General features: G+C 35.5%; 1 protein-coding gene across 1 annotated transcript; it reads left to right on the top strand.

Annotated features, from left to right (window-relative positions):
* The first annotated feature begins 23,367 nt into the window (after nucleotides 1-23,367).
* SLC16A7 (solute carrier family 16 member 7) lies at nucleotides 23,368-98,323 on the top strand. The gene is made up of 5 exons (XM_065743389.1): nucleotides 23,368-23,587; nucleotides 72,930-73,172; nucleotides 92,817-92,960; nucleotides 94,482-95,294; nucleotides 97,622-98,323. The coding sequence occupies exons 2-5, from the start codon at nucleotides 72,959-72,961 to the stop codon at nucleotides 97,891-97,893; spliced, it is 1,443 nt and encodes a 480-aa protein (XP_065599461.1). The 5' UTR covers nucleotides 23,368-23,587; nucleotides 72,930-72,958; the 3' UTR covers nucleotides 97,894-98,323.
* The last annotated feature ends 45,856 nt before the right edge of the window (nucleotides 98,324-144,179 follow it).

Below are 144,179 nucleotides of genomic sequence, written 5' to 3'. Positions count from 1 at the left end.
TTATAATCAGGCATAGAACTTGAAAGATTTGACTGGGAACAGACAAGATATTATGAACAAGTTATTGTATATTAAGTTAGCAGCTAACTACATATATGCTTGGAAATTATGGTAGTAACTAGTAAACCAAAATATTATGTAGCAGCTTATTCTTCCAATAATATATATATATCTCCAAGTAGCATTTATTTTCTAAAGAAAGTTAATTTCATCTCTTTTCAAGAAGAGACGTGAAATAATTATCAATCACGAGGGACTGATTTCCAGTCCATCTCTAATCTGGCATATACTTTTATATATAAGATATTCAGACTTCAAAGATGGTTTCTATTGCTAAAACAGTATCTCTTAGTAGTGACATTTTCTGAAATTTCTATGTGAGAAGGTGTTAAGAAATGTTTTTTCTGTGGCTCCCCTCTTGGCAATGTTATGGATTTCCTTGTATTTAATTAAGTCAAAATAGGGAAGAAGACTCCTGGTTTTTTGGACACAAACATGTATTTCATGTCTGGTTATAGGCAAAAATTAATTGCTTTCTCAAGTAGAAATGTGACTTTTTTATGTACTGGAGCATGCTGAACAACTATAAACATTGGATAAATTTTAGGAAATATGTCCTCCAACAATCTCAGAATGTTTCAACAGAAAACTGAGTTCTGTTTTTACTGTGAAATATTTATTCAACATACAAGAATCAATGTTTTTTCTATGGAAAAACTAAAACAAGAACAAAAACAAAACCTTTATAGGTTTGGTATGTAAAGTATGTATTTCTCTAGAACAGCGTATAAATTTAAAAAATAAATGCTTTGAAATTTTCCAATTACACGTAATCTTTACGACAGTATTGCACTGAGCATTTAGACCCAGAAAACAGAAGAATGTGGTTTAACCTGGCAGGCAGCTCAGCAACACACAGCCATTTGCTCACTCCCCAAAAATGGGATAAGAGAGAGAAATGGAAACACAACAAAACTTGAGTTGAGAGAAAAAATATTTACTAGGACAGAAAAGAGAAACAAAAAGACAATGATAACACATATATATATATATATAATGTATATATGTATACTTCTTATAACAAATATATAGATTATTTCTTGACAATTTCTTGTCATCTGCTGATAAACATCCTGCTAACAATACAACTGCTCACCAACTGACACCAGCAAAGCAATGCCTTACCACCCACTGACCAATGCCCCAGAATACCCAAAACATGGCCCACTCCTAGCTAACTTCTCACAACTCTACGGCCTTTCACATGGTGTCATGAGGCATGGAATAACCCAATGTCTAATTCAGGCCCATGTCCTGGCTTCTTCCTGTCCCTTTGTTACCCCACTATAAGGGCAGCAGCTCCTTCCCAAGCATGCTCCCATCACTCAGTGACAATCAATGCATTGCTATGAAACCAAGATAAATGCATTTTCATAATGGCAGAAGACTAAATCTTCCATTGGGTATAGTTTATCCTCTGAGTTTATAGTAGTTAACTATCTTCCAATTTAACAGAAATTTATTTCATATGCAGTAACTGCTCTTTAAATAACAGTAAATCATCCAATCATTGCAGCTCGATTATTTTATTCATTCCAGCATATTTCACAAACATAGAGATTCAGACATGGGAAGGACTGTAGGAATTTCTTTCACATTAACTTTTGTATCTGTCCTTTGATTTGTTTTTGAACTCTGAACATAGTGATTCCAGGCTACCTGCACACAAGCAGCATTCATTTCTTTCACAGCATTTTCACAGAAAATTTGGAGTTTGAAAAATTAAAGAAGTGCATAAAACATCCTGCAAAGAGAGTTTTGTCACTTGTCTCTAACACTATATTTGAAATGCTAATGTTTTCACTGTCATGAAATTTCATTATGATAATTGTAGTTTGTATACTGAATCTCTTCAAGTGTGACAGAATAGTTTGCTTTTTTTTTTTGCAATAGTTATATAATTTCATAATTCAAAACAGTTTAAAATGTATATGAATATATGTATTTCTATGTATGTATAAATGTGTGTGAATCTAACAGAAAAAAAGCACAGCATAAAAAGTAGGTAATAATAGTAAATCACATTCAGTTGACTCTTTTTAGTGAAAAATGAAAAAGCATTACTTGGAATGGAAACAGATCTCTATAATATAAACTATTTATTCGTAGAAATGTCATAATAACCATAACAGTAATACCAGCGTGCTAAGAACAAATTATATTTAGGAGCAAATCTGACCTTATTTGTCAAAAACTTATATTTAATTTTCAATTTCACTAATAATAATTTTTCATAAAACAAAACAAAATACTTTGAATTGATATTGTAGCTGATCAGAAATGAGAGAACTGAAGGTTCTCATTGGGACTACCTGTCCTAAAATGTGTTCATTTTAGGAAATACGTAACAGAAAAAAAATGGTTTATGAAGGTGACACTCCACTTTTGGAATAGACACACATGCAAGCAGAGCTCTGGAGCACACATCCCTCAACATAAATGGCTGGTTCCCTTAAGGCTTGAAATGTAAACTACAGTCTGAAGGAGGACATTGACAATTTTTATACTCCGTTACCTTTTAATTTGGAAGCAGAATAGAACATCTTAAAAACAGGTTTTGTTCACATCCATGCTAGTGAAGGACATATACAAAGGCTGCTTCAAAAGTAATGCCTCTTATTATGTCAGCCCATAATATCAGAAATGGATGTTGGTGGTATGGCAGTAGAGGTTGAACAACATTCTGTTACATTTTGCTGCTGAGTAGCAGATGGCAGCACAGGGGTAGTCTGAAAAAAATGTTGCCTGACATGAAAGTGTATATGAAGCAAAGGAGTGTCATTGAATTCCCTCATAAAGAAAAAATTGCACCCATTGACAGTCATTGTCTCTTTTTGAAAATGTATAGAAACCAAATAGTTTTTGCATTGTAAAGGTGGAGAAATCTTCCACAAATGGAAAGAAATTATTAGAATTCAGTTCAGAAGTTTTCTTACAAATTGACTTCTTTGTAACTCTTCTTAAGATGATACTTAGGAGAAAACTGCTTTTATAAGGATATTAATTAACTCTGTATGGTGGGAAATTGAAAACTGGAGCCCATGTACAGGTCTCAGTTATCAAAGGAAGTACTTGAAAAATAAGTAGAAATGTCTGGTGTTGTACAATGCATGTTGTAAAACTGATGTAAAAAACAAAAATGAAACCTTTAGAAAATAAAATTGTAAAGATTCTGGACAAGGTTTAGTATTGTAAGAATAAATATGAGAAAACACAGCATGAATATACCACTCTTTGTTTTCAGTCAGTACAGACTTGTGCTTAGTCTTGGTGGATCAAATCTCATGAAATCTTATAAAACTTTGTTAATTAATATGACATAATCCATCTCTCCATTTATTTGCATTTCTCAATAGGTCTTAACTACTAAATCCTCCTCAACAATTTCCCACATTTTTTAGTATCTGTGGATTTATCTTAATAATATATAATTAATTGCAATATATATTTTTATGCTCTCAGTGTGACTTTCACTGTATCTAGCCATGTTAAGACCTCTTGATTTTGGGAGATCCTAAATAATCAGACCTAACGGGCCCACATAGTATAAATAATGAGTAGATTAATATTGAATTTTGACAATTTCCTGAACACATCTGCCCTTTCTACACATCAAATGATTGTCTTAAATCACACAGTTGATTTGTGTAAGTAATTAAACATATTTTATTGAGCAGTGACTGAGAAACTATTCTGAAATTAGAATTTATTCCTGTAAAGAACCTGAATAAGAGCACTAGGTTGAAATCTCTTTGACAGATATATTTTTACATGGAAAACAGAAAACTTGCAGCAAAAGACATGGAGAAATACCTTTTATGATTGTGCAACTATCTTGTGTTTTGGGAATTAACTTGAGTGAAAAAGTAAGGCTCAAAAAATACTAGTTAATGGAGATAAACAAGTCTCACTTTGAAAACGAAAAGCATTCTGATGAGTAAAAAATTGGAATGCATGTTGTTTTGAATTAATTCAATTTGGAATTTGCAACAAATTGTTCCCAGAAGGATACTCTCTTATTCTATTTCCTGCCCAGAAATTTAGTTCTGAAATCATGAGACTTTACTCAGTCCTTGTAACAGTGAGGAAATAGAAGAGCATTCTTTCTTTCCACTAGAAAATTCTGGTGGTTCTATCTCTTGTATTTACCAACACCATACTATAACATCACAAATAACCACAAAACTACCAATGACACTTTGTGACACCTGAATGCAGAGAAATTTAGAAAATAACTATGCTAAATAGTGCCATTTCTACTGACAAAATTTGCAACTAAATTTGCTTTTCACTCATTGGCAAGTTAATGTGAAAGATAATCTTTCTTAATAAAAAACAAATGTAAAAGTTTCCATAACAAAAAGGACACTCCAACTACGTATTATCACATATTTGATATTTCTGATTCTAGCACAAATACAACTTCTCATCTCACAGTGTATTTTCTCCAGTTCATACTGGATATTGAGAAGAATAATGGAATAAAATAAATTTTATATTCACTGCTTACAAGTAAAAAGGATTATGTTATTTAATTCTACTAAATACTTTTCTATATCTAAGCCCAACTTCCTGTATTTTTATGTTGGACTACTGAATGTAGTACCACCCACAGCCTCACTATGCTAACATCCACTGTTTGGTCTCCATAAATATTCTCGAAGCGTCAATGAATGTCAGTGGATGCCATTTTTTCCCCATGAAGGAATTCAGTGACACACTTATGCTTTATAAACACTTCTATATCAGACGTCATTTTATCAGACTGCTCCTCTGCAGCCATCTGTCACACAGCAACAAAATGTAATGGGATACTGTTGGGAAGGTTCAGCTTCTACTGTCATACTATCAATATCCACCTCTGATGCTGTGGGCCAACATGGTAAAATAGGAGGCATCACATTTGCAACAGCCCCAGTAGAATTTTTGTTCAAATTTGTTTCAAAGTAAGCAATCATTCCATAGTATTTTCTACTCAAATACCTCGACCGTGATCTTTTTATTGTTTTTATTGCTTATCTAGCGCAACGATATTTTTACAATTAGTGGGTTCCATTATCACATAGTAAAGTCCTCAATCAAAGCTATGACCATAAAATATGCAGGTGTTTAATATTAAACTGTGCATTCACAACATCAAGAAACATAGTAATATCATGTTAATATAGCATATAGAGACATAAATTCAAAGCTTAGCAATGTGAAGTAAAATCAACCTCCTTATGACTTCAAATGCAGTTCCAGCTGCTTCTACACTTTATAAAGCAATAATGTGCTGAATTGCTGTTGATATTTATTTTTCATCAAGGGTGAAATGCAAATTCCAAAATAAGGAGGTTCTAGAAAATAAGGCTAGATTTATCATACATGAGAAGAAAGATCAAAGGTGTTTGTAGAATAAAGCTATCTTAGAGAGGAATCAAACAAAAGCTTCACTTTATGTTTCTGAAGCCAAGAAAGCCACTCCTACATTTTCTTAGAGACATCCATTGAAATGCTTTCCTGGATTATGGCCAGAACATATAAAAAACTGCACTGGATGACATTTCAACACTTTATTAGGTAACATCAGAATGCTGTATTTATGTATCTACACAAGCAAAAAAAATGCCACGGTGCTTAATGCAACTAGATGCAAATTAAGTATGAGACAATTACTTCTCTGATAAAATTATCTGCAGTCAAATATTCATTCTCAATTTCTTGGAAATATGGCAGTCATTCAAATCAAATTCTGGGTCTATTCAACTGCAGTACAACTAGTTTTGTTAGTACTACTCATCAAGAAAATAAACATACAATTAGAATGTCTCAAAATGTCATTTCTTCTTCTAAAGACTGAATGAGACCAATATTCTAATTTCAGCTCTGAATCGCATGTAGCAGGAGGTTGAATGTGTCTCTCTCTCCCTCAGATAAATATCTTACTGCTGCTTAGCACTGTCTGTCCCTTTTTTTTAATCTGTTTTTTTTCTCCTCCCCAGAAGTGATTCACAGTTGCCCTGACAAGAGATTTAGAGTCTCCCAAATGCCTTGAGTTGAGACATCTGTTGTGTGAATTCTGTCCTTGACAAAGAGGATTTATACAGTGGAAATGTCATCACCAAGCCTCAGAGCAATGCCATCCAGTTTCAAGACTACGCATTCTGACTTTCTTACTTTACCCACAGTTATTAGCACACCTTATTTGAGCCTTTAAAAATGCAAACACCAAGAAAGGTTCTCCCACTTTTACTGCCAAATAATAACATCCATAGAGAGTGCATTATGACAAATTAGAGCTGCACAGTAAGTACAAATCAAGCCTCTTTGCTATCTGAATATAATGCATCAGCTCAGTGGAAAATAAATTTGGTAGCAACTTGCTCAGTTCCAAGATGGATCTACTTTCACATAAGAATTAAAAAATATGCTTTTTTGGCCATTGTCTCTGCTGATAGAGGTGAGAAACTACACATTGGTGAGGAAATTCATTAAAATTATTGTTTCCTAATGATTTAGGGTTTCCAAAGCAGGAGCTTACAAACAAGAGCAAGCAAGACTCTTCACTCAAGCCCTTAATAAATTACTCGGCTAGGTGGCTGAGGCAGATCTTCATCATCTTGTCTGTGTAGATCCAGAGATCTTTTTAAGCAAGACAGTATATAAGTCTTTTTATACAGCATGCACACACTGCACATAAGCCAAGTTTATTGAGTTTTTCGCTAGCAGCCTGCCACTGCAAGCAGCAGCACAGCACTATTTCTCCCATGCACAACAGAGACTCATGTTCCTCAGGTCCATCTGTACGAAGCTGTCGTCCTGGCTACGTTCTGAAAGGGATATTTGTTATGAAGATCTTGAGATCTGCATCTTTAGATATTAATGCAGAACTTAAAGTTGCCATTTGAGATTTTCCTCTTATGATCTTTGTTAGTAAATAATGTTCTTGATTCAGTATCTTTGCATCTATATACAGCTGTCAGTGCACTAAAAGAAAGAAAAGGCTCTTTCATGCTATATAGACTTACAGTGAAAGGGTCATCAAAGAGGTTGAATGTGTTAAAATTATGTTATCCCTCCCTCCTAACCTTCTTGATTTCTCAGCAAATATTTCCCATGGACTGGGTTATGCTCTTGAAAATTTTGATTATTTTTCAGGTTAACATTACTATACAGTGTCCATGGGTTTCTAAAATCAGCAAAGTGATGATTTTCAATGACAAAGGTGCTGATAAGCACTTCTTAATTTCAGGTTATTATTCTGTGAATAAAAAAATCAGAACTGGAATGAAAGGCAAAAGCACTTCATGGAAAAAGACCTGCCCTTTCAGCCTATGCAGATGGGCATGTCTGCTGTTGCTGATGCACCTTGTTCAGGGTGTATTCTCAGTCTTAAATTCCTTATTGAAAAGTATGAGTATGTAATTGATAATGATCTGCAATAGCATTCATTCAGACAAAAAATGCACAATGCCAACAATATGAAATGTTTTAAGGAAAATGACATGAAAGGGCATCCTTTTCAAGGAATAACAATGATGTCCTGTATTTTTAAGATGTTATTACTAATGAACTTTAGTATAATTGCAATTACTTTTCTTTGATACATTAACAGTACAATTTACTTTTCTTTCATACATAAACAGTATACTGTATAATAAATACTCCTACTTGGTTTTGTAAACCTGCCAACTGCAAAGTCTCTTGTCATTTCTTTTTCCATTACTGTATTGTCTACAATCATTTGCAACCAAAGATATACAAATAATAGTAATACTGAGAAGAAGAGTATATTTTTGTAGTTATTTACAAATTCTCATTAAAATAAAATGATAATGTAAAAATCGAAAAAGTCAACAAGAAGAAATTAAACTGTCATATTTCCTTCATTAAATGTGGAGTTATTTTGTTGCATTATATGACAAAATTATCTAAAGACATTTTGAACATTTATTTTCACAATTTTTAAGATAAATAGATTTAGAAACCAGGGTTGGCCATATGTGTATATATAAAGTTCATTTTCTAAAATTGAGCAACTTTATTTCTTTATAAATGACATGTCTTTGGGTTCATCTATTTTTTTCATCTTTTATTTAAATTGAACACATGAACAAAATGTAGTATCATAGTATTAGAGACATCAGTTCTTAAATATTTATTGAGGTACTAGGATGAGGGTTTCATAGTAACCTTAGTTCGGAGAGTTCTATTTAAGTCTTTGACAATTTCTGTAGTTCTGAGCTTATAGTCCTTTCTTCACACCTCTGTGATCTGTTATTCTTTTCTACTTTCTCTGTCTTCTCTGAGGTCTCTACAGCATTCCTGTTTTAATAAAGCCCACCAAATGTGAGTGTAGAAGAGGCTACAGTTATAGTTTTCCTCAGCTGCAAAGGGGAAATGCAAATGTTCCCTGAAACCTTTGTTCATTCTCTGTTACTGAAACCAATCTGATGTTATCTGTCTCTGCTTTCTTACCTAGTTGTGTTTGAACACTTCTTTTTGGATTAGGAGAAAAGGAGCCCAGCAGTAAAATCTTATCTCTATTTGTTATATCTACAGTGCTAGAGAGCAAGCTCAAACCCTGAACCTAGTCACCCATACTACCTAATTATTAATGACCTCTGGCATTTTAACCTGTACCATCCGACACTCCTACAAAATGCTTGGGACTGCATGAGCCAAGAGCTTTTCACACCCCCAGAGCTTCTTCCACAGTGCTATGCTTTACGAACATTCTCCTTATCCCTCCCATCTCCTTCACTATGCTAGCAATTCTTGTACACAAACACACAAGTCATGAAGAACCTGTAACAGGTACCCTCAACAACATGCTCTGCAAACTTGCTGATGGGCTGCAATACTATTTCATTATTTCAGTCACTTTACTTGGGGGAAACAAAAAAGACATTATTACATCTTTGTACCCAAAGATCATTCCAGGCACAGACCCAAGGCCAAGAATATTGTGTGGATGTAGTCAGTCTGTGTCTGCTGGCCTTAAAGCTCATCACCACTGTTTTGCTGTTCTCAAGTATACCTGTTTTCAAGTACAGATATCACTAGCTTGTTAGGCTGAGGATACAGGTCAGTGCTGTCATGAATTCTTAGGAGTCTAGGAACAGGCTAATAGGAAATGCTGAAGGAAGAGAAGGCCTATCACTTTTTTTTTTTTTTTAAAGCTTTGGAACACAAAGAGGCTTCTCTAATCATTGGATCCAGCTGCTAAGTCTTGTCCCTAGATTAAACACACAATCCAGCAAGATTCACCTTTAAAACACAACAGATGCTACTTACCTTTTGAATGTAGCCAGTTCTGTAAATACATCTCAGGTATTTGCATTTCTTCAAATTCAACAAACTTGATTGCACAGCTTCCACATCTCAAGGAAGTCCCTAACCATAAGGCTATATCTTAATTTGGGGCTCACAGTGAAACCCAGAGCCCTCAGCTAGATTGATTAATTTTGCATCTACAGCATAGTTAAGTGGATAATATATGTTGTTGCAGTTATTTTTTGTTTTAATCACAGAACTAATCTAATGTTCTTAAATCATTTAGTAACTATTAAATCCTCTGTATATGGCCTTTGATCAGAATATTCCACATTATAAACAGCATGCCAAATGCTCACAGTGCCATAATCACATCTCTTTTCTAGGCCATGGTTTCTGAAGGAATATATTCTGGCTTGGTTAGGTTGAACCCTGCTCAGTCAATTCATGAGACAGCTTGATAAACAGTTTCTACAGTATATCCTTTTAGAAACAGATGTTAGATCTCTAAATCATAATGTAACTGATAATGCAAAGAAGGCAATGCTGCTCAAGACAAAGTAATTTTGTAGTGAAAGTAAAAACCTTTAGACTGATGGAGTGGGGAAAATTGAATAAGTCATCTCCAGAGCTAGAAGTCACTGAAGTGCGTGTGCCTCCTGAGATTTGTCTACCTTGATCTGTTTCAGATCTCTAAAGCAGGGAACTTGAAATTATTATTTATTAATATATTATTAAAATATTTTTTTAATAATTAATATTTTCCAAATCTCATAGCAAAAGCAAAATTTATCAGAGTAAAGTTTTTATTTTAGCATACCTGCAGACAGTATGGAATTCAGTCCTGAAGGAGATCATGAGTCTGTTTGTGGTTCCTTGAACTCAAAACTATCAAGCAATGCTCTCATTGCTCTCAGTGATAGTATCTTGCACAAAACATACAGATATCCTACCCCTGTATTTCTCAGCCTTAGCATACTCCACTCCTATTACAGCACTTTCTGAACTTAGATTTGTTCTCCTTATGATTGAAGGCAGGAATCTTCACCAGTTTCTTTCCTACTTTAAATTATTAATTCTAACAAGTCTATAGATATTCTGAGGGCAACACAGACAAGAGAGAAGATGAGACTAAAGCTACTTCTGCTAGAACTGTTCTTCTCTTTATAAAACCATTTACAATCACAATTGTGATAAGAGGAGTTTAAGATTTAATTTCTCTGAAATTAACTGAAAAGTGAACTGAAGCACATGTGGGCATTCTAACATTCTAGCAGAAAGTAATACATGACTTTCTCAGCAGGTTTGTCTCAACCTGATCTATCTTTGTTTTTTCTTACTTGTGTTCCAACAGAAATTTTTTGTGCAAGGCCACACAATGCTTTAATCTTCTACAAAGTGATTTTTTTCCACTCTTCTGGAAAATAGAAAAAAACAAGCACAAGTAACAGTCAAACAAACAAAAATAAATAGCCCACAGTGTTCTTAAAATAATCAATAATAAAAATTATGTTGTTTAATTCAAAAACTAAATTGACAAAAAACAATTCTTTGCACAGACTTAAAAAATAATGAGTTTCATTGGCCTAAATATTTTGATGCACACAAATAAATTGAAAACCATACTCCCCTGCCATTGTTTAGTTCTGTCACAAGCAATTTTTGAATCACTATTGATCTTTCATTATTAAGACTTAGAAAAGCACTTATTCATAAATCTGAGTACTTCTGACATGTTTTTTACAATAAAAAACATCACAGTATCATCAAAAAGATTTTTTCCCATTATAATTTGTTATTATTACTTTTATTATTATTAATTATCTTAGCCACTCTAACTCACCCCTTTCATTCAGGAGATTGACGTGAACGCACGCCAAAAAACTAATCAAAGACATTTCTCTGAAGATGTAAAACCAATCACACAGTCATGTTATGCAATAGAACATGAGTGTTCATTTATAAATAATAAATCAGTTTCATTGTGCATACTGAATACAGATTACTATAATTTTTACATCTTTCTCTCCTTTAAAACTTCTCATTGAAAAATAAATGGAAAATGACTTCATTATGTATGCGTAGGTCACTCTGAAAGTAAGGCGTCCTATTTATTTCCATGGAAGTTAAAACAAATATGAAGAGCACAAGAACACTATTGATAGAGCAAATTCTCAGCTACAAAACACTAATTTTTAACATTATCACCACCATTAGCTCTGGATTTTTGCTAGTGATAAACAAGAACTTGCATGCTGCACTCATAGAAGTATGCACCAGCACAGGTAAGTCAGTGTCACTGCTGCCATTACTGAAATACACCACCCCCCAACTTTTTGTTCTCAGATCTACTGTTTGGTCTCCATGAATTTTCAGCAAGCATCAGTGAATGGCAATGGGTGCATTTTTTTCCACATGGAGGAATACAATGACACAACTTTGTTTTATCCACATTCTATGTCAGATGCCATTGTGTAAGACTGCCCCTCTGCTGTCATCTGGCACATGGCAATAAATGTAAAAGAATATTGACAGGAAGGTTCAACTTCTACCATACCACCAATATCTACTTGTGACATCATGGGCCAATAGAATAAAATAGGAAATATTACTTTCAGAGCAGTCCTAGAATATTCATTTTGTTGTCCTTTGAAAACCATGCTTTACACTATTTGAGCATTTAAAGTGGTAAGTAGCAATAAAAGAAGGCTGGGGGTTATTTGTTTGCTTTAATGAATATTATTTTTTTTTCCTCATTCTGTATATGATTATACCTGATCAGTAAAAACCAATTATATAAAAAGAGATTTTCCTGTTGTGTAAAAATTATCTAAGGCTGGTATGCTTCATAAAACAGTCAGAGTTACATACTTGATGAAGGCTGTAAGAAAGAGAAACTAAAATTTTTGTGTACAGGGGAAAAGCAAAAACAATAAAAAAAACCAAAACAAAACAAAACAAAAACACCAAACAGCAACATTTCAATTCAGAGAAGAATATAGCTGATCATCAAATATTTCTACCTGTTCTAAGTCTAAGTACACTTGGCATAGAGATGTTACATGTAGGAGAAAAATATCTGCTTTGTGAGCATCACAGAATAGCTGCCAAGTATGTGCAGGTCTACAGTCGCTGCAACTCTGGTCTGGGTTCATTTGCCATATCTTTGGACTTGTCAATGCATGAAACACTCTTTCTTCTGCAGAGTTTTATGTAGTTGAAAGAAATAGATTCATTGTTCCTTATACAAAACACAACAGCAGCAAAATTTTGCTGTTTTCCCCATTCTGTTGGTGATTACTGCCAAATTATTCCATTCAAAGCTGACTCAAGTAGTAGTCAAAACAGAAAAGATAAAAGTAGCAACATGCACTTAAAGTATAGTTAAGTGATAAAGAAAAGTTTTAAGTATTTTTAGGAACATTTGTTGATGGGCAGGTAGTATTGGAATTAAATTTTTATTACTACATCTAAAATAAAATCAGGAAAGTCAATACAGTGTATCTTCTCAATCCTCACCATTGTAAAGTGTCAGAGATTTGAGCAGAAAGACTTTTCACCTGGAAATTCAAAAGTTATGATCAATTTGGTTTTGGTTTTGTTTTTGGTTTTGTTTTCTTCAGTTTAATTAATGTGCTTAGTGTGAAAATATCAGCAAAAATTGGGAGCTGTGATACATTGCTGCACTACAGGACACATGGAGTGGATGAAACGAACTACTGAGCAGTCAAAAAATAGTTAAGAGTGGTATGATAAATAAGTGCACTGATCAAATTTTCTCTGAAAAAACAATGGCAACATGCAAAGAAGGGAAAAGTTAGGATGGAAGCCATTTTGCTTAACTTTAATATTTAAACTGCAAATGTTCATATCTGTACAAACAAGCTGGGCCGTCTTTGCAGTCACTGGAAAGAAATGGTCAGTTTCAGAACGTAAATAACCTCTTACATTCAACTCAGTCATTCAGACTTTTCCAGTAAAAGTAACTGTGTCCTTGAGGTGCTTGTTTATAACACTCACAATAAGGATATACTAGAATCTTAGCTCAGAAGTAGCTGTTACACTACAAAAGTTCTCTCTTGTCGTATGAATCTTACTTGTAACAACTGAAATCCAAAACATGATTGGTAGGGTATCCCTCTGCAATTTAAACTTTTAAACTGTAGTTTGGGATTTTGCTTACCATTTGTGTGACCTTCCTGCATACCCAGAGCACCTCAAGCCATTTGGAGGAGACTGCTATATCTCACTTTATTTGTCACTGCAGCTGATCCATGTTTAAAAGATAAAAGATTGCAACAGTGGCTTGCAATCACACATGACAGGTCATATTATGCATTCTTTTGCCCTTGGGCAAGATGAAGTATATATTCTATGAGGTACATCAAAATACATTTTTACACGAAAGTTGTTAAATGGTTTAATGAATTATTACTGAGAAAAAAATATCCACATTAGATAACCAACATCTATGCTGTTCAGCTGCCTCAGGGTTGTGAATAGGTAGGCCCATGAGAATAAAAATCCTGACAAAGCTGTATTCAAAACCTTTGGCCATGCTAACTGCAGTAATTGTAAAATGTTCCTACATTCCATTTTATGGCCATGCCAATGTTATATAAAGCCTATATCCATTGTTCCAGTGATTTGTATAGGACAGAAATATCTGTAGATCTATCTAGCTAATGTGCAGGCTAATGGGAGCTACAGGGTACAGTCTGCCCTTAATTCACTGACTTCTTTCAAAGATTCAGCTCTCTGTGCATCCTATTAATCTATTAATGAGTCAAACCAGTCCTGAAGTAGACAGGCACCACTTCCAGACTTGTTAGAATTTGTTTGCATCTCCCTGGTTTTCATCAATGTCAAAGTAGTATCCACAGAATCAAGTTGTTCTATTTTAAGAAGTACTTTGAGAAAGGATGCCCTTATCAGGAAAGATTTTTTGAATTTGATAGGAGAAAGAAGTACATAGTGTATAATACACAACTTAAATCTGAATGAGAAATAGTTTAAAATTTGCATTAGTATACACTCAAAAAAACTGTAAGCAACTGTTTCATATCCGATACAAGAATTCCATAACATGTCTTCATAATGGAAAATTAAAAGGCTTACAAGAGTCCTGAGTACCCATAGCTAATATAAACTACCAGAGTACCTCCCTCTGAGAAAACCAGGCAGGGTCACAAAAAACTACATACTTTAAGAAGAGGTCTTTTTCTACTGCATTTCTTAGTTTGAGCTATTTAATTGCTTGTTTTTCATGATGCTTTAGTGTTAGGTTCTGCAACTACCTTCATTAATATGCTTTAAAAATAAAGTAGGCAAAGTAGCCTTTTCAAGCCTTCAAGAGTTGGGTATAGCTTTTAGATTATATCTGCATATACACTGAGAGAAACTGAGCTTTCATGTACTGTTTTTGTTCAAAGAACAATTGAAGTGCACAAAATACAGCATGCCATTGTGAAGAATGGACTAACTTGGATACTGAAAACAATATTGCTAGACTCAAAGATCTTAATTCCTAGCCAGAAAAATAATAGTTTGGATTATCTTTGCATAACTGAGATGTGTGTGTGAAGCCATGCCCTTTTTTAATGACTCATTATATAAAATTTTGATGATTGAAGATTGTTTATTATGTACCTAGAAGAAAATATTTGCAGAACTAAATATGTCTTAAAAAGTAATATTTCTTTTTAATACTTAGGTTATTTTAAAAGTTGCACAAGAGTCTCCAAGGATTTTGTTTCCAACTAGCTGTTGAAATTCTGGTCAGAGTATGAAAGGTTCCTACAAGGCTTGTTTGTTCTAAATTAGAGCAGCTAATGTCTGAGATTTAAGTCCTCCTCCTTTTGGACTCATCTTCATCTGTTCAGGAACACTGGCTGGCTGCCACTGCTCTGCAGCTGTCTAGGCTATGTCTCTATAGCTGTCCTGGGTCAGTAACTACTCTGTGTAACCTTAGTCCTACCATAAATTGGATTGTGTCCTTTGCAATTGCTTTCCATTTTTATTTGATGGTTGGATTCAAACCTGTTCTATGGTGTATTAGCTGCTGATCCTTTAGATCAGTCTGACATTCTAAAGAAAATGAGTTGGAGGTTGTGTACAAAGTAAAAATCTTTAGACTAAGGGACAAATAATTTCCCTTCCCCTGATAAATACAATCACTAACAAGGAAAATAAAATCTTTGTTTACAAGAAAGTCTCTTGTTCACATGGAACAGGTAAGAAAGACATTCAGCCACAATATTCAGAGCAATTTCTACATCAACAAATGCAGTCTCTCACTATCATTGACTAACAACTCAAATAATCCTGTTAATATCTTAATGTATCTTGGTGTAAATAGCCTCCAAAATGAAGAGCTGACACCATTACATTGATAAGCAATAATACAAGCATGCTGATGTTTACCAAAGACTGCCTTTATTTGAAGTACTCAGTTTACAGTATTCTGTCATGATTTACACAAACTACAAAAAAAAAAAAAAAAAAAAAAAGATAATTCCATGAAATCACAACTCAGAGAGAAAAAAAAAAGAAGATATTTTTATTGCTTTTCTCAGAAATTTTATGGTTGCAGTGGAATATCTTTTCCAATTTCTGGAAGCATCAAGAAGCAAAAGAGGTAAAGTGTAGAAGATGATAGAATCATAGAGTGGCCTGGGTTGAGAAGGACCTCAAAGTTCATCTGGCTTCAATCTCCCTGCTGTGGGCAGATTCACCATCCTCTAGACAGGCTGCCCAGAGCCACATCCAGCTTCGCCTTGAATGCCTCCAGGGATGGGGCATCTACAACCTCTCTGAGCAACCTGTTCCAGCACATCTTCACCCTCTGAGTGAAAAACTTCCTCCTAATGTTTAACCTAAATCTCATCTTAATTTAAAACCATTCCCCCTAGTCCTAAAGATGCAAGATACAAAATTGGCAGCCTATTTTCTAAGATGTCATATTTTTTCTTTGTGTTTAAATAAAACTTAGTGCAAAGCCCAGATCACTCTGAAATACATGCAAGGCAGTTCATTAGCTGATGAGGTACTGACTAGGCTCCATGGATTATATTAACTCTATTGTGCAGAACAGAAGTTTACACACACAGCTTGCACTAGAGCACTTCCATACAGATGCCTATAGATGCCTTAATCTCCACTGGAGTCTCTCTGTACACCATTAAAGACACTACTGAAGAATTCATGTTGTTTGATGGGAAGCAGCTATTTCAAGATATCATAATTTTGTATCCCAAGCTGTGTATTACTGGCAATGAGAAAAGAACTGAAAGTAAAATGTAAATAAGAAAAAATAATTTATTAGTGGTTTTGTGACATTGCACTACAATCCCCAAGATTATAGAAAATATCTCAGTACCCATATGAAAAATACATTTCTGATTCCTATACAGAATGATCTACTGTAGCTCTGTACAGGAATGAAAAGAAGTACCTGAAGATGGTAAATTGCACAACTATATTTTTGAACTAATCAGTAAAGAAAACAACAACAAAATGCTGAGGAGTTTTATTTCTGAAGCATGCAAAACACTCATCAAAGCACAGTATTTTTTGTCAGCTTATAACCACATTGGTAAAATGTTGCTATCCCAGAGGAGAGTTGCAAAATAAGCATTAATTTTACCAAGACATAATAACAATTACTAAAAGCTCTTCCTGTATGTTTTTGAACATGTAGTCCAGTGCTTTCTTCACAATGAACAACAAAGTATGGAAAATTAATTGCAGTCATTAAGTTCATAATATTCAAGATGTTCAAGATATTCCATAGATCAAATTAGACACAACTTAGGAGCTAGCTTTTCATGTTACCTTGAGAGAAGACTGTTATCCCATCACAGTACATTTATTGATGTTCAGTGTTTCTACAAACCAACCTATTGTCATTATTCAGGGTCATATTCAGACTGTTGTAGCTGCCAGTGTTAAAACATCTACCTGAAAGGATGATTCAGACTTCTTCCTTTAGATGTCCCAGTGGTCATACAGTCACTGGGTTAAATACCTCAAAGAGGACATCCAGAAAACCTAAGTGGGATGCCTTTCTTTTCCTACTGGCAGTACAGCAAGTGTCTTTGGGTATGTTACACTATGGTGTTTATTTGAAAAGGTAGTTCATGTACCTGTACAGAACATTTATCTTCATCTCTTGACATTCAGAGCACTGAATTCACAAGCTAATGAAGGACGCCCATTTATTATGCACAATTAGAGAATGTGAAGAGAAAGAGACTTTTAAGACTTTCCTCTGTTCGTATCTCCTCCAGGAATGCCTCCACCTCAGAGAACTCCATGGCCAGACAAAAAAAAAAAGTTTTCTTCTGGCTCCTTTTATTCCCTGTGTATTATTTGCACAGTTTAGAACAATGTATCAACATCTTGTTAGCTGATAATTACTCATGCATTAGAATCTTATATGAAAGAACATCAACTTAGATACATCCTAGAATTTTATCTAATAAGATATTTTTGGCAATTTCTCTGTCATGTCCTTTAAAAAAGCAAATGACTCTGAAAGGCCTGCTGCTAATTAAAAAGTTTTGTAATCTGATGAAGTCAGGCATATCTTCTAGCATAATGGTAGTATTTTACAGTTCTATAACATCCAAACTGATAAATCGATATAAAAATGGGTATAGACTGGCCCAGAGTCTCTATAATCATATTTGTAAAACTTCAAGACCTATCAACCTCAAATAAGAGCATTTTGTCTCTTTAGACTTGGAAGTTTTGAGTATCTCCCTCTGTTGTTCTACAGCATCTCAGAAAACAATAAGAAGAGTTATCAAATGGTATTGTTTTCCTTGTGCATTCATGCAAGATTTCACTTCTTCGCAAGTAAGAACTTGGGAACTGTAAGAGTGATTTGCAGTCTGTTTTAATAAATGTCTACTAGGAATAATACATTCCATCTGCACTCAGTGCTGGTGAGGCCACACTTCAATTGATGTGTTCAGTTTTGGGCTCCTCACTACAAAAAAGACACTGAGGCCCTGGAATGTGTCCAGAGGATGACAAAGTTGTGAGGAGTCTGAAGCGCAGGTCTTATGAGCAGCAACTGAGGGAATTGGGATTGTTTAGTCTGGAGTAAAGGCTCAGGGGTGACCTTACTGCTTTAAACAACTTCCTGAAAGGAGGCTGTAATGAGGTGGGGGTTGGCCTCTTCTTCTGTTTTAACTAGTGACAAGGCTAGAGAATATAGCCTCAAGATGTACCAGGGGAGTTTCAGGGTGGATATTAGGAAAAACATCTTCTCTGAAAGAGTGGTTAGGCACTGGAAAGGGCTGCCCAGGGAGTTGGTGGAGTTACTGTCTCTGGAGGTGTTCAAGAGACAGTTAAATGTTATACTAAGGGACACAGTTTAGCAGGGTAATATTGGTGTTAGGAGGAATAGCTGAACTGGATGATCTTCGGAGTCTTTTCCAGCCTTGGTGATTCTTCCTTTCTCTCTCTCTTCTCTGTGATTGTATTAGGGTAAACATAAAGGTTCAGCTATTTCTAGATAACAAGAAATTGCCAAAAAACAAACAAACAAAAAAGGATATCATACGCTCCACAGAGGACTATGGTCAACATAACAGGAATGTAAAGTAATGATTACACTGGCAGTATAGACAACAGCAAGTAGAATAAATAGCTTTCTGTTCTAGCAATTGCAATTTAACAGAGTGCCATGCTGCCCCTAGTTTTGTGGTCAGCTTTTTTTTCAGCTGTATGATCCTTCCTCACTATCCTGTGATAGTGATTTATGTAACTGAATATGTCAAACTGTGTTTCCAACAATGTCTTGAACACTACTTCAGACCTGACAAGAACGAGCAGTAAACTGCAGCTGTATTTTCAGCAGTATTATACACAGTAGTGATCTGTGAGTTGAGTTCATCAGTGACCTACCTAAGTTGTTACCTCCCCTCTAAAAGAGTGGTTTATTATCTCTCACAGGTTTCCAGATTGCTTTTCTATTATCTATTTATCTTCTATACTTCTACTACTACCTGCTTCAGCTGATAACTGCCAGCTGCCTCAAATTCTTTGTGATGCCTGATAAAGATCTTTCACAGCTGAGTCTATTGCTGTTGTTACAATGTGATGTGTTCTCTGTCCCCAGGAGCTGTAAAAGAAAAGAATTTTATTGGGCTTTGAATAGATGTGTTTGATGCTTATAAAGAAAACTGACCTCAGTGGAAATATGTCCTTCTGCTATTATCTTATCACTAGAATTCTGCAATCTAATCATATTGATATGAATATTACTATACACACACACACAATGAAGTGCTCCAAAATTAGGATTAACATTTTGTGTTAGTAGATGGGCTTTCTGTGTTCACGAGTGAGGGTACAATGGGACACAGGCTGACAGTGACTAGACAATGACACAAAGCTTAAATAAGGTGGCTGAGGTGAATTACCAATACGGTTCTAATGATAACACTGAGTATTTGCAGGAAATGATCGCACATACCATTCCAGCTTGCCTATATACATGAGAGAAGTTTGAGCAGTGTGTGCATGGAACAAAAATCAGACCAGAGAAAGCATGTAATCAGCACGTAATCTTATGAGCGCTGTAGAACAGTGACACCAAAACCCTTTAGGTCCAGAGTGTGATTAGAAGATATAACTGGTGAGGTAGCAGAGGAAATTAAAATTTTGCATTCAAATGAAACTGCAGAAGTGGTAAAGGGGGCAAATAGGCCAATCCAGTAGAAAACTTACCCAAATGATTAGTTGACAGATTCACATAAATAACATCAGGTATTTAATATCAGCAGCATTTTATTTTTTCTCTGGAGAAAAATAATACTTAAATTCCATTAAAATCACTAAAAGGACTTCAAGGTGTTATGAATCCAAAGAGGAGAGTACATAACATGCAGTCTCACAAATTCTGTCTCACTGTCTAATGGATGTGGAATGAATAACCAAATGTGTAACTTCTTTTCACTTATACAGTAGGTAGGTAAGTTTGTTTAATTTCTTCAAATAGATCACCCTCCACAAATACACAAAGACATACACATGTGCACATACTGCTTGGAACCTTTGCTAGCTTCTTTAAATTCGCATGTAAATTATTAATCGCTATCACTAATACATTTTTAATTCTTACCCAATTCTTAGCCAGAGAGTGTGGCTGTGAATATTCTTACCTTGAATAATAGGCTGCCTACATTGAGACAGTCTCTACAGAGACTGGAAGGGTGTAGGACAACAGTGCTTTTTTTGTCTGCATCAGGGACCTGACTCACTTCAGAGCCCTCATTCTGCAGCACTCGCAGAGGAGAGCACTTGCTTTAAAAACGTAGTGCCACAGAAATCAGGAGCTGCATGAAAAATAAATCATACTTCAACCTTTAGTCTAAAGGCAAACCTTAGGTTTTTGTCACTTTAAGCAGGACACTGGGCTGTATCCACACTTTTGCAGGCTGTAGGCCAGAATCACACACTGCTTTAATTGCAGCTAGCTTGTGTTCAGTCTGTGCCTCAGAGCAGAAAAATGTGATGAAGCATACAGCTTCAATAGGTCAATTAAGATGCATGGACCTTTCCTAGACAACCTGCTTTGGAGAGGCATACAAAGAAACTGCTTAGGGCAAATAAGTATATATGGAATATGTGTATTGTTATATAACAGTTAACATGCTAATGTTGTCTACTATTTCTACATAGATATGTCAATGCATAAATATTTATTATACATACACAGAATACATCAATTTTTACCATATTATATATTGTACTATAGAGTGTCCAGTATGTACTAGTACACAGTAGTACAGCAAATACTATGATTTAACACATATCACTGTATACATTTATTGTCCAAAATATATAGTGCATACATTTACAGATAAAGAAAATTGATACTTATATCTATACAACCATGTATTCATGCAAGTTAAGGCAAACTATGTAGGAAAAAGAAATATGCAGTGAAAAAACAGCTTCATTTATATCTTCATGCATTTATTGTTTTAGTTCCCTTTGAAAACCACTTTTTTTACATTCTGTAAAGCAGTATGTGAACTGTGGATACTCCACTGCAAAAGATAATGTACCCTGTTCTTCTGCATTTTACACATACTATATGAAGGTCATCAATGGCCTACAACGTTCTTCACGACACACAAGGTTTTTCTGTATAGAAGCAAGCTTACCACTAATACAATGCCAAGTTTAACACTTGTATTTCAGCAATAGCAGCCCATAAGATCCTAATTTAAACACCTGTGGTCCTGTCATTGTTGGCCTGCATGGAAGTGACCATGAGTTTGAGCATGGCATTTGTACCAAAGTCCCATTTGCTTGTATATCCAGGAGTCACTGCTTGGTAGTGGGCCTCTACCAAGTGTTTTTTCATCTTCCAGAGCCTGTAGTGTGACTTGATGCCAGGACAGGCCCTGTGACTGTGGGCATTCTGAGCACAGCTTCCATCATACACTTGCAAAAGAGATGACTGACACTGCTACCTGCATTAATATAACTGTGAATCTCATGAGCTACACTGGCAGTCACTTTGGAAGTTTACTCCTAAAAATGACCGTAGACTTAGGCAAGTAACTCGATTACTACTGAGCTTATGTGATACCACAAAAATGGCTCAAAATTGTTCTGTTTGTTTCAGAAATTAAAACATTTTCTATGTTACTCAGTGAACTACTTATTGCTCCTTATACAACTGTCGTGCCAGGATCTGCTGAGGGACAGAAGCAAGCTGGCTGCTTTACAAGCACATGATACCTTACTGAAGAACTTCCAGTGGAAGCTGATGATAGAAACATTTTAACAATAACATCTTAGAGAAATAAGGAATTATAAGTTGTTACATTGCTAAACTAGTCTGTCTTCTGATTTAATGTAAATTTTAAACAGAAAAAAATCTCACTCATGTGAAATCAATCACAGCAAATAAGTAATGAAGGCAAAGAAATCTGATTTCTATGCATCCATGCTTTAAGATGACAGTTCTCTGTGCATAGATTCTTGGATTCATAATAGGTATTTTTCCACTGCAGCCTTTCCTGGGTTTTGGTGCTCCTTTCCAGAGTATTTTTGAAAGGTGATTATTCATTTTGGCTGATGGCAACTAAGGGATGCAGACTTTATTAGCAGAAGATAGACAAGCCTATCAAGTCTCTCTGTTTTTCAACAGCAGCTCAGCAAACAGAATATTCCCAACTACAACCCAAGTTCTCTCTTCATATCCATAAATATATAGCCCCAGTTCCTCAAACACCTGTAAAGATCCTGTCTGTAAAGCTTGGACCGAACACTCCACATGCAGTAGTCAGAAAAAAAATAAAAATCACACGGTATTCACATTTACTTTTGGTACATATTTTGCAACATGATGTCAACAACTGTAACTACTTTTTTCGGGTTATTTAAAATGTTGCACGTGGCATGCAATCTTACCCACGAGATAGAGGCATTTATGGTAAAGGCTTTAATTACGTAATTATGCGGTTATGTTCCATCATTTTCCCCATAGGATTTTAGCTTCAAGGACAGAATTTTGGGATAATTTAATGGCCGTTTTCATAAACATGTTAGTTGCGTATACAAAACAGTTTCTGAATTTTTGGGGGGATGTGGAGGTCGGGAGGAAGAGAAGATCATGAAGATCAAGAACCCGCTCCTCTCGGCCAGATCTGCTGCTTGATAAGGCGAAATTCTCCCGTTTTGCAAACAAAGATCGCTGTTATTTTTTCTTGACACAAGCTTGACGCGCCTCGCTGTAACCTTTGCGAGGAACAGCCAGCGAGCGCAAACAGCCTCACGATGCGAAGCACTCGGCACCCCGCGTCCCGCCGAGGACGACAGAGGGGTGGGGGCGGCGGGGCGGACGGACACGTCCTGCCAGAGCCCAGGTGAGGAGCGTGACACGGGGCCGGGCGCTGCCTTTCCCGCTGGCTCGTTGTCGCCGGGCCGGGCGCCGCGCCCCCGCCAGCCCCGCGGAGCCGGGTTGGGCAGTCAGGGAGGCGTCTCCTCCGCAGCCCCCGCCCCGCCGCGCCGGTGCTGGAGCGCCTCGGCCGTTCCCCCGCAGCACCCCCGGGACAGCGGCGCCCCGTCGGCCCCGCAGCAGCACCCGGGCCTCCCTCCCCGCCGCCCGGCCCGGGCTCTCCTGCTGCCGAGGCCGCCTGATGGGGAATAAATAAATTCATAGCCCCGCTCACCCCCGCGGCATTGAGACAAGCCGGCTGCGGCGGCCGAGGGATTAGATCCAGCCCGAGCTAGAGACCAGGTAACGTAACCTACCCGCCTGGAGGGAGGAGGAGGAGCAGCGAGGCCGCTGAGGTCGCCCCCTCCGGGGAGGGCTCCGGGGGACGGAGACGGGGCTGCTGCAGCCGGGGCGCGCCGGCGTGCCCCCCCAACCCCACCCGGTTCGCTGCGGGCGGGCGCGCCGCAGTGTCAGTCACACACACGCACACGCACACGAGCCGCCACCCACGCAGGGACGGACGGACGGATGGATGAACGGACAGATGCCGTCTGTCGCGGGCGCTGCCCGCTTGTCCCAAAGCAGTCGCGTCCACGCGGCTGCCGGGCGCTGACAGCGGGCGGGGAGACCGAGCCGAGGCCGCATCCCGGGGCGTTGCCGCACCTCCCGCTCTGCGCAGAGCGGGTCCGCGGCCGGAGCCGCCCCCGCCTCGGGGCAGCTCCGCCGGGAGACGTGGGCGGGGAGGCGCGGCAGCGAGGCTGGAGCGGTGTGCCTCGCTGTCACTTGGCGGCAGCGGCCCCGAGGGGAGTGGTGACGTCACACCGCTGTGCTCGGGGTGATCTTGGGGAGGGGTCCGCGGGGATCCTGAGCTGTGGCTCTGCCTGGCGTGGGCCGCGCCGCTCCGAGCCCCGCAGCAGCTTTTTCATCGTCCTCAGACACCGCTGGGTTTGCTTAGAGGCTGCGCTCCCGGCTCTCCCCGTGACTGGTACCAGAGCCGGGAGAACACTCCTCCATCGTTATTTTTATATGACCTCTGTTAGCACGCTGGGGACTCAGCGTCCGTGAAGTCTCTCTTGTGTGGGGCATTGGTAGCCTTGTCCTGAGAGAAAAGGGTTTCTCTGTGCCCATGCAGATCCTCGTGCCCCGGCATTGTGGTTGCTGAAGTGGTCCCAACGAGACACTGGAGGTGGGACACGGCCTTAACACCAAGCTTTTCACATTCTGAATACCAGCGTGTGCTCTGTTGCTCCTGGGTGGGCCAGTGACATCTTCAATCTGCAGGCACACTGCACTCATGCATGCACAACACTACTTTTCAAGTCAGAGGTCATTTAGAGAGAGCACTTTTTTATTTTTATTCTTTATTTTTTATTTTTCAGCCTGAACTTTTAAGCAAAGAAAAAATCTTACTGAGATTATTCTTGCCTTTTCCCCAAATCTCTTTCAGTAAACTGAGGGATACTGATGCCTTGTGAAGGCATCAATTCCCAGTTCTGTGGTCTCTATCATAACCACTCATGTCTCCATAGTGATATCCACCTGTGGCTCCAGTTACATATCAGATAGTCATGAAAGAGGTGCTTGCAGCTACCATTGCAGGAATGAAGTTATAAATTCGACTGCACATCAGCTGAGCCTGTGAAATATTGCCTCAGCTCTCTCTAGATGAACAATTATATGAAAGCTGGTCTTCAAGACAGAGGGAGATAGTCTCATATTTAAAGAAACAGGAAACTGACAAGTAGATCAATAAATGTGGTAGTGCTTTTATTTGTACATATGAAATCTGTGAATAATACATAAATGATTCCCTTACTTTAAAGACAGCCCTCTCCCCTCTTCTTCATAGTTGCTGACTTTGGGTATCGTACTCAAGAATGAATGCTGAATATCTTCCATGTAAAAGGAAGACAATAAATTATTTTTCAGACGTTTCTATAATGTGTACAATTAATTATAGAACTATAACTTCATGTATCTGAATAGCTCAGCTAACTTAGTTTGGAACACAGTCTTTCTAATATAAGTGGCTTCAGGACAAAACAGCTCTTTGAGTAAGGCAAATACTGGAAGCTGGACATTACAGATTTTTTTTTCTTAATGTGTGTTTGTGTGTATGAGTGATTTCAAATAATTTCACCAACCTTATTTCTTCAATATGATGGAAACATGGGAAAGCCTAAGTCTGAAATGGAGTCTTCATGGAAAGCGTTCTTGGATTGTAGAAAATGAAATTCCCACATTTTATGCATCTTTTTTCTTTGGGAGATCTAGTGATACAGTTGGTCAAAAGTGGTACTTTTCATGTAAACTGATGAAGGAATGGTGGATATAAAGTTTTTAGGAATACTTTGAAGTATTTCAAAAGGAAATATCAAAGCAACAGTTATATAGTTAAATATCATAACTCTGCACCTACACTAAGTAGAGTTTGAAATCTTGTCAGCAATTTTCAGTGTTAATGAATGCTCCATTAGAAGTATATAAAAAAAAATCTCCATCCAGCTCTTTAACCTAATTCCATCTGTCACTCATCAGTGGTATGTACTGGATGTGGACTCACTCAGCTCTTGTTCTTGCAAAATCCTCATTCTAGAATCTGGGTTCTATGAAGGCAGGAGATCCTATGGGTAGTTGTAAAGGGGATTACTTATGGGCATAGAAGTTGAGGCAGAGAGAAGAGCGCTCTGAATCACAGGCTGATTTGCTTACAAAAATGTATTTTGTTCATTGCTTTTCTTCGGATTTTGCTCACTATTTTCTACATTTTTACTTCTCTGTGTATGTGTACTTGTTTCTGTTACTGGTTTTCTTTTCCTTCATTTTAGGAAAAAAAGTACACTTTAGTATCCCTTCTTTCTTAGGTAAATTTTCTTGTCCTCTATTTATGACAAACAGGTGGATTTGCTTGCAGTATCACTTGGTTATTGTTTAAGGAAGGAGACTACAGTTCACCTGATTTTTCTCCTATTGCAACATCACAGATACTAATGTAGAGTTGATTTTTTTTTTAATAGATTTCCACTCTAGCAAAGATGGTGTCAGAATGCAGTTCTGAATTAATTCTATACCTGACTCTCTTTGCTAGAGTTAATGCTGTCCATTTTCTTGTGCGGAGTCAAGACAAGAAGAATGTTTTTTTGTCTGTGCTAATTACCTGTGTTGTTAAATTATTTTTTTTCTTTGAATGTTGGTATGATTATGAAAATACAGTTTTCTTGATTTTTATTTAATAAAAAGTTAGGTCATATCCATTAATAATTTATAGCAAATGCTAGTTTCTATATCTATTCAGATATTTTATATATATATATATATATCCTTGTGTTTGCACACACCAAGGAGAATATTCTATAGAAAGATAGGATTTCATTGGTCAACTGTTTTATGTATCAAGCAAATGTGGAAAAACAGGCTGTGTTCCATGTGTGCATCCCAGTCCAAACCTGCATTCTTTGGCTTGTATGTATTTGTGAGCCATTGTGCCAACTTTCTTAATTTTACTGTGAACCTTGGAACATACAAGTAAAGTAGTTGGGATGTAGGAGTAAGGCATGATATTCTGTGACTTGAGGAATACAGGATGTTGGGCTAACTGTGGATCACTGCTTAGTTCTACATTGTATCTTGTATTTCCAATATTTCTTATAGCTCTTGTTCTTATAGTTAAACAATCCAAACAAGGTTTTACAGAAGAACAAATTCATAGCTCATAGGTCATGGTGTCTGGCAAACTAGGAGTCTGTTTTTTTCCCTTTGCAATCCCTTGTGTTTTAATTTATGATATTTATGTCTGGAGATGTGATTACAGTGATATTAGGTGGTTTCTTTATTTGTTATCATCAAATTCAAGCCACCAGTTGTCTCCTGTATATTTTTTTTTATTTTCAGGGCATCATGCTTTCCTGTCTCATGACACTTAAGAGTAACGTGTAATCAGATGTATGCATAAAAAGCATTTGCTGAAAAAGTAAATATTACCAAAAGGTAACGACAGGGCAATTGAAAATACTTGCATATTTTCATATACATATACAGATACAATTAGGGCAACTGAAAAAATCCCCAATAGAGAAAGAGGGAAAATAATGGAAAAAAAAAAAGGAACTTTGACACTTCCCATGATCCACTTTTTCTCTGAGTGGCTTAAGAAATGGAATTTCTTAGTTCATAAAATCAGGAAGTACTAGGGAACAAGTTTAATCCTGAAGTGATTCTTTTTTTTTTTTTTTTTTTACTTTAGCTACTGATGCATTTTGTTTTGACTTGGTATCCTAATTATTCAGTATGAAGTATTGAACTAACAAGAAAGTGGTGTTCTGAGTAATAGTGGAAATCACGGTGGATTTGGTGTTATTTTCATACTGTTACTATGAAAGATAATGACAATGTATTATTTTATCATTTCAGACCTCTGCAGACTAGAGTTGCCCAAAAGCTTGGAGGACACAGGTGCTCCCCAAATGAATACTTTCCAGTTGTTTTGACAGGAAAGTTGGTGGTTATTTCACTTTTAGCTCATTTTCAGTTTTTTCTTTGGACCAGGTTTTCCTGTCGAGGACTCAGCTGTAGATGGTGATTAAGGTGATGATCAATGTGGGAACATTCAGAAAGTGTGTGCTACAAAGAAAACTGTTCAGACCATGTCCTTTAAGAATAGCTTTTGTTATCTTTATATTTTTAAGAAGTTCTATAGATTAGCTTATCTTTCCTTAGCTGTTAGAAAGCTCCTGCTACTCCTTCAGGCATGGTGATCCCATCAGATGGCCTCTGTGGTAGCAAACTGTTGGCAGCACTCCCAATTTTGGCACACAGAGATAATGAATATAAAACAAAGACTTGTAATTGTGTTCAAAGTTTGTTTGGCATCAAAGAATTTTTAGCATTTGCAGTCACTACAGTGATGGTAGTGATAGTACAATGATGGATGTTGCCTTTTACATGAGGTGCATGCAACAGAAATTAGTAAAATCAGTCCCAAAGCAGAGCTAAATAATTTTCAGGTATAAAGTGATACTATTTTCAAAGAAATATAAAATTTAATATACATTTTAGCATTTATTTTCAACAACATGCTTGCAAGTAGAAGTTATCCATCATCACTCTTGCAGTGTATGGTACAAGCAAAAAGGAGACAATTAAAGATAAAAGTTCAAATTGTTTCAGCATCAACTTCAGGATTATACTTCTCAGTGCTTGTTATTCAAATTTAAGAAATATTGAAAAAAAATGTGTACACTGCAGTACTAGAAGAATCATGCCAAATGGATTAACCATCACCATGAAAAAAAAGTACACATGTAAATTGCATAAATGATTTTTTTTAACAAAACCAGTTCCTACTGTAATTTGTTTGATTGGTACTGAAGGTGGAAAAATGTGTGTGCTTTTTAATTCAATTGCATTAGATTTTTTTTACACCAGAAATGAAGTATTTTGTGGCTTTTTTTTTTTTTCAATTATCTGCAGTAATTATGTAAATATTTGTCAGTGAGGGTTAGAATTTTTGAAGTACAATAGGACTGTGTTCAGATTATTAGCTATAACAGAATGACTTCTTAGATATTGATGCTTTTCTCTTCTGACCGGACTGAAAGCCTTAAAATGAAGAATATCTAAGTGTTTTGTGATACTATTGGATTAAAATGCTATAGGAGTTGCAGTTACCTAATCGTGTTCCTACAGTTTGCATTCTTTATATGGTCCTCAGGACAAGTTTCAAAGAGAAAGAAAAAAAGAAATCTGAACAATACAAGTAAGCTGTTCTTGTCAACGTAGCTGTCCAATTTTTAAAAGATTGTAATTGTATGAGTTAAATTCCTTGATGTTTGTTGATAAGTAAGTTCTCCATTGAACAGCTCTTTTCTAGACTGCTTTTGGAAACTGCCAACAAGTTATAAGAAAATACTGATTTACTTGAGGGTAGGCAGGCCCTACAGAGAGGTCATAAGTTGGATCAATGGGCTGAGGCTAGCTGTTCAAAAGACCAAGTGCTGGGTCCTGCACCTCGGTCACAACAGCCCTGTTCATTGCTACAGGCTTGTGGCAGAGTGGCTGTAAAGCTGCAAGGAGGAAAAGGATTAGTTGACAGACATCTGAATATGAGCCATCAGTGTGCTCAGGTGGCCAAGCAGACCAATGGCCTCAGCAGTAGTGTAGTCAGCAGGACAAGGGAGGTGATTGCCCACCTGTACTCTGCTCTGGTGAGGCCATACCTAGAGTACTGTGTTTAGTTTTGGGCTTCTGACTGCAAGAATGACATTAAGTTCCTGGTGTGTGTCCAGAGTAGGGCAGTGTAGTCTTGTGAGAAGTAGCTGAGGGAACTGGGATTGCTGAGTCACAGAGGAGACCTTATCACTCTACAACTCCCTGAAAGGTGGTTGTGGGAAGTTGGGGGTCAGCTTCCTCTCCCAGGTAAGAGCAATGGCCTCTAGTTGTACTGGGGGTGTTCAGGTTGGATATCTGGAAAAATTTATTCTCTATAAGAGTGGTTAGGTGATGGAATTCCATGGGCTGTCCACGGAGGTGGTTGAGTCACTGTCTCTGGAGGTGTTCAAGAAACGTTTAGATGTGGCACTGGGTGACATAATTTATTGGGTGCAGTGATGGTGGGTTGGCAGTTGGCCTAGATGATCTTTGTGGTCTTTTTCAACTTTAGCAATTCTATGTTGTTATAAATAGGATTGGATTTGGGTCTGAAACTGGGTGCTCGACCTTTGTTCTCGGCAGTGCCTTCTGCTGATGTTAGAAATGGAGGCTGGGGAGATATAAATGGACAGCTGGATCTGAAGAATGGTTTAAGGGTCAGGAAAAAGTGTATCTGGGACAGAGACTCAATCTAGCTGAGCAAGAGGTGTGCACCAGGGAGCAGGTGGACAGAACAGAGCCTCAGACAGGAGTCAGTGCTGGAAGCTGAAGAAGACAGTGGGCCTATCAGCCAATTACCAAATACTTTTAAATATGTACTCTTTATAAAAAATTGTACATAGTATTAAACTAAGAACTTCTTTTTTGCCCTGAGGAATTTATACTATCTCTACTCCTTGTGACAAACAGGAGTCCTAAGCTACTCATTTTCCATTATGCAGCTTTTTTCTCTTCCACTCTTTCCTACTGCTACTAAAGGTGAATAAAGAGACTCAGTAGCCCATGATTAGAAGTTGCAACATCATGCTTTGTGAAAAAGTGATAAAAGCTTGTATATTTTGATACCTTTGGGTTGTATATTTGTGGAAAATGAATAGAAAAGAATATGACAAAAAAGCCTATACTAACAAATCATGAAGTGTATATTGTATTTGTGAGGAATAAGGGAAAAGGAGATCCTTTGCTCTTGTTCTTTTGTAGATATAATTAAGTTACTTGTCTACAGGAATAAGGGCTTTATTGTCATGTTTTTCTGATGTAGTTATCCAAAATGAGATGTTTTGATGTTGTTATGCTGGATACAAGAGTGCTTTATTTAAGTTTAGGTTAATTCCTTATTCATACATAGCAACACTGTGGCACAGTGTCATGTGTAGCCTGTTTTGGTTTTAGCTGTATTAGCTAGTGAAAGAGATTTATAAGCAAAGTTAATGAATGTAAGGTCCAAATTCACATGAGGCTGAGAAACGAGTTAAGGACTTTTAAAACTGACATCTAAACACACTGTAGTATTTTCTGTCTGTTATCTTCAGAGATGCACTCAAAGAATACAACAGTACTGCTAATTGGCATTTCCTCTGTTTCTGTGACTCCAGTTCTGTATTTCATTTGCAATGAAAGTGCAATTCCACTGGGTTACTCTTTATTTACATACATTAAGGGCTGAGTATACTCTCTTGTTTGCTTCTAAAGACTTTTGGATCACTTGCTTTGACTTGCCTGATTAGTTTAAATGAAAATTATTTCTCATAATCATTATCAAAATGATTTCTCTGTTTCCAAACAAATATTTCATGTGTCCTTTTATGTCCTTCATCTCTCCTCATTCTTTCTGTGAGATCATTTTCCCCCTTTATTTTAGAACGGGGGTAAATATCAAGGTAACTCTTCTGCTCTGCTCATCTTACCAGTATACTGTATTTTCCACACTAAAACTGGAAACTGTTATATGTACGCTCACTTATAAGAGAGCATTTATAGATGATACTCCTCAATAGTAACCAGCATATATACGACTTTTAGACTTGCAAGTGGTTATATTCTTTACCCCTAGTGGGTTCTATTTATTAATTTATTATTTCTGCTTTTCAGGTCTTGTGAGTAAGGAGAATACATAGCCTTAGAAGAATGACAAACTGAAGAGGCAAAAGCAGAGTAGAAGTACAAGAGATGTTATGATTTTGAGGAATTTCACAAAGGCTAATACCTTCAAGCTATCAGAAACAGAATAATGGATCATATTTTCACAGTAGTTTTTAGTTATCCTTAGATTTTTCTTTACTTATTTATGAGAAAGTAGTAGAAAGAATGTTGGCTTTAGCTTTTATTATATCTGTGTGCTAATTATAGGCCTTTTTGTTGTTGATGAATTGTGTTATCTGATCACAAAATGGCACACTCTTGTGTACCAGAATATCTGCCAAACAAGATGCTAATAAAAGAATGAGTACTAAATATATTATGAGGAAAACTAACCATCACACAGTATAATTCTCAAACCTTCAGTACTGCAATCTTGAAAATAAAAATTAGGGGTTGAATATTATAGTCATTGTTTAGCCTGTGGTTGAGAATATCTTGAGCTTCAGTAGTTCTCAAAAAGACGTGTTCAGGATCATTTCACTTAATGCTTTAATCTATTAAAGATTACACCTTTTAGATTTCCTTGGGTAAAGATAGTCTGTGACCTCAGTAGTGGAAGACACAGACTCTGTAGTATTGATTTGTTCCATAAGTTGGTCCTCACTTAGTGATTGTGTAGCACTATGAAGCTGTATACCAGCGTGCAGTCTGTGAACTCATCCTACAGTGTTTGCTTGCTAAGTTCATCTGGGCATATATAGATGACCCCCTCTCACATATACCATTAAAAAGGCACTTTGACATAAGAACTAAATATGTCATATACATTTCCATGTCTTGTACTGTCCAAACGCATAGGGATGTGTCCATTTACCTGAAAGTTTCTGACTTCGGATTACTTTTGTGACAAAACAGATAAATTATTTCCACCATTCTGTTTCATAGTAAAGCTGATTGTTTTATGCAACCTGAAAAAGTATGTTCATATGTGATGACATATAAAAGCCTGTTCTTTCCACAGCTAATACAAGCTCTTTTTCCTACTCTGATAGCATAAAAAGCTGATAATGTTACAAGACATTCTTTCTTAACCAGGTAATCAGCTTGCACTTCTGGGTGTATTTAAGTATTGCTAAAAGGCTATATATTGAAAATGATTATTTAAATCCTGTTGTTCTTCCTCATTAATGCGTTTTAGATGCAACACTTTTTTTTCTTGTACAAATTTTCTGATAAGAAAAAAGCTGAGGTAATGTAGTTTATATGTACAGATTTATTTTTGAAATATCATACTGAAATTGCTAGTCTAATAGATTAGAATTCTCACAGAAAATGGAATTATAATGGAATGATAATAAGTTACTTAAGGATTTTTTTTCTTTCTTTTTTTTTTTCCGTTCGCCAACTTTAGTTCAGGTGTACAAATACTTATTTTTATTTTATTTTATTTTATTTTATTTTATTTTATTTTATTTTATTTTATTTTATTTTATTTTATTTTATTTTATTTTATTTTATTTTATTTTATTTTACTTTATTTTATTTTACTTTATTTTATTTTACTTTATTTTATTTTATTTTATTTTTCGTATGCAGCACTATCAAGCCTAAATTAGAATGTTTAATTTCAGTATTACTGGGTCCTAGATATGGAGGTTGTTATCTCTTAATAACTGGAGCTTAAATCCTACTTTTAAATCAGTCCTCTATTCTAACCAACACTCTTACAGGATAAAATCAGAAATTACAACATTAGCCTGAACAGCCCAGCTTATATAAGTACTTTGAACAGCAGATACAGAGATTTTATAAGCAGAGAATCGCGCATCCTGATGTAGTCTCAAAGAAGCATCTTCTTGTTCTTCATTAAAGCAACTGAATATACGTAACTGAAGAGATAGTTTTCTGATAGAATTAATATTATGCATATGTACAAACAGCAGTTGGTAGGAAAATTAGGAAGAAAGGCAACATACTACATACTATGAGATGAATGAGCAAAATAGGAAAGCACTGAAAAAAAGGTGTGAGTACAGTGGTTTGAAGTTTCAGGAGGTTCAGCTATCTTAATAAGGTTTAGAACCTGCACTGATCCACTGTAGGTAGCAAATATACACAGGGAAGTGTTTTCCATGAGATCTTTTTTACTTATTTGAACATTTCTGTGAGCAGGTTTATAAAAGGAATAGCGTATACTTAATGATAGAAGAGCATTCCTTACAAGAACAGTGTGAAAGAAGGTGTGGGGGTGAAGGAAGGCAGCATGAGTGCTGGCAGTACCACAGAGTGAAGAGATGTAGATTCTGGAGCCAGTAAGAATGCGGAAGGATTGAATGCTTTAAGATGCTTACTGCCATTACTTTGTCTTAGCCCACAAGCTGCCAGAACAGAACAGATGATCTTTCAGACAGGAGTTAAGAGTACATTTAGCCCTCTAAAGACTGAAGAACTTCAGTAATGAAGAAAATTTTTATTCATCCTACCAAAGCAGAGCAGATTCTGTTTTTCAGTGTGAAATGGATAGCACTGCTTGACTGTGTTCTCACTGCTCCAAAGGGGAGGTTGAACTGTTCGGTTGGTCCCTGCTGGGTTCATTAACTTTATGTGTTTGCTTCTGTTACCCCAGTTGAGAAGGGAATGGTTTGCATTTATGTTTCTAAAAGACTGGACCTGAATTATTTAACCAAACCCCGCAGAGCACAGAACCTTTTGTATTTGGTCGAACTCGTGCTCCCAGGGTCATTTTCATTTGCCCCTCTGACCTTGCCAGAGGGAATCACTGTTTATTTCTTCACTTGGTAGACAAGTTTATCTGAGTCCTGCTGAGGACAGCTGGGCTACCTACCTTCTGCTGCAAAAAGGAATCAAGAGAAACTGTTTTGTGTGTGTGTGTGTGTGTGTGTGTGTTTTTTTTTTTGTCCAAAAGAGAAAAAACTTCTGTGTGAGGGTTTTTTTTTTTTTTTTTTTTTTGTCTTGGAGACTTGCAGTGATTCTTCAAATAGGGGTAGGAGACTGGTGACAGCAGTGAGAAGATGCAAAGTTTTGAAAGTAGAGAAAGGCAGGAAAGGTATACACTATAATCTGTCAGGTTGCTGGGCTTTCGTTCTTTGGCAGTCCAGAAATACATCAACTAATTTGCTGCCCTGCTCTTAAAAGAAAGCCATTGTAGCACAAGATACCTGAAAAACCTCCATGCCTCAAAGGGAAGGGATGAACAGTGCTACCAGAGCACTGGCTTTAATTTAAACCCTATATTTAAACCCAGCAGTATAAATAGAGACCAGATTGAGCAATTCTGTTGTGAATCATGGGTTGACTTTTGAGAAGCTATACGAAGTTTACCATCTTTAAAAAAGACAAATCAGCTGCTTTGAATCCTTTACCTGTGGTAATTAAAACTGTTAAATTTCTCTTAAATCGACATAATCAAAGTGGCTGATTAGTTGAGAGAAGTAAAAATGGAAACAGAAAAAAAGTGAACTGTGAGGGAAAGGTGCTGCTGAAGTGGCATTCAGGCCAGTTGGGAGCTGCGTAAAATTTGTCTCTCTCTTGAGGAGCCTCTGCAGGATTTGTGTGGATTTCTGCCCATAAAAATAAACCTGCTTTACTTTGGTAGAAACTGCAGCCAAGAGTCATCCCTTGGGGGTGAAGGCTTCTGCCAGAACAGCTGCCCGTCTAGGCAAAGTAGAAAGAAATTACACTACACCCTTTAATCACTACAGGGTATGTCTCCTTGTCTTTAAACAAAATTACTTCATCAGTTGCTAGATAATTTTGTCACTGTGCTGGTGTATTGAAGTACTGTGTACCCAAGGTACAACTGTTGCGTTGTTACTTTATGCTTACATTTATTGCTTACTTGTTTTAAATGCCTCCCTTAATCGTTTGGAGGAAAACCAAGTGTACTTCCAACAAACATAACACATGTTTAAAGTTTTATGTGTGTAAATCATAAACCTAAAAGCTGGAGACTTTCTTACAGGCAGGAAATAAATATTTTTTGCTTAGCATTATTATGAAACTACAAATATTTACTACATTAGAACTAAGAGTTACAGGAGACTTTCAGAAGTCTGACATCATTCAAAGTTAAGATACCAGAACAGGCAGTAGTACCATTCCATTCAATTGCATTTTCCTTTTCCCTTGTATTTTGCAGTGTCCTGCAGCATCCTGTCTCCTCTGGAGATCATCCTTCCTTTTCTAAAACTCACAAAGCCTCTAGTACACACACTTAGTTCTAGAATTGAGCTTACGTACATGATCTGATATGACTATAGAAATATAAATCTATTTTACTCATCTGCAAATGCAGTAATTCATGAAAGAGAAATGACCCAAGTAAAACATAAAATTTGCAAGCATATGTTAGTGATTTGAGCATATTTTGTCCCTCACATGCTACAGATTTTTTTTTTTGAAGTAAGAAAGTTAGCCACTTGGTTCATATAACTTTTGTTAAAGCATTAGGTGATATACAAATAACCACAGCTGCTACCTCTTCCCTCATAAAGTTACAATCGTCTGTAGCTTTAATAATAATTTTAAAGATAATTCACTGTTTTGGCTTGTGTGTGATGGTGTATATGTTAATATAGCAAAATGTACAATAATGAGGAAGACTGAGGGAAAATCGATGTACTGGAGAAACACGAACTCCTATGCTTTCAGATTAGCTGTGAAGTTTTTCCTCACCTTGGATTTTGTATCCTGGCGTGTGCTTGAACTGTTCGAGCTATAACAGTGAGGGGATGGGCCCGGCAGCATTGGTGGCTGGTGGATTAGGGAGGCTGAGTGGTTAGGGCTGTCAGCAAGGGGCAGGCAGGTGCTGCTGGGAAGGGCTGGCAGACTGGTGGGGAGCATGTGTTTTCGGAGCACTGTCGTTGCAGTCAATGCCAAATTGCAGGTGGTGAGGAAACTATTGATGTTTATCTTCAGCCTGAGATTTGCAACTGGTGCACAGGCTCACACAGTCCTCTGTGCTTGCTGCAGCTTGTAAGTTAACCGATGTGTCTGGCACATTCTTAAGGATGGCATGCAAGAGGGAGACATTACTGTTGCCTGTTTCCCATCCCTCACCTTGGAGGCAGATAAAAGATCTTAATGCCCAGGGACACCAGTTCAGTCTCTTCCTACTGTTGTCTCTTAATGATTCCTCGTGGTCTTTTCCATTCAGTCCTTTTATTCTAGCCAATGTCAATGAGTGCCTACAGGAGAATCAAGCAAGGACCAGCCCAAAAGGCTGTGAGTTCACACAATGTTAGGCAATGTGATGTGCAACATAACTTTATAATTTGCATTTTCTTCATACCTAACACACTGAAACTTGTTTTTATTAGGCACTGTCATACCTTATGACATGTCCTATTACTCAAGCTCTTGCATACATGCAGTTATCTAAGCCAACATTATCATTCAGGCCTGAATGATAATGCTTTTTACATAATTCACAGAAATTTGTTTTAAACGAATATTTCACTTTTTTTTCTTTTTCTGCAAAGAGATTTACTAGGAAATTTTTGAGCTTATTCGAAAAGTCTTGTTATTTCATCTAGCAAACAGTTATTGTTGTCCTGCTTAGTAGCAGGCTACCCCTGATGCATATCCTGTATCATCAGGAAAAGCCTTTGCTATTTTTTTGCCTTGAATAAAATATATTCTGCTCCCAGTACTCCAAAATTCGTAAGTAATGATATTTATTACCTTTTAATATAATTTTAGAATGCAAAATATTAAGCTATTACAAAGTATAGTCTCAGAAAGTTCCAGAACAAAAAAAATGAGTCAAAGTATTTACCCCTTATAAAAATAAATGCCTTATTAGCAATTTAATCAGTGCAGTCACAAATTGGCTCTGAAAATGCTGCCTCTCCAATTCTGCAGCTCTGGGCAGCTGTCCAGTCTTTACATAAGGTAAGCTGCCCTCTGCATTGTTCTGTAAGGCACTGAACATTTTAATTGGTGTTTGGATGGTTTATGCGATGATTTGGTTGAGTAAATTGTGAATTAATACTGCACATATGAGATCTGTTGCTGTTTTTATAAAAAGATGGCAAGAGATTTGCTCTTGCTGTATAAGACATGGAGATTTACTTTCAAAATGGATAATATTAGTTAGCTATGGTATGTACATAAGGCAAGAGATAGTTTGTCTTCACCTGCTGTAAAATTTCCTCTACACAGCCATGATAGCCACAAAAATGTTAGTAATGCAGTATTTCAGAGTTACACATTTTACAAACACAGCAAAAGAAAATCCTGTACGAAATATAAGTATTGCAACACATGCTGTTCAGAGACTCGTTGCTCAGCAAAAAAGAACTTATTTTTCACAGCAATAAAGGAAAGATTGCAAAATTCCAGATTTCAACACTGTGCGGTGAAGTTGTGGATCTCTTTCAAGGAAGATCGTGAGAATCATTTTTTTAGAATTCGGAAAAGATATTTTTCAGTTTTTTTGTATTTTATTATGGTTAAATAAACAAGAAAAATCACTTCCTACTCCAAGAAAGCTACATACTGGACAGGAGGAAGTAACTGGGTTATTAACAAAGTATTCCATACTAAGAAGATCCACTGTGGGCATATAGGGCTGGATTAATCTGATCAAATGCAGAGCTCAGCAGCATAGATATGTGTAATTGGGCTAGTTATCTATATCTATCCACACTATAAAATAAACAGATCTTGCTCCTTTTATGTTTTAAATTATTTAATTGTAATTTAGACATGTAAAAAGGTGAGATACATCTCAGAAGTTTATTCCTACCCATTGATTATAAATGGAACCAGGATTCTGAGATCACATATAGATGCCAGTACTTTCAGTGTCTAAGATGGCTGTGATGAATCCCACTTATAAATCAGAAATAATCACAAATTGTAAACCAAAGAATACCTTGAAGGCTTTATTAAAAACCTTAATCTGACCTAAAATGTGAAAAGCTAAAATTACACAGTAGGAGGAAAAGCAGGAGAAATGGAGATTTTCCCCCAGTATTTGAGTTGTAGGAGGTGATCAGACAAAGAAAAAGATATATATATATATATTCACGCCAACAGAAAAAACAGTGACCAAATTCTGAACTACTATTTAGCTTAAAGTACTGTCGCCCCTGCTAATCTAGAGCATTCTTTCAAGCAAGTCAACATCCATAGATTGTGAACCAAGGACAAATTGTGCTAGAGTGTTAAATATAACATTTGGCTATATGCAAGAGAGATTTTTTTTAGGTGTCTTTTAATAAACAGATGTACTGGAACAGACATTAGTGAGTAGCAAACCTGAGCTGGAGTTCTGGTGAACATCCAAAATAAATGATTATTGTGAATCTACTTCAACTTTTACGGTTTAAGCTTATGATCTGAGAAGAAATTCTCAGCCTGTTTCTAGTGTCTGTCTCTCTTCCAGGAGTCAGCAGTTAAATTTAATGAGCATGTGCCTGTATATGAGTGGGCAGCAATGTGCAGTAAAGTACCTACATCTAGGCATCGGTCTCAGAGGAGTTCTCAAGGAGCTGAATCTGTATTATACTTAAAAATCCACTGTTGCTATTAATCACAAAATGCCCTGCTAGATTAGTCTTGTATACTGAGTCAGATAATAGCCCCTGGTATCTCTAAATTTTTGTAGACAATAGTCCAAGACAGCATTAACTTATTTCTGTGAAGTTCAAGCTGATGGTGAACTGGAGGCCAGCTGACTGCCACCTGCGTGCCCTGTTCCAATTAGCTCTGTCACTCAGAAGTGCACTTTAATATGAGCTCTGACCTTCTACTTCATGCTCAGTTCCTTATATTTAAAAGGTTAGCCTCAGTGTAGGCACAGATTTAAGCCCTTCTGTTTGCTATCTGAAGTGTGTGGACACACTCCTGCTCTGTTCCGCCACCATGGTGCCAAATTAGTGCTGTGCCAGGCTTGCTGGTGTTGACTCAATGCAGTGTCCCCAGAGAACAACTGTGGATGCACCTTCTAGGATGTTGCTGTTATCCTGCTGTTATTCTCTTTCTACAGTTGCTGTTCGTGGATGCAGAAATCTTGAGGCCACAGCTCATTTATCTTCCCCTGCCCCGGCTCTCCTCGGGTGGGCTGGGAGCCTGTGAAAGGAAGGGCCACTCCTGAAGGCCACAGCGGGAGGAACAGCTTTGCTGACACAAGTGAGAAGCTGCACCCACAACTACATACAAGTTGTCAAAATCTTAACAGAGCGTGTCCAGCACAAACAATGGCTCGCTTCCTATTTCTTCCCAATAATAGGAAACATGGTATTGTTGTTACCACACGCTCTCTGTCAGAGTTCAACAACACATGTTTACTTCCTTTTTTCGCTCTTCTTATGTGTATATGTCAGCAGCCTTGTTCCCTTCCTGCCGTTGCCCTCAGAACTGGGACAGACACCCCTTGCATAGAGCCCTCCCTGCAGTTCTACATTAGAGGCTTACCTATTCCTGCTACATATTATCTCCAGTATATTTCGTCCTTCCTGAAGGAGCTATTTCAGCTTCAAATTAAAGTTTTAGACAGTACAGAGATCAATTAAATGATAATATTTTCTCATGATTAGGCTGGTATTTTTTCTTCAAGCAGTGCTCACACTAGGTGTGCTTATAGGAGTTCTAAAATTTGTCTCACTTTCCAAGAGAGATTGTCACTACTCTTTGGAATGCTGGTCACAATTAGCATCATTTTTTTTTTCAGATAAATAATAAAAAATAAATTATTGAGAGAATTGCTTCTTTCCCTGTAAATATTCCAAGTGCTGGACTGTGAAAGTAACAGTAAATTTCTCATAAAAATCTGCCACAGGAACTACTTAATATTCCCAAACAATGCACTTCTAAGACCTTTAAGGCTTTAATATCAGTTGCACAGTGGACAAGGAGAAGTTTCAGTTGTTTTAATCTGAGTTGACAGAATGTTTTTCCATTTCATTTGGTCATGTGGTTTCATCCCTTCCAGCCTTTATTGGGTCAAGGCAGACATGGTAAATGATGCTGGTGAAAAATGACAACTATACCAACACATACACATATACTTTTTGTTTGCTTCTCCAACAAAATGGTTAAAGTCAATAAAATGGTAGGAGTTCTGATGTTAAAAAAAATTGCTTAGAATTCATAAGAGAAGTTATGATTTGATCTAAGGTACAACTTGCCTTTTATAAAAATATACATTTATTTTATCATCAGTATTGCAAATATTTAGATTCTTCTTCCTTTACAAAAATGGTGAGTTCTTGTATAGTATAAGAAATAATGTAAAATAAATTCTGGAGTTCTGAAGCAAATTCTGCATTATTGTCAGCAAAATACAGCTTTTGATTAATCCACTAAGTAGCATTGCTTATTAGTTCAGAGAAGTTTTTAATTACTCTACAAAGACGAATGTGGAATTTTAGTATGTATGTAAATTGAATGATCTGAAAAACTCTACAGTAATTGCATGTTTATGATAAATTGCTGGACAGTTTCCTTCAAATGAGAAAAAATATTAGACCCGCAATTTGTTAGCTGGATTGAGTGTCTGCTTTTTTCTTTTAAGCTTCTGCTTATGATTGTTAGAGCATTTTGTATAAAATTTTAACTTATTGAACAAAATTGTATTAATACTCTATATGTTACAAAGCAAGTTCACACCCAGCATCTCTGTAAATGCTGAATTCCTGCAGCATTAGGCATAAACTATGTTCAGATGTCCCCAGATATATAGCATTTAAATGCTCTTTTGAATGCATGCATTTCTAAAGGCAATAATAAAAAAGTCCTGCATGTCAGACAAAGAAACTGCAAGAAACCTCATGCAGTGTTCATAAACCAAGGGTGCCCTTCTGGGGGATCACATTCTGAGTCTTGAGCTTCACCATAACCTCTCGTGCCTCAGCAATTTGGGATGCTTGTTGATTTGGCAATTGGTCACACAAAATAAACCATTTAAACATCATGTGTGATCAACAGCCAATCGGGTCTCCAAGGAGTCTTTAAGTGTTCAAGCTGAACAAAGGCTCTGTATCTATCAAGTTCAGATAATTGTCTTGGACAGCAGCTCTCTGACAGGTACTGTGCTGTTTTTCTATTTCTTTTTATCTTTGCTTAGTGTAGTAGGTAGTTTTGGATTACTGTGCTAATCCATACAAAACTAGCTGACTAATTAAATGCAAGACAAGTCTATGCACCAGCACAAGTTGCGCAATATTTGCTTTTGTCTTTTTAATGATTTTGTAGTATATATTGACAAAATAGTGTAAAATGCTTTCAGAAAGAAATATTCTTACACTTTTTATACCTCTAAAGATTTATAGCAAGGATTAATGTGAATGAATGGTGACACTCTTGACTCTTGTCAGGCTTTATAGATTTGATTGTCATTTTTTGTCTTACATTTTGCCAACATTTCTAACAAAATCAAGAACTCAAAGATGGGACTTCTAAAGAGGAACTTTGAAAAGAGGGGAGTATCAGTGAAGCTCAGGTCAGAGTTTAGAACTGTTGCACATGAAATATAAATGTGAGTTAGAGTGAAGGATGTAATGGAAGTTATTTGAATTAAATTGAAATAGGGACATGATAGGACAGTGATAAAGAGGACAAGGAAAGTGTCTGACAGAAGGACAGTGATAAAGAGGACAAGGAAAGTGTCTGACAGAAGCACAGTTCTAAGGGAGCTCAAGAACTTCACAGCCAGTATAGGAAAAGATGAGTGAGAGCAGGTAGTTGATTTGAAGACAAGTTGAATATGGCTGACACAACCAGCAAATTAGATTATTTCTGTGGCATTAGGAGTAGCTGACAGGAGAAATTAATTCCATGTGTTCTGAGGTAACACACAATTTATAAATGCAATATCAATTTTACTTACAAGACAGGACTTCATGATATATATGTTATTTTCATAAAGATTTGGGAGGGCAGCAATAACCCCACTGCATGAAACCAAGCAAAGGAATGAAGGCTATTCCACCTTGCAAATCTTACGTGCTTCTTCTGCCGTGCCAGGGGTTTTTGTAATAAAGAATGATGGACTGCTTTTAGAGCAAGCACTGTAGGTGCATATTTCACTGACACAAGTAACTGTTCCAGTCTTTTGCAACCTCAGAACTCAATGTGCTATGACTGGTTTTAGCTGTAGGCACTTTAAAATTATTAGATTCCTTTGACTGAAGCAAATGCAAGAGTAATTTCCAATTCTGTTTTTCATATATAGCAAGACCCTCCTTCTCTCCAACCTCAAGCCAACTAAAACAGTTTTGCCAGTGGTTAATACATCTGGAAGTTTTTACAGGGGCTGTTTATACCTCATTGTAAACAAATGTTTATTGAGCTTATTTCATGGAGATAACATGGTGATTTTTAGTGCTGATTTTGTGTCAACTCTGTTATCAGACTTTACAGCCTTAAGGTTTAATTGTGTCCTTTCTGAGCTCAAAACAGAGTTCAAAATTGTCTTTGCCTTCACTAGAGTGAGTTAATGACTTTGAGACCAGAATTTTTGTTATCATGTTTGTGACTCTACTGATGTCAAGAAGCACTTTGATGGCTTACCACCTAATAAGACAAAGTAACTAGGTCAAACTACAAAATCAAAAATGACAAAACTACTTTAACACTTAACTTATATTGAACATTTTTATGCCTCTCTTTATATGTTTTTGATCTGTATTTTTTTTCCACTATATGATTCTCATTATTTCTACATGAAATATTATACGTAAACTGTTAATGAAAACAAGAAAATATTGAGAAGATTTTTTAAAAAATTGTTTTTCAACAGACAGTGGAATTCCACTGTTTATTCACATAGTTTTCCACCCTGATATAGAACAGATGTACTGTATCTCTCCAGAGTAAAAACAGTCACTTGCTGTTAGTAAAAATAGAAGGAGATAACAGAAAGGTATTCTGTATATATAGCATATAAAGGTAGAGAGGACGTTGAATCCTTATATAAAGGAGTCATGTTTGAACAAGTGTGATGCAGTGTGCAATCTTAGCCACATTTGAATACGATAATTCCGTTTGCTTTAATTTGCCTCCCCAGATGCTTTTTCTCAGGTTGTCACACAAAACTGACTGTCCGCTAATCCTCACTGTTCCCTTAAACAGTTATAAGGTGGAAAGAAATGGTTATAAAAATCTGCTTGTCTTTTCTCCCAGAATTCACAGAGAAAGGAAGCGCTGTGATCAATCCACATAATGGAAGAAAGAGAGTGAAAAAGATGTGTGCAGTGTAGTTACAGACATTATAAAACAATCACTGCTTAATGTTTAAACATCACTTTATGGTATTTCCACTGATATTCCATTAGTATGCGATGGTAATAAATCATGATTGTACTTTACTGAGAGCTCTTGTCATGACTGCGTATCTTTTTGATTTTTTTATTTGTTCTTGTGGATTGCACATGGAAGAAGGGTAGGGAAATTACTTGAAGAACATAACCAAAATAGTATCAGCGAAATTACAGTGGTGCCTTAGAATCAGACAAACTTTTCAACACAGTCTTACTTTGATTTGTCAATATTACTTTATTCAAGTGCAGCTTTAAATATAAGTTTGTAGGAAATGAGAAATAATGCCTCTAAAATGCCCCTGGGTAGTACTTACATGTTGACAAAAATATTTTTTCTTTTTTTTTCCTTCTGTTTTTCCATTTCTGTATACATAGCTTGTCTACAGCAGCTAATTTGAGAAAGAATATGCTGAACTAAAGAGAGATTGAGATAAGTGTTTTTTTCTTTTCTGGTAAGATACTTAAGATCTATAAAGAATCTCAGTTCAGCTGACAATGTTTCACCCATATCTATCTCCTACATACTCAGATGGTGAGTCTTTAGAGCAGAGAAAAGTGCCATCTGGTGATTCAAAACAATGTAAAACTGATGGAATTAAGTTTCTACGGGTGACAAATGGAAATGACCATCAATCTGAAATAAAATTGCCATGTGTGATTCATGGTCCTGAAGATTTTGAAAACTCTAGCAAAACACTCAGCAATCTCCATCATGTTTCTATTTAAAATTCTGTACATTCATTACACTGCGACAAATTACTATTACAGGTTTAGCAACAGTGAATCATCATAGATGCTTTTCCTTGATCATAAAAATGTCAGTGTATGTGATGTACTCTGCTACAAAAGCTATGAACCATACATATCACAATTAAATAAGGTATGAGAATTATAAACTGTGCAATTTCATCTGTACTTTTGGTTTTATATTACACTTTGAACTCTGAGATGGAGATTATGATTTGCATGGATATTACATAATATATGTGTAAAACTAGCAATAATGTCTGCTATATGAAGAAACTAGAGCAGCAATAATAGGTTAGAATAATAATTCTAACTGTTTAAGTAGTAATAACAGTGGTTTGATAGCTAGTAAGCTGATAGTGGGTAAATTGTAGGCCTGATGTTTAAGTGTAGAAAGATCAAAACGAAGAAAGGGCGCACTGTGATTTTGAAGGGAAAGAAAAGGGGTAAAAATGGCAAAATTTTATTCCTAAATTAAGTCCTTATTCAGAGTAAAACTCTTTTTGAGCTAAGTTCTGTTTTATGATATGAGAGATTAAGCAGCAAAGAGAGTAAAGTAAACTCAACTGTAGTTCACTGCATTTGTTTAAAGGCTCCCATTTGAAAACATTTAGTCTGAATGTTGATTTTATTCATATTCTGTTGTGTCTTATGGAGTGCATTTTGTGACATTGTGGATTTTTTCATCGGTACTTCTGTAGGATCTATTAAGAATATGCACAAGTACTAAAGTGCTATGTATAAGCATTCACTAAAATTGTTCCTTTAGTTCTAAAACTTAAATATTTGTTGATAAATGCTGTAAAATATGCATCTCTGTTTGACAGATTCCCTTTGAAATCAGTAGGCATTTCCATGAACCAAAAGGGTCAGACAGTATATATGTTTGTGTAAAACTGATTCTTCACTAAAGAAATAAATAGTACAGAAATAACATTTAATGACTATTATGCAGTGTTTTCAAATTTCTGATTTGTATGTTTAAAAATAGTACAGAGTTGTGTTTATACACTGCTGTTGATAAGGATTTTTTTCACATGAAAGCTGTTTTAAAAGAGGAAAAAGCATAAAGAAAAAAATGTCCCACTGAAAACTTGTGGGTTTGTATGTGATCGTACAGGCATCTTTTGCATAAAAATTTCTGAGCGTTTACCAAATATGAGCTCAAGGTGTCTTGTCATACACTGCGAAGTTATAACACTTTTTGGAGAAAGTCTCAGCAGCACAGACGGTAGTGTGATGAAGCAGTATTTCTCAGCCAAATCCTGTTTTATAGTCCCTTTTGACTTGTTTGTTACATGTTATATATTCTGATCTTTTCCATTATTATGTCAGTGTCTGGTAATTTAAAGCTCAGTACAATTCTGTCTCTATTAAGGACTACTGTGTTCTGATACTGTGTGTATGACATGTATAGGTAACTTTATCCGTAGTTCATAAGTTCATAAGTTCATAAGTTCATAAGGTTGGAAAGGACCTATAGTATCTACATTTTAAGGCATTAAGACAAGATGGTGATTGTTGACATGCAATCACTGGTTGAGTCACAGTGAGTTTGTGTGGAGTAAGAACCCTACAGTTCACCTTGATAATGAGAACTGGCATAGATGTTTAATTTATTCATTTCTTTTCGCTTGGAGGGTCAGAATGAACTGGTATCTTCATTTCTGCTTCTATAAGTTTTCAAATGAGTTTCGCTTTTTGGTTTTCAAATAATATTTAATTTGAAGTATCAAAAGAACAAAATTAAACTCTAGGTGTCTATACAAAGTTGAGAATGAATAAAAGATAAATTCTGTTCAGTGTAAATTTCAATAACAACAGTCTAATTTGAATGCAGCTTAACTATTTCAGAAGTCAGTTGACGGTCAAAGCCAGTATTACTACGAAGTCTGAGGTGAGAGCAATCATCCTTGTGGTAACTGGGACAGATGGTGACCTTTTTGCATTTTTTTGTGATTGGAAGAGAAAAGAACTTTCTCCTTAAAGGAAAGAAGTCTTGTACAGTAACCAGGTGAATCAAGTTATTTTTAAGGAATGGGATAATTCTGTCGTACACTTTTACCTTGTCTTAAACGAAAAGGCATTTTAAGAACTGATAATTAATTTCCAGTACAAACAATTGATCTAAACTTTAACTGACTGGACTATTTAAGGATTGAATAGGGAACTTAGAAAGTGATTTGAATTCTAGGACTCGGTGATTGTTTAAAGCCAGGTCCTTTTTGGAACATCAATGCTGCATTAGTTAGGATTCCTTCTGGACAGCATGTGCTGCAACAGGAGCTGTACCAACCTGTGAGATGAAACAGCATATCCCCATCTGTTGCTGGCCAGCTGTCCTGTACATCCCCTCCTTTTCCTGAGATCAGCCTGACAGCAGTATTTATGCTCTCTGGACATCATGCAGTTGAGCTGCAAATGGGAAACAAAAATGAGAAGATGCACTTAGCAGCCATTTGTCCAGATATCAGTGTCTGGGTGTGCTGTGCTTTCTAGCTCTGATCCAGACAGAATACTTAGCCTGTGTCTGTGCCCCTCAACAGCTGGAGTTTTCCTTGAGGCAAGAATGCGGCAGGAATAAGGCCCTTGTTGGAAGAGTTAATGATATGGTTTATTGAGGATTTGTATAGGGAATATTGTCTAAAGAAATTTCCTGGTGACAACCATTTTGCATTGTTTAGTAGCAAACTATTTTAGATTTAGTTAAATTTGCCATTGCCTAGTCCCAAGAAAGTTCTTAGCACTTAGCCTCCAAAGACTATCTCCTGCATTTAATAATAATAATTACTCTGTTTTTCAAAAAAGTTAATTTTGCAATATGTTCAGGAAATAGTTAAACCACTGAAAGTGACTGCAAAATGTTGCAGTCCACAAGGTGTCCTCTGAAATCTAGATCTGTGGGAGAAGGATAAAAAGCTTAAAATCTACCTCCTTATTGCCTGTCGTAAGAGAAAGGAATAGTGCCATGACTGCAGGACAGTTTGAGAAATAGGACATTTTTCACCCCTATTTTTCTACCTTTAAGGTAATGTTCGAAGTTCATTGTAGGAAAGTACGCTATTTCTGGATTTGCATTGAAAATGTACATCATTAAAGAAAAAAAGAAACATTATACTTTAGATGGACAGAAAAGGAAGAATTACAATGTTATAGGAAATTCTTATAACATTTTCTGAAACAAATTATTGTTAATTTTGGTGTAATTACTTTTTCCCTTGAAACCTTCTTGACAGAGCAGGGCTAGTCAGTAATAAATGTTACTATTTTAAATATATGCGGAGGTCATTAAGATAAATCCTTTCTAAAACTCTGATAACTACATTGGTCATGCAGTCTAGAACCCTTCATTCTGTTGAATGAAATACTTAAGAGCTAGTTTCACTGGTCTGACACCATGTTCTATAGTTTGTGACCCTTGCAAGAATGTGTAAGCTGACATACGATGACAAAGCTGATATACAATATCAAATTAATGTCCCAGTCAGCTCAATATACCGTTTCCAAAAGAAGTCAGCTGAGTATGTATAGTCTGTAAAAAAACAGGGTATGTCTATTATGGTTTGATGTCCACCATGTCCATGTGAAATTGAGAAGTGTTTGCATGATGTGTTACATCATTTCTCTTATATCCTCCACTGCTATCACATTCATTAAAGCTGAAACTCCTGCTCTTATCAACAGTAAACTTCAGGTATTTGTGAAAAAAGAAAATCTATTTGATACTATATTTTTAGCTTGGTCTTTTTGTTTGTTTTGCAGTCTGCACTTCCTTGGAAATATAGACCCGGGGAAGTGCTAGTGCAGCCTCGACAGTCAGGTTGCATTTGGAAGGGAACTTCTCCTGGAAGGCTGTACACTGCTGCAAGTGCTCCCAGGAAAACAGTTAGGAGGTTAATCACAGAAGTGCCTGTGCTGCTCGCTGGCACTTGCCTGAAGACATCTGAGTTAGGGCTCAAGAAGGAAAATGTAATCTACATTTCAACTGGCAAGTTGATGCAAATTCATGTTGAGGATGTCCTAGTAGAAAGGTGGTGCCTAGGTCGAGTGATCTGGATTGCTGATGTGCTAGGAGGAGCGGAGACAGAAAAGCAAAAATTGAACAGTTTCTCTGTAGGGATGAAAGTTGCTTTGGTGCACTTTTGTTTTGTCCCTTTATGCAGTGGGGATTGTGGCAGTTATGAAGTGAATGTGATTTGCTGAGGCATGCAGTAGAAAGGTAAAGGACTGAGGAGGAAATGAAGATAATACAATTTAGGGGACAACTGAACAAAATTGAGAAAACTCCACGAGTGGCGGCCAGAAAACCCTTTAGTTCCTTGGGTTTTGGCTTAGGACAATTGGGATAGGGTTATAAGAAAGTGAATCTGCATGGTGACCTGAGATTACCTACTCAAGTGCAGAAGTTAAGCTGTGAAACAGAAAGCCTTTTCTCCAAATAAGTTTTATAACAGCTACTCAATTTGAGAGTCGACATCATTAACATTTGAAAAGATCCATTTGAATGAGGGCAAAATTACACCCTGTGCAAATCAGAAGACAAAGGAAAAAGCAGCTTTTCCTTTTATGCACCTTCATGCCCACAAAACTGGCACTTCAAAAATATATTGAATAGTGAAATAAAGATAGATGGAAAAAGGAGAAGAAATCTTGTTTAATGAAAAAACAGGAATTGATTGAAAAAATAAGTGTTTTAACCAAGTCTGACACTACAAGCATTTTACTTACTATTCATGTGCAGACCATCACTGTCCTAAAGTGACCAGTATGATTAAACAACCAATTAAGTGCCCTAGATGGTTTATTTCCATATCTTATGTGACTTGGATTGACTGTCTATCTGTCTATCTAGCTATTTATTCATCTATCTATTTAGTAAGATGATATTTTCAGAGTTTCTGAACTAAGTTTTAAGTTCATTACAATTCATAAAATTACTGTTATGTCCTTGAACTTAAATTCAAAATGATTCATTTTTAACTAGGAAATAAGAAAAGACATAGAAAGGAAGGTAATTCTGTAGATTAGGAATTTTTGTATTAGTAATGAACTCACTTCACGAGTTATTAGGAAACTCATTTATATCAGTAAGTATGAAATGCACCGTTGAAGCAAACCTTAATGTTCTTTGTTTAGTAATTCATCTCTGACTCACAAGGAAGACTTACTACCATGTATGAAAATATTGAAGAGTTAATTACTGTCTATTGAAAAGCCTTGTGGGATGCATTTCATCCTTCACAGAAGACACATTGTTTTCTGTCCCACAGTAAGTACTTTATGTGTTCAAAATGATCCCATGGTATTCATTTCTGATTTGGCAAAAAGGATTTAGAATTAGATCAACAGTATGTAGTAACATCTGGCTGCACAGTGCAGCTGAATAACAGTAAGAAAAGAAAATGGCAAGCAAATATACATAATTTTAGGCTCAAGGGCCCAGTATTCTTGTGCAACACTGGTTAAACAGACTGACAAAGCAGAGACAGTTTGAGATGTGTTAATATGGGAAAACATAATTAGGTCCAAAATAAAAGTTGCTGTAATTCAAGCAGCAGATGTAAACAATGAAACTGTGCTAGGCCTGTGTGTAATCAAATCATGCTTTAAGAATAGTGATTTGCTGGGTATTGCACAGTTGAACTGAAAGTTTTGAAAAGAAATTACACAAGCAAATCCTTCAAAGCTAGATGTATTATGCACTATCACAATGAAATACATCAGTGACAAAAATGTGACTTTATTAGTTATTGCAGCTCTCCTATCAGCCAAGTCACAACACTGCATCTAAAGACTAAAGTGTAACAATTGATATCTGTTCTTCATTTCAGACAGAGAGGTGGTTGAAGGGCACGTTAACCGCAGGTTCATTTATGCATGAATTTCTTTTTCTTACAGGGAAAATGTTCTTGAGCTAAATATAAATTCCTCATCTTTCTTTCTCTGCTAACTGTAAGAGTGCCGAAGTTGATTTTTTTTTCTTGTCTGTAAATACTGACGAAGACCAATTAATTTTCTTTTCTCTCATGTATTACTTCATCCATCCATCCATTCATCCCTCTTTTCCCCCTATCCCCTTTCTTCCCCTTCATCCACATCCAAGATACTACTGAAACTTCATAGAATTCCTCATTTTTAAGAAAGAAACTCAGGACAGCAAACAATGATCTTGAGATTCTAAACACTGACAGTGTCATCTTTCCATAGACTTTATCTGTAGTAAATTTTTCATCTTTAGTTCTTTAGTCAAAAATTTGTCATGGCCAAATGACAATGCAGTTAGTGTAAGATCTGTCAGCTCATTTTGTCTAGTTATCTGTATGTCATCTGGGGCCTTCTTTTTATGCACTTGTATTAGAGAAGTCAAGGGATATCTTGTACATTTTAGGGGCCCAGAACGCTTTATTTTTGTTGAAGGCATCTACTGTTCCCAGTGGAGGAGCTGGAGATGTGGAGGTGACTCCACATCACTGAGGCATCAACAGCACAGTATTTATCTCTGATGCTCTCTGTGTTAATATACAGTAGCTGTTTATCCAGGTGCAAGGTGGATGCAATGTATGTGTACCATGCCCAGTGCCATGAAGAGATGTATGATGGTGGCTTTTTATATGAAATTTGAGATAGAAGAAATTCAGCACTGGCCTGATGGGCATATGTACAAAGTATCAGACAAAAAAGCACTGACTTATGAATCTGTGGGTAATTTCAAACTGGTGAGCTAAATCTTGGCCTCTTAAAAAAATCTCAATGCTATAACGGCAGATCAGAGAGGTGTATTCTTAAAAGGAGGAGTATTTCCTCCGGTTCCTCATTTCTTATGAAGATAGTGTCTGAACTTGTTTTCAGAGCATAGATTGCTTTGTGAGTTCTACATGTGTAGTGAAGTTAAAACAGGATTTTTTTCTGAACTTGTAGCATGAATTGCAAGTACCTAGCTACACACTTCTAGCTACTTCTTGATCTTTTCTTTCATTGCACTGTATAAATAGTACAAGTATGAATTCTGTCTATTCAGAACTGAAAAGTTTTATCCAACATTAGAAATACTGGATTTCCAGAAGATCCAGAAGATGTCACAACAGAAACAGTTTCTGAGAGGAAATGTCATGGAAATATATCATTACAGATTATAAAAATTGCTTTGCATAACTTTAATGTTGCTCCAGAAGTTACCTGTTGTTATATCAGCACATTTCCTTTATTTCTTTTAAGTACTGAATTTTGTCTGTTAAACTCTTATGCTTTTTCTTTTCTTCACCTTGATTTGTTCTCCTTCCTCATATTTCTGTTAGTAACAGAAGTACCCTATTTATTTAAACAAGCATCGGGATAAAATCCAATTTTATTTCACAGACATTTCAAAGGCGCATCTACCTTTTGTTGCTTTGTGAGATCCTAACATCTCTGTGAACAGAGAAGCAGCTTTATTTATTTCATATACCCTGTTAGTGAGGAAGAAGTCCACTACAAATAATAAATTGATGGCACTAGGATATAACAAAAATCAATAGATTCTTATGGCCTAAATTCTGCTTTACAAAATTATCTTTTCACCTACTGTCATCTGTATATCTGTAATACTGGTAAATCATTTGTTTGTGAAATTCATGTAACTTACAGACTACCAAATAGTTATAGAAATACTTGAAAGAACGACAATAGTTCCAGCTCCTGGGAAGCTGTCATTTACCATGGCTTTCCTTTCAACTTCTGTCATGTGTGACTTTCACAAGGTTACTTTTATTACCCTGTGCAGTTGCCATAATAACAGCAGATCTGTTGTTGGAAACCTCAAGCTGTATTTGTCACAAGCATACCATGCAAGTAGGAAAATTGTACTTAAGCTTTGACATAGTGCAGCATGACTTGGTTTGTTTCTCTAGATTCAGCCAGCTGGGGGTGGTTCAGCAAGTTACTCAGTTAGTAGGAAATTTACTTCCTTGTCATTTTTGATGGACCATTAATTACTCCAGTCAAATAGAAGCGAAGGGATTTGTAGTTTGAATCCTGAAAAAAAAATAAATTAGGATTATTATCCAAAAGGCTGTGTATGGAGTAAAACTGAGACTAGTTTTGATTTGGATGACTATGGCTTTTCTCCTTTTGGCATAATTTCCAGTGCTGGTCATTGTCTTTAGTTTCCTTATGGCTTGCATTTCATAAGCTATTATATATATGTGACATGTTTACATGGGTTTTGCTAATTTTATACAAATCAGTCTGTTGGATATGAAAAAGTTCTTCATTTTTGTTATCAGTAGGAAGTTTCATATATTTCCAAAGAATTAAAAATTCAGTTTTGAAAAAGAATAACATTTATAGTGGAATAATTTGAAGTACTCTTTCTCTTAGTTTAACTCCCTGTGAATTTTTCCTTCGGCAGTTCAATCCTCAGAGCTGTAAAATTTGACAGGATAAAGGATATAGAATTATTATCTGTTTCATTTTTTACATTGTCATCTGATTGATCTCAGTAATTGCTAGTAAAGCTGAAACTTTCTTTTAAGATTTTTAGAAAAAAAACATTTTTGTCACAGGTTTTTGAAATGTCAATGAAAAATATTTTTCTTTGCTGCTTGACTATTTAGTGAACTCTGAATTTAAACCTCATTTCTAAATAAGATTATTCTGCCTATTCAGTAAATAAATTAAAAAAGGTAAGAAATTGAAACAATTGTAATGAAAAAGAAATACTTTCTAATTGCTATTTAGTTTTTAATGACAAAAGGATGAAAAAAGAATGAATGGTGGGAAATGGGATAGCCAAATGTAAATTAAAACACAGATGATAACATGAAACATATAAACATTACTCAGAATATTAAATTAATGAACAAAGGCTTAATCTTTGTTTTTTTGTTTTGTTTTGTATTTTTGCATTTGGGATATAGGCTATGACTTAGTTTATTATATAACAGATATTTAAGTAATTTTTTTTTACTCACCTACCTTGTTCTTCAACTACTGTGGCATCAGTATTAACATTTCATATGACTTTTGCCTCAGAGATATGTTGGGGAAAACTAAATTCCCTAGTTTCATGCACTTCTGATTGTTGGAAACTGTGAAGAGGTCTGTGGAAAGTTTTACTTAATTTAGTTCCTATAATAGACTTTTTTTTTCTTCACCTCCCATCTACTTCCCCATTTGTTAAAAGTTCTGAATTTGAGGGGGAAAAAAAAAAAGGGTTTCTGGAAGATATTCTTTACCCACTGAGTCTGGTTATAAGTTCACCTGTCCTTGCCCTCTAACTTGATTCAGAATTTGATTGCTCATAGATAAAAAACACATGACAGGAAATAATAAGTGTTCATTCCAAAGAAATAACTGGATGTGTGGTGGATGCCACACTGCAGAGCACAAGCTAAAGAGTAAGAAAGCAGTTAAAAAAAAAAAAAGAAATAATTCTAAAATTTCTTCTTAAATTACTGCTTAATCAGGTCACCTGATGAGGAAGCTAAAAACTTGTATTTTATTATAAACATGCAGGAAATTCTGTGTTGATAATTTGTATTTCATAACACGGCAACTTGGCCCAGATCTACCCCCTTTCCAAAATCTGTTGAATGATTTCACTGTTGAAAGCTATTTGGCATGCCAGATCTCCAGAAATGCTGTGGTATTCAGTGACAGTCAGATGAGGTGAGAGTAGCTATCGGAAAATGTGCTGCAGGGTGATAGCAAGCCATGAGGGGTTTTTTTTGTTTGTTTTTAAATTCTTGTGACTGTGCTATAAAATACAATAGAAACATGCTGTAATTATTTGTGTGAAAATACAGATTTTTCCTCTGGATTGACTAGAAAAGAACAGAAAGGAAGAAGAAATTGAAAGCATGAGGAGAAGCAAATTCCAGTGACAGGGGAGAGTTGAGTACTGAGTTGAGTGAGGCTGTACTCGCTTCAGGGTCTGCCTACATTTTTTTGCATAATTCTCCCCACCTCCATGCATGACTTAACACAGAATATGGTACAGACAGGGTCAATGGTGGTGAACCAAAACTTCCAGTCATTAGGCTAAAAGGTGACCTTGAGCTATGTTGCCAAATATTTTATCTGAAATCTGAGCTGAATCTTCTTGCTATGTTCTTGAGTGCGAGCATAGCTTTTGAAATATTGAAAAGAAAAAAAAAACACAAAAGTTTAAGTAAGATAAGTTTATCTTTTATTAACTGTTTGCTCATACTGCAAAATACAAAGGTTGCTCTGATAGTAATGCCTCTTATTTATTTCCATGCTACATTAGACACAAAGAACACAGTAACAGCATTTGCAAGTACAAATTATCAGCTACAAAACACTGTTTTTCAGCATAGTCACCACTATTAGCTATGCATTTTTGCCTGCTATGAATTTGTTATCATCTGTTACGCTATGCATACCTGTCTGGAACATGTCTTGTCTTTCATGTTGTTGTCACCACTGCTGAAACACAACCCACTTTTCATGAGCTCACATCCACTGCTAGGTTTCCATAAATGTTCAGCAAGCATCAGTAAATGTCAGTTGGGTACAGTTTTTTCAGCATGGAGGAGTTCATTGACACACTTTTGCTTCATATGCACTTCCATGTCAAACACCAGTGTCAGATTGTTCCTCTCTTGTCATCTGTCACACAACAACAAAATATAATGGAATATTGGTGGGGAAGTTTCAACCTCTTCTATCATACCACCATCATACACCTCTGACGCTGTGGGCCAAAAAATAAAATAAGAGACATTATTTTCAGAGAGCTCTTATACAAAAGAGAATATTTTTGTTAGTGCAGAATTTATGGGATTTGCATTTATAGTTTCATATAGGTAATGTATGTTGCAAAACCAATGTTGAATTTAATTTTTCTAGTAAATCTGTACATTTGGGGTTGAGTACTGTGTCTTTAAAGGACAAGTAAAAAGAGAATGATAGTACTACATCATCATTTCAGATTTCCAAAATCAAGATGTCAAACTTTTCCAGTAAAAGATTTTGGAAATTATATCTTATTAATTATATAATCTCACTTGGCCTACTAGAGATGGAACTTTTAAAATTCAGAATAATTTGCCTAGAAGAGAGAAATAATCTGAGATGAACTATGGAGAGACTGTTGCTATCGTATAATCAACAAATTAACTATGCTACAAGGCTTCATTCACTCCCAATTAAAAATATGATTGGCACTGAAATTGCCAAGTTTGCAGTGAAGACAAAGGGGAATATTTTTGGAAATTAGGAGACATTGACTTTAATATTTTATAGTATTTAATGGCACTAAAAATTCTCCTCATCTGAAATACTGATATATTTTTTTTCAGCTAAAAGACGACTTGTTATTGCTTCCATTGCAAAATAAATGCACTCATACATTTTGAATGTGTGTTAGACAAATAAGAAAGTTGCTTTTAAAATCTTCTTTTGTTTGTTTGTTTGCTGGTTTCTTTTGTTTTTCCTTTTTAAAAGAGAAAGATAATTTGAGAGACATTTCTGTTGAGTTCAGGATTTTTTTAGTGTGTGGAATGTTTTTGCTAACTATTATCTCAACTGTTGAAAAGAATATGGTTATTTTTATCATTTTACTTTTAATGTTAGTTGCATAAACAATCCTTTGATGCAGTCACAAGAATCCCGGGGGGTGGAGGAGGGTAAAAGCTTTTTGAAATTGAGTTCAACCCAACTGCCACTCTCATTTTGGAAAGTTTTGTGCAGTGTCTTGTCCTTTTCTATGTTCTGTGATTGTTTTGGAGAAACAATCATGGTATCACCACACTCAAACAGATGCCACTGCCTACCTGCAGGTAACCTGCTGTTGCATTTTAATATTTGTACATAACTGAAAGTACTGTGCCATGGAAGTAAACACTCAAAAAATGCAGATAGATTAAATAGGTTGTGACAGTGACTTGCTAAAGAAACAGTTTTCAAGGGCAACAGTAATACAATATTAGACCTTGACATCAAAAATGCATATTCTGTCTCTGCAGACTGAAAGAAGCTAATAGACAAAATATTCTACAACAGTAAAATCACTGAGTTTCTGTAATGGACCATATAAAGATAACAGGGCTGATCATATATAAGCACTTTCACTGAGAACTGTCCTTAGAAAATGGTTGTTATTGGTTGTCATTGCTTTTTGTCTTGTAGAAATGTAGTTGTCTGTAGTTGCTTCAGGGTTCTGAAATTCTGTTCTTAGCATGGTCAGAAATGTCCAGTCATGATTGTGCTAGGTGTCATGCTGCCTTTTGATCTGTTAAGTAAACGACATGGGGTGTTTGATGACACAGGGCTATTTGACATTTGACATCTAGTCAATAGGGTGTCAAAGTGCTGGCTCTGTTAGGTGAACCTGTCAGTTCCTTGAGCTGCTTGAGCAAGGATCAGAACATAACCTAACCCAAGCTTGTTTTCTATCAGAAAATTTTCTATCTATCTGGCATATTTTCTATTTTAAGAGAGTTCATCAGTTATGAGTATATTCTGGCAAACATTGCTGTTATATATGATAATTTTCATTCTGTTCTGGAGGAAATAATCTCATTCTTTGGCTGCTAAAAAGTAACTACAAACAAAATTTAGCTTGAGCTAGAGTAATTATTACTTTAGAGGTGGGTAGGTAAACCTTAGGTTTACCTGGAGTGACTTTTTTCATTATAGACTTGTTAGACACATTTAACCCACAACCAATTTGCCAGGGTCTTAATTGTTTTATTTGAAAGAGTAAGAAATTTATGCAGATTCTCAAGCATTTTATTGAAGTGAGACATATAAGACTTACTTAAAATTACAGGAATTATTTGATGCAGAATGGGAGGATGGGCCCAGGACATCTGAAGTCATTGCCTTGACTGGAAGAATTGTGCAGAAAGCTAAAAGTCAAGTGTATACTTAGTATTTTTGGTACACTCATAAGATAAATCTAGATCATGATAAAATTTACATTAAGAATAAATACAATGGAACCAAATTAAAACAATAAATTTCAAAGAAGGAATGAAATGTCTCTGTCAACTTGACACATACAATCAACTCATACTGGGGTGTAAGCACATCTCAGAGTGGGAGAACTAATATATACCTTCAAAGATTTAATATGCCTCTGCTTTGTTTTCCCTGGTCTGCCTACAACTACATATTTTCAAAATAAGCATAATATTTAATAAATACTGCATATTTTTCACAGTCACCTGATTGGACATCGTTGCTGTGCAGAAAAAATAAAAAAACCTTCAAACAGTTATTAAATTTAAATTCATCTACAGACCGCATTTTTTTTCACTGAAGTGTAGTATCCTAAATTGCACACAATGATGCTATTTTGGATAGTGATTTCTTGATAAAGTAAGTCTTCCTTTGTAACAGAGCAGGAAAGAGACTCCATCTGTGTTTGAACCATAGCCATTTTATGTCAATCCCAAGGTGCAAGTATGCTCTAGAGCCATCTTTGCTTTGCTTTGCTTTGCTTTGCTTTGCTTAAATAAGCACTTGATTTCAAGTACTTTATTGGCAGTTAATGATTGTCGTGTAGCTACATCACAGTATATGGTGGAGTAATATTACATTGTTTCACATCAAAGCAGGTATGGATGATGTATTAGAGCAAATAAATCTATTATTTTCTCTCTTAGTAGATAAATCATTTTTCCAAAGTGAAGTGCAGCTATGCAGGTATCTTCAACATAAAGACTTGTAGGTATACTATGTACGTGAGATATGTAATGTTCATATGTATGAGATATAAGTTATCTTTTCCCTATATAATTATGTAGGAGGCACAAATATAACCTCATTTTCTTGCCATGAGCCAACATCATTTGCATTTCTAAGTCAGTTTTCAGAGTTGGAATGATTTTGTGGAACATTAAGTAGTCATTATTCACAGAGGTAGTCATTACTCAGTCTTGTCAACGGTTTACGGGTCTTCTTTCACTTTCTTAGGTCTTTAGAGAAGGGCAATTTGTAATGTTTTTATTTCAGTATTTTAACTTGTAAACTAGTATTCTTTTGTTGCACTTAAAACAACAGCAACAACAACAAAATCAAACAGAAACAAACAGAACAAAACCTAAGTTAATTCCTGTTTAGTTTTACTGATTTATTTGCCTACCATAATGAGCCTTGGAGATGTTCCATATACAAAAGTGAGAATACAGTGAATTTCACCGATATAAAAATTTCACGTGATATAAAAGCTCTAAGGAGAGTGAAAGTGGATGATTCAACACTTGGATTACAATCAGAGCAGCCTTTCACAACACTTACGTGGGAGCAACCCAAACCCATTTGACCACTGTAGGCATACAAGTTCATTATAACTGCAAGCACTATGATTGCAAAACTTCGATCTGTTCATTTTATACCTAGAGCACCTGATATATTTCAAAGAGGTTTAAAATTTTATTATTATTGGACCACCTTGGTGCACCAGCTTTCCATCTCAAACTTAGTTATCAAACATAACCAAAGTTGGTGGAAGCCATTTTTTCCTTCTGAATTCTGTGGGCCTTCTGCTTAAGTTTGCAGGAGATGTATAAAAGTCCGCTTGCTAGAAATCACCATCTGCATGTCTAAATATGGGGTGTGAGAAATTAGCAAAAGTAAATAAAAGTCTTCAAATAACAAACTTTTGCATTCTTTTTTATCCTTTATTTTATGTTTTTATTTTTAAAAATGTCTGAAACAGCTTATGAAAAAAAAATCACACAATATTCTTATTTAAGGATCTTGCTTGAAAAGATTTTTCTTTCTTTGAAGCAGAATTATACAGTTCATTCTGTTAGCTTGCAATTAAATAACACTTAGCTATCGTAGGTAGTAGTAATACCTATTTATCTATCTACGCTATAAGTGAACGCAACTAACCCTACAAAGCAAGATCAAGTTTGATGCATAACAGAAAGAAACTGGAGCCAATTGTAAAAATCAAGAATACGCAGAGCATTCCATATGCTTCTCCTAAAATTCCTATTTTATTTTGTTAAGAAGTTGAGTCATCTCCTTATTTACACTTTGATGATGAAAGCAACACTATTTCCTTCATCCTTTTGCACTCTTGATTATTTGCTCAGGGAAATGATACAAATGCAGATGCACTAATTTACTGTGTCTCTTCACTTTTCCAATGTTGGTAAACTAAGGATCAGTATCAAAGTTTATCAGCACTGCATCATGCAGCATTCAGATCTATTCTGCAGGAGAAAATGAAACATTTCCCTGCAAAGGGCAAGTGAAAAATTCTGTCTTCGAATTTAATTTCATAGCTAGAATCACCTACATATGTAGCACCATTTTCTGGGACGTACATAAGTGCAACTTAGGTATGTTTTTCCATTGGATTTCCATTATTATTTTTATTGTGTAAATGATACAATAAATGTTTGTAACATTTTACAGATATATTTTCAGAATGAGTAAATTGTGCTAGGCAGTACACCAAAAACCAGTCCATACTCTTTCTATATGTGGAAGCCATAAAAATTTATTTAGAGTACAGTTAGAGTACAGTTCATTTTATACAAAGTTTGTCTCTTAATAAAAACATTTTGTTGATCAATGAGATGAATCTCACCTTACTTGACTTAGAAACAAAACCAAAACCAAAGGAAATAAAGCAAAACAAAAGCCCAAATTCTATGTATAATATGTAAAATGCAAGATATCATGGAAAGGTAATAATAAAACTAAGATTGAGTAGAAAAAAGTTTTCTGGCTTAAGTCAAACAGATTAATACAAGTATAATTTTCCCTCAAGAATACCAGGTAGCACATTCAGTAATATATTTAATTGTGAAATACTAAAAGATAGTATAGAGAAGAGTCTGTGAAGGAAAAGAGATGCTTACTTAAATCCAGTCATCCCAGAATGTGGTGGTTGTTTCATCCGCAGCTGTCAACTGAGGAAAGATCAAGCTAAATAACAATTAAAAATATGGGATTTGTCATGTGTGAAAGCATATGCCAGTGCATGGGTAGTTTGTGCATAAGTCTGTGGATACTTCTGCATAGGTAAGATTGTTTAAGACTAGCAGAAATGAATCAAAGACATGTGCTTAAGGGTTTTAGAAAAAAGTAAATACACCAGAGATAGGCACTTTGTTTACAAAGAAAAGCTGTATTGTCTTGAAGGCTAAAGGAGGACTTCAGAGAACTATAATGAGCTTAGGCTTTGAATCCCAGTGTTACAATACTTTCTTAAGGAGAAGCCTTCAGATTTAAAAGTCCGCACTGCCACTTCCTTGTCTTGTTGTCAAGACACAGTGAAAAGAAAGTTCATCTAAACTCTTGTTTTTATGTAACAGTTGACATTTAGTAGAAATCATATGATAGCAAGTGAATGTGTGTATGTACCTTTCATAAGGAAAAATACAACTTATATATTTTTTTTCTTCTGATCTGTTTAAACTTCTATCCTGAAAGGGACAGCACTGTCATTGCAATAGATTGATGCACTCAAATAGATTGATGTCCAGCATTCAATGTTGTTTGTTTTTGATTTATTAAACATTCAGGTAGGTATGATTTATAGAAACCCTTCTGTGAATATCTTTCCTGTGTCCTTTTGATAGTTGGAGTCATTCATATACCATAGATATATTTGTATTTCTCTTCTAGTTTTGGATATATTGACCTGCTTTTGAGTAATGAAACAATGCTCTCTCTAGCACATAGGCTCTGTCCACAATGTGTAATTTACTAGCTAAATCAGAACTAGCAGATTAGCAGAACTCCTGTTGACAGGACTGCTTATTGGATCTGCAACTAAACAGTATCCTTTTTGAATTGTCCATTTGTATTAAGAAAATAAAATTTGGAAGGACTGTTGTAACAGGCTAAGGTTCTTGATAAGCTCTGATCAGAAGATGTACATTCTGGAAAAAAAGGTGCAAAGCCACTGTAGATTAGAGAAATGAATGCTGTATAAGATAAACACACAGTGCTGGAGTTGATGGAAAACAGATAATGGAGATTCAAATCTGGAAAAACAGAAAGTTCAGAATAACAGGGAAAAATGAATATTTGATTCCTAGTCTTTTTCATTCATTTCTCATGTCAGCACAAGAGAGAAGAGGTTTTAGAATTGTGTAGCACTACTCTAGCATCCTTCAATGGCTGGTTGTCTCATTGTGTTGAGTGCATCAGCAAGTGCTAAACAACAGTTTTATGACATTGTGCCATAGCAGAGATACAGTCTTCACACACATATTCCGGACATTCAATGAGGGCAGAATGTAAAAGGTAGAATTAAAAAACTGCAAATAATAAACGCATAAACAATATGATTAAATTAGATTCTCGATGAATTCTAAAGCTTTCTGCAAATTATTCAAAGATTGTATTAACTGCTGCATTGCAGAACTACTCTGTCAGAGGTACAGCTGTATGATGTACACTTTGGACAGTGGGACAGTGTGTACTGGGCTGTGAAAGTGTCCTACATAATAGACAAGAGGTTTTTTGATCTCCTCACGTCCCATTTCTCACAATGGGTGGCAAAGTACACGTTAGAAATAGATTAAATTGTCTTGGTCTTTAAAGTTATTTTGTATATATATCAGCAGGTCACCTCATTAACACTTGGACAAAGTACATAGTAAGTTTGTAATTAAACATCCTCTTCCTTCCCATGGAAATCAAATACAATCCTAGCTTCTTCCTTCCCTGTATTTGTTTATGTTAAACATTATCATTGCCTAAATTATGTTAGTTTTGGTACATACTTCAAATAAATTTTTTATCACCGTGTTCCAGACTGGACAAATAATCATCACACATGGACTTATTTTATGTGGTATAGTGCCATGATACCTAAGTTGTCTAGATGGGATGTTGAGCTAACAAAGCTATTCTGCTCTTCCATCAAGAGACAATGTGAGTACCTCTGTATAATACCATACTGTTCCAGGTAAATATACACTTCCCCTTTTGCTTAGTTGTCTGCTCAATGTTACATCTCATGAAATAAAAATAAATTCTGTACCAACATAAATATCAGCATGAGAGAAGCAATAACTTGAGTGTGCTGGACATTGCTGTCTACTGTAGTGCTGTGTAGTTAGAGATGTTATCTTCCCTTGCATAGTCCTCAAGGTGCTATTGAAGTCTGGTTTCTGTACTTAGAAACGGCAGGTGCATCTTCATAGATGGCCTCTGCATGAGCATCATGTTAGTAGTTCTGCCTGTTTATATACTGCATGGAACTGAGGAACTGAATGCAGGAGTGAGCATACCTTGCTCTCAATTTTTACTTTATAGAATCCTAGTCATCACTGGTCATAGGATGAATATGGCCAGAAACTGCAACACAGGAGGTTCTGCACGAATGTGCACAAGAACTTCTGTATGGTGGGGGTGACGGAGCACTGGCACAGGCTGCACAGGGGGGTTGTGGAGTCTCCTTTTCTGGAGATATTCAAGACCCACCTGAACACCTACCTGTGTGACATGGTGTAGGGAACCTGCTTTGGCAGGGGGTTGGACTCAGTGATCTCTTGAGGTCCCTTCCAACCCCTATGATTCTATGATTCTATGAATACAATGATAACTAATGATTCCAGCTAGGGAATGTTCTCCAGTAAACTGTGATTGTAAGAAGGATATCAACATTTTCAGAACTCTTCCACTTTGTTTTATGAGCCCACACAGATTCAGTTCTCACATTACTTTTTTATAAATGTATAAAACTTTTCATTTCTGCTAAATTCTGTTAAGGCATGTTGATAAAATACTTATTTTTATTATTTCTACTGGTCTAATAGGTTTTAGAAATGATTGAAAGTTCTCTGAATTAATTTATTTTTTGGTTGTAGTCTGCTTGAAATCACATTTCGATCTCCACTGGCAGAAAAAGTTCATACATCAAGCTTTTATGGGCACAGCTGTATCAGTTTGATTTTTGAGTTTGAATTACCCATATGTTTTTAATTTTATTTCATAAAAATAGATGGATCACTTTCTCTGCTTCCACAAAGCTTTAGAAAATCTGCCTTAATAGAATGGCTTCTTACTTATGTGACCTAAATGCTGGAGAGGTTTTTAGACTGAATACCTACAGAAAATATTCTGTCTTTTCCAAGATTCGGTAGTTCCCAAATAATATCTTTTAAAGGCTGTTTTCCTTATTGCGAGTTTTTATGATTCTGCCCATTTTCTTCTTGCCAACTAATTTTGCATACCTTTCCACAGGTTAACTGTAGCTTAATTAATGAATAATTCTTCAGTTTTAGCACTTCATACTTTCAAAAACTTCCCTCTCATCAAAAACATAACTGACTTTTTCCATTTTATTTATAATATAGAAAACACTTCTTAAACCAATAACAATTTCCAAACTGGCAGGAATACTTGAAGTGTGAACCCTGCATAAGCTTTTGCAGTCTGGAGTTACTTTCCAGTCTTGGACAGTTATTTGATCCCAGTCATATGTTCTTAGGAACAGAATCCAGATCAGTTTACTTCCTATTACATAATCTAAGTAGTTGTCACAGAGACTTAAACATTAGTAACTATTTCCACCCATGGTAGTCATGTGCTGTGTGAATGCTGAACAAAAAATATTTTCTCCATATGCTCAAGGTGATACTTTCAGGCCAGGATTTAGGTGAGGGGTAGAATGTATGCAGAGAGTACCCTGGGCTGTGATATTGAAGCAGAGAAGACAAACAGCTTGGATTCTAATCTCAAGAGCACAGATGAACTTTGATAGCATTTACAGAATTTTATGGCAATAGAATTTGAATTGGAGTCTATTCCATCTTCATAATATTAAACTGGTAGATGGATGTATTATCTTCAGCAAGAAATGAAGAAAGCATTGCAATTTCTGAAGTATATAATTACCTAAAAATATACAAATTCTGATTTTGAAAACCTGGGCTTGTTGGACAGACTAAGAATAAGCTATTTCTTATCATCATCAATATTTTTTCTTCAGCTTAGTATAGAATGATATTAAAATGAATATCTCTTATTATTGTTAATGTAAAATCTGCTGCTTTGCAAAGACTGTGCCATTTATTTTTCAAGTAATGTGCAGCAGCAGTACAGATAACTCCATTAACACTGATTTGAAGCCTTAGTTCTTCCATTTATAAAATATTACAAATAAGTGAATATTTAACTCTTTTCCCTCCAAACATCAGAACTCTTTATAATATCTATCCAACATATAGCTCTAGATTTATGTGAAGCCAATTCTGTTATTCTGAGTATTCTTTTTTATAACTTTAATTCAATTTGAGTTTGAAGGAATATAAAATATGCTGATGTACTGAGAAAGCTCTGAGCCTGTGGCTCAAAAGTAGTCTATGAAGTGTTAAAATAATACGCTCCTACAACATGTTTTAAGGCTGACAGTCATCACAGTTAAATATGATGGAGTACTCACAGAATTTAAAGGATGATAGGAGTTGTTAGAAATGAATAAGCAGATCAATATTCTAGCAGAGCAAAAAGCTGATGCTTTGAGCTGTAATGAAGGAATTTAACTGAGCTTATTAAAACTTCTTTAATGGAACAACAAAGTTTTCAGTTTTGTTTGTTTGTTTTGAAAGTTTTTTTTGAGGATTTATTTATTTTTTTCAAGTATGCGAAATTTTTCATCAGCTTCAATCAACTTATTGTTAAACCTGATTAATTCTTTGGGCTGGATCACTAGCATTTTCAATTTAGCCATCAACATTTCATTTCAGTGAACTCTAATTTGGGTGGGGTGCCAACTTCTTTGTGTTAGATATTTTATTGACTGCTTTTTTGAAGTAATTGAAACAGAATTGCAATCACTGTGACTGGAATACATTTCACTTAACTTTACTCATCTAGCCACTTAATCATCCAGAATAAGGTGGTCATTTAGGTTTCCCTTAAAGTCAAAGATAAATGGTAATAACAAATGCCTTATGAATGGAAGTCCTACCCAGAACTGTGGAAACTGTGAATGCAGAATAGATGTTTTGATTATAGTAGCCCTTGTGAATGTGGCAGAAATAATAAATGAATAAATAAATAAGTTAGTTCTAATGAATGATAAATATTAGAATAGATACATTGTTATTTATCTCATTAATGATTTAGTTGTGCTTGTAATATGATCTCAATCATGTAACATTAATTTCAGTGTAATTTTGTCAGATGGGAGTCTCAGTTCAGTAAAAACCTCTTTAGTGATTTAGTAATAACAGCCTTTGCCTCAGCCTTTGTTTAAACGTCGTTTAACTAAAGTCCTGGTGTGAATGATTGTAACTACAGTCTCAGGGTACTTAACACATTTTTGCTTTTCATAGGGCAATATTATACCACACAGGATTCACTTCTGTCTCAGTAATCCTATGCTGAGTCCTCAAACTGGGACAGAGGCCATGCCTTTATTCCAGTCTGAATAAGACCTTTCATCATTCCCACAGACATCAGGAACTCACAGCTTGTAATAGAGCTTCTTTAACAATTTTTGTTTCTCCATCCAATTTTCTGCTTAGTTGATGCTGTTACTAGGAATCAGCCCATTGCAACAACAAAGCCTACGAGGAAAGAGAGTTACTGGGATTGTTCATTTATTTTTGTCTTACAACACGTGGCTTTCCCGTCATTGTACCTCCCTCCACAGAGCCTGCCTCTGCTAACCTTCCAGGCATTTGGAACAAAGATATTCCTATATGTGCTTTGGATGTACGAGAGGCTATTACTTTCACACCCTGCCTTCAGGCACATACTAGTGTGGGTACTGCTTCAGTGGGATGAAAAGTATGTTGCAATATTGATTCTTAACTATAAATTATGGATGATTGAATAACTGCATGTTCTTTTCATTAATATGAATATTTATAACCACTCCTTCATCCTATCTTGGAGAGAAAAAGTAATTTCTTTTTTTCTTTAGTAAGATAGAGCTTGATATTTAAAATAGCTGTGGTAATGTGTTTTAACATTATTAGTTATTGTGCTGTAAAAGATTGAAGTGAAAACAGCTTTAAAATTAAGTAAGACCAGTGTCTGTCTTGGTGGTTTTTTTTAACATTTGCCTAGATTTTTATAAAAAATGATAAATCCTAACATAAACCTCATAAATGCAAATTATTACAGTGTACTATATTTATAGTACAATGTACTTATTGTTACATTTTGCTATCTGGAAAACATTATCTTTGGATTCACGCAAATTGGAGAAACGTTAACAAAAACAGCAGGTAACTTGATAACTTGGGTGCATTTTAGCAGCTTTATTCTTTACAGAATGTGTTTATCTTGAACGTTAGACCTCAGTGGAAAAGGTGCAGTAAAGTTGAGTTCTGAGTGTATCTCTAAGACACTTCAGATTTTATTTATCATGCACCCCTCAGTCTCTGTATATGGATATTCAGAGAAACCGTAGCCTGTATTCATTTTTCAGTAAGACCAGTAGGCTGACTACCAGTGCTCCAAGTAGCTACCAGGAGCTACTTTGACTACAAAAGCTCACAGTTAGAGACAAGAGCAGAGAACAGCCCCTCTTTGTCCCGTCATTCAGAGTCCTTCCATGTCCTGCCTTTCCCCACAACAAAATCCCAAGATCAAAACTATCTCACAGAACAAATAAAGATTTATAGTTTTTCAACTACTGAATGTTGCTGAAAGAATAATGGTAAATTGCCACGGTATTACCATTTAGTATAATGATACCCCCTATAATACTGTCCTGCTTGAAATTTCTTGGAGCTACTAATAAAAATAATAAAAAAGTATTATTTTTCAGCTTTCAAACAGGGATCAGGATAGATGATCTTTGAGGTCCTTTTCAACCCAGGCCGTTCAATGATCTTTTATAGAAGTGTAATCCATATATAGCTCATTCCTTAACTAATGCTACCACAAAGTCATTGATTTCAAATCCAACTATGTCATTAATATTCATTAGGGTTTAAAGCAGCAGTGTTGTCAAATCTACAAAACCAAGACTGTATCCCACCTATGCTTCCACTTCAAGTATTGAGCTGTACAATTAATCAGAATTTGTTACATAACGAGCTTTAAAAACCTGACTCTTAACTGACAATTTACTTAGACATTAGTTGACTTCCCAGCTCTGCCACCCGTTTTGTTGCAAGACGCAGTCAAGTCATTTATCCTGTTACTGTATTTGTTTTCTGTCTGGAAGTGAATGATACTTCTTAATCACGCCACCAGAATATTAGGAGACTGAGTGAACTCAAGTTTACAAAGCTCTTTGCAGTCCCTGGCTTACCACATGAAGCTGGAATGCCCTACAGACATGCTAAATATTCCTACTATCCTGCAAAAACTAGGGACAGATTTTTCACATACCATCTCTTTTCTACTGGGACAAATGGCAGACATAACACAAAGGGAGAATTAAGCAGTTACTTTTGTTGGTGCATAAGAGCAAAACTATAACTCCCAGTAAAAACTGTCTCTGTAAACACGAGAACAACACAGCCCCTTCTCAGAAGTCTGTGACAAGCTGTTGCACTGAGAGCTGGTTCTGGTGCTGGCAACTACAGAATATTAATGAAGCACTGGTCTGAACAGGTTGATTGTGACTGACTGAAGTTTGCCGCACTTGGTATCAAGATACATTATTTGTCAGTAGTGTTTGCTCTTGGTTTGACCTTGTTGCTTGCTTGCTTGTGTGCTTGTGTGTTTCTGTCAATCTCTCTCTCTCATTCCTTCCTCCTTTCTGTTCTCTTTCCCTCCCTTTCTCTCAATATTTCTCTTTTTAATTCACTTGTTCTCATTTGCCCAATTTAATTCTGGTGTGCCTATATAATAATAGTGTTGCATATCATATGTTTTAAAAGTATCCTCTTGCTCTCTTTCTACTATTTCTTAGTAGACACATACAGCTATTTAAGTTAGGTATGTTCTTGTTTGCTGCTTATATAACAGGGATTTCCACAGAGGAACTAGAAGAGACTTAGGGTAAAATCCTTGTGCACAGCCTAATTCAAGGTATAGAAAGACTGAGCAGCCTCTCAGTACCTGACAGAGAGAAGAAGACTGATGGCTTTGGCAAGGATATGCTTCACTCACTGTTCCCCTGCTGCTTCTCCATGCAGATGGCAACACTGTCCCTCACCCACCACTTGCCTATAAAAGGAGGGGGATAAGCAGGACTAACTGGTGAGCCTTTATCTCGAAACAGAATTTGCGTGGCTGCATGTCAGTTCTACTGGTGACCTTTATTTACTCTAATGCAGCTTTCTTATTTATTTATTTACCTATTTATTTATCTATTTATTTATTTATTTTTCTTTTAGCCCCTTGCCACTGTGCTCTCCACATGCACATCGTCACACTTGCCTGTTCTTACATTTTCTACTGTGTGTATCTTAATATTCTTCATAGCCCATAATAAGCTCTGAGAGCTCTGGAGAGACGTGTCACTTATCGCTGCTTCAGTCCTCACTCTTATTTTCCTTCCTCTGACAGAATTTGTACCTACTCATCTAAAATGCTGTCTCGTTTTTGTTGCTAATGGATTTTACACTCATCTGTGTACTTCCTATACTACCAAATCTTACTGGTTAAGCTTAAGAGAAGAGCTGAGGATATTAATGTCCTAGACTGCTTTAGAAGGACTTCAGTTTTGTAGATATTAAATTAATTTTTTACAGGAGAAAGCTGCTTTAGTTCCTGAGAAAGTATGGGATGTTTGAGAATTTGGATTTAATATTTCAGACAAAATAATTATTCTGCTCTTCTTGATGCAGTTATGTATGTATTTATTTATGTATTTTCTTTTTACCTTTTAAAGTGAGTTAAAATTGGCATGAGAGAATATCACAGAAACTATTATTAACTGCAGTCTCTGGAAGATACAGTGTAAGATACAGTGATTCAGTCTCCACTGTAGACAGCAATGAGATCTCCTTCCATCTTTCTTTTGTCCACAATAACCAACTCCCATTTCCTCAGTTGCTTCTCATCTATCTTGTTTTCTAGTCTCCTCACCAGTTGCGTCACTCTTCTCTGCACATGCTCAAACAACTCATTATTCCTCCTGTAGTAGTAAGCCCATAATTGAATACAGTATTTGAGTTGTAGTCTTGCCAGTGCTTCATACAAGGGGGCAATCACTTAGAATTACAGGATCACAGAATTACTTAAATTGGAAGGGACCTTTAAGGGTCATCTAGCTGAACACCCCTGCAAAGAACAGACACCTACAGCTAGATCAGGTTGCTCAGCCCTATCCAGCGTGACCTTGAATGTCTCCAGGGGTGGAGCAACCACCACCTCCTTGGGCAAACTGTTCCAGTGTTTCACTGCCCTTGTCATTAAAAAAAAAAGGTTTCTTATATCTAATCTCAATCTTCCATCTTGTAGTTTAAAACCGTTTCCCCTTGTCCTATCACAACAGACCCTGCTAAAGAGTTTGTTTCCCTGTTATTGTCTCCCTTTAGATACTGAAAGGCTGCTTGGAGGTCTCCCTAGAGCCTTCTCCAGGCTGAACAGCCCCAGCTCTCTCAATCTGTCATTATAGGAGAGGTGCTTCATCCCTTGCATCTTTTTTGTGTCCCTTTTCTGTACACACTCCTCCAGGTCCATGTCTGTCCTGTACTGAAGATTCTATATCTGGATGCATTACTCCAGATGAGGTCTCACCAGTGCAAAGTAGAGGGACAGGATCACCTCCTTGACCTCCTGACCACACTTCTTTTGATGCAGTTCTGGATATGGTTGGCTTTCTGGGCTGCGAGAGCACCTTGCTGGTTCATATTCAGCTTGCCACCCACCAGTACCCCTATGGTGTTTCTGTTGGTGCTGTGCTCCATAGTTTCATCCCCCAGCTTGTATTGATAGCTGCAACCCAGGTTCAAGCCCTTGCGCTGCTGACAGCACTGTTTCTGATGCAAGCCAGGATGTTGTTGGCCTTCATCACCTTGACACACTTCTGGCTTGTGTTCAGCTGGCTGTTGACCACTACTCTCATGTCCTTTTCTGCCAAGCAGTTTTCCAGCCACTCTTCCTCAAGCCTATAGTGCTGATTACTACACTTGGATTACTACACTTGGACACCACTGGAGTTCTTCTAAGCAATGTACTGGCAATGATTTTGCCAAAAGCTTGTGTGTTATTTTTAGGAAGAAGCATGCTGCCTCAATAAATTGGTAATCACTTGCCATTTTTATGAGGAGCAATTCCTTGATGTTGTGCCATATTACTAGAATTTATAATAGAGATAGAAGTGTTGTACGAATATGAAATATGAAAACAGATATGCTCAAACTTTGAAGTGTAAGAAAATAATAGTTAACTTTTTTTCAGGAAATAACCAGAAGTTTTCTCTGATGAGCAGTACAACAGCTTTTCTGGACAGAAAACTGATGTTCCAAGCCATTCAGTTAGATCACAGAAATAGGGCTTTTCTTTTCATGATAATTTACGTGGGTTTGTTTGTTTGTTTTTGCCTACGTAGGCTATCCATTAATATGTGTGTTGTAATGTATGGTGGACTTTTTGAGATACTCTGCTTTCCAGTGTGTCTTCAGACAGCAAACAGCTGTTTAACTACTTTGCCAAAATTAAATTTCAGCAACTATAATTGTCTCTTTTCCAACTTCTAGTGGAAGACCCAGGTTTTCCTCTCTGATTCATAACTGATATTAAGCTAAGGCCAGGTAAACCAGAAACAAAGTACATGTCAGAGTTAAAAAAAAAAAAAAAAGTAAAAATAAAGGTCTGTATGCAGCGCAGAAGATATCTGTTGCTGCCAGCAGCAAATCTGTATGACATGATGCAGAAAAGAAATTAGCTGGGATATTGCAGCCTTGCATTGAAACCAGGTGTTTTAGTGGTTGATTTAGCCCCTCTGGAGGTTGGCCAATATGAAGGTGATGTCCACAACCAGCTGCAGTGAAGTGGAGAATCAGAATTACAGAGGTTTCTATCATCACAGAGGTGACCTTATGATAGATAATTTGGAAGGGAACACTTTGCTGGTTTGTGGCATGTATCGTAGGCAGTACTGTGTGGCATTTACCCTGGAAGTACTCTAGGCACTATACTGGGAATTAATATAAGCTGGCACAGTTCATTTTTTATTTTTTGTTAAAGTAGTCGTATCACTCCCAATGCTAATGCAGTTTGCTGTGAGAAATTAGGGTGTGATGTAAGTGACACAGAAGAAGTCTCATGGAGACCCATTGGTAATCATAAGCATAACAAAAACCCTACATACTGTTATGATCCACAGCTTTCAGTACTGGTATGCAAGAAGACCAGTCAAGAGTAATAAGTCATTTCAGTGCTCAAAGACGAAACATAGAAGGAGGTGGAATTTTCAGGACATGCAGCCTGTGTAGGTTGGATTATGCAGATGAAAATAGCATGGACTCCAACTTTGTTTAGTAATAAGGGGGATTTAGATTGAAAATATCTCAGAACGATAAAATGAATTCTTGCTATTTCGTGTTCTTTAGGAAGGTAATGTGTAATCGTGTTAAGTTTTTAAATATAAAGATGATAATAAAAATACAAAATTAATTTCAGGCTTTAGGAGTTTTAAGTGCATTACTTATGATTTTTTAAGCTTCCTGAATTTTTTTCTCACACCTCTCAGAACCTCTACAAAAATCACTCTGTTGCTCTCTTTTATGGTAAATTTTAAATTAGAAAATAGCCATGAAAATTTTGCAAGATTATTAGTGAAAGAGTTCCTGATGTCTTAAAATGTGTGAATACAGAGCAAAAAAAGTACCATCAAGTTTGACTTTGTCCCTGCAAGTAATATCAACAGTTACTAATAAGCAGAATAAGATTTTAAAAACAGTGTGCATTGTAATATTTTGGTTTTATTTTATGGCTACACAAGGAATTTTAAGTCTCTTTTTAAAATATGCTGTTAAAATGTTATCGTTAAGCAAAAAATATTAACAATGGTTAATGACTGGAAAATGAAAGCACATGATAAAGCATTCTGTTACACACTTATTCCTTACCGTTGTTCCTGATGATTTTGCTAAAGCACCTGCAAATACGAAACAGCATTTAGAAATAGTTCACTGTAACTTTTTTCACTTCTTTCTATACAGCATTTTTCAATTTTTTTGTGTCATACCAACTCTAAGTCCGTACTGCAGTCCAAAGAGCTAAGTAAATTTACCTATACAAAAGCATTTCTTTCCAATGAGTGAATAATTGCAAACACAATTTCAGTGGCTGACATCAGTGATTTTTAATAGTTGCACATACTAAATAGGATATTTTAAATATTCTTTTTTTTTTCCTTTTTCTTTTTCTTTTTTTTAAGTGCAGATTTTTGCTTCTGAAAACAGGTTTGTGTATTCTGTGTTTGCATGTATACTGGGAGTTGGTCTCTGCTTTGAATATTGTGCAGATGATGATAGAATACTGCAGTATGTTAAAAAAAGAAAACTGTCTGAAACTTTGTTTATTCTCTTCTTTTTCAGACTAATTGCAGAAGGGACAGAGACCAGAAATGCCACCAGCAATAGGAGCACCACAGTACCCACCTCCAGATGGAGGCTGGGGGTGGGTTGTGGTCTTCGGGGCTTTCATTTCCATTGGATTCTCCTATGCATTCCCCAAAGCCATCACAGTATTCTTCAAGGAAATACAGGAAATCTTCCACACATCATATAGTGAGATAGCTTGGATATCATCAATAATGTTGGCTGTCATGTATGCAGGAGGTAAGATGTTTGTGAAATTTGCAAATATCATAGGTCACCTGCCCCCATGGTCTTAAAGCACTTGACTACTAACTGATTTTTTTCGGCCTGTAACGAGTGGTGTCCCCCAAGGGTCAGTTTTGGGGCCCATCTTGTTTAATATCTTTATTGATGACCTAGACGAGGGAATTGAGTGTACCCTCAGTAAGTTTGCAGATGACACAAAGTTGGGAGGTTGTGTCAAACTGCCTGAGGGTAGGGAGGCCCTTCAGAGGGATTTGGATAGGCTGAACAGCTGGGCTGAGCAAAATGGGATGAGGTTCAATAAGACCAAGTGCCGGGTCCTGCACTTTGGCCACAATAACCCCATGCAATGCTATAGGCTTGGGGCAGAATGGCTTGAAGAATGTAGAGAGGAAAAGGACCTGGGGGTGTTGGTTGATGCTCGGCTCAACATGAGCCGACAGTGTGCCCAGGTGGCCAAGAAGGCCAACAGCATCCTGGCCTGTATTAGAAATAGTGTAGCCAGCAGGAGCAGGGAGGTGATCATCCCCCTGTACTCAGCTCTGGTGCGGCCGCACCTCGAGTACTGTGTTCAGTTTTGGGCCCCTCACTACAAGAAGGACATTGAGGCCCTGGAGCGTGTTCAGAGAAGGGCAACAAAACTGGTGAGGGGTCTGGAGCACAAGTCTTATGAGGAGCGGCTGAGGGAGCTGGGATTGTTTAGTCTGGAGAAGAGGAGGCTCAGAGGAGACCTTATTGCACTCTACCACTTCCTGAAGGGGGGTTGTGGTGAGGAGGGGGTGGGCCTCTTCTCCCTGATAAATAATGACAGGACGAGAGGGAATGGCCACAAGTTGCGCCGGGGAAGATTTAGATTAGACCTGAGGAAACATTTTTTCTCTGAAAGAGTGGTCAGGCACTGGAATGGCCTGCCTAGGGAGGTGGTTGAGGCACCATCCCTAGCGCTGTTCAAGAAGCGTTTAGATGAGGTGCTAAAGGATTTAATTTAGTAGTTGGGTAGAGATAGTGATAGGAGGATGGTTGGACTAGATGATCTTATAGGTCCTTTCCAACCTTATGAACTTATGAACTTATGAACTTATTTTATAAGTTACCCGAAGAATTTACCAAGTAATGTCAATATCAATAAAAGCTTGTTTGGATATTTTGATCTTTTATGTATTCATAGGGAGAATTTTGAAGGAGTTTATAGGAGCAGACACAATTTACAAAGTGAAGAATTAACTTGAATCAATGTCTTCAAGAGTGGAGTAAATAAGCATATATGTGCTTTCTATGTGTTATGACCAGGTCACTCTCAAAACATAACTGGCTGTTATGGATAGTGAAAGGAGGGTGTTTCATTCAGGTTCTCTCTGAAAGTACTTTCTTCAGAAGGATGTGTATTTACCAGTGCATATGCACTTGCACTGCAGAAGATATGGGTGTAATTGAGGAAGACTCTGTGTGGACCCATCTAGAAGAAGGGAAGTGCACAGATGAAGAAGAACTGGAATTTGCTTCCATTTTCCTTATGATGTGACTTCTGAACTTATGTCTTTTTCACTGCATTTTCTGATGCTACCTCAATTTTCTAAGGGCAGATTTACTTTCTAGCACAGTTCTTTTATTTTAATCTCTAAATAAGATCTGATTTATGCCATTTCTATAATCTCAGTTCTGTCACCCAATTTTTATTAATAGTGCAGACACAAACTGAAAGGCATTTCGATGTGGTCATGCTTATACATAGTCTGTTCTGAAAACAGTGCCCCCTATTTTATTATTTTGATCCGTGACCACAGGGGTGGATGTTGGTAGTTTGACAGCAGAGGGGCAGTATGACAAGTGGTATTTCATGTCAGTGGTGACTGACATGAAAGTGCATATGAAGCAAAGTTGCATCCCTGAATTCCTTCACATGGAAAAAATGGCATCCACTGACATGCATTGACTCTTGCTGAACAGATACAAAGTGTTGATGTGAACACAGTGAGGCAGTGATGGTGTGTTTCAGCAATGGCAACAGTGACAGTGGTTCACCTCCACTGGTACAGAATTTATGAGCCTGGCATGCAGACTCTTGTTCATTGCTGACCAAAATGCAAAGCTAATGGTGGTGACTGTGTTGGCAAATTTTATTTTGTAGTTGCAAATTTGCTCTATCAAACAGTGTTATTGTGTTCTTTGCTGTAGATTCCATGGAATCAAATAGGAGGCATTACTTAGTCTTATTGTAGACTCATGGTTTTGAAATGACAATTCTGCCTGGTATAAACACTCTTTGAAGCCTTAGCTTCTCTAGAACCACTTCCTAAAAAATAGAGCATTTAGACAATCACTGGCAGAATATGAAATAGCAATCAGGAAAAACATTTCTGAAGGAAATCGTTCCATTGTTTTTACTGTCTGGAGGTGGTTTGATTCCTTAGCATTTGATGTGCTGTAATGTGAAAGACATATGAAGACCACAAGCACAGTGTGTAGTGCTTACTATGAAGTGTGATATCTCTGTGTGAACACTCTCTTCATCATACTATTAATTAATATAACTTGAAAACATCTAAGATATGTCATTCTCATTAGAGCTTAGCATTCAACCTATTAATCATCACAGTGGGGTCAGTGAATGAGTTAAGTGTCTGTGCTGACACTCTTTGCTTTAGAGGCTGCAGCCTCTTGCTGTAATTAGCTGGCTTCTGTGTTTCAATAACAAGGTATTAACTTACCTTTCAATGCTTTAGGAAAAAAAAAAACACACCTCAAGAATACTAATAAACTAATAAATGGCATCCAGTAAGGAGCTAAAAGAATGTTAATTATATTTATCACTTACTTCATACTTAGAATAAATGGCATTAAATTATAGCAGACCATCTGGCAATCCATATGGTCTCTTGCAGTCCTGGTTAATTCCTGCAAATAGGTCAAGCATAGCATTCACTTTGTTAGGAAAGCACTAAGCAAAGGTGACAAATCTGATAAATCAAGTCAATATGAAACTCTTTTCCCCTCTCAATATAAGATAATATGCACTTCCATGCAGTTCTTGTTGGTTTTATTTTTTTCTTTTTTTTTCTCGAGCTCGTTTTTCCTCCCAATTCTCATCTCCTGGAGGTTTGTTAGACCTTACTAAAAAGCCTTCCCAAAATGTAAGATCCTGTAATATGATCAAGGTTACATGTAATAAGCAGCCTCTGTGGTTCAGCTTGTGCTTGAAAGAAGCATCCTCTGGAGAAGAGCAGTAGTTCAGTCTCCATGGCAACTCATTCTTCTGTCTCTCTTGAGCAGAGACTGTCAATTGTATTAAATTAGGGGTGATGGTTTTGTGACGGGCTCCTACACACAAGAGACTGTGACTGGGATGACCACACTTTTACTACTGGAGGACAGAATCTGGGGTAAGATGGAATTAGTTGAGCTATCCTGACAGGGTGTGTTGTGTTTGTGTACACATATGAAAACATATATATAAAAATATATATATAATATGTATGTATATATGTCTTCTTTAATATATCAACTATGTATGTACACTTGAAGAGTCATATGTATTCTCTGATGCACACAAATGTTAAGGAATTGAAGACCATAAAGACCAAATATGCTTTACCTCAAATTCTCACCATTCATTCTTTTCATTTCATTATTTTTTGAAATTTCCCCTTTTCCACTTTGCACAGTATTAACGAGTCAAAGGTGATTAGAAATTCTATCAGAGCTCACTCCATTTCTAGAAAAAATAAATATATATTTGTTGCTTTCAGTGTAGGTTTGATGGGAACCTTAGGGGCGGCCATAAAAGTGATGTGACAGATATGTTGATTTCAGACACAGCTGACCTTGGGTTTTAGACTTCCTTATGGAAAAAGAAGTTTACTTAATTGTCTCTTTTTCCTGTCATTTAGTGAAGGGCAAATTCTACTTTGGTTGTTTTTATTTTCAAAAATAGCTTTTTACATGTGACAGTAGGTTATATTGATTAGCTTGAGGACTGTTAATTCGTGCAAGCTGTGAAATGTTGGATTGTCTTGCTGATCTGAAGTCCATTTAACTTCCAGATGACTTATCCAAATAATAATTTAAAAAGTATTTTGGGGCCATTCTTGAAGAAAAATGCTTTTGAAGTTTGTCACCATTACCATTCTTGAAAATGTGCTTAAGATTAAAAAATGCAACATATAATTGATTTTCAGAGTCACAGAATCACAGAATTGTGGGATTTGGAAGTGACCCCTAGATATTACTGAATTCAACCCCATTGCTAATGCTAGTTCCCCACAGCAAGTCACACAACTAGGTGTCCAGGCAGTTCTTTGGTATCTCCAAGGAAGGGGACCATAGCTTGTCTGGGCAACCTCTCTTCTATCTTTTTTTCCGTGTTACTTAAATTATTCAAGTTTGAGCTTAACCATCATGTAGTAGCAAACTTTTAACAGATTTTTCAGGTGAAAACTAAAGACAAGTTCTCATTGTGACTTTGTTGAATATTAATTTGGAAAATAGTGTATCATGGTACATTCCAAATATTTGTGATTTTATCTCAGTGGGTGTTTCAGTGATATTGCTGTGAAGATGAAATGACATGAACAGTAGATATGACAGTTGCGAGATACATGCAACACAAACAACAGATGGTTATGGATTTTTACTTTTGGATATGACCTAGTCTCCTACACTTTTCTTCCTCCCCACTAACATTTTCTTATTTTAGACTTACAAATACTGGCACAACGTATTCCGTGACCATGGATAAGGAGATTGAGAAGCTTTCTTAAATTGACCTATGTTTTTTGTTGTTAGAGACAAACATTTTTCACCACTAGAATATGAAAAGCATTGAATTTTAATAACCTCATTTAGAATGTCCTTGAAAGCAGAACTTATCAACTTTCCAAATGCCTCATGGGCATGAGGGAATACTTTACATTTAGCCTAAAATGTATGTAAAGTGTCTATGTCAAGTTAATTTGAGACTCACAGGTAAAAGAAAAGAAGGCATAATGAGGTGACACAAGAACAAAACATTTTGAATCTTACTAACAAATAGAGGAAAGTTCTAAAAAGAGATAACAATAGTAAAAAAACATTACAAACATACATTAGTTATGTTTTTAAAAGAATACCTGAACGCTAAGGCAGCCTGATAAAGCCTTTGATGAAGTAGTATAGCAGATTACTTCATTTTTTGGAAGACTGTGTTTTAGTAAAACCATACCTTTTAGAAAAGTGTTCTGTGGTAGTAATCTGTGTTTAAACACAGAGAGGTTCTCTGTTTCTAGCCTTAAACTGAACATGGAAAGAAGGAAGATGATGTTTTCAGTGGTTTCATACCTTTTTTTACTTTGTGGAATAGATCTGTCCTTCTAACCAGTCTCAGTTTGGCCATTCAGAGACAGTCTTGGAGTTAAGTACACTGAGAAAAATAATTTTGTTGGTCTTTTGAATAATTGTCAGAAAGACATGTACATGACAAAGAATTGCCATTGTACTTCTACTAAGCATTTTCAGTGTCCAAGGCATAGGTTATTAGTAATGATTATCATAGGAATATTTGCATCAATTTTGATCAAAATAACTCAAGCATCTAATGAAAAAAAATTCATTTATATACAAGAAGGCAACACTGATCTTCATTTCTTTAGGTAAATTAGTAAATCATAACAGCTTTTTTTAATCCCTAAAGAAGATGCTTTTTTATCTCCCACTTTATTTAAAGTAATGGGTCAAAACCAAAAGATAATAAATAGCATACTTCATAAAGTACATTTTCTAAGGGACTATAACTTGGGTTTGTTTAATCTAAAACTTAGGCCTTTGATATGTTCACTGAGCTTGCAAACCTTTGATGAAGGAATGCTTTTTTTCTGTACACTAATAATGTTGGATTAGTTCCCATATAGTTTTTCATATCACTGGATCATACAATGGTTGCATTTGTGATGTGTGTCATGTAATTCAAAGGTAATGAAACAATGGTTTAGCACAACTGGGAATCATGAGATATTTAAGCAGATCCCAGAGAAGTATTATGGGGAAGGAAAAGTGTATCTACTCATGCTGTGTATACCATTGTAATCACACCAGCACTTCAAATGAAATAATAAACCTGGCACTTTACAAAGAACTTATTATAGAATTTTACTGGTCCATTGTTTTGGAATGTCTAAGAACTATTCCCTTGTTTATTTTGAAAGGGTATAGTCAAGGGAAACAGAGCTGAACTGTGATATTTATATTACAAACCAGTATCAATTGGCAACAGCTGAGATTTTTATTGTGATTCCTAAAGGTATGTAGATACATATTTGTTAATAGAAGACTTAGTGACAGGTTTATTCTCCTGCCAGATTACCTACAGAAATCAAAGAATGAGGTTGTTTTTGTCTTTTAATTCATCGACCAGTTTTGAAGATTTTTGCAGAGATCAGATATGACACACATAGATAAACATACGTACCATAAAAAAAAGGTTTTTCATCAGTCAAAACCTTTTCATCTAGATTTTTAAGATTATCATTACTATTAAGATTAGACAGTAATATCAGTATTAAGATTTTTAAGATTACTGTTAAGATCACCCATGTCAAAAGTACATACAACTACAGTTTTTGTAGCCAATAGGTGTTTCAGCAGTGTGTACAAGCAAAAGAAAAGATTAGCTTTCAGATTTCTCACAGATTTTGGCATCTTTAATTGTCAAGTAAGTTAAGCATTTCCACTGCAGTTTTACCTGGCTTTTGTTCAGATGAATAAGTACTATGATAAGAGACATATCTTTAAATATGGAGATTATAATTAAAATGGGATACCGTATTGAGAAATAGGTTGTTCATTTACTCATCTAGTTCAAAACTGCAGCACTTATCATGGACAGGTTTTATACTGACTGTGCCCTGCATGTTTTCTATTTATATTGCTTTGAAACATTTCTCATTATGTGCTCTGAGTAACAGAAAATTCTGAAGGAGGTAGTGATACCATTACTGCTTTTTAACAGTAGTAACTAGACATTATATCTTCTATATAAATGACATTGACAGTAGGTTCAAGTGCATCCTCATCAAGTTCGTGGATGACATCAAGCAGTTTGACGCATTTGACACCTCAGGGAGGGGATGCCAAGTATGGTCAGCAGGTTAAGGGAAGTGGTCTTGCCTCTCTACTCTGTGCTGGTGATTGCTCACCTGGAGTGCTGTGCCTGTGTGTGGAGTACTCAGTACAGAAGAGACATGCACCTGTTGAAATACGTCCCAAGGAGGGCCACAAAAATTACTCAAGGGATGTAACACCTTCTCTATGAAGACACTGAGAGAGCTGAGGCTATTCTTCCTGGAGAAGGCTCCAGGAAGACCTAAGAATGGCCTTTCAGTATCTAAAAAAGGGGACAGACACTTTTGCAGAGTTTAGCATTTATATTGGATGTAAGGAAGAGAGGAGATGGATGCTCCATCCGTGGAGACTTTCAAGATCAGACTCGGAGCGATCTGATCTAGCTGTAGGTGTCACTGTTCGTTACAGATGAGTTGGACTAGATGACCTTCAAGGGTCTCTTCCAATTCAAGTATCTATGATTGCATGATTATGTGATTGGGATTCCTGCTCCCTCACCATTGACACCAACATATGAACCAGTTTTCTCGAAAACGTCTGTTGTCAGTCAATAAAAATGGAAATTTCTGATTCATCCTTTCCTATGCTCAATCTCAAAATATGTCAGATCAATCATGTTTTAGAAAGACTTTCCTGTTGCTTTTCTTTTAGTGCTCGTTAACTCAATGCTTTCTAGAAGTGATTCTACCCTACATGATTGTTGTGCTATACTAAGAGATTTAATTTCACTGTCTAGAGATCTTAAAAGCTAAGGATTTTCCTGTAGAGATATGCATGTAGTGGGTAGTGGTTTGTGGCTTGTTCTAATAAGGATTGAATTAATATTTTTAATCTTTCTATATCTCTTGAACATTATGCAGGTTGTAGTGCTCCAGTGTTTCAGTGACAGTTTCGGCTGTACTACCTGGTAATCTTAAAATTATTGGCTTGTAAATGTCTAGTCTTTCCTCATACCCCTAATTCACTTGCTTCCATCATTAGCTAAATAAAGATAACACATCTGGGAGAATAACTTTTATGTTTAATAATTGACAGAATTTGTTTAATAATTGTAGCTGATTATAAGCTGAAAGAAGTCTATTGATCTTTCTTCATAAAATGTGAATGATCTGGAAGTTCAAAACATTTCAGTTTCTTTGTGGAAAGATTCCTAAAGACTTTCCTGTTGGTATTAACTGACAGTACCAAATCTGTCATGCTACAAGACTTGCTGAGCTTGCTTTTCTTTGTAGGATGCCTTGGCTTTTCCATGAACACAAATTATTTGTGATTCCTTTTTATTTTCTTTTACAGCAGTAAGCTTTGCTGTCCAACACAAGCTGCTTCCAGATTTACTGCTGCAGCCTAGATTTTATCTTCTTGTTATTCAACAGAGTAGAATATAACTTATTCAGAGGAGTGGCGTAGTGTCAGAACTTTCAAGGACTCCTTGCAGTGGCTTTCAGAGGAGGCATAATTCAAAAAGGCAAGTGTCCTATTTGGCCTTACCTAGAAGGTGGAGTTATCTTGTGTCCTTGGATATCAAATTTCACTCAGAAAAGCTTCAAGAGCAATTGTGTTTTCAATCATTTGAATTATTGGCATATACCTGAATGGCAAAATTAATTTCTCCTAATTGTGTTATTGCTAAGCTTTGAGTATCTCTAATTAAGTAGATGAAACTGTTGTTATTTGCCTAATTGGAATACTTGTAATTTCCAAGGCAGCAAATAAATAAGCAAAGTAGAAGAGGTTTTAGTTTTGGATCTTCTGTATAAACTCTTTGCAGGAACTATTTAATCCATAAGAAACCAAGACACTATACTTGTTACTATGAAATATTTAATTAAGGAGCATAAAGTTTTAAAGCTGTACATAAGCAGCAGCATGGCATCATTACTTACAGTGAATAAGATTTACTTAGTTAGCTAGTATCCCTGGACATATCTCCAGCAAAATATCATAAAATGAAAGGACTGAAATCAGTAAATAAATACATTATAGATAACAAGTGTGCTGTATATGGTGAATGTACAAATCTTAATTGAACTTTTTACCAAATATTCTAGAATTGTAGTTTGGATAGTGACACTGGAAAAAAATAACAAAATCAGTAATGAAATCTTAAAATAGATCCATTGATACAGATAGTGATAAATGACATGTTTCAGTGACAATGTTAGGCTATTATCAGAGAGATGAAAAGAACTATCCAGGTATGGGTAGTATGTGCTTAAATTTAAATGCCAGAAAAACCTGTCAAGTTCAAAGTTATATTTCTCATTTGCTTAAAGCAATACAACATATAAACGTTATGTTTATATTTTTATGCAGAGATCCCTCCTTTCTATGGCTAGACTTTCAGAAAGACTACCATCTTCCACAATGCAATGGGTGTTTCTCCTGAAGCAAGGTCCATTGTGTGTTCTATGACTGTATTTACAATAATGACTAAAATAACTTAGTAGCTTGTCTTTCACTAAGGTGAGGTTGAAAGACTGTAGGTCTGAAATTTTTAAGATGATTTTATTTCAGTTTAGGCATAAAAAGATGTTAAAGAGTAAGGATGTTTCTTATAATGCTAGTTCTAATTTGTGTATCATTTCTTTACAATCAAATAGCAACTCACAAAGATAATACACCTATGAGTTTTTGTCTTTCACACAGTGAATTTGTATCTGTACAAAGAATGTGCAAGTATATATGTCACTGCAACTCTGATTCAGAAGTTTTTTGTATTTACCTACTAAAATACAAACTTTAACTTAAACCCATGGCACTCTGTGCTCAGAGGAACACATCTGAAGTGGCAAGTGAGATTAAGACATGAACAAATTTGTATCATAGAATTTCTTCTCAATCACTTCTCCGTATGTTATAAAAAATTTACCAGACAGGGTGTTCAGATACACATATTGCCTAGATAATTCAACTTTCTAACCAATAGTTTTTCAGCAGGATGTATTAAAATTTACTAGGGAAACCTAGTTTCTCCTGCAGGAAGATAATAATTCTTTTATTAGGAAACTTAAATAATATTCTTCTCACTAGTACATACATTAAATCCTTGCAGAGGCAAATGTATTTCACTGGATCATTTTAATATGTTCTGGCTGAAGAATATTAGCATAACTCCTTAGATTCAAGGTGACTTCAGGAATGCATGATACCTAGACAACATCTATAATACAAATCATAGGAAGCCCTATTTTAATGGCTGCTGGTTTATTTAGAATTTATGTAGCATTACAATCATTATAACTAAACTGTTTTACGTTTCTTGATAGAAAATAAAATTTCTGGCACTGGTAGGTTGTTTCCTCACATCAAGTAAGAAAATATGCCTGTTTCAAAAGCCACATGAATATTATCTTCGAGTGCAATAAGATGGTCCTGGGTGATCAAGCCACTTCATGCTGCTGCTTGCAGGAGAGCTCAGATATTCCTTATGCATATGAACAGAATTAGTATAGACTCCCTCCCTTTCACCTCCCACCTTCTTCAGAAGACCTTGTCTGTGGGGATGTCATCTCTGATGCCACAGTGGAAGAGACTCTGTAGGGAACATAATGCACATGATTCCATTGTGGCCCAGACATAAAACAAATGCAGTAGATAACTTTGCCTAGCTCCCTGGTAATATCTTCATTTTCCATTTATTAAGTTTCAGGTTTCCTTTACTTGTTTTCATGACTCTCACACATCTCACCTATTCATATTTTATGAAATTTTCTTTTTGTAGGGAAATCATACTTTTCCCCTTGCTAAAGGAAGGCGTCATGTTTTAGATGATTGGAGTGTGTGGAATGAATATGTATTGAAGTCCACAAAAGAAATGGCATGTTGCTAATATATATAGGAAATATCTTAAAATTCAAAGACCCAGCATGCAAAGCTCTTTTTGTAGAAGGAAATCTCAATGGTCAATCTGATGACAAACTCAAGTCTAATAAAAGATATATGTATATGTGTGTGTGTGTGTGTGTGTGTGAGGTAAATATAGGAATATGGAAAGATGTGAAAAGTGAAGAAAGTGACATCTTAGAACTCACTCATAAGTCACTTATTTGCTGGCACATATTTTCCTAAATATTCATATTAAAAATTATTTTTGGATGCCTTAATTGTAAGTGAATTGGAAAAGGTTCTAATTTGAATCTCTGAAACACTTCCAAAATTCTGGAATCATTCACTAAGTTGTCTCCATATTATTTTTGGCTTATCTGAGAACAGAAGTAGACTTACCTTAGAGATAGTGCTAGAAGTTCTGTATAGCTATGAGTTATTCTTCAATTTCACATTAGTATTAATTTTCCTTTGTTTCCTATCAGTAGACAAAAAAAAAATGCATAAGACTTGTTTTGATCTCTTCAGACAAGTGATGCAGCTTCTTGTACAAGCACTTAAACACAGCTACTACCAAACTGAACTAAGTCTTTCACCCATAAGTATCTACAGAGGAAGAAGGAACAGCCACTGAGAGAAATGAAAAATACTTCATGTCTCTAAGAAAACCATTAAATATGTTCTTTGGAGCATTTCTGCATTTGGAGTTATGCATCCTGAAATTCCTGCTGAAACCCTGAAATATAATGAAGTTTATTAGAAATATCTTTGTTAACTATTTGCTATAGAGAATTATATTTAATATTCACATTTTTTAACTTGTGCATTTTTGTGAGGAAAAATGAATAAATACTTAATTGTTTTGTTTTCTTTTGTTTCCATTTAAAGAAGCAACCTTTTCTGGTATTGTGCATTAAACACTATTTGGATGAAATCTCCAAACACATTTCTAAATCTGAAAAGACTCTGTTGACTTTATATTTATAAGAGTACATGAGCACCTGAGGATTTAAATTAATTACTCTTGAATGTTGAACTGGAAAACTTCATCATCTTTGTTTCTCCAGAAAATTTTCATTATGTCTTCCAAGAACCTCACATTCGCAATTGAACTTTCTAATGTTAATGTTGATGCACTGCATTACATTTGCTGTTTAAGTTACAAGCTTACATCAGTTTTCTGAGAAAAACAAACAAAGAAACAAACCTTAGATTTCTTAGAAGGCCATGTAGGATTCACACATCATGCTGCTGATTCTATTTGCAGCTATTCCCATGACAGAAGTATCCAGGCCACTGTGTCCAGAACTATGTCCCCTGATGTTATGTCTCTATTTAAATACATCTCCATTACAAGTGTTTTCCTTACATTTTATCATTGACTTGTTCCCTCTTTTACTCTCTATCTTGCCTTTTTCCAAGTTTGAAGACTAATTATTGTGAAGATACATCCATGTATTTCACTTTACTTAGGAATACTGATATTAACATGAATACAAACAAAGTTTTAAAATGTTGAAATGTTTTTCTCCTTCTGATTTATATCAAAATAAATATGTTTATGAAAAATATGAAAAATTAATTTTGAGATAGTGTTTTTTTTTTTATTTGGTAGTAGGTAACCAAAAATACTCTTGAAAACTACTGAATGTTCAGCAGTTCATAGAATTACACGCATTCCTGATTAAATGTCATAAGGTTATCTATTGCTAGTTTCAAAAGTAATGCCATAAATCATCTTCAAATCTTCTGCTTTGTGATTGATTCTTTCATGATAGACTTTAATGAAAGAAAATTCTACAGCAGTGTAGAAAATATAACTAATATCAAACAAAAATATGTATCCATTGAAATAATAATTAGCGTGGCTATGCTTTGATTACCGCTGAATGATTGTCTGACTTTTCAAAATTAATATTAACACAGTAGTTTGCTGACTTGGAGATATTTTCCAAATTGTGTGGTCCATAGCTCCATACACCTCAATACCACAGCTAATATATATAAGTCTGCAAGCCAATCAAAAGGAAACATAGTTTGAGATGGGGAAGTGACAAGAAATGCTCAACGCAATGTTGGATGGCTGAGCTGCTGACTTCTTGCTTCCTGGCAAGAAGTGATTGAGCTGCTGCACTATCTTAACTCATAGTTCAGCTGCCCTGACTCAGTCTTAACCATTTCCTTTTGGTCACTATTTATTGCATGTGTTATAATCCCACATATATGGTAAATAATTTAATACTTAAAAGTTGCCTGATGTTTTAATGTTTTCAAATTCACATATGCTTTCTTTTTCCCTATGCACTCCAATTCCCTCTAAATGCTCATAAAAGAGTAATGATAGTATTTAAGTGAAGGCTTTAGACTAGAGATGAGAATGCCCCAGTATCCTCGATATTTTTAGTTAATCCTGCTTGAGAAAAACAAAATATTTTTAAGTCATTTTCAACTTTCATGAATAGGTTTTCGGTACTATCAGAAATCATGTTTGACTAGCTTTTTCTCTGGATAACTACTGTGACATTCCAAGAGTAATACTAAGTGCTTTCAGAAATCATTTGTGGTTTAAGGAGTAGTTCTAAAATGAAAAGTAAGGCTTTGCTGTAGGGAAATATTGGTAACTGACAGACAAGGCAAGTCAGCTCCCAGAAGTGCATTTTTTTTTTTTTAAGAAAAAAAAGAAGTCTGAATGATATTAGCAAGTAGCTTATCCTCATTTTAGTTCTTGGAATTCCTGTGTTGTTTTCTGCCTTGTAGGACACAGAAATAAAATACAGCCAGATCAGAAGTATAGCTGCTGTGTTGCTCTGCAAATTCCAAAAATGTATGTGTGTTTAAATAATTTGACTTGACAAGATGCAATCTACAGTACTGCATTACTAAAACTTCAAATATTATTACTGCATTAATTCTCAACTTCTTTCAAGATTTCTATCTCTATAAATAAGTGTCAGATTGTTCAGACTGAGTCATTTCAGGTTGCTTAGGATCAGTGACTCTATTAACAGTTTGATGTGGTCAATGTATGTTCAGAACATTATTTTTGTATAAAAAACAGTCTTCTCTAGTTGCCTAGAAAAGATAATGCAGATAGGAAAATAAAAAGCATAAGTGATGCTCTGGCTGTGTGTGAATAAAATTACAGATGTGAATGAAGTCTAATTGTCTTATAGCATTGAGAGATCAAACCAGAATAAATAAATATTGAAACATATTTTTATTTATTTTTTAATATTTCCATTCCTTCATTGAACATGTATGTAGAAAAGATTCAAAGACAAATTTCATTATAAAAATAAAGCACAACTGTGTCAGCTAAATGCTGCTAAAAGTATCCTGTAGAATCCTTTATACTGCTACAGTCCCTGTTGGAATTGTTTTGATCAGTTATTATACATTTAAACAGCAGATAAGGTTTTCATCCCTCAGAATAAGTGGTATCTATGATGAAAAAGAGAGAAGGCAGCAAGAATTCTAGTGACCTAGACTCTCTTCCTCTTATAAATTAATGGAGTGAACCTAATACATTTGGACTGATAAATGTTACTCTACCAGAGAGTGGAACAAGATATAGATTTTATGACAAGTAAATCTTCCTTTATGCTATTTGGTGGCCTTCAAACATATCATCCAGTCCTATAACCTCTAGGTATCATGAAATGGAAATACTGTTATCATCTGGTTTGCATCCTTTAAGCTTTCAGAGATATTAAATATGAAGTTGTTGCATTGTCTCCAGTGTCAGATCATTTTTTGAACTATATTTTTTAGGGTCTGGAAAAAGCAAGCAAATACATAGGTATGTGCATGACTGTGTGTGAATCTCTGATAATGTGATTATGAGACAGAAACTATTAGATTTATAGTCCATAGTTTGAGCTGTGTGTTCATTTCCACAAAAACATCCACTAGTATACTGCTGTAAAAAAAGAAAACAAATAAAACCATTTTGTTGTTTGAGTTCTGTTTAAACCATATTAGCAAATGGGCATCTTTTAAGGGGAAAAAAGTGATTGCATTTCAAACATCTGCTTTTTAAATGTACTTATTATTCAGTTACATAGAGTCTTTATTTTATTATCTTTCTTTAACAACAGCAGAGCTTAACTGAGGAAGGAAGATTTAAATGGTAATTGAAACATTGAATTTGGAAATAAGAGAAAAACATAGACTATAGCTATGTTGTTATTATAAGAAATAATACGTTTCATTTCTAAACAATGTATTTCTACTAAGAGATCTTGGTATTCTCTGAAGGCCAGTCAAAGCAGCCTTGTATTCACATTTTCTGCATGCAACTGGACAAGTAAATGTTTTGTTTAGCTGTCAAAATAAGTGCCACATTATTATTGGCATTGTATAAAACGTCATTAACAGCTCCCAAATGCACATCTGAAAAAGCTATTGCAATCTTTTCCTCAATGCTTGATGAACATGAAAAGCTTCTTTCTTGCCCTTGCCTTCCTTTAAAACATTTGTGTCCTGCTGTATAACCCTTCCCGAGTCTGTTCTTCAGTGACAGAGTTACTGTTGCTATCTTAGTCTTTCTCAAAGTCTGGTCATTACCTTAGATAGGTATAAAACAATAATACAGCCAGGAGACTATTTAGTATATTATGATAATGGCCTTAAATTTATTTCAGGGAGTGCATAGTCTTTTGCGGCTGGTGGTTTGTAGGTGCTAAGGGAGAGATCAGGCTAAATATTCTTGTGGGCTTCCTGACTTAACATCTGCTAGGTAGTTATTTCAGGCTTTAGGAAAATAGACTCACAGATCCAGCAGTCCTTTAGTGCAGCAACATGCATTAATGTACAGCATGATTTTGGCAGTGATACATTACTTAAACAGCTTAATGCTGCTTCTCAAACAAAAACAAAGCAAAACAAAAATAAAAACAAAAACAAACAAACAGAAAAGCATGGAATTGAGGTACCTGCTACTGGCATGTGAACATTGCTTAGTCGTAGAAACTGTTAAATGTGAGATTTATGCATGCCCATAAAAATATGATTTCAGACAAACAAACAGCTGGAATTTATGTGGTCTCATATACACTGAGGTATGATATGCATCATTTTATGAGTCTTAGAAACCAAGTTTATACACAGATGTCACAAGAACATATTTAACCTACTTATCAGATTGGGAGGGTTTCTGGATAACTAATGATGGTGCATTGAACTAACTTATTCTCTTATAGAAAGATTCATATTTCCAAGATGCACAAATATTAAATTAAAGTACAGAAAAAAAAAGTGATATCAAGTTGTGATAATAATAGCATTTACTTGAGTAAAACATATCAAAGATAATATGAACTTTAAAAGAGTTTTTAATTTATACAGTCCAAGTTTAGGTCATTTGAAAGTTCAGAGCTCTGACACACCAGATATCTTTGTCTTTTCTCTTCACCCACTACCTATCTAAATTGATACACGTGTACTTGACCTCTAACTAACATACCTTGTAGGAGAGGATGGCACACTGCATTCTTTGATCTAAAAAGCTATATGTCTTTAAGTCCTGTCTTGGCTGCCACAGTTAAAATCCACCGTTTGTTTGTTTGTTTGTTTTCTGAACTGTTTGCAAAGCTGTGTCCCTGAAAGTATTTTGCTATGAAAACTAGACATTTCCCATTCCCTACAAAAGAGAAAATATCTTCCCCAGACAACTAAACAAACAAGATTCTGGCATATTATCTTGCCTCAAAAGAAGGAAGGTTTGATGGACCTGTACCAAAGAGTATGGATACTATTCATATTCTTTTGCAGTAAATGTTACTGCAGAGCTTGTCTTTACCCATGGTTATAGTTGGAAAACTGTCAACACAGTGCAATGTTGTCTTTTGATCCATAATTTTATTTAAATTAAGTCAGCAATGTAGCAAGATTGCACAATAATATTTTTCCATTCTATTTCTCCCTTTCAAACACTTGATAGTCTGCCACGTGTGCATTTACCTCATCATTATCACATGGCCTCACGCCTATCTTGGCTTTTCACAGGCTTTGTTTAATGAGAAAGAAAACAGATTGCTATCGGGTCTTTTGCTATCTAGATAATTTCTTAAGTTCTTACATAAGGGTACAACCCAAGATGCTGCCTGAAGTGAATGAATCTCTAAATAGTCCTACCAAATATTCTCCAAAATGCTTCTTTTGTGGTTTATTTTTTTTTCTCCTAAAGATCAGCAAAGGAACATAAGTATGACTACAGCAAGTCAGTGTTTATTGCTGACATAATTTGGGGGGAAATTAACAAATGCCACACAATTTTCATGTGGTCAAATTAATTTAGAGAAATACTTCTTTGTCATCATAAGAAAAAGAACTTGAAAATAATGAAATAACTTTGTTTTGGTATGTTTGAAGTGAAATACCATTATTGTGCTTATCAGTGAGAACATTTCAACCTTTTTTCTTTCAGAAAATTACCTTAGTATTGTTTTTTTAATAATATAGATATTATTTGATTTTAGAGTGAAATTTTTTCTTTGAGTTAAAGTTGTGGTTTTGTTTGTTTGTTCATTTCTTCTTTAACCAGAGAAAATATATCTTTCATGTATTTTAAAAGGGCTTTCTTTCTAATTCAGACATGAGCCCTACTACTGATTTTCCAGACATATCTCTATAAAACAGTTCATGATTGAAATTAGACATCCCTGTAGTTATGAGTGCACAAGTTCAAGACAAGAGAGGTACGCGTGATATATTTAGAAGTGGTTTGAGCATAAGTTATTGGTCCTTTGTGTTTCAGTGCCTTCCACATATGTCCTCAAAGGAGAAACCACACCTCACTGTGGTTCTGCTCGGTGGCTCCCCTCAAGTAGAAATAAAGAAGCACTGAGTATCTCATAATATAAAATGTCGGCTAAATGGTTTAGTATTTCCTAAGTGACTTCATTAATGTCATCCATTAATCCTCTGGGCTATTGTATGTTTGGTGGTCCATTCTATTATTGAGTTTTTAAGTCTGGAGATTTCAGTATACTTTTGTGCTTAACCAATGAGCAGCAGAGCTAGCAGACTGTCCTGTTTTGTGTGTCAGCAAGATGAGCCCTAACACCTTCACTTTGAGTATCCTTTACCTTCCCAGTAAAATAGCACTCTTGTTTATCTTAAGTTCCACCACCTATCTTCCACTGCTCAGATGCCTGGGCTGGAAAAGAAAATGTTTTTAAGTCCATTCTATCACTTGTGCCGAGTTGAGCACATCTGCCAATGTCTGGGCTTCCTGAACAGGGAACTTCTTTTAGTATCAGATGTTCCCCTGAGCTGTTTCGGCCCCAAGCTGTTTCTTAAATACAGATTGTAAGGTCCAAGCATCACTGAAATCTTGTAGTAATTTAGAGCTATAAATATTTGGTCAGTCAACCTGATGTGTTTGTCAGTCAAATTAATTTCAAGTTGTCCTCTGTATTCACAAGCTGTTAGAAAAGGTGAACAAGCACAGAACTAGACATTTGTTTCATTAAGGAAGAAAGCTAAAATTTGGTCATTTAGTATATGCAAAGGATTTTTGTTGTTGATATTTACCACTTACAGAATGTTCATAATAGTCATCTGATATATTTACAGTAATTCAAACAGTGGAGTCCAAAATCACAGTATACATATGAAAAATACAGTCTTAAATTCAGTTGAATATGCGTTTGTTTGTTTGTTTCATCATGGAAATTTTGGCATTTATTCCTTCACGTATTTATAGTGGGAGACTTAAAAGTGTTTTGCAGTGAAATCAAGTGCAGTGCTTGGCATTCCACTTTATACCGGGTGCTCGTTTCCTATTTAAAATTTATTAGTTATTTTATTATTGGTGTTTTTATTTTTTTGAATTGAATAAGTTTAGTTATTGCAAAAGCAAGGCGATTCATAATAGTTTGGTCCAAATATAGTGCAATCAGATGGTATGCAGGTTTGTCTAAAGAGCTTTGACAACCTCTTAATCTTGATATGTAGCATGCCATCTATTCTAGTCACGGTCATTTAAGAAACATATAATGCATGTCATGCTAAATTGCATACTAGCTGTTTGTTTAGTGTGGACATAATTACACCATAAACTGAACTGCAATCAAAACTGAAAATAGACTTGTAGTAATATTTTTAAAGTTTCAAAATCTTTATGCTAAAACACATTTTAGATTTTCCCAGACATTCTGTAATCATCTTACTGCCCATTAACTGCCTCTCTGAGTCAGGTAAGGGATAATGAACCTTGGGGACAGAGATGTACATTCTGATTTGACAATATATCTAATTCTATGTGTGGGTTTAAGTCATAGTCCAAGACATACTGACATGCTATGGTATCAACAAGATCAGTTGTTAGTTTGCTTACCTGGAAGTTTCTCCTGCTCTGTTAAGCAGTTTTGATACCTGTCTGATACGTGAAATTCTTCAGTCCTTGCACTTTCAAAACTTCCACTGACCGATCTCAGTATTGATTACTTGTGAACTGTAACAATCCCTCTTGCTTGTCTGATGTCTTTAATCTTTTGATCCATCTCCATGACAAATCGATATTTATATTCTCATGGAGACAGTAGATGCACATTCAGGTTCATGTGTCTGCAGACAGAGTGTTTGTCTGACAAATTGGTACAGAAACAACTGAACATTTTCCAGGATGGAATAGTAAGGCATTCCAACACATCTTGAAGAAGAAGACACATATGATAGAATTACCTGCTATCTGCTAATGCTTTTTCTTTCTTCCAACAGGTCCCATAAGCAGCATTCTGGTTAATAAGTATGGTAGCCGACCAGTGATGATAGCAGGGGGCATCCTGTGTTCATTTGGCATGATTGCTTCCTCTTTCTGCAATAGCGTTCTGGAGCTTTATCTATGTATTGGTGTTGTTGGAGGTAAGAGTGCTCTTAAAAATGTAATATTATTTCTAATACTGTTGTACCAACAACACCTTAACTGAGGAAGAACTCACCATGCAAGACATTGCAAATCCAAAACAAGAAGGTAACAATATCAGTTCATTTCAGCTACCCAAATGTTTTTATTCTTTAAATTAGCCAGCATGATGTTAAATTATTTCATAGAATATTTCAGGAACAGATGAGGATTTTATTCAATAAATGCTGTATGTATGTACTCTTCCATGCTGCACTGTAATTATGGTGTAAAAATTGACAGCACTTATTACAGTAATTTTTGTAAAATTTTATGTTCATTGTTTTAGCTTTCAATCATGTTACACATCAAGGGTGGCAGAGTATAGCAGAATTCTAATAAAAATGCAGAACCTAATCCCAGCTTTCTGTAGGTTTTCTCCCATAGAAAATACAACTTTCAGCTCTAAAGCTTTCTGTGTAAAATCCAAGCCAACTCTCAAACAAAATTATTCCTGTGTCATTAAAAGCCTGAGTATTTCCTATGATAATGAGCTGAAGTAACTGTAAAGCCAGTAAATTAAGTAGTTTATTTACCAAAAGTATTTTTTTTAAGTGAAACACTGCAACTCTCAGAATACAGAAGGCAGATGTAGTTAGAGGTGAAATACTGACACATAATGAATGAATGATATTTGTTCCTGTGTTCAAGGTTATCTTCTCTACACTGGGTTTCCTTCATTGTTCAATGTCTATTTTTTAAAGTTCTAATTTACTATATTCTAAACTTGCACTCATTTAAAGAGTGAAGTCAGGGCCTGTGAAAGATGAAAACTTCTCTATGCGACCAAAGAGATCAATAGCTACTTAGCTTTTATTACCAAGATGTCTTCATATGAACAGAAGGCCTAGAGGTCCAACTCATATACTCATATGAATGTGTGGACTGCTCCCTTACTTGTCCTCTTCTGCAACTCTTCCACTGGTAGTAGGGACTTCCATACCTGAGGATATAGAGCTGAATGTACTCCAAATTAATTATCCCTTTTAATTTCCACTTTTATACACAATTTCAATCCTAAATAGGTCTGGAAATAAAAAGTGAGGAGATTTATTTGTTTAGATTCACCTACTTTCATTGTAGCTGAGGTGACATTTAATAACTTTCATGAAATGAGCCAAGAGAGAATTGTATTAGAGCTTACTAAATAGAAAATAGAATCATGGTGCAGATACTGTAATTCCTCTGTCATTTCACTGTCTCTATCATTGCTGAGAGTCAGCAAGGAATTTGGGCTTATATTAAAATGCTACAGGTGAAAACGACGGAATGCTGCCATGACTTAGTCCTGACATTAAGACAGACAGAAAACCATGGAGCTGAATTTCATTCTCATGCTAGTGGATTTTCATTTTCATTGAAAATCACTAGGATAGATATTGGTAATTTTAAAAACAACTTGGCAACAGTATAGCGTGTGTTCTGTAGTGCATGCTATGTGATAATACATTGTATTTTATTTTATTTTATTTGTATTTTAGGTCTGGGTTTGGCATTCAACTTACAGCCTGCCTTGACCATGATTGGCAAGTATTTCTATAAGAAGCGTCCCATTGCTAATGGATTGGCCATGGCTGGAAGTCCAGTGTTTCTGAGCACATTGGCACCTCTCAACCAATTCCTCTTTAATGCATTTGGTTGGAAAGGAAGCTTTCTCATTCTGGGCGGACTACTTTTGAACTGCTGTGTGGCTGGGTCACTTATGAGGCCTGTTGGACCAAAACCAGTCCCTCCGGTGAAAAAAGATATTGAAAAAGGCACAGGAGATTCTACCCTGCACAAAAACAACAAAAAGTCTTTTTGTCAAACTATCAATAAATACCTAGACCTATCCCTGTTCAAACACAGAGGGTTTCTGATCTATCTGTCAGGAAATGTTATTATGTTTGTTGGTTTCTTTGCTCCAATAGTATTCTTGGCTCCTTATGCCAAACACAAAGGAATTGATGAATATTCTGCTGCTTTTTTGCTATCCATCTTAGCCTTCGTAGATATGTTTGCTAGGCCTTCAATGGGACTTGTAGCAAATTCCAAATTTATCAGGCCAAAGATCCAGTACTTTTTTAGTTTTGCTGTCTTCTACAATGGCATCTGTCATATCTTGTGCCCTCTGGCAACAAATTACACTGGCTTAGTGATATATGCTGTATTTTTTGGGTTTGCATTTGGAATGGTTAGCAGTGTACTTTTTGAGACTCTGATGGACCTCGTTGGTGCTGCCAGATTTTCCAGTGCAGTTGGACTGGTCACCATTGTGGAATGCTGCCCTGTGCTCATAGGCCCTCCTCTAGGAGGTAAGAATCTCTTTCATTCCATTTATTTTTCCAGACATGACCTTGTGGCTTACTAATGAATTAATAAAATAATTTTACTTAATGTTATGTCATGGTTTTTTTCTGTGATTAGGAATGTACTGTAGAAGCATTGCATTGTATCTGTTATCTTTGCACTTCACAGTTTCATATCCACATGAAAATATAAAGGTGTACATGAAATGCATTTGCGGTGGGTAACGAATATATCTTGACTAGCCCTTAAATTCAAGTGATAAATGTATTGATTCCCTGAACTTCACGCCACACCTCCACCCTCAGCCAATTGTTTAGCCTATTTCTGTAGCCAGGAGATAGGTCTGAGACATTTCAGGGTATGAATAATCCTACGTGGACTGAAAGTTGGTTATGGTACTAACTTTTCTTTTCAATGTAAGTAAAGGGAGATAAAAAGCAGACTAGGTGTACAACTTGGACTATATTTGTTACTTTTGGGAATCAGGTACCAAAAATTATGATAAGAGTCTTACAGTGATTTCTCTTCCGTATGTTTTTTTTTGTTTTGTTTTTATTTTTTTTTAAGTATTTATTTAGTAATGCTAGTGATTTTTATAATCTTAAGGTAACATAACATATAAGAGACTAAAAAAATAGATACCCAAATCTTGTTGAAAAGTGTATGTTACTTTTGTGTGTGTGTTGCACCATAAGCCCAACAATATAGAAATGCAAAGATTTTCAGCCCTGTGAACATTCACTATACCCACATAAGCAGTGCCACAAAACTCAGCTAGACCATATGAGCCTAAAGGCATGTCCAGGTATTTTTAGGATTGCCATCAACATTTGTATGAAAAAAAACCATTCCTTGATGAAATTTTAAATAAGGCAGAACTATTCAACTCATTTTGATACAAAAATAATTGTACAAGTATATTTTTAAAGGACCTCAAGAAATTCCATATTTGCCTCATCTTTTAACATGTGAGTTAATTTTGGTAATGGCAGAACAAAATACGTGCAACTCACACAGATCCTTTCTGTGCCACCTAGTGGGGGGAGCCACCTGTGACTTAGTGTCTAGCTTTTTCAGCCAGGCTGTGAAATCAATATCAATGCCTAAAAATATTAAATTTAATATTAATAGTGCAATATACGAAAATTTATTTTGTATTACATCAAGTTTGCGTAAGCTTTGAAAGGCTGTGTATTGTGATATAACAACAGGTTTTTGTGCTATAATGACAAGTAATTGATTTCTCTTGTTAAATAGAGACAACAGGGGATGAACATATGAAAAATCTGAATTACAGTTTTGACTAGTTCATGTTCTTTAAAATATTATGCTGAAGTAATGTTAATTCAGAATCTCATTTTTAATCGATTTTATGAGACTGCTTATGAATAAAAACAGTAAATTGTCCTATTTACACTAATAAGTGAATTATACACTTGCACCACTACCTGAGTTTTTCTTAATGCTAGGCTTGTGAAATAAAGAAAAGACTAAAATAGTTTGATGGCTTGTAAATGTGTCTCAGGTGAATTAGGGCATTATGGATACAACCCAATAAAAGCATGTAAGTACTAAATTGAAGTATTCTGCTTATCTTTTGAATTTCAGTGATAGTGTAGCTGTGTTCAAAGCTGAATGCTTGGATATGTTCAAACATTGATGAAGGAGTTGAAAAAATCAGAAAGAATGTATCATAAAATGTAAGATTATTGTATGTTCTGTTGAAACTAATCTTAGAATTGTGAATATAATTTTTAGGTTCAGGCATCAGAGTTCAAAAATCAGCAGTTGAAGATGATGGCTGAAGGGATAAGCCTTTTTTTATTTCTTTCACCACTCACAGGAGAATAAAAATGAAAAACAAGCAGTTGATGCACAGTGACAGCAGTCTAAGAAGGCACATTCCTTCTCATCCAATTGTCTGTGTACAGCCTCCATGAGTGTCAGACAGTCACTCCAAAACAAGAGGAAACAAAATTAGAAGCTGAATAAAATAATAAGACAATGAATGAAAATAAAAGAGCTGAGAACTGTCTGTCATTATTCATTAAGCTTTGCTTAATTTGTTTTTCAATATTTTAACATTGTCAAGTCATTCTAGTGACAATTGCTAGTTTAACTAATACAGGTTTTGTTAGAGGTCCACTACGTGTTTTAGAAAATTTAAATGTGTTGGAAATGCTTTCCTCCTCCAGTTTCAATACCAAGTCATATATAGATATTTATCCTAGAGAAATATTTAGACCATATTAGAGAAATATTTAGACCATTATTTTTAGTATTATATACTAAAAATGCTCTTTTCTTCTTTTTTTTTTCTTTTCTATTTCAGGCTGGTTAGTGGATGTTACTGGTGAATATCAATACATGTATTTTGTCTGTGGAGTGATTGTGATAGTGGCCAGCATCTGGTTGTTCATTGGCAATGCCATTAACTACAGACTTTTGGCAAAAGAGAGGAAGTTAGAAGATGAGAAACAGGAAGCACAGAAGAATGCTGACTTGAAGGAGGCAGAACCATTAACAAACAATGAGAACGAAGATGCTGCCGGCAGAGCTGACAAAACTCTTGAAGATCCTTCAGAAAGAGAAACCAATATTTAATCTACAATGTAGTCCAGAAGACAACATTTATGACTTTCATTAGAAATATGCCTTCAAGACACAAGCCAGGTTTTGTGTTAACAATGATCAGTTACAATATTGTATGGGAACAGATTTTTGTCCCATGTCAAGACTAGGAGTTAAATTACTGTCTACAGTTTATTTATTTCAGTGATACAAAATTGAGGTTACAGAATTATGGGCTCCATACAATGAGCCCATCCAAACTATGACTCTGGACAGACAAGAGTCAAGAAAACTAGGTATAAAGCCTTCAAATGACAAAGTTTTGTTTCAAAAATACATCCAATGCAAAAGCTTCTCTTACTGTTAAATGGGAAGATATTTTGTGTTCATTATAGAGTGTTAATGTCAGTTAATGTCAGTTGAATTACTGTGCCCAAACTGTTATTTACTACTAATATCAAAAAAAGACAAAACACAATATAAGTTCAAAGGTTTGTTTCAGAATAACCTGAATGAAGCACAATGAGAACATTTTTTTCCTAATTTGTAGGCCCACTAGATCAAAATGTATAAGTGAAGGTTGGAAGACAAACAATTGGTGGGCACAATTTATAAAATGCAATAAACAGCAGAGGTTTGTTTCCTCCTGTAATAGGTGGCTATGTTGTACTTCAAGAGATACATTTGAATGTAAGTACAATCAGACCTCGCTAATTCAAGATAAGCTAAATGAAAGGATTTTAAACTAGGATTTACACTGCTAACAAGAGTGGAAATCTGTTTCTTTAGCTGCTTCCTTGCAGTGACATCAGTGTGGAGGCTTGAGTTAACTGGCAAGTCATTAACTGGTTGATGAGAAGATATAAGGTCTAACTTCTGGTCCTTGAGGGCAGGTAACTCCATACCACTTCTTGTCACCCCTTCCCATGTATTTAGTGAAAAGCTACTTCTATTTCATATTGCTGGTTTAATCAAAATGCTGCAAAGTACATTTTCAGTACAAGTATGGGAGCTTTGTATTAATGTATCCTTTTTAGTGCAGGATGTTTTGTCCTGTTTCATGTTGACACATCAATTGAAATATACACAGTTTTTCCTCTTCCTTTAGGTAAAAACCAAAACAAAACATTTTTATTAATAAAAAATGATTTAGCATTGCACTTGAAAGTGAAAAGTGCAAGCTTCTGAAGGTTTTAAATGAAAATATTTTTTCTCTATTCGTAGCTGAGGAAAGGTGCTCTTTTGTTTTGCAGAGTTGCATATAAATGCCACAGAAGTTGTGAGAATTAAGGGTCTGATTCATAGAACATTTTTGCACTGTTTATGCAGAATACATGTACATTCAATTCAAGAATAAGTATGTTATTTTAAGCCCATAAATATATCTCAAAAATATTTAAATACGCTGGACAGACAGATATAGTAAAAACTATTTAAAGTGCCAATAACAAAAGAAATACAGTAACAAAAACTAGCAAGTACAAATGCCAGTTTTTGAAGAGCAGCATTCATTTTCATTATTTTCATTATTTTTCAAAGAAAGAACAAAGGAAAAAGAGATATTGCTTGCCTCATCTTGTTTGCTATGAACTTCCACAGTAATGCTGAACTTTTTATTACCTCAGCACTATTTTGGAGAAGAAGCATCATGAATCCACTAGCAACATGGTACAAAAATTAGCATCTTCTTTTTACCCAATTATACACAGGAAAACCAAACAGCTTCTTCAGGCTCTATAGGTGCTTCAGCTCTACAAAATTTGGATTTCAGAGTTTTGGAAGAAAATAAGGCTTATATGCTCAGATCTGAGCAGTGAATTATTTAAAGGAAAGTGATTTAATCCCAATAAAGTCGCAGCACAGAGAAATAAGTACATTATACCTTATTCCAAAATGTTGTCCAGACAGCACCCTATTTGATAAAAGCATTGCTCTGGTTATGGCTGCATGGAGATACAGGGTGAGTTCCAGGACCCAGTAGGAAAAGACCCCACGTGTTCAGAGATGTGGAGTTTCATAAATGCTTAGCTGTCATACAGTTAGGAATATCAGTTATAATGCTGGATTGTAGAGGATGAACTGAAGCATCAGCTAAAGACTAGTCATCAGGAACATTGCTCTTGACAGCATGTGGTAGAAAGGTGGTTGAAGAGTTGAATATGGAGCTAGAACAAAAAGGAGTGAGGCAAAAATCTGTATGCTTATTATCTCTGCAAAACAAGCAAGCAGACAAACAAAAACCCAATAAACCAAAATGAAAAAAAAAAAAAGCAAGCCCATAGTCCATTAAAAGCTGATGTTGACCTTCAGGACTCAAGAAAGATGATAGTTAAGGCTTTTGGGAAGTTCACCTGTTTTATGAAGGACTGCAGAATACAGTAAAAGCTGGCATAGGAAATAAGGGAAAAACAATATTATTTGAGCCATAGACACCTGCAATAACAACAGTAATGTTTGTATCTCAGAGGAAATCAGCATTTATATATATTCTGTAGAGAACTCCTGCTCTTTCATCTCCAGTCAGTTATGTCAGTAATAGGACTGAAAGAGCTGCTTTTACCACCATTCACCAATGTACAACTTTTAATCACATAATAAGGTAAAATGATGTATCAGGAAACTGAAACAACGTAGTGTATGAACTGAATTAAGTGAAACATTTCTTTACATCTTTTTCATTTTTTCTTCTTAAAACTGGCAACTACTACAACAACAACTAATCAGAATACACTTGATATTACTGAGTGTTATGGAATTCCGAATTCTGAGTATAATAAAGAACAGTGGAGCCATATCTATGCAAAGAAATGCCAGGAGTGAAAGAAGTCTTCCAAATAAGAGTCCTAAAGCAGTATTTTAATGTGTAGTACTTATTTTAATTGTTAATAATAAACTTCCGTCAGTCAATTCTATGAGCATCAAAGTAGTGAAATGAATATAACTTGCCTATAAACTCCAGAATGTCTTTCTTACTTGCACTGAGCTGAAATAATTACTGCAAACAATTTCCATACCATTCTGCTTCCAGGATGAGACCCATGTATATATCATTTATTTAAGTCTCCCTGCTGGATTTTAGTTACCTTGGATGTCCCTCACTATGGACCATTGCAGGGTCGAGATTAAGAGATGATTTTTCTCTGTCAGTTGGTGTAAGCTAATCCTGAGTTGGCCTTTATTTCATATATTCTTCATCCTCTTCATCTCCATCCCATAATATTACTGAGCCAGATAATCATGTTGTTTATATTTGATCAATCAAATAATGCCAAAATCTTAAATTAGTAGGAAAGGGAATAATCAGCTTCCATTGATCATATTTTTCCTATTTAACATCAATATTAAATTTCAAATAGATTCAGAGTACTTATCCAGATATGTTTATCTCTTTAGGGTGTTTTGACAGAATTCTCTAGTAGCAGGATGGTTCTTCTGTTTTGCTGTTTTCAACTCCAGAGTAAGCCTTCTCACTAATAATCCTCAGTACTTGTTCAAGAAGAAACAGTCACACTTGCCACTTCTCACCATTGAACTGTGATTGCAGCTGTTGCCAGCTTTGTGTCTCCCTCAAGTTCACACGTGAAATACTGTAGTCAAACTATAGTACTTATATTTCAGGAGGGTGATTTGTTAACTGTTTTGACAGGGTTGGGAAAAGTTGTGTTCAAGTAGATTATTATTCTTTTCTAATGATACTTTCCTTATGATAGCAAGTTCAGCTTTCCTTGCTGTTGAAGTTAATGGCAATTTCACTGACTTCCTGACTCAACATTTACATTAATTGTAATGATATTTTTGCATAACAAACTTCAACTGTACTTAAAGAAAAAAGTTTGACAGAACATATGCAACTGTTCAAGCTTAACTTAACCCAGAGAAGTCTGAGAAGAGTCACAAGCTTTTGTGTGCTTTTTTCTTCTTCTTTTTTGGTACAACTGTCCATAGAGATTCTATGAAGTAGCAATGCATCATATACTCTCTCAATGGGTAGATTTAATCTTCCTTAGTTTTATCCATATAGAAATCATCTTGATTTTATTTTTCATTAGAATTGCATCCCTGTTTACTATTTTTCATTTCCACTCTCATTTGTCTTGAAGGTTCTCCTGACCCTCAGTTTTCCATTCTCATGTTGCACATAAAACTTAGATATAGCACAGAGTGACTTTTGTTAAATACTTTCTGTCATTGTCTTCCCTCAAATGCCTAAGTAATTTTTTCACTTGCTACTTTAGATGGTTGTGGGGAGGTAAGGTATTATTCACATACTTAATAAACTACAGATATAACACACAACCAGATTGGATGTAGCCATCACGATTTCCCTAAACAAAACAGTGACCACTTTTTTAGATTCATAGAATGGGTTGAGTTGGATTGAGTTGGAAGGAACATTTAAGGTGATCTAGTTTCAAACCCCCTGCTATAGGCAGGGACACTTACTTCCCACTAGAAAAGGTTGCATAAAATGCAATCCAGCCTGGCCTTGAACACCTCCAGGGAGAGGGCATCCACAGCCTCACTGGGCAACTTGTTCTAGCGTCTCACCACCCTCACAGTAAAGAATTTCTTCCTAATATCTAGTCTAAATCTACCCTCTTCCACTTTAAAACCATTTTCCCCTCATCTTGTTGCTACCTGCCCTTATAAAACATCCCTCTCCAGTTTTCCTGTAGGCTTCCTTCAAGTACTGGAAGGCCACTCTAAGGTCTTCCCTAGAACCTTCTCCGGGCTGAAGAGCCCAAGATCTCTCAGCCTTTCCTCACAGAGGTAGTGCTCCAGCCCTCTGATCATCATGTCCCTTCTCTGGGTCTTCTCCAACAGCTCCTTGTCCTTCTTGTGTTGGGGTCCCCAGAACTGGACATAGTACTCCATGTGGGGTCTCAGGAGAGCAAAGTAGTGGGGCAGAATCATCTCTGTCACACTTCTCTTGATACAACCCAGGATACGATTGGCTAGATTAACTTGCTGCAATGGATACTGTCAATTTTGCCTTTAATGAAATTGAATCAAGGCAATTTTTGTTAGTTTCTCTACAGATTACTATTTTTTTACTCCTACTGAGAAATATAGAGGGATTTTTAGAAAATACTTATAAGAGATGACATCAATTTTAACAAGGCTCTCTGGTTTATTTTTGGGGTAGGTACTTTTCTGATGTTTGCGCATACATATTTAAAACAATTGAATGTATAGGCACCTTTTAAATCACAATTTGCATAAGTATTGCTATATAATTTCAACATCATTTGCATGTTATTATTTTGCAATTCATTTTTTTTTCTTTGTCATCTACCTCTCAATTACAGTCTGGAGACTTACATGACCCTGGAAGAATACATCTAACAAAACCCATAGTGTTTAAACTCGCACAGATTATTAGGCAGTCTCCCAAATATTTGAAGTAGTTTACAGTTATCTTTTAAGGCAGTGCATACTGATGACTGTATTCTTTCTGTCAGTATTTTAGTGTTTTTTAAGATTAAGCCATACTGGTATACTTTTTGCATCACAGAACTGGTGCAAAATAATCAGTGCATCATTGAAGTATCCAAAGTCTACTGCCCTTTCTGTGAGACATCAGCTTTTTTTATTTCTTTCAGTTTCTGAATTAAAGGAAGAAACTGAATGGAAAGATATGACATTAATACATACAAAGTGTTTCAAAAAATGTTGCAGAGTATTTTGCATTCTTTTTCTCAAAAGAGTGGGAGGGAGAAAGAAAGAAAGTTTATTTCATTAGGAAATTCAGAATTGGATACAGAATTTTAGCTTTCTTTCCCACTTGTGGGGACAGGTGGGGAAGCTGGTCACAAAATATTGCACTGGGGATGAGAAGTAATGATTTCTGGTCTTGAAAAAAAAAAAGAAAAAAATTGAATTGTTCAATTAAATATACTCTTCTGCTTAGTCTACGAATCATTCTTGCCTTCTGGAACAGTCCACAAATTCCACTGAAGACAACATCAACAACAACAAAAAAAAACAACAACAGACAAGCTTTATCAGACTTTGGAAGTGATGTGGCTTCAGTGGAGGCTTCAGCCTTACTTTCTCCATATTAAATCTCAGGAATGTCAGATATAACTCTGCTAATGCAGGATTTATTGTAACTGGCAAATTTAGCTATGCCTGCACAATATGCATAGTGAATCAGTCCCTAAATTAACGCACAATATGTATTATTTTAGTCTATGTAAATAAGCAAAAACAAAAAGCAAAAAAAAAAAACAACCACAAACCTTCTGAATGTAAATTATAGAGAGGATGTATTTAAACAAATATACGATCAAATCTGTTTAATTCCTAAAGAGATATCTGTTGCCTTTCAAGCCTTCTTTCATCAGTTTATAATCTTCATTTTTATTATTTTCATAGTAAGTGATTTGTGTCTTTTGGAAGTGTATATATAAATATATATATAAGGGAATATATATCTGTATGTGTGTTTGTGTATATATATGTATTCCCCTATATATAAAACTCTAATTTATATATATTATATATATTTATGTATATATAGAATATATATAATGTTTTAGAGTAAGTTGCATATTGTGCCTAATAAATGACACGCACATGTAAGCAAATAAAAGACTTCTGCAAATGACAGAACAATGTAAGGATTTTTTACAAGAGTAAAGTTAATTATTTTTCGATTTCTTCTGGTTTTATTTATATCAGAAATTCAGTCAGGAAACTTCTTTGTTTCATAATACTGATATTTCAACCATGAATAAGGTAAAAGTTGACCTAAATTGACTGAACATTTTCACTGTTAGACTAGAAATCCTCCTCTGAGGATGGAATGGTTGGTTGGTTGCTTTTGCTGTGAAAATACTATCTGTGTGAGCTCTGAACAGACTGTGAAATGTAGACTGATTTTTCAACACTAGTACGTATTGTAAGGTCATATGAGATATTGATAGATGATATTCTTGTAAAAAATATGGAAAATGAGGAAACTCGAGGCTCTACAAACACTATTCTAATTAAATTACAATGGGGAACTCTCCAGAACATTAAATTATGAAAACAGTGGCATTTTTTACATATTCTCCACATTTTGTTTTTATTTTGTCTGCAGATAGGCAAGTCTGTGAAATGCCTAGATTTGTCTGTGGCTCTTAAGAAGTTGTACCTTAATTTTTTTGTTTTGGTTTAGTTTGATTTTTTTTTTTTTTTGAGAAAGTTTCCAGAGTGGTACATAAAGCAATTACGTAAATACCCTCTGTGATCTGTGACATAGATATATATTTTCCAATTCTGGCTTGCTTGGAAAGTTCACCATGTCTGCAATGTACTAACAGAACTTGGTATTCCTATGCAATAATTCAACATGCAGTTGCCACCGTTGCTGGCTAACATTTTTTTCTTCCTTATGTATTTTGCAATACTGTATGGTTTTTACTTGAATATATTGGCTAAACTTTTGTTTTGTTTTGACAATCAATTATTTGCTAGAGGTGCTATTTATGTTCCAAAGAGATCTCGGTGGATGATAACGTTTTCTTTCTAGATGCCAAATGCTTTTTCTGACCTGACAAAATTCATTGTTCATAATGTATATTAACCCTGTAAAATGCTTATACACTGCATTACATTGTATTTAAATGCATTCTAGCTCATTAACTTCTATTCCAGGCCTGTACTAGCACTTAATATGTCCAGTTTGTCCATATATATTTATGGAAAATTACAAAGAAAAAATGTGTATGATAAACAATCCAAAAAAAAAAAAAAAGAGAGAGAAAAAATGAAATAAAATTTCCATGTAAAGTTTCTGAAAGTATGTAAATGATTTTTAAAATTTTCATTCTTTGGTAGAAAATTATTTTCAATTCTACAACGTGCATAGATCAACTATTTAGATTTAGTTAAGACACCATAATCTCTTATACTTGTATACAGATACAGAACTGAAAAGTTTCCAGTGCAAAAAAATAAAAATAAAAAATAGTACTAGCAGTAAATGTGCTACTAGCCCCTTGTTATCCCTAACCCACAACATAATTACAAATAACTTTCATAAATTACTCAACAAAGATCTGGACACTCAGGACTTTTCTGAGGAATTCTGGGAAATTTTTCTGTATTTCTTATATATGCAAAATCATTCATTTATTACTAATACTCATTTTTTTTGTATAGAAGAGGAATTTGTCCATACAGATTGAAACAGTGGATATAGATTACTCTATTCATTCACTTCTTTCTTAGTGTCTCCAGATCCTACTTTCTTGTCACTTGGCTTAAGGTTATGATTGCTTGCCTCAGATAAATTGTTTCTTATTTATATAATTTGATTGGGTGTTTGAAATCAAAGATGATTGATTAGCACCCTTTGCATGCCACCTATTCACCTTTTATAAACAAGAACAACAAGCTCCTAGGAAACAAATGTGTACAATTTCTTAATTGAACTGTTGAGTACAAAACATAACTTTGGTTATGAAAACAAATGACCTTTATTTTCAGATTTCTAATAACTACAACATTTATTTTCAAGTAATGTTAACAGTAATTTTCTTGATATGGAAATGTTGATTCAGCTATATTTAGATTCTGTTTAGATTCTAGCCCATTGTAATATTTGCATATTTGAATATATGTAATAATCATAAATCATCTATTTTGAGGCATAGACCAAACAAAGATTAAAATTAAATTTAAAAATACATAGTGGTAAAACTGTTCCTTTATACAATGAACTGGGTCCAATACTGCTCTTTCCAATTTGTTTTTGATGCAAATATGATATTAAACCTTGATCAAAGACAGTGTTGCTATCTCTTGCATGGAAAACATATGTTGTCCCCTTGAATGCCTGATTATACAGATCAATAGCTGCTAAATCCAGATCAAATATAACTTTTCCAGAGATTTTTTATTTGTATTTTGATAATTCAGTGGCAACAAAGATGGATTTTTTTTTCTCTGAATTCAACTGTCTAGGGTTTTAAGATGTAAATGGGCCTGGAAGGTAATTATATATATGTATATATATATATATATATATATATTATGTGCCACTCATCTTCTGACTTTTTTCCTAATACTAGCTACACTGAATTAAGTAGTCATCAAGTAAATGGTACATTTTAGCTGCTGGATATCTTCTTTAAAAACATGAAACAAATAAACTAACAAAAAACACCTACATAACGATAGTAAAAAAACAAAACAAAACAAAAACCAACAAAAAAAAGGTTATTTTCCAATCATCTGTGATAAAAGATAATTAAGATAATTAAAGATAATGTAAGAAATTTCATGGCCAAATCTCTATAAAGAAATAATTGAATTAAAAATGTATGACTGTAGGAGACACTGTTCAGTATTTGTAAATGCTGAAACAATTAAGGACAGAAGTAAATGCTAATGGACTGAAATCTTCAGTTTTCACTTGAATACTTTCAAGGACTAGAATCATAGTATAATTGAATGATAAGATACCATGAGCTGGAAGGGACCCACGAAGATCATCAAACCCAATTCCTGGCTCTACACAGGCCCAACAAATAATTCAAACCATATTTCTTAGAGCCTTTTCCAAACAGTTTCTTGAATTCCCATAGCTCAGTGCCATGACCACTGCCTTGTCCAGCCTGTTCCAGGGCCCAACCATCCTCTAGCACAGACCCTTTCCCTAACTCTATGCCATTCCCTCAGACCCTGTTGCTGCCCCTCTGCTCCCTGTGAGGAGCTGCAGCCACCTTGAGGCGTCTCCTCAGCTCCTTTGTTCTGGCCTGAGCAAATCCAGCTCCTGCTAATATGTTCTGCCCTCTAGACCCTTCATCATCGTTGTAGCCCTCCTTTGGAGACTCTCTTATTTATGTCCTTCTGATACTGTGGCGCAAAGAACTGCACACAGTGCTTGAGGTGAGGTTTCACCAGCACAGAGCAAAACAGAATAATCACTTCCCTTGACTAGCTAGCAGAGCTGGGCCTGATGAACAGGGTAAAGTTGGCTTTTTTGTCTGTCAGATCACACTTTTCACTCACGTGCATTTCTAACTGTCAGTGGTTGAGTGGTTGTATCTCACATGGTTTTGTTTTCTTACAAAATCTATGAAGTTTCCTTCTTTTTATAAGACTATTTTCTTTCCTTAATTTAATTATATGTATGTAGATTTCTCCTAGAAATTGTACAGCTGTGAAGAATCAATCTGAGAATTTTATTTTCTGTGTAAAATTGTTGGAGAATTTCTGCGTTTCCAGAAAGTCTCCGGTGCCTTCTATACCAATCATATGCAGTTCCAGGCAAGTTTTGTAGTTGTTTCACTTCCTTCTTTCCCACCATGTAATTTTTTATAATCTGGAAAAGTGCAAAACCTTTTAATTCTTGAATGTCTATGATCTGGAATGCACAACTTGCTAATACAACTATTCTTATTTCTCAGTTTAACTCAGACAGCAGTTCATTAACACAATTTTTTTTTTGTCCTCACCAACATTCGTAGGATCCTACAGAAAAATATATATTTAATAAAATAATTCAAATTGTATTTGAAATTCAGAGTACAACACCATAAGAAATATTTTAAAAGTGAATTATTACAACTTCTTAAAACTCTAAAAAGTTACTGTTAATATAAATTAAAACCAAGTTGGAAAATTTTTCTTACAAAATCTGGTTAAGAAAACCCTAAATTTTATGTAGTGATATTTTTCTCCGAATAAGTATCTTCAGAAATTGTATTTCAAAAATCTAAAGCCATGAAAGTACTAAGAGAAATGGCAATATTTTCTGACGTGCCACATGCATTAGTTTTCACAGGCAAAAAGTTTATTTTGGAGGAGCAGTGATTCATTTTGCCAACCATCATAATATACTTTGATTAATAACTGCAATTCCAGTTTTGCCTGAATGATAGATGAGTAGTAGTTAGGCAGTGTAATTATTTAGTTCAATCGTTGAACTGAATAATTGAGGAAAAATGGTTGAGATTGAATTTAATTTTTTTCTTTTCCTTCAGAAAAAAGGTGGTTCTTTGCCTTAATAAGAAAACAAATGTTCTCAGTTCTGGTTTTTGGACCTTCTGAATGAAAATAAATGTAGACTTGGACACCATTTATTAAACAACAGGATTCATAAATGATCACATTATTTATTCATACAGACAGACAGATTCACTTCTTTCTTCTATCTGACATGAATGAATGCATGATTTCCTTTTCTAAGGCTGTTGGGGATTAGTGTGTGATTTGCTGTACTCTGTTCCATGTAATTTTTTCTGCCACAGAGACCAGTAATCTTTTGTTTCGTTGTACATGGAGGCATCTGCACTCAAACTCTTCCAACGGAAAAAAAAATAAATAAAAAAATACAGAATTCTGTTTGTGAAATATTGTTGGAAATGCATTGGTTTGAAATAATACAGTATTAATCACTTCTGAAAGACTGAAAAAGAAAGAGGCTGGCACCAATGGTCTCCTTCTTTTTACTTGGATGATGTGTATATTGCAAATGAAACATTTCACGATATTTATAAAATACACAATCTGTGTTTTTGTATTTAAATGGATGATGGATTTGTTGTATAAAGGAATAGCCTGAGTTGATAGAAAATGATGATCTCAATATTTATCCTCAAGTTCAGAAATATGGAATTACAGTCTAGATACAGAAGCATAAAAAATGAATATGGGAAAGAGTGCCCAAAAGTAGCAATTATTTTCCAAAACAGTTAATCATTCTAGCAGAATATTTCTCACATGTTAACAGTGTCACTAAATGTTGTCAATTCTGAGCTCAAGCAAAAAGATACTAAAAACTAACTCCTAAACTCTGCTTTAACAACAACAACAGTAACCTGGAGATTCAGTGCATCAGGCATAGGGCTGTTACGAGAAGCATATATTTGCAGGTTCTGAAAAGTATAAAATGCTTAATAGCCTTCAAGAATTTGAAATTAACATGAGCTTTCAGCCCGTGGAGTGTTTGAATTTCGTTAGTAGCTGCAAGGAATCAACAAGTGTGAAAGAATTTGGAACCATTGACAAGGTCCATTTTGTGTATCAGTTCAGAACTTACTACCATATCTGTGTCATCAGCCTCAGCAGTGTGTTTTCTTTTTACAGAAGAAAGTCACTGGGGAGCTTCCATGATGACCTTTCTCTTACCTTCCTCTAAGTGAAGATCAGACAGCTACCAGGAGAGCCTGAGGTGAAAATTGCTCACCTCTAGATTTTTGCACATTCTCCAGCTTACACCTAAGAATCTACAATAACAAATAACTTCACAATATCTTGTTCACTTCAAGTTGATCAGTTCAGAGGCTCACTAAAAGTTATTTCAAGGATTATCTGTTTTGAACATATTCCAAATTCTTCCTCTCTGTGTCCCAAACCTAGTCAAAGGACAACAAAACTTTTAGGGTAAACAGCTGGTGTGGTCCTTTCTCTGCTAGTCAGAGCTTCAGAGTGCATGATTATATTCCTGTGGAAAAACTTAAGCTTTTAAATTTCGGGAATTCTCTTTAAAACAGATTTTGGGAAAGATCTTAGGAACTCCACATGGAAGCAATCAGAAAGCTTTCTGAATAGACTTTTCCACTACAGGCAGCTTGTCCTTTTGGGACTTTCATCTCTGTCAAAAAAAGTTTCAATCACATCATGGAAAACAACCTTTTGGGATAATTTTTTCATCAACCACGGTGAAAATTACATATATATATATATATATATATTTATTTATATTATCAATCATGGCTGTGAAAATTACAAGCTATCCCATGATGGGAGGATCTAGTTTGGGTAGAAAGACTATCCAAATATCCAATATAAGAAAAATCAGAATTTGCACATTCAGGAGTCTTTCTCAAACTCCTATAAATCTTGTAATTATTTTTTGATACAGACTTCATGGAATAATTTGTATATTTTGAAAGTTATGACTTCAAAATAGAATAAGAGAATAAGTAAAAAATAAATGCAAGATAACTAGATTTATTTTTTTTTAACCTGCTGTCTGTTTTAGGAAGTTTCCTTGGGACTTTCAGGGCTATTATCCTACATTTCTAAGAATACAAATGAAGTCCAGTAACCTTTGCAAAGCAAGGTAAGACCTATGTATTCAAGGTAATATCAGTGATTACTATTATTTTAGTGTTCTCAAAGCTTATACTGTTTCTTTGTCACCTTTGTAGAAGCTGAGGAAACTTGTCCCCTGTTCTCTGTATAAGGTTGCTAGCATCCCTGATAAAAAGACTACTGAAACAGCTATTTGCTTTCTAACATCACCAGAATAGAAATAACTTCATAGTTCAGAATGCTGAAATCCACATATTAAATAAAAAGCAAATCTTACCCTGTTCAACTTCTTATTTCTGTCAAGCTTTTTAGCAAAAGAGATAACATATATTTGTTATAGCACTAATAGATTACATAATGTATATATAATACTTTGTAAAGTTGAAACCACAGTTAAAGGACAATATCTAGTCTGTGTGAAAACATCTTGCTCACAGTCACCATTTCTCCTTTTCTACAACAAAAATGATCATCTGTAAATCCAGCTGGTCTTCCCCAAGTTGTTTTAATGGGATAACACTATACAGACTTGTGGACCTGTAGAGGATATGAGGCAAGGAAAAACTACTACTGTCTTGAGCAGTAGTTAATGCAATGAGACACAGCTTCTTTTTGTCAATAACTGTTGAGGACAAGGTCAAGAGCGAGATTTTTATAAGGCATTCTTTTTTCATTACATCCTCCCCTCAATTTCACAAGTTAAGGCCTGCTTCCCAGACTGATCCAGAAGGGGAAAAACTCGGCTTTTCCAGCAAAATGTAAGTAGCATCTACCATGAAAGATAGATGACAGGGTCTAGATAATGGGCATTTTTCTGCATTGCACTTTTCTAACCATTTCCCTTCACAGAGGATTTCTAGTGTATTTTTTTGTCTCTCAATATGCTCTCTAAATGAAAATGTATACAACAATTGCTTCACTAGAAATAATTTCACAGCAATACAGTTCTGCAACTGCATAAGAGGTTGTGACATATGCATATTGTAGCATTTGAGATTTTCACAATAGACTTGCAGTGACTTGTGTAAAACAAAAACAAAAACAAAAAGACAAAAACAAAAACAAAACAAACCTTTCAGTTACGTAATGTTCAAGGTGATCACTTACATCTCTGCAAGGAGATCATCCACAACATTTCTATGTGTGCTGTCACATCACCAAATAAAATGCTCTTTGAACCATATTATACTTGGCTGCTTCCATCTACCTGAAAGCACAAATTTCCATTACAAAAGGGAACAGCTTTGAAGAGTGCCCATGTGGGGAGAATCTCCACAAGCAGTGATGGACAGATAAGCAGCCCTTTAAACTAGACTCTGACTCTTCATTAGTAAGTGAGGAAGTGAGAATGAGAAGGTCTACTGTCACATTCTTCTATTGCTTCAGACTTACCAACCTACATATGCCTGTGAAAGTCACAGATGATCACTGAATGGTTGGGACACAACAGTAAAAAACAGAATGTCGTCTTAAGATCAGGAAATAAGCTGTCCTCTAAAGTTTTTATTTTAGCAGTCAAAAGACAAGAAGAAGGGAGCAAGCAAACAGTGGATGCAGCTGAATTTCTGAATGCCTGGAGTCTTTCTAAATATACATAATATGTGTATCACACATATTTTATGTATATAAATTTATAACATTTATAATATATATAACATAAATTATATATTATATAAACATTTAAATTATATATAATTTATAAGATAGACATTTATATGTACATGTAAATGGGAAAAAAAGATGTTTGCACGAGTAAAAGTTGTTCTATTGCATTTATATATACATTTCATATGATCTATATCTTGAAAATACTCCCTACTTTCCAGAAAAAGGGAAGAAAATCATCTGAATGCAGGCACTTCTTGGAAATAATTACTTAATCTCTTTTACATGTAATGAAAGTTCATGTATTGAAAAAGTTGGGTAAGTTTTCAGGCAATTTTGAAATCTCACTGCTTAATATAGCTTTTATATTTCCTTACTTTCATTTTTCCTAGCATATATGTGTAAAAGTCCATAGGAATCTGCACTATTAAGTATACACATCCTGTGGAGCTCTCCATGTAAGTTTCAGGTGAATTTCCATTTGATTCACTTCAATTTTAAAAGATTGATTATTAAAAAAAATGTTTCATATTTCAACTTTTAAAGCTTTCCTTCTCATAGGGAACAATTCTCATTTAATTCAGACATTTTCTCTATATTCATAATTAACTGCCTATTTTATATTTCATCTCCTTAAACTTTTCTGTTAGAAAGATTATATAGTACCAGAAATTGAGACTGCTTGAACTGATCAGTAAATGAGATCTATCCTTATAATCTGAGTCATCAAGAGAATCTTCTCAGAAGATTAAAGAGTTGGCCCTGAAACATCCTCATAATCGAAGTCGCATAATGTCAAAAAGTATACTTGCTGCTCTCTTCATGAAATCCATATTTTAACAAAAGAAATGAAAGGCATCCTTAGACTTCTTAGACCTGAAGACTCTACAGCTTTGAATTGAACAGAGAAGAATAAAAATTTAGATTTAAGCCATTAAAGAGTGATTCAAGTCTTCCTGTACAAAATCCAGACTTTACATCTTTTAAAATAATTTGAAAAGGCAATTACAACATCCAAGTACAACAAAAAGTACCCACTCAAAAAAAAAAATTCTTATTTAACACTCGTCAAACTCCAAGTTAATGTACTAGAACATCCCTTTGTGCACCCTTCTAAGAATTTCCAAATTTATGACTGTCTTCGGCTTTCTGAGCCTTCAGCATATCTCTGTTCATCCAGTCTTTCAATGTGCTGCACAATACATTGCAGTGAATATCTTTGTAGTCAGTAATATTCCAGTTCCAATTTTTCATTCCAAAAGAATTATGGAAAATGTTTCCATCATGACTTCTTGTAGCAAGATTCCTTGTGTACTGGTGGCATATTATTTTCCATACTGAACAGCCCATAGCACTTTGCTCAGGGCTTTATTCAGTCAGGCTGTGAATGCCTCTGAGAGCAGAGACCGCGTAGATCATTGTGATTTCTCACTTTTCCATCATCTTTTATTTTCCAGTTCTCCGTAATCCTTGAAAAGTTTTCCATTTAGATTTATCTGAATCCAGTCCTTCCCAGAGTCACTCAGTCTAAGTCAGGTTTTCTCCTTACCTAATATATCTTCATAATTAGATGGAAATCATTTTATAAAATTAAATGTAGCAAGATCCTACCACTTAAAATGTTGTCATGTAGGTTCAAATCTGAAATGCAGAGTTCCCTGTTTCAGTAACTTTCTGTTATGTTGAGTAACATTAACATAGATGAATCAAAGGTGCATTCCAGAAATCTGAGTCACAGGCACTGTGCCTCTGACATTTAGTGATCTGTTTCTTGTCTAGTGAGTCACAGGGTGTACGTATCCTGATAAAAGGGCTGAGACCTTGCAGATGGGACTGGATCCTCTCCAAGACCTTCTGGCCTGACTCCAGCACCCTGAGCCCCCATTTACCCAAGCCTCATATACTTAATCAGGCACTCACTGTGGCTCACAGACCACCTACCCTTCTCTCCAGCTGGTTTTGTTCAGTGTGGGCTGGTATCACATAATGACTGCACACATTCATCACACTCTATGCTGGCACTACAGTCATGTGGGACCTCCACACTTGTCTTCTTTGACACTCAGAACTCCAACATTTTTGGGAGAGGTGACAACTTTTATAACATGACAAAGGTCACTTCTTGATTATGATGATCAGCATTAGGTGCAGACAGTTCTCAAGTCCATCTCATGGCTAAAAACTGTTGCACCATGCTTTAAACAGAAATGAGAAATAAAAAAGAGTGTTACTAGTACTTATTTTTCTGTTACTTGAGAAACAATTGCCAATGTAATCCAGTATAATGCTGGCTTGCTTTTGATTGTCAGTGCTCTAAATAGCAAAGGAGAAGAATTTTTTTTCCCTCTAAAACAAGCCTTTTAATAATCTTTTTAGTAATGAGCAAAATATCTGGTTCTAAACTTATGAAAATTATAAATAATGGTCTGCTACTGGACAAAAATAAGCAACAATTATTTTTGAATATTTTAGAATATTTATGTTCTAGAAAATTCTATCATCAAAAAAACACCAATAATTATATATTACATAATATTTTATATCTATCTATCCATCTATGGAAAAAAAAAAACAACAAAAAGCAGTCAGGGCATAAAGAATAGCAAAAACATCTCCACAAAACCTCAGACAAAAAAAAAAAAAAAAAAAAAGATCATGTGTCTTGTACATTTTCATGAGATCCATATAATGATTAGTCACAGATATCTGATGGGAAAAATCCCAGAAGTCAAAAACTCTTTCCTATTGTCACATGCATCCATGAAAGTCAAACTTCATCAAGAGTACATTTGTCTTTGCTTGAGTGATGCAAGAGTACTCAATTGATTTAAATATTTCACTGTAAAACTGCATTTTTCAAAGCAGAAATTGATTCATCAAATCCAGATATGTGTTGCGTTGGTGGCTAATGGCACTGTCAGTCAATATATTTTATTTAATCTCTGTAGCCTTTGTTCACATCCTGTTTTGATTTGTAAGTGAAAAGGACAGAGATGCTAGTATTTCCAACTTAATCATTACTCTCAACTTCATCAAAACACCCTGAAAAGACATTTGTGACTATTAACCTCTTACTGTGCATCCCGTTGCTGATTCACATATAGTGCCAATGGCAGAGGCTCAGTGATGTCTTCAACACTGTGGAAGCGTGTATAGACAGATATGTTGAAATTCAGTTTTATTTCTGTCATGGTCTTATGATTTCTGTTATATTATTGATATTCAACATCATAACATCATGTAGGGTATTGGGGGTTAAAAAAAAAAAGAGCTAGTGCTCTTGGTCTAGTGGTTAGGAGCCGGGGCTCTCACCGCCACGGCCTGGGTTTGATTCCCAGTCAGATATACCCAGAATGCAGCTAGAGCATTAACTCTTTAACCCCCTGTACACTACATGATATTATGATGTTGAATATCAATAATATAACAGAAGTCGTAAAACCATGACAATTTCTGTGAGTACTAAACTCACTGACATTGTAAGTCATGGTAGCAGAATGCTGTATCTTTCATCTTTTTTTTTTTTTTTGGCCTTCATAATTTCTTTATTTTATATATAATTAAATGTGACTTAATACTTCAAATTGAAACTTTAAGAGATATAGACTAAACCTAAGATAAAAGGTTGAAGAGAGCTGTGGCTCAGAAGTCAAATAAGCAGTTACTTTTTTGAGAAATTGTAGCTTGACAAAACTCTAAAATGTATCTGCTTCAAAACCTCCTAGGAGTTGGAGGAGGAAATTGCACTTGATATAATGGGAAACATTTAAGATTTTTAATCCCAGGCAATGTATTCCATATACTCTCCATCAAGAAACTTTTTCAATCTGCTCCTACCTGTGGGATGACACTTCTGATGGCTTTTAAAATGAGAAAAGAACCCTTATTCTATACAAGGGACACTGAAAATGGCTATATGCTTGTGATAGAAATTTTTCTTTTTTAAATAAAATGTTGTTAGAAAGTTAATTAGAAGATTTCCTTACCTATAAATTGTTCTACCTAATAACAGAAATCAGTTTGATTTTGATCATATGTATTTGTGTTTGAATAAACAGCGACTAAGTATGAAAAAATAAGAATGAAATCTATATATTTGTACCAGATTTTTCTCTCTGAAGGATTCATTATTTACTATTATTAATAATATTATTATTAAATACACTGGAGTGAGGTGAGTACCTTCTGGAATGGTGTTTTCATGCACGTAGATCAAACAGAGTCCACAGAGATACAGCCTTTGGCTTCTGTACTTACAACTTCCTAAACTTCTCCTAGAAATTAGTTAAACCTATAAAATTCTGTTTTACCTGTAGGTGCAGATAATAGAGCTTTTAAAAAATAATAATAATACAAAAGCAAGTTGGAATAATTACATTATTTTTCCTCTATATTTAACATGTTTATTTTCCGTGCAATGACAAAACCCACACATGAATTAATTTATATTAGCCATATATCTCTATATATATAGATATATATAGCAACCATGGGGTCACAGGTGGAGGTGATATACCTGTGTGAGTGGAAGGGGTGGAGCCTGGCTCCACCTCTCCCAAAACCCATTTAAGGGCCAATCACCACCAGGGAAAGATCTTTTCTTGGAGATCCCTCCCACATGGAGTTCCTGTGAGCCTTGTCATCCTGAAGGTGAGCCATCCTCTCTTTTGTATTATTTGTATACTATCTATATAGAGCTACTCAAAATATACCATCATTTATTCTATTTCTTTGTGAAGTACCATCCTTGGGAGTTATTTACCCTGCATATGAGTGCTTATAGATATGATCGTTCTTCTGTGTTCAGGTGAAAAGATAGAAGGAAAAGTAATCTAAAATTAGATGAGGTCATATAGTTTCCCTATTAATTTCCATCATTAATCACAGATTCAACTCCTAATGCACCTCTCTGGAAACTTTGCATCCAGAGAATATCTAATACACTTAGTAATGGATTCCAAAGGTAAAGATTGAGTCTTGTTCATGCAGTAAACAGTATACTGAAGGTTTTTGTGTGTGTGCACTTTGTTTTTTGTTTGTTTTTTCCTTTTGTTTTTAATATCTCTACAGAAGAGAGCAATATACTCTATTTACTTATTATAGTATTTTGTGGATACTGTCACATCTTTTTGTTAATTAAATAATACATTGTTTTTTTTCCTTCTAACTTAAAAACCAAAACAGAATATAACTAAGACTTTATATTCTCATAAAATGGGTCAGGCCCATTGTCTTCTTCTAGCATTTCAGAGAAGGCTCTGAGAATTTGCTTTTAGAGAGGCTCCATGTATCATGTAGGGAGGAAAGAAAAAAATCAGAACTGCAGTTGTCAGCATATGAACAACTAATGAGGATTGCTCCTGGTGATCTACTAGTAAATGAAGTGAACTGCTAGTGCATGAAAATATTCAAATTCATGTCTGTCTCCTAGGCATAAGCAGCATGGGAAGGGCTTTTTCTAACTGTATGCCAAATTTATTGGAGGTCTGTAATCTGAGGGATGGAGTTTAGACTTTTCTCTCCCCAGCACTTCTTGTTGTTTGATACTTAGCTACATTATGCTTCTGATTTTCCATTTTGACACCTTTGAACATCTCAGTCCAGGGATCAGATTCACATGGGATAAAGGGTAACAGAAGACAGGTATTACATATTCTTGCAAGTACTATATTTAATTTTCCATTAACCCATTGCACTATCCATCTTCCAGCTGTGTGCAGCTTAATAAATTTGCGTAGACTTCTGAAATTCATCACACTAGAGTTATTTAATTACTTCAGTTCCTAAAACATCTGCAGTGTTTTGGTGCATGCACTCATCCTGATGACAAGGCTGCTTCATTTGATGTCAAAGCAGTAGCATCAGCTGAGTCACAGCTATGGAATCAGCACAAACTCCTCACATCTCTGTGGTTTGCCTTGAACTTGCTCTCATCATGGAGTGGAGCTTGTAATGAGATCATGGCTCCTACTGCAGTCCATGAGTACTTGCAGCTTTTTCAGAAGAGTGATGGATGACAGTAACATCTAGTATGTAGTCTCCTCTGCTTTTATACAAGAGATCAGCCATGGTAAATTGTACACTATAAGAAGGCTTGACTAGTGTGTTTCAGCATAGAATTCCATCCAAAGCAATCAACAAATGAAATCAGATAGTTACTGTTGCTGTCGTTACTGCTCTATATATTTTTTATATAAAAAATGTGCCTGTACACTAATGTTGCCACAAATCCAACAAAGATTCTAAGTATGAACACCTGAACTCATACTGTTTTTATTTCATTTGATAATGGCAGGCTTTTGAAGCTTTCTTTACCTAAAAGTGCCATCTTTCAAACAGAGAATTGAGATGTCAGGCAAAAGCACTCATTATTGTTTACTGTTCATTTTTCATAGCAAGGAAGAGAAGCACAGAGGAGTTCAAATGCTATCATCTGTACAAGAAGATACATTATTGTAAAATGCAACTTACTGTTATTGCTGGTATTATCATGAACAATGTATCCATTATCACTTTGTAAAGGGTTCCTTATCTTGTTATCTTGCTTAGGGTCTTGTAAAGTGTAGTTATTGTGGAGGGCTTGCTTATTACTCACTTGTAGAGAACTCCTCTGTATGTCTTTCATCTAAAGAAAACAACAGCAGGGTTTTTTATTTTATTTTTTCCAGAATGAGAGGCAGAGGGCTTGAGGATTTTTGTTTGCTTGTTTTTTCTCAAATGCTTTGTAATTTCAGTGAGTTCAAAGATGAAAAACAAGCTCTTGAAGTCTAAGAAAGTGTTTTGAAGGGATCTTATCTCGTGTCCACCTTGCTGCAGAATTTCTCTTTGTGTCGTGGAAAGGATCAAAAGTTCATTTTAGCTATCAGCACAGTTCTACCCATATATCCTGTTGCTCTGCCTTCTAGATATGTTTATTCTCACAGACAAAGAAAAGCTATTCTCCATATTTCACACCTGTACAGCTGAGGAACAGTATACTTTGGGACAAATTTATTTCAGAGAGTAATAGGCAATTTAAAGGATGTTATGCAGGCATTCTAATGACTGAGTCATTTGTATGGTCAGTATTCATCACATGGGTGGATAATGATCCTTATTAGTAGTACATACTGTTTTTTACACATACATAACAATCTTCTGCTCAAAATGTTGCTTAGTTGTTAACCTGTTTATCCAGGGAAGGAGTATAATGTTATTGGGAAATAATATACAGCTGAAAAAAAGAGATTCAAGCTTTTATATGTCCTGCTGTCAATAAACATCTGCTTATTTAAACCATGCTTGGTTTATTTTGTTTAGCAAGTTTCATGACTTACCCGAAATTGAGCCCAGATGCACAACCAGCAAACCCATTATATTTGGACATTACTCTAATTGATGAGGTATTCCAGATATAAGGGTTCAGTACCTCAGCTTGCTAGAAAGTAAGTAATTATCACATTCATTTTACTTAGAAAAATCCAAGCTGATAAAAGCTGAGACAACACTGAAATGAAAGGCAGTTGCCTAATTATCTTAGCATCAGAATTTCATTAATTTATTTTTAAAATATATATAAATTGCTAGAAGTTGTGAACCATAAGTACAAAGCACTTTCCCATTAGATGTTAATTTAATGGAAGTAATTTAATAGGATTTTGCATGTGTTTGAGATTTTTTTCTTTGAAGAACATTTTAAAATTCTGTCAGCATCCTCTGAGACAAAGCATTCAGAGCAATGTGATTTATATGCATGGCATGGGCCAGATTTGTGACTTAGGCCTTCTGCATCATTGACAAATCATCAGGATGTCATGAGATAGCAAGGAAGATCCAAGGGAAATGTCCTTTGGCATTGAAATTCTCAAATATTATTGGAAATGTGTCATCATTACTTACCCTGATCTGTTGCAGGGTAAGGACAGTGCTCTCTTCATGTTCAGCAGCAAAAGAGTGCCTCTAGGCAGCCTGGAACAGCTCAGAGGCTTAGCCTCATCCAAGGAAAGGCAGAGTTTGGAGTATCTAAGGTGAGTTGTGCTTACTGGACACATCATGCTGTGGTACTGTCAGTCCTGAGAGAAATAGCAGGGCAGCTTCCTTAGCTTTCTCAGCCTTCCAGTGAGCAGCACACATTGTGAGCTTCATGCTGGGGATTATCTTGCAGGTACAAGCTTAGTCCTCCAACAGCTATACACAGAGTACAGACTGCAATTCACATCTGTGTGGAAACAGTCACAGCTCAGCAGTCAGACTAGCTGATGGACTTGTAATCTGTTTAATCTGTTCGTTAATAGGAATTTTATTTCATTAATAGGAAATTTGATTTCCCCCTTTTATTCTCAGCCCCTCAACTTTGCAACATCCACCTTACCATAGAATCATAGAATGGCCTGGGTTGAAGAGGACCTCACAGATCATCTAGTTTCAATTCTCCTGCTGTGGGCAGCATTGCCAACCACAAGAGCAGGCTGCCCAGAGCCACATCCAGCCCTGCACTGAATGCCTCCAGGGATGGGGCATACACAACATCTCTGGGCAACCTGTTCCAGTGTGTCACCATCCTGAGTGGTCTTCCTTCTTGTGGTCATGACTATCACAACATCTTTTTTTCCTGAATGTTCATGCATGTTATTAACAAGACTGAATTAACTATACTGAATTAATGTCACATTCCTTATTACAATATCAAATTTTCTTATTTAGTTCTTTTTCTGACAGTTGTCTGGAAAAGTTATTTTTGAACATGCATAGCTTCCTGGCTTCATGACTTCGATTTAAGAGAGAGAAATATATAGAAAAAGTGATTCCATAAAGCCTCTTAAAGGAACAAAAGATAACCTAGTATCTCTTTGACTTTGTGAATGAAAGTACACCATATCTTCATTATTTTCACATTATTGCATATTGATGATAGAATCATAGAAAAAAATCATAGAATGATTTAGGTTGGAAGGGGGGTTCCAACTCCCCTGGTATTGGTGGGGGCACCTCCTACAAGATCAGGTTGCTCAGAGGCCCATCTAGCCTGGCCTTGAATGCCTCCAGGGAGGAGATATTCACAGTCTCTCTGAGGAACCTGTTGCAGTGTCACAGTAAGTAAGATAGCCATTGGTTCAAAATTGCATATATTCTCATGATAGCTTTTTGGCTGTAGGAACATTTGTGAACTGTTTTCAAGGATAAAGCACAGAAAGAGTAAAATTTCATCAAAAATCTCTGACAAACACTTTGAGAACTCTCTAAGAATTGCAAGTACTGCCATCAAATTGATGCCTCAGTTTTACAAAAATGAGGTCAAATATCCCACTAGTTTTATGCTTTTATTGATCTTATTTAATATTTTAATGAAAATATTAAAAACAAAGTAAGTTTTTATTACTTTATATGTATTAACATATGTTTTATTTTAGCTGCTCAAAATGCAATGCCTGCTATTTTATTATCTTGGACCACAATGTCAGAGGTGGGTGTCGGATGTATGGTAGTAGGGACTGAACTTTTTTAGAGTAATCCATTCAAGTTAGCTGCATGCAACAGATGCCAGTAGAGGTGCTGCCTGACAGAACTGCATTTTACATGGAAGTGTGTATGAAGAAAAGGTGTGTCACTGAATTTCTCCATGAGGAAAAAATTGAATGTCAGAGGGTTCATCAATGCTTTCTGAAGTTTTATTGAGACCACATTGTGGCTATGAGCACAGCAAGGTAGTGGATGGTTTCTGTGGATTCGTTTCAGTAGTGGTGACACTGGTCCACTTTTTTACAAACATGTAATACCTTGTTCATCACTGATGAAAATGCATAGCTAATGCTGATGACTGTTGAAAACAGTGTTTTCTAGCTGATAACTTGCTCTATTGAATAACATCATTGTGCTCTTTGTAACTGTTGTAGTTTCCATGGAAATAAATTAGAGGCATTGCTTTCAGAGAGACCTGTGTATGTGCAGCCAAAGACAATTGCTCTTTGCTCAGTGTGGCCCAGGAAAGCCAAAAGGTTGGATGCTGATGGGTTAAATCAATCTATGAAGACTATTTGGGAACCAGTGGGTAGAGAAATTTGTGAGCAAAGATTGTAATCTTATTTTCCTCAGAGTGCTACCAGTTTAGGTGGCATGGAGAACATATTGTTTGGAAATATCTGAAATTAAGCAGGTTTTGAACAGTCAGATTTTACACTTTGTTCCTACCTTCTGTCCTTCACCGTGTAACTTTAGGAAGGTTCACCAGAGCAAAGTTTAAAAAAAAAACAACACAGTGCCTCTAAATCAGAGAAGCAGTGCAGATTTCTGTTGAACTGAAAAAAATGAGTCAGTCTTGGGACTATCTCAAGCAGGTAAAAAAATGACACATTCATATAATGTAGATGTTTGTGGGTTAGAGAGGCATGGACAAATTTGAGAGCTTTACTTGTATGAATAGCCCCATTGAAGGCCTTACTCTGCAGGGCTTTTTCAATGATTAAATCATCACTTTTTCACATCCTTGACTTGAGTTTTAAATCTTGAGCTTCACAGGTATTGATAATATACTCTAGCAAGTGCAGTTGCTTCAAATGAGAAAAACTGGAGTTGCTTACTACAGAGTAATTAGCATAAGCAATCTCTTGTCTCATAGCAACCTAGATCTGATGATGAACACCTGCCAGCCCAGATGGTTTGGGGAGGAATTTTCTCATTTAATAGAATAAAGTACTGTTTCTGAGCTGCCTCAAACTATTTAACAGTTTTGAAAAAAGTCCAAAAAGTGATTATTGTGAAATCTTAACAAATAAGCATCTCCAAAATTGTCATGTTCAACTATCATTACTTGTCAAGAAATGGCATTTAAATAATTCATGGTTGTTATTCTGCTATTGTATGCTGGCAATATTATTGAATAAGTATATAAATTCAAGAGTGCTACCTCCTCCTCTCAAAAATAAACACCAAAAAATCTGTGGAGCAATAGCATTAGAAAAATCACAAAATGTATATATTCATAGAAGATTTTATAAAATATTATCGATAAGACTAAACAGATTTACTTTTAAACATAATTATTTTTGTGAAGTTTCAGATAAATATTCAGGTATGCTATTTTTGAAATACTGAGGTAAGTCTTGTAACTTAGAACAAACATTCAGCACAGGTATGTGAAGAACTTCAAGTGTGTGTATATGTGTATATATATATATATATAGTTTATAAACATATATAAAATAACTCACTGCTGAAGTTCTGTTCTCACTGATGTCTTAAATACCAAGATCGAGCTACCAAACACAAGGAACCTTAGAAATATCATCAATTTTTAATATTATTTATATTTCAAAGTAGACAAACACTTCTTAAGCCCTTCCCATAATGCCAATTATTAACCTCTAAAAAGACTGAGAAATCTTGCTGAAGAAACCAGACTACTTGTCTTGCTGAAAGCTCTGCGTATCTTCTCTTCTACATATTAAAGTCTAACAGCAAATTTGGCTTTAAGAGATTGACTTTTTAGAAGTTATATACTTTGCTTCAGCTTTAAAAAACCTACAAAAAGAAGATGAATATTTAATAATACAAAGAAGAAATTCTTCTTGAAAAATTGATCTGTGTTTTCTCTGAGGTTTCTGTTTCTGATACTTATTAGTCAATACTGATGCTTAAGTTGGGAGATAGTGTGAAAGACTGATGATGAAAACATTTAGAGTTGATAAAAGCCTGCTAATGATTGTCTTACTTGTCCCTATATCTCCCCTGTTTCCCCCCTTTTTTTTTTAATATGAATACCTTATAAAAAAGACTGGGTTACTCTGAAGCTGCAGAAATGGATTTTGGGAACTGTTTATACTAATATATTCCCAAACTGGAATTAAGCAGTTAGCTCTAATGATCCATGTATCAGAAAAAAAAAATCAATTATATTTATGATTCAAGTACTGACTTTGCAATATTAAGAAGACTGAACTCCTCCCATTTCTTTTTTTAAGTTGTAAAAAGAGACATTTGAAAAAATATGTAATGTGCATAAAGACTTATGATTCCATTAGAGAAGGGAATGTAAATTGATTCAACACTTTAAATTATCTGTAAAATCTGAAAAAGGAGTATTTCACAACCATAACTTACCATTCATTGCATACATTATACATTGTAGGTGTGTAATATAATCTACTAAGAGATTCCAGAAATGTATTTTCTAAAAGTCTTCAAGTGAAAATGAAAAATACACCACATTATATTCTGCACTTAAGAATGGAAGAATGGACTTTTCAGAATATCAGGAAAAAAATCCATATTGTCCCAAAAATCACAAAGCAAAAGTAACATCTACACTAAAAGTTAGTATACAGGGAACCTGGGATATGTCAGACTGAAAGATTATCTCAATGCATTTCTACCAGTGCATAGAATGTATAGTTTGGTTAAATTGCAGAATGCACACATAAATCTTGGTGTACTGGAATTCTTGTATAACTAGCTAAATATAGGCACATAAACACTTTAAAACTGTGCTGTGCATAGGACTGCAAACAATATCACTCTTCCTGTTCAGTAGTGGGATAGTAATGTCAGGCCATGGTATTTTTAAGTAGCAACATATAAAGCAGGAACAATTATTCAAGGAACTTAGGCTGTCAAATATGTATTTGGGTGGATTGGAATTTTTCTCTTCCACTGTAATTTTTTCTCCATCATGTGTACATATTTTGCGTGCTGCTCCTCTCAGCATTTTTTTCATGCTTGTCTGTTCTCTGTTCCAAAAACTGACAGTTGCCTCTTCTGATCATCAGCTCTGCTTACTCCTCTTTCTACAGCAATACCACAGGATACTCAGATGTCTACTCTTAGCAAAAGGGTGAAAACAAAGCAAGATAAAAAACCATCCAAGTGCTTTCAGAGCTGCATTTAATTTCTATTTTCCTGTCTGGTCTGCTTTAGACTTGTTAATATTATAAATAGAGGTAGCAGGCAATTTGAAGTAAGAGATGAATTGCACTCTGTCAAGCTGCATGAGGTGTAAGGATATCTATTTAATGTCCCTGTGGGGAAATTATGAACCATTGATTTAGATTCTTCAGCTAATGGCCAAAGAGTAAGATCTGTAAAAGCATTAAGATAACACACTCACTACTCTAAAAAACACTGAAATTATTCAGTTCTGTATTCAAATTTCTTGTTATTTCCATAACTGTAACTTTTCTGTAAAGTTAAGAGTTCCAAGGCCTATTGTCAAAAAAATGCATTGAGTATTTCTGTATATTTTATCCTTCACTAATACAGTTGTCCTGGTTTCATTCGAGACAGTGCTAATACCACACTTATATTTTGGTTGTTGCTAAGTGAACAGAGTGCTGTATCAGGCCATTCAGCAGGGGAGAGCCACTACCTCTGTGAAATGGCAGCAGGGGGTGGGGCAGAGGGGCGGATGGAGTACACAAGCCTGAATTAGGGGTTATTTTACCCCATGTGACATCATGGAAAAGGCCATGAAGCTATTGGTTGGGGTCTGGCTACTGCTTAGGAATTGGCTGGCTGTCAGTCAGTGAGTGGTGAGATGCTGCATTGCTAGGAGAGCATTGGCCAACAAGCAGTTGTATTGTAAGTTGGGTGAGTGGTAATTTGAATATTTATTTATTTATACACATATATACACATTTAGTTATAACTGATTTTTTTTGTTTATGTCTTCCTTTTCTGTCTTAGTAAATAGCTTTTTTCTCAACCCATGAATTATATTTTGTTGCCGGTTCTCTCACAGTAGTGCAGTGTTTAGTTGCCTGTGAAACTAAAAGTGAAACAATATCAACCTGTAAAATCTGCATAATCAGACCTACCATTAATTCAATATATTCTATGAAGTCTGCTCCAAAGGTATTATCTCCTATTTTAGTCTGTTGGTCCACAATGCTGGTGGTATGGCAGTAGAGGCTGAATTGCAAATATTCCTGCAAATATTCAGTTAAATTTTGGTGGTGTGCAGCAGATGGCAGCAGAGGGGCAGTCTAACAGACTGGTATCTGGCACTGATGTGCATATGAATCAAAGGTGGCCCATTGAATTCTTTCATGCAGAAAAAATGGCTTAACATTTATGGAGACTACTTGAAAGAAGTTCATTAGAATTGAAGAAAAAATAACAATATACACCTGTTAAGGAACAACAACAATGTTAAATTATTTATTTTGTGCTTGATCATTTTTCCCACTGTAGGATTATGCTGCCTCCAGCATCAGCATCAGTTTCTAGTATTAAAAAAAATAACACAAACAGTACAAAAGCTATTAGTAATATTCTTTAGATTTATAAGTGAATACATCTAGTCATGTTTCATTTTTTTTATTATTTTCCGTGAACATTAGAGAACTGCCATTTACTGGCATGATTTCCTATGGGTAGCAGTATTACATTATTTTAATATTTGTGATGAAACAGTTTGATTTATTTTCCAGATAATAGAAATAATTCTTTGCAACCTACTTTCATTATAATATTAATATTATTATAATATAACTGAATTTAGAGTTTTCTTAATTGATTCACTGAGTGCAGAACATCATAACTGGACAGATGTACACAGAGCAGCTAAAGAATAAAGCATCATAAATTCAGTCAGTGAAATGTGTTATATAAATTTTCTATACTGCTATGAAGATTTCAAGGTCTGCTTTCTAAAGCTTTCTTGGAATGTGAATGAAGCAGTAACTTAGCTGAGGACGAGAGAATGAAATTTTATGGATATGTTTGTCTGACACCATAAATGAGGGCAACAAATCAAATAGAACAAAATAAATTAAAAAAAAAAGTATAGCAATTCAAATTCACTGGTTCCAATTATTGTTAGTTTAGCAGCTTCTGTGCATGTATCCTAGCTTCCCAGTCACTGTAAGAGTAATCTTTCATAATAATCAAATCAAAATATACATTACAAACTCTGTTTCTGTAATTTAATTGATTTTGTATGACAGCAAGAGATGTGAGGAAACTGTCAAAGGAATGTTACAAGGAAACAGCCTGAAAAATCAACAATGGTAATTGGATGGAATTCAAGGCATTGAAATTGTAAACTGAAGGACAACATCTGCATTTGATCTCAAATATATCTAGCTTCATTTGCAATCAAATTAAAAAACAAACATACATGGAACAATATACTTATCTGGTCTTCCAGTGCTCCCATTATTGCTAGAACTGGAAATGCAGTTACCTGAACTTTTACTTCTTACAGCATTTTTCTCAGAGGAAAAAGTCTGACAGCTGTTGAAATTTTTATGCTGACCATTCTGAAGCCACAATGAAGAGAAAGAATAAAATATTGTTCTCCCCTTCTCATAGTTTGAGTATGAAGGCTGTACTGAATGGCCTTCTATGAGATCTAGAAGAAATCTAGAGGAAGCAATTAATTGTACAAAATTAATGTTTAACATGGAATTTCATATGCAAATTGAGGTCTAGAACCTTTGTATGAAGTTGCATATGAGCTTATCAAATGAAGGGGACAAAAGTGCCTTGGCTCTTTCTACTTGAACTTTGGGGTTTAATTAATATTCACTGTAGAAGTACAACTGCAGTTTTTCCCCTTCATTTTCACTGATTATAGATGGATCTGTACTGCAGTCTTAGGACATCTGTCTATGGCTTTAAATTCAAGGCTAATGATACCTGTTGGCTTAGAGACCTAGAAGTATTTATTCTGATACTGCTTCAATGTGCCTACTGAACGGAGGCTGCATATAAGAATTCTTACAATGTAGCAGTGGAATATATATATTAAAAAAAAAAGTCAGGCTGTAGAAGTAAATTATGATTTTTTTGGTTTGTTTAGTTTATCTGGCATATTCAATATACATATATTAAATACTAGAAATAATCTCCAGAATTCTTATAGAAATACACCTTGGCAGGAGTGAATATCTGTATCTTTCATATTGTTGAATAAATTTTCTAGTGTAAGTACAAATAGCACCTAAAACATGAAGGGGAATTTAAGAAATCTTGCAGCCAAGAAAGACAAAAAAGCAATATTGTTCATGCATTCAAAGAGAAATAAATGGGAGAACATGTCTTTTTCCAAATACAAAATCACCTTCCTGACCTCACTTTTATACAATAAATAGAATAAAAAAAAGCACACACTGATTTGCTTCCAAGCCACAATTTAAAATGCAGAAATGTTATATAAAATGTACTTGTATTTATTCTAAAGAGTTTATGATGTCAGATTTAACCTGTGTCTGTTCTACTCTACAGAGAAAGAAACATAACAAAAACTAAAACCAAATTCCAATCTCCTCCCTCTCTGTTGATGAATGAAATAAGGATGCATAAGTTTTCAGTACAGAATCCATAATAAGCAAGTGCTAGTTACAAATGCCTTTGATTCTCTCATGATCCATGTGAAAAAAAGCTCCCTTTTAAAAATCAATTCTTAAGACTTGCAAAAATCTTATATAGGAGCGCTGGATCTTGATTGGTCTACATAACAGAATCATTTGCATATTCATTTCTTTCTTCTCACTGATATATTGTGTTTACATGGCAAAGTTTTGGTAGAAGCAGGGCTACAGAGCTGCTCCCTGTGGGCAGAGCTGAGGAGGTGCACCCTGTCAAGATGAGAGCCAGCTCAAACCAGCTTCAAAAGAGACCCACTGCTGGCCAGAGCTGAGCCAGTGAATGACACTAGTTGGTTTAAGAAAGGGGAAACACTGCTGAGCAGCAGAAGCTCGGAAGAAGTGAGAAAATATGAAAGAAATCTCCCTGCAGTCACCACGGTCAGTGCAGGAGGTGAGGAGGTACTTCAAATGAGGAACAAGTTCCCTGAAGCCCCAGGAGAGACCTATGGTGGAGCAGCTTGTCCCCCTGCAGACTATGTTTTCCAATAAAGTGATGGTTACCTCACTATTGAAGCATTGTCAGGTGAAGTGAAAGCAACAGCAAAACACTTTGTGAAAGCTTCTGTTTTCCTACCTGCTCTATTAGGTGGTACAGTGATGTCTCCCTTAGAAGTGCATGCTCTAAGTATTAGCTTAGTCAAAGATACTGATCATATTTTCAAAAAGAATTACTGAGAGGACAGAGACTAAGATGAAACTGAATAATCTGGTGAAAAACCAACATTTAAAATGCATTGTCCAAAGCAAGTTAAATATAAAAAAAACTCCTTTGTGTGAGGTAAAATTACAGGCTATCACTCACTTACATAATTAGATCACTGTCACGCTCCAATATAAAGGAGGGAGACGAGGTTCTCAGATTATGTGTATACCCAGCGTGAGATTAAGAAGCAACAGTTCAAATGTTGGTCTGACCAGTTTATTACCAATATTGACCAGGGTATTGACCAGGGAGATGAGGAAGAGGACAGCAGCAGCCCTGCTAACAGCAGCAGCAACGGGCAGCCTTAAGCAGCAAGCAGTTGTCCTGGAGAAGCGGCACCCAGCACCTGTTGGGTTGGGACGGAGGGACCTCTAGAGATTATCAAGTCCAAAACCCCTTCTGAAAGAGGTTTCCTATAGTAAGTACACAGGTAGGCATCCAAATGCATCTTGAGTAACTCCATAGGAGACTCCACAGCCACTCAGAGCAGCCTGTTACAGGTCGCCCTTGTGTTAGTATTGAATTTTGTTTGTTCCAGTTTCGGCCTGTTTCCTCTTGTTCTATTGCTACACATCACTGAAAATAGACTGTCCCCATCAATTTGGTTTCTGTACTTTAGCTATTTATAAACACTTATGAGATCCCTTCTCAGCCTTCTACACACTGAAGAGTCCCAAGTCTCTCAGTCTTCCCTGGTACAGCAGATGTTCCAGGCCCTTAATTGTCACCCTCCACCAGACTCCTTCTAGGAGCTCCCCATATTTGTGAACCAAGGAGTAGTCCACAGGCACAGTACTCCAAATGTGGCCTCACCAGGGCAGAGTAAACAGGGAGGACCAACTCCCTTGACATGCTGCCCATACTCTTTTTAATACACCCAGGGTACTCTTGGCCTTTGTGGTCACAAAGGCACACTGCTGGCTCACAGACATTTTCCACCAGGATACCCTGGTCCTTCTCTGAAGAGAACCTGTATTGATACGTGCAATTATTCTTCGCATGTGAAAGACTCAACACTCCCTATTTTACTGCAAGATATGAAAAGATTGCTAGGGGACTGATAAAATATACCCGTTTAAAACTAATGTTTTCAAAAGACTGGTATTTCAGCTTATAAATTCTCTCACAAGAGAATTTTCAAAATAAAACCAACATTTTTTGCTAAATTTGGTAAGTGTTGTTTTATTTTCTTGTTCACTTACTTCAGTTGAAGATGACAAGCTCACTTTGACAAGATTTTAATTAGTTTCCATATGTGAGCTGTTTATACCATGTGGCTTTGAGATTTTCTTAGTGTATGGAAAAAGAAGCAATTTAAGCAATTTCAATCACTTACCTGCGTCAGTTCCAGCACTCTGAAAACAGATGGAGTTATTTGGTTTTTAATTTTGTATATGTGTAGAGGGTTGGTAGAAATATAAGAATATATATATCTTTTGTTAGGTGTATTTAATAAAATATACAAACATATACTGAAAAACAATGCTATATCTATGTATGGGATATGTATCTATATATATGCACAAGCACAACATATATCTAAAGCTTGTAGTGTTTTTCTGTTGTTATATATGTTTATATGTATGTCTGAGTATTGTTGCTGTCATTATAGATTGTTAGGATAGACTTATTTTCTGAGAAATTGCACTAGAATAAGAAACAAAGATAGACAGGAGGTCAACTGAAGGATTTTCAGCTGTTAAACTCAATTATGAACAATGACTGAAATGAATTTAAAAATGTCTTTCCTGAAGGGTAAATGTACTCTGTTCTCCAATATCTGACATGACAGTGCTTAGAGACTCTTTCAGAGATGAAGTGAGCTCTGCTTATTATTTTATTTGCTCATGAGGAGCGATACCCTTTGTTTTATTTGTTTGTTTGTTTTTGCATCAGTTCCTTTTAGTTTTCATGAGTGCATTAAAAATCCACTGTTAAGTGTATAATAATTTGCTGCATTCCAAGATGAACTGCTCAACTGACAGGATCAATTAATTTACAACACATAATGCATAAAAAGTGTTTTTTCCAAAGTCGCAACAATTTAAAGCAGCAAAATAAAATGTCAGAACACAATGTAATATAAAATACAAGGGAAAAAAAAAAACAACACCTATTCTCGAGAAGGAATGATGGATTACTTAAAAATAAATAAATAAATCCATAACATTCAAATAAAAGATGTTTTCATTTTCAGGATATTTATCTGATTTGGAATATGGGTGCTGACATATTCTGTATTAGGTAATTATTTGCTCTGCAAGATCTCTACTTTAGCAGACTGCTGCAGACTATTCATTATATATATTTTTTATATAATCAGAGTAAAAATATTTATATCTCTCTGCTGAATCCATAATTATTTTTTTAATAACTTCTAAAATAGCATTCACTAACTACAAATAAGACCAAATTTGCCACTTCCTGTTGTTGTTTTTTAAATATTGTGTTCGCTTCTCTTCCACTTGAAACAAATAATTTCAAAATTTTGAATGTGATGCAGAAAAGACTTTGGACAACTAAATTTCCACAAATCATAATGTATTAGCATGTTCAATTTTTTGTTCTTATAAGCTGTTATTAGACAATCTAACCCAGCACCTCATGTAAGATAACTGGAAAATGTAAAAGCGCTTATTCATGTCCTAGGTTCACTAAAAAAATCGTCTTCCTGAAGCCTGACTCTGACTTGATAACTTCAGATAATAGTGTGCTCATCACTAGTGTGTTCGTTTCCATAAAAAAATTGCACAGAGGTAATCTTTTATTTGTGAGATTTTAATATTTAAAGATGAACAACAATTTTCTCTGATGGAAAATCTTTTCCTAAACTGAAGCCTTATACATGGATATCATTTCATGGCTGGTCAATGTTTATAAATATCTGAAAGGAAGATATAAAGGATATGGAGTAAAGCTTCAGTGGTGCCCACTGCCAGGAGAAAATGCAATGGGCACAAAATAGAACTGAGAAAGTTCCAAGCGAGCATCAGAAAACATACACTTTTATACTGTGCAGGTGATTGAGCTCTGGAACAAGTCGTCCAGAGAGGCCGTGGAATCTCCTTCCTTGTTATCTTCAAAAGTCACTGGAATGTGATCCTGGGCAAAGTGCTCTGAATGTCCAAGCTGGAGATGACTTCCAGAGCTCTTTCCAATCTTAAAAATTTTGTGATTCTAATCACTGAGGGATCTAGATCTTGTCATCATTCAGCTACTGTTTTGTTCCTGTGAATGACAAAAATGCAATTAGAGTTAAGGGAAAAATAGATCTTAAACTACAGTGAGTTAAAAAGCAAAATAATTGGAAAAGTTGCACTGAAAGTAATGCCTCCTTATTATTTTCAAACTACAGCAGATAAAAAGAGCATAATAACACTTTTAGATAGAGCAAATTCTCAGATCAAGAGCTCTGTTTTTCATTATCATTACACCATTAGCTATGCCAGCAATAAACCAGAGCAGTCATGACATGTCTGTAAAAATCTATACCAGTGGAGGTTGTCCACTGTCATAGTCCCCCCTGCTATAAGGCAAGACCCATCACCTCACTGTACTCAAATCCACTGTGTGGTCTTGATAAATGTTCAGCAAGTATTGATGAATGTCGATGGGTGAAATTATTTCTGCATGCAGTAATTCAATGGCTTACTTTTGCTTCATACATACTTCTTTGTTACCAGTCAGATGGCAACAAAATGTAATGGAATATTAGTGGGAGCATTCACCCTCTACTGCCATACCACCAAGGTCTGCTTCTGATGTCACGGACCACCATAATAAAATAAGAGACATTACTTTCAGAGCAACCCTTGTATATAAGGCAGAATTAACCACATTGAAATGATTGTAACTGAAGAAGAGTGCTGACATAATATTGAACTTTTTCAGTAGTACTTTAATACTATGAAGACTGTAAATGAAACTTTGAAATTTTTGGTGATCTACTTCATGAATTTGTTATTTAAAGTTGTAAGAAACATACCAAATACTATATGTATATATTTGACTCGAATACATAATCATTTGTTCTAGACATGATTCTTCAAGGGGTAAAACCTGCAGCACTTCATACTACACAGTATGTTTATACAGTGTATAAGATTTTTGTGTATGTATGATAGTGAACAGCTCCTACGGTTTGAGATTTTATCTCAAGACATAGGGAATAGAAGTTTAATAAGAGCATAATTTCTTCTCTTTTCCAAGTAAATTGTTAACTTTTTATTTGAGTTTACATCTGTCTTGACTCTCAGTCTGTTGAAATTTATTGTGAAATTTTATCAGTTTTTTTTAATGACAGTAATCAACTGTTAATGAAAGAGTGATTCTACCCTTATGATCATGCAGTGCAGTGACAATATGATAAGGACAACAGTCAGAATATGGGGCTCAAACTCAAACGCCAGTCTTGGAAACTTAGGTAAAAGATTTGCTCTTTTTTCTTTTTCTTTTTCTTTTTTTTCTTTCTTTTTCTTTCTTTTTCTTTTTCCTTTTCCTTTTCCTTTTCCTTTTCCTTTTCCTTTTCCTTTTCTTTTTCTTTTTCTTTTTCTTTTTCTTTTTCTTTTTCTTTTTCTTTTTCTTTTTCTTTTTCTTTTTCTTTTTCTTTTTCTTTTTCTTTTTCTTTTTCTTTTTCTTTTTCTTTTTCTTTTTCTTTTTCTTTTTCTTTTTCTTTTTCTTTTTCTTTTTCTTTTTCTTTTTCTTTTTCTTTTTCTTTTTCTTTTTCTTTTTCTCTCCTCTCCTCTCCTCTCCTCTCCTCTCCTCTCCTCTCCTCTCCTCTCCTCTCCTCTCCTCTCCTCTCCTCTCCTCTCCTCTCCTCTCCTCTCCTCTCCTCTCCTCTCCTCTCCTCTCCTCTCCTCTCCTCTCCTCTCCTCTCCTCTCCTCTCCTCTCCTCTCCTCTCCTCTCCTCTTCCTCTCCTCTCCTCTCCCTTTTTTCTTTTTTCTTTTTCCTTTTTCCTTTTTCCTTTTTTTTCTATTCCCTTCCCTTTCCTGCCCTGCCCTGCCTTTTTCCTTCCCAGAACCTGTTGGTGAGTGGGACCACTCCTTTCCAGACTTTGAGGCTTTTCATCATTTAAGTAAATACATTGAGTTTTAAATTTTTCAAAAATATGAAAAAGAATTAATATCCACATCTCATTATGGACATTTAATGGGGATCGGGCACTATGCTAATCATATTTTTGAAGATAATAAAGGATTTAGGGTTACTATCAGCCCCTCGTTTGAGCAGTACTGTGAAAACTAGTCTAATGCAATCGGAAGAGTGAACAAAGTGAAAGCAATTAAGTTTTGTATTGTAAAAGAAATTCTGGAAGTAACAATCTGAAGAATTTCTTGGAGATTTGGAGGAGTTTCTGAAAACACAACAAAAATATGCTGTTGTAATTTATATTGCTTTTCCTGGAAGAATTGGTGTAGAAAGAAAATAGTATTTGAAGCAGTCAATCAATTCAAAAGGACATGGTGCCCACTCTATTTTCAGGCAAGAGTAAGAATTATATTTGGAAATTCTAAGGAGACTAATTCAGTTAAATCTCATCCTCCACATTCTCTTTTGTGAAACGGTTATTTGAGGTTTGCAGACCCTAATATTTCTCATATTGGCATTTTTTTTTAAACCACAGACCTTTCTGGCTGAAAGTCCTTAGATATTTGTTCACTATTTTCTGTGATTTTCTCATTTTCCTTTTTCAGTCTCAAGCTTGTCTTCTGCTTTCTCCCATACTAGTCAATGGAGTTCTTTCTACTAGCTGTGGCTGGTAAAGAAAACAGCTAAGGGACAGTGGTATTGCCTTGCTAATGTTAAGTAATGATTTTCCTCACACAGGGAAAAAAAACTCAAGCAATTCTTCATTTTTAGTCTTTTTTTTTTCTCGATATTAACAGAACAAAATGATCTTATAGCTTAAAAACAAACTTCATTCTTTATGTAGGTACATCTTAAGTTAGATAGAATGAACCACATAAGTCAGCCTTCAGTTGTTGAACCTTAAGATTAATTAGACAACTTATATTTTCTTATTTAGCAGAAAAAAAATAAGAATTTTTATGACTAGTTTGAAGTTAATGCCCTTCAGTTCAACAGAAATACTAAGATCTGGACCAAAGTACTTATAAACCATAAACTTGGCAGACTACTGGCAAGAGAGAGTTTATCCAGGCCGTGCTGAATTAAAAAAAAAAAACATTTATTTCTCATAAATATAAGAAAAACAAAATATCTGTATTTATGTATTGTCAGTAACTAAATGATAATGTAGGTATCCTTAAATCAGATTTTTCTAACAGAACTGGTATTTCATTCATAAGGAAGAGAAAAAAGTCAAAAAACATTCAGGTTCAGGTGCCAGGAGAATTAATATATTCTGGAGTAGCAGAGAGTAGTTTCTAAGCTGAAAAATCAGAATAACTGAAAGACTGCTTTCATAAATGACTGATGATTGGAAAGAATAGATTTTTTCTCACTCTTGATTAGGTTGAAGAGACTTCTAAAGTATGAGAAAGCAAGGCATGATTTTTTGCCTTTCCCTAAGTATAAAAAACTTAGATGAAGAACGACTCGCTAAAAGCATTGTTCTCAGCATATCTACACTCCTGTAAATTAGTTGATCGTTGACAGCTATCTATAGAAACCTAATTATAAAGGCCGAACTTCAAAATGACATGACTGCATTAACTCAGTTTTTATGAAATCTCACTTGTAAGAGCAAGTGCAAAACTTTAATTCTATTTATATTATTTTTGTATGACTTACATAGCTTGTGTTCCCTTTTTAAATATCAAGTCTTTCAGGTTTTTAGCTGATAGACCTCTTCTATCTCCAGCAGTAAGTACTTGCCTTTATACATCCCAAAATTCTGAGCAACTGTGAAAAACATTAGAATGTGCTAATTCATGCAACCCTGCATGTAAGTAAATGTATTCTGTGAGGGGGAGAAAGTTTTGTATAATTTCAAGGAACAATTAAAAGATGCTTTTCTGAAAAAAAAAAAAAAAGAAGAAAACTGAATAACTATAAAACAGCTAGTTCACGAATAAATAAACTATAAAATTATATAATATCCTGTGCTGTACTATAGCTATGAAATATTTATTTCCCCATAAATAAAAAGTAATTAACAGATTTTTTTTTATCATTTGGGCATATTTTAAAATGTTTTACAAAAACTGCAGCAGCTTAAATATTTGGTAAATAAATAAATTCAATATTTTAATGTAATATTTTGCAATTTTCATATTATAGTCCACTAGTCTCTTTTTAGACTTAGTCTTTTCAACATCTTCTACTGTAGATCTCTGCATATTATAAATCATCCTCTAGATGCAGTTCTGATTTCATTTATTATTTGCTACTGAAGTGTAGATATTTCAGTACAAAATACTCAAGTTTCATAAACAGAGGAAACTGATCCCTGACAGCTAACAGTGGTAGATATTTGATTTAGGAGTTATCCTGTTTATCCCTAACAGGGAAGGGATCTCATTTTGATCTCATTATCTCATTTTGATGCTTGATATTCACATCACTGATTTATGGGCAGTGCATCCACCCTCATTTGCTTGAGAAGTAGAACAGAGGGCATTTGTAGTGACTTCATGGTGGTTACTAGGGCATCAGTATCAAATTTCCACTTTCAGGGAATATATATATATATAGTCTTTCTCACTTTCTTGTAATTTTTACTGAGGACTCAGCAATGTGTAGGCAAAAAGCATTGGACAGATAATTCTCATTATTTTGTTTCTTCACAATATTTATGTACACATATACCACATAAATACAAGGCAGGTGAGTAAAATTTGTTTCTATATTTGAGAATGAACACACTCAAAGCATCAATATGCAGGGGTGATAGGTTTTATGCCCTACCAAATATAACATTTGTTCAAAGTTGACTTCCCACATCTGCTGTAAAATAAAGTCATTGCTCCTTAAGAATGGAAGATCTCTTGGGGAATGTCACTGTGAAACTGTATTACACAGAATTTAGAGTATTTACTAACTTTTTTCAGCTGTGTAACTTATGAAGTAAATTATGAATTCCTATATTACCTATTGAAATTACCATCAGAAATTAGTGATCTCAGAACATGCTGAGATGCAGTATTTTTTCATTTTTTTTTAAACTAAGTAGTTCACTTTCCTTTTCCTACTTTAAGTGAATTATATGTGTTGCACTATATAACACTGAAGTGTAATATTCATCTTGAGATAGAAAATTAGTCAATTCATAAACTAGACATTCTTTTATTGTAAAAAAATCATATTTAAATTCATTGAAAAAAAATGATTTGGGACAAACCTCTAATATAATCTCTTGGCTTCATTCCAGATTAAACTTTTATTTAGACATTTCACTTTTATATGTTATCAGGTAAATCTCTGTTAAGAGGGTCAGTCAACCTCATAGCTAGTGAAGATTGTGATAACGTAAACCGGAGCTGTAGTTTGCTAAGTAACCATGGAGTACTTTTACACAGTTGAATACTGGAAAATGGCAGCACTTGATGGGAAGTTAGAAACTACAGGCCTGAAGCAGTGTGTTGAAAGATAGAATACAGACACATAGAGCTGGAGACAGTCTTCAGGTAATGTGTTAGGCTAATAAAACAGAACCAAACTTGGTAGACAATGAGTCTGGTAGCTCCAGGAACACCCTCAGGAGATAACACAATTGTAGAGAATCACCAGTGTGCACAGTGGATTTTTCAAATCTATCTTGAAGTCAGAATTATTGAGTCTTATGAGATGGCTATTATCCTAATTAGAGGGAAAAGTAAAGAGAACTACAATAGAAAATAATTTCCAGAGTTGTTATTTCCAGGCTGTTGCCTGTTATTTCCAGAGCTTGTAGACCTGCAATGCCTTCTATTTCTGCATCAGTTGTCTTGGCTATGTACTAAATAAATAAATAGATCAAACTCTTGTGTGGGAATTCAAGAAAGGCTATTCAGAGTTGAAGCTGTGGAGCAAGATAAACAGCACTTTTGCATAGATATATGAATGTTACAGGGAGAGAAACTAAAATCCATGAAAGAATGCAACTGTGATTTTATGAATACTCCTTTATTAAAGAATTTTAAGAGGACATAAGCTTTCGTACCTTTTAGGTATTTTATAACACTTTAAAATCTGTAGTTTATAACTTGGTTCAAATATGATTTCTTTTGCTATTGTGAATTAGCATGAAAATTTATGAGAAATAGCTATTGTCAGAGGACCTTTCTTTCATCACATACTAACAAACACTTGTGGAAGAAGAGATCACCAATAATGAAATACTGTTTATTCAACTGTGGAATGTTATCTGCAACAAGGTCACTAGCTTGTATATTGATCTAATAAGGAAGAGGAAATTTTATTGTATTTAATTTATTTTTACTGTGTGTCAATTTGGAAAATAGGTTAATGAAATCATAAAAATAACAGGTTAATGAAATCATAATAATAACTGAATAAAATTCATGTCAGCAAATAAAACACAATATCAAAATACTTTTTATATTATATTATCAATTGTAATGTCCACATTTCATAATTTCCTCTTTCATCTCTTGGCCTAGCACCACCTAATTTAGATTCCAGGCACAGCTAAAGACCCCACAGTGAACTTTAAGGAAAAATTTCTCTCTATGTAAGAAATAACCAACAAAGGAAATCATAAAATTAGGCAGGATAACCCATGAATTTTCTCTTCAGCTATACCACTGAAAGTTGCAACAGTCTACCACAGCATGCTATAAGATAGCTGCAATTGACCTAACTTAGTAAAGTGAAATCATGGAATGAAAACCTGTCTGTACAATTTTTATTTATTACTAAAATACCAAACCAAACCAAACAAACAAAAGAACAATGCAAGTGCTTTCAAAAAATTCTCAGTATCATATTTGCTTGCTGTGGCTTTTATTTATTTACTGCTAGGATACTCACTGTTTGCTATCAAAACAAGTTTATACTGCAGTCTATCATCTTAAATAAAAGGGAAAAAAAACTATCAGCGCCAAAGTAACTGAAAAAAAAGTTCTTGGCGATATCGTTACATGCTTTGAGGGCTGCCATTAAAAGGAATGTCAGTGTCAATTTTCCAATGTAACTTATGAAAGAATCCTTCTGTTTTTATAAGAAAGCTCACATGGTGTCTTCCTCTTTCATTATCATTTTCTTCTACAGTGGAGACAAGGAGAAGCTATATCTAAAAATTGTTTGAAAGACAGTTAATCTGCCTATTCAGTAATTACGTGAATCTTCATGATGCATTTGAAAACTAAGAATTATGAGATAAACAAACATCAATTTAAGTAGAAAAAGAACTGAAAAATAATACATCCATAGAGAATGCAGAAAAGCAATTATCACTCATTCTCTTTAGTAAAAACAATTTTTAATTGTATTGTAGTACTCATGTTATCTGCTACCCAAACTGAAAAGTTTTAGTTATCTGAAGGACTGTTTTGCCTATACCATATTCTTTTCAAGAGTTCCTAATCACAGTATATTCAGAATTCACTGAAGGCAGAGGAGAGATTTCAGTTCAGAGAATCATAGAATCAGTAAGGTTGGAAAAGACAACTAAGATCATCTAGTACAATCATCAACCAGTCACCACCACCATTCCACTAAAGCAGATCACTCAAAGCCACACCTGTTTTTTTTTTTAAAAACCTTTAGGGCCAACAATTCCTTCATCTCCCTGAGCCTTTCTTCTAACCTTTCTTCTCTTTCTGAGAAGAAATTTTTCCTAATATCCAACCTGTACCCCCCCCCCGGTGAAACTTAAGGCTGCTATCTCTCATTCTATTACTAGTTACCAGGGAGAAGAGGCCAACATCCACTTTATTACTGACTCCTTTTAGGCAGTTGTAGAGAGCGATAAGGTCTCCCCTAAGCCTTCTCCAGACTGAACAACCTCAGATCCCTCAGCCACTCCTCATAAGACTTTTGTTCACATCTTCATTACCTTTCTTTGAATGTCCTCCACAGCTTTGATGTCTTTCTTGTAGTAAGGGGCCCAAAACTGTACATAATACCCAAGGTGTGCCCTCATCTGTGCTGACTACAGAGGGAGGATGGTCCTCCTAGTCCTGCTGACTAAATTATTTCAAATACAAACCAAGGTGATATTGGCTTTCTTGGCCATCTAGGAACAGTGCTGGCTCACATTCAGTCAGCTATTGAATAACACTTCATGATTCTTCTGCATTTATATTTTCAGCCACTCTGCCTGAAGCCTGTAGTGTTGCATGAAGTTGTTGTGACCAAAATGGAGGGCACATCACTTGTGCTTATTGAATTTCATGTTTCACCTCAGCCCGTCAAACTAGCTTGTCCAGATTGATCTTTAGAACTTTCCTTCCCCCAGGAAAATTTACGCTTGGCCACAATTTAGTGTTATCTGCAGACTTACTGAGGGTGTACTCAATCTCTTCATCCAGATCGTCAGTAAGGATATTAAACAGGACAGGCCACAATACTGACCACTGAGGAACACAACTGGTGATCGGTTGCCAGCTGGATTTAACTTTCTCACTACTCTCTGGGCCTGGGCATCCCATTTTTTACCCAGAAAAGATTACACTTGTCCAAGAATAACATAGGAGATATTCAAAGGCTTTACTAACGTCTAGATATACTATATCCTCAGCCTTTTACTCATCCACTAGGCGAGTTACAGAGTCATGGAAGGGAATCAGGTTGGTCAAGAAGGAACTGAGTTTCGTGAACCCATGCTGGCTAGGCTTGATCCACTGGTTGTCCTCCACACACCATGTGGTTGTACTCAGGATGGTCTGTGTCATGATCTTCTCCAATGCTGAGGTCAGGCTGAGGCCAGTAGTTCTTCAGGTCCTCCTTCCAACCTTTCTAGAAGAAAGACTTCACAGTGTCAAGTCTCTAGTCATCTGGGACATCTCTGATTGACAAAGACTATTGATAAATGATGGAAAGTAGGTTGGCAATCACTTCCACCAACTCTCTCAGTACACTCAAGTAGATCCCATCTGGACTCATGGACTTGTGACAATCCAGGTGGAAAAGAAAAAGGGACATATGGCTAGGTGTCATTTTATTATCTGTGCATATTTCTCAACAAAGTAACCATGGCAATAGAAATAAGAAGCCCTACGAATTAAACGTTAAATTATTTGATATTATTATTTTAAAAGAATAACTCTTAATGACTCAATTTTTATAATGTTCAGTTCTTAATCTGATTTGGAATGGGTGATTAACGAAAGAAATACTTAGAGAAAATAAATTATTTTTCAATTATACATTGAGAATTAGCTGATGGCAATCCAGATCATTGCATTTTTAGGTCAAAACTCTGGATCAAAATTATTGCAGTACATGTTACATTACAGGCAACTGTAAGATATATACTTCTTAAGTACTAACTGATGCTGAACCTAAATTATTTGATATTATTATTTTAAAAGTGTAACTCTTTTTTCTTTTTTTCTTTTTTCTTTTTTCTTTTTTTTCTTTTTTCTTTTTTCTTTTTTCTTTTTTCTTTTTTCTTTTTTCTTTTTTCTTTTTTCTTTTTTCTTTTTTCTTTTTTCTTTTTTCTTTTTTCTTTTTTCTTTTTTCTTTTTTCTTTCTTTTATTAGCAGCATTACAAAGCTCTGCAAACTAAGTTGGTAATGGGAATTAAAACACTTTAAATATTTTTATTTACATTGAAGTGAACAAAATGTTTACATAGTTGTAGACAGAGGTGGAAATTAGTGATAATAGTAAATAGTGACTAGTTGGTAAACTGATTAGATTAATGTCATGTCTTTCTTTGTTAATCATTTTTAATTATGTCAAAACAACATACTAAAACTTTAGAAGATTATCTCTCCAAATTTCCTCTCACAATGCACATACGTGTGATTTGAAATTGTGAATTACGCCCAGCTCTCTGTTTAAATGTGCAATTGTGTGACACAGTTTTACTTCAGACTGGAGGAGGGATCCTTTGGAATCATGTCTTTTGGTTTGATTCACCTGGAAATTTAGTCATGTAATGCTTTCTGAGATGGCCTAGAGCATTCCATCACCCATTCAATATTCAATCTAGCAGGACATGTTTCCCATAGACTTTGTGTGGTACCTGTCAAATACACAGCAATGTCACAAGTTTGCTTCATCATCTCAAATAGCACTATGCACCTACATTTGGGCATAAGTCACCTAAATCTCTTGTGCCTAATGTCTTGTTCTGACCTTTAATATCATCTAGTTCCAGTCCACCTGCTGTAGGCAGAGACACTTCCCACTGTGGAAATATGGCCTTGGGGAATAAACACTTGCTGCTCTTTAGCAGGATAGTTAACCAATGAACCATTAGTGGAAAAGTACTGTCTGTAGGCACAAAGGTATAAGAAGAGACCTTGTTCACAATAAAAATAAATAAATAAATGAGCTTCATTTTCTCTGACTCCTGGACTGAACCCTGGCATCAGTATGGTCTTCTCAACACAGCTAGCACCTGAACAGGGAAAAATCCAAACAGAGACATGACTTGATTTTACCTGGAACAAACAGTGACTTCTCAAAACAGGGAACCCAAAACTGGGACCTGATTTGAAGGCAGGTTTGGTAGAACTTATAATCACTGGAAGGAAGCAGGAGGTTTGCTTTAAGGAGTGAAACTCAGGCTGCAAGGGAGCAAACTTGAAAAGCCACTGAGGGAAAGCCAGCCTTTCACCGTAAAAAGACAAAAATTGCACTGGAAGTATGCAATAAGAAAAGTGTGACACTGAGGAAAGCACGTCTGTGTACATACTCACCTTTTTCTGGACAAAGGTAAGCAGCTGTGTACCACAGGGAACAATATGACCTCAGAACAGAGAGAAGTTTTGGCAATTTTCCAGATCAATCTTAAAAAACATGGTAAGTCTGCTCCTTCTACAGCTTTGCAGCAGATGCTTGTGTGGGCCACTGAGAGCAACTCTACAATAATGAGCCACACAGCTTACACACCAGATTGAATTGGGGTCAGGCTCTGTGACTCTGTGACCAGATATGATAAGATTCTTACTGGGATGCTTGGTACCTGGTGAGCAATTTTTGAACCCCTAGAGTGTTGTGAGGGATTGCAGTCAGGAATGCCCAAACCACCAAATAGTAAGGAATTAGAAGGTATATCTTCTGATCTGCTTGCTACACTCTCCATTCCCCCCATCGCAGCTATTGCAGGTCCTTGCCACTATGCCCTCCGGTGTCCCAGACAGTCCTTTTGATCTAGGATCCATGATGTGAATGCATTAACCAGACAGGGTGACTTTGCTGCTCTCACAATGACATAGATGTATAGACTTTGAAGGAATGTGTTACATGAACTTATCAAACCACTCCATGTCCATGTCCACTCAGCAGAGCATCCAGAAGCTGCAGGAAGGTGTGCAAAAACTGAAAATAGTGCTCACAGGGGTGTGGTTTGAGGGGTAGTTTGGAGGACTGGGTACTTGTAATGTAATGAATACGTGTGCTATGCCTTTAAATATGTAGTCACTTCTCTCTTTGGTTTGTGAGTGGAGCAGGAGATATCACCCTCACACCTGGTGTTGTAATAAACATCCACAGGCCAATTTTGGCAAGCCTGGAAGGAGGCATTCAGCCCGGCTGCAGGACCAGCTGAGAGTAGGGA

This window comes from Cyrtonyx montezumae, unplaced genomic scaffold (assembly GCF_038088225.1).
Source record: "Cyrtonyx montezumae isolate F1298 unplaced genomic scaffold, pur_monq_1.0 scaffold_3, whole genome shotgun sequence".
Lineage (NCBI taxonomy): Eukaryota > Metazoa > Chordata > Aves > Galliformes > Odontophoridae > Cyrtonyx > Cyrtonyx montezumae.
The sequence above is the reverse complement of the archived record's forward strand: the minus strand, read 5'-3'. Positions and strand labels throughout refer to the sequence as shown.

Bases quoted from the DNA above. Each gene is read 5' to 3' on its own strand.
- SLC16A7 (XM_065743389.1), top strand. From the start codon at position 72,959: ATGCCACCAGCAATAGGAGCACCACAGTACCCACCTCCAGATGGAGGC. The intron at 92,961-94,481 runs GTAAGAGTGCTC...TTTGTATTTTAG, and splicing joins ATGTATTGGTGTTGTTGGAG to GTCTGGGTTTGGCATTCAAC. The intron at 95,295-97,621 runs GTAAGAATCTCT...TTTCTATTTCAG, and splicing joins CATAGGCCCTCCTCTAGGAG to GCTGGTTAGTGGATGTTACT.